Source organism: Phoca vitulina, unplaced genomic scaffold, assembly GCF_004348235.1.
Source record: "Phoca vitulina isolate PV1807 unplaced genomic scaffold, GSC_HSeal_1.0 scaffold79, whole genome shotgun sequence".
In the NCBI taxonomy this organism is placed as follows: Eukaryota; Metazoa; Chordata; class Mammalia; order Carnivora; family Phocidae; genus Phoca; species Phoca vitulina.
In genome coordinates this window covers 371061-504662 of record NW_022589782.1, presented here as the reverse complement: position 1 = coordinate 504662, position 133602 = coordinate 371061, and the positions used below count along the sequence as shown (strand labels likewise).

The following is a 133602-nucleotide window of genomic DNA, read 5'->3' as shown; positions in this document are numbered from 1 at the left end:
GGGGGGGCGGGGGTCCGGGGCTCCTGGGTGTGGGTGAGTAGAGAAGGCGGGGAGCCCAGGTGTTGGGGGGCGGGGGTCCGGGGCTCCCGGGTGTGGGTGAGTGGGGAAGGCAGGGGCTCCCGGGGGTTGGGGGGGGCGGGGGTCCGGGGCTCCCGCGTGTGGGTGAGTGGGGAAGGCGGGGGCGCCCGCGTGTGGGTGAGTGGGGAAGGCGGGGGCGCCCAGGTGTTGGGAGTGGCGGGGATCCGGGGCTCCCGGGTGTGGGTGAGTGGGGAAGGCGGGGGCTCCCGGGGGCTGGGGGGGCGGGGGTCCGGGGCTCCTGGGTGTGGGTGAGTAGAGAAGGCGGGGAGCCCAGGTGTTGGGGGGCGGGGGTCCGGGGCTCCCGGGTGTGGGTGAGTGGGGAAGGCAGGGGCTCCCGGGGGTTGGGGGGGCGGGGGTCCGGGGCTCCCGCGTGTGGGTGAGTGGGGAAGGCGGGGGCTCCCAGAGGTTGGGGGCGGGGGCACCCAGGTGCTGGGTGAGTGGGGGAGGCGGGGGCTCCTGGGTGTGGGTGAGCTGGGGAGGCGGGGAGCCCGGGTGTAGGGGATCCGGGGCGCTGGGGTCGGGGGCGCCCGGGTGGGGGCGGGCAGCGACGACAGAGGTCCCCGGGTGCGCACGCGTCCCCACAGTCCCGCCGGCACCCCGGCACGCCGCTGACGTCGGGCGGAGGGGACGCCCCGAGACAGACCTGCTGCAGACTCGGGCCAGGTGCGGGGACGCGCAGGGCCGAGGAGGGGGCGGCGGCCGTTGGCGGCCCAGGCGGGGCCCGCGGCTCGGCCCGTACCCTCCGCCCCCGGCCCGCAGCTACCGCCCGCCGTGCGGGACGCCCTAGCCGCAGTCCTGTCTCCCCAGCCGACCTCGCTCCGGGCCCCCCCACCCCCGCCCAGGAGCTCACCTGCCTCGCGCCACAGCCACCACAGACGGCGCCGCCGCTGCCGTCCCAGGCCTGGTCCGCGCCACCCAGACCGGATCCGGAGAGGAGCTCTTGCGGACGCCAGCCAATCAGGGGCCGCGCCTGGGGGCGGGGCGGGAGCAACGCGGACTTCCACCAATCTGGAGCGCGCCACCTGAAGCCCCCCCCCCTCGGCCAAGGAGAAGGCGGCCTGTCTAGGAGCCCGGCCAATCGCGAGCTGAGGCCGAGTCCCGAGGCGGAGAAGTGGGCGGGGCTGCGAGGCGACGCGCCGGGCCGTACGGCGAGGGGGACGTACGCTGCGGGGGCCGTACGGCGGAGGCGGGAGAGCGGCCGCGGGGGGAGGGGCCGCGGGGGGGGTGGCTTCAGGCCACCGTCCCCGTACCGCTGCCCCCGCCCCGCGGGTCCCGCGCCCCAGGCCCTGCAGGGCCGCTGGGGGCGGTGGTCGCTGTAGGGCGGGGCGGGAGCCACTGCCGCCCCCCTTTACAGGAGGGGAGACTGAGGCTCCGGCGGGCGGGAGGGCCCCAGCGAGTCCTCGCCTCTCCGCTCGCAAGCGCACGCAACGGCCGCGTCTCTCGGGCAGCGGTGGCGCGTTCGGCGGGAGCGAGTTGTGGGGGTGGGGGGCTGCTGGGCCGAGGGAGCGGGGAAGGAGCCGGGAGAAGTGCGCTGTCCTGTAGGGGGACGCGCGCGCGTGCGGTAGCGGCCGGCCCAGGTGGCCGCACAGGTAAATGTTTGGTCCCGGGGGGGCAAAACTATTCCTGGCAAAAACAACAAAAACAGGGAGGGACTTATTTAGGATTTAACAAGCAAGACGGGATGCTCAGAGGAGTGAGAAGCAGTTGAGAGCAGGGATAAAGCTGCCCCCGTGCGCGCACACAGTGCCGGGAGGAAACCCGCAGTCCTCTGCGTCTTGTCTCTGCCCCCCGGGGAAAGAGGCCGAAACCAGGGACGGGCCCAGCGGCGCTAACTCCAGTGAGCACCTGAGCGAGGGACGGGTTCCCCACCTGGAGTCCGTCCTGGGACCCACACCCACCCTTACTGGCTGCACCTAGTTTGTGCTCGCTTCATCTGGACTCACTGGCTGGAACTCGTCTGTCCCAGTGAATTGGTTTGCGTGAGTCCCTCTGCTACCATCGCGGTGCGAGCCCCTTCAGCACATTAGCAAGTACTCTGAGAGCACCGAGTCCACCCCGCAGGAGGAGACTTCTCAGTGGGCTCCGTTAGCGGACGACCGGGGCCCTGCTTGCCCATCTCCCCCACTTTGCCCCCCCCCCGGCTGTGGGTCAGCTACTCCACAGGGCGCCCGTCCGTGACCCCTTCGTTTCAAACCCAGCGCGCTCCTGGACAGCTCCCTGGGTGCATTACCCTCCTTACTGGGGTTGCACGGATGGAACAGTCACGTTCTCTGTCCCCACACTCCCGGGCAGGGCTATGCAGTAACAGCACCTGCGCGAGCCTCTCAGAGTGGTCTGGGAATGCGGTCAGCAGCTTGGAGGAAGACGCGCAGAGGCAGGGCTAGGGTGTGGGAGGCCTGCAGATGTAAATGTGGCAGGCAGGGAAGGCTGCTGCGGTGGTGAGAGGAGACCCGGAGCGAGCGAACCAGCAACGTCCTGGGCAGAGAGCACAGCACATGCCAGCGCCCTGAGGTGGGAGTTAGAGACTTTGAGGCCTTCATTCACTGTTCAAGGAAGCAGAGTATGTGTGGGCACTGGCTTCTAGATGGAAAGAAAAGGAAAAGATTCTTCAAGTGACAGTCAGTGTGAAGTCACAAGGGAACGTGACGTCGTAGACTTAAATTATGGAAGAGACACGTCCAAGAACAAAGCTAGTTCTGGAAAAGGAAACGGGCGCCTGGGTGGCTCAGTTGGTTTGGACGTAGACTCTTGGTTTCAGCTCAGGTCGTGATCTCAGGGTCATGGGATCCACTCACTGGGGAGTCTGCTTGTCTCTCTCCCTCCCCCTCTGCTCCTCCCCAGCCCTGCTCTGCTTCTCTCAAATAAATAAACAAAAATCTTAAAAAAAAAAAAAAAAGGGAAAGAAACAGCACCTTACAGTGTCACATAAATGTAGAGGCTGGAACATGAAATGCACTCAGGAAATGACAAGTCTTTAACTGAAAACCGTATATGCTGTGGGATTCCGTGTGTTCACACACAGCACAGAAAAATGATGCCAGTGATTCTATCCAAGTAGGGGCATCGTAGATTGCTCTTCTTGTCCTATTTGATGTTACTGTATTTTGCACAATGAACTCAAAGTTTTAGAAATTTTAAAAGTTTCTAAATGTTAAACTACAAAAAAGTACTGCAACATGCATCTTGATTCCACTATCCCGAATTAACTATTAATATTTTGTCATATTCTCTTTTTGAAGTTTCATTTTTAAAGAAATAAAACTGACTGCTAGATGACTGGAAAGCTAAGTGAAAAGGAACTCTACAGTGTCTAAAGGAGATGATAAGGAGAGCTTGTTTCCCAGCAGCACAGAAGGATTTCTTAAACAAAACCTCAGAAGTACATGGATGGACCTGATTATGTCAAAATGAAAGGTGTCTGGGGCGCCTGGGTGGTGCAATCAGTTAAGCATCCAACTCTTGGTTTCAGCTCAGGTCATGATCTCAGGGTCATGAGATTGAGCCTTACATTGGGCTCCACACTCAGTGTGGGGTCTGCTTGAGATTCTCTCCCTCATGTTGTCTCTCTCTCTCTCTAAAATAAATAAATATAATCTTTAAAAAAAAAAGAAAAATGTTCCATAAAAGACACCATGACAAGCCAGCAGCCACTGACTGGTCAGAAGACATCTGCCATGTTTAAAACAGACAAGGAGCTACTGCTTAGAGGGTACGAGGAGCTCCTGGAGATCATCGAGAGGAAGACAGGAACACAGTAGAGAAGTGGGCAAAGGGCGTGAACAGGCAATCCACTGGTAAGAACCCTACATGCACGACAAGAATAGAAGAGATGCTTGATGGGGTGCCAAGTGGTGCACGAGTGTGCAACTCTTCATGTCGGGGTTGTGAGTCTGAGCCCCACGCTGGGCGTAGAGATGACTTAAAAATTTTAAAAATCTTAAAATTCTTTAAAAGTTAAAAAGAGATGCTTGAGCTCATTTGTGATCAGAGAACTCCTTACCACTGCACCTCTGTCTAGTCAGCAGCAGAGAGTGGATAACGCCAAGTGCTGGTGAGCAGGTGGAGGGCACCGGGATGCTCGTGCCCAAGACCCCGACAACCCGCCCCCAGGCCCACGGGAAGGGAACTTGAGCAGGGCCTTCCTTCCGAGGTGCCCATCCCCACACTCTGCGGTGGGCAAACAGGGACACTCCACTGGTCCTGCAAACCTGGACACCCTGGCAGGCGGGGTCCCAGGCAACAAGCTGGATTGTCCCAGGCCAACTGGGCAGATGGCATGCTGGTTACTTGTATGCGTCAACTGGCAGAGAGAATCCCTTTCTCCTCCACCATGTGTTCTCTCCAGGCCCACAGTGAATTGGGCGAGCCCCACCCACACCGGGGAGTGCCATCTGCCTGACTCCAGCTACTGAATCAAATGTTTATCTCACCCGGAAACACCCTCACAGACACAACCAGAATAATCTTTGAACCTATATCTGGGCTCCCCGTGGCCAGTCCAGGTCTTCTCCTGCCTTTGGACTCAGACTCAGACTGGAGCTTACACCATCGGCCCTCCTGGGTCTCCACTGCAGGATGTTTCAGCCTCCATAATCCTGTGAGCCAATTTCATATATATATATATATCTCTTCCATGTGTATGCACCTCCCCTGCATACGTTCTTCCACTGGTTCTGTTTCTCTGGAGAACACAGACTTACACAGCATAACACCATTTAGGTGAGTGAAAACACACCCAAAGAGGGCTGGTGTGTAATAAGGACACTTACAGCAAGAAAGAGAGACGCCAACCATAAAATGGGTGCCTGTGGGGAAGGGGACGGCAGTGGAGTAGGGAATGATACGGAGAATAAATGGGGAAAATGAGGGATCAACAATGACAGTGAGCCACAGAGGAGGGCTGAATTACCTCCCCCTTCCACCCTGGACAGGAGAGGGGGGAGCATTACACAGATAGATGGTAGTTAAATAGGTAAAAAGAAGGATAGATGATTGATAGATGATACATAAACCTAAAGCTCCCTGGTCCCCTTCTCAGCCCTCAACGTCTTCCCTCAACAGGGAGGCTCCTGGACAGATTCGCAGTAGCTCCACCTCCCGCACACAAGCAGGTTCCCACAAGGATGCACGCCCCGCCACTGGATGTCAGGTGCGCGCGGACCACCGGTGCACGGCCGCTCTGCTCAGCGTGGCCCCGCTCCCCACATTAGGCTTTGAGATAGAGCCCCTTGGTACCAAGGGCTCTAGTTCATTCCTTATGCTGGATGTATCATACTCCACAATGAGAACAGAGCAAATCTGACCCAACCATTCTTGTACTGATGGGTGTTCAAGCCCTTCCTGGGTCTCACTATTGTGAACACCACCTGTGGGCGTGTCTTCTACCCAGAAATAGGGCCTCTCAGTGCAGAGACAACATGTCACCAGTTATAGATAGACCAAAATTATCTTTATAATAAATGTTCTATAAAGAATTATTATTTTATAATATACGTAAAGCATTTATTAAAATGTTACTAAATACACAGGCACCTGGCTGGCTCAGTCAGTGAAGCATCTGCCTTCGGCTCAGGTCATGATCCCAGAGTCCTGGGATCGAGCCCCACGTCGGGCTCCCTGCTCAGCGGGGAGCTGGCTTCTCCCTCTGCCTCTGCCACTCCCCCTGCTTGTGCTCTCTCACTTGCTCTCTGTCAAATAAATCTTTTTAAAAAGTTAGTAAATATAGGTTATGATTACAAACAGTACATTTATATATCATGTAGATATCTGTATGTATCATAGAGATAAATAAGGTGGGTTCAATATGTTTGTATATATATGAATAAATACAACTATAATTTATTTATTTACAACTACATAAATTCCAAAGAGTTAATGAAGAAAAACACCAGATATCAGTCAAGGCAGAGAAGCAACATAAGCAAACGTTCTCTGCTACTTTCCCATGTTTTGGAACTAAAAATAATTTTTCTTTTTTTTTTTTTTAAGATTTTATTTATTTATTTGACAGAGAGACACAGTGAGAGAGGGAACACAAGCAGGGGGAGTGGGAGAGAGAGAAGCACGCTTCCCGCCGAGCAGGGAGCCCGATGCGGGGCTCGATCCCAGGACCCTGAGATCACGACCTGAGCCGAAGGCAGACGCTTAACAACTGAGCCGCCCAGGCGCCCCTAAAAATAATTTTTCAACATAACTTCACGTCACTTAAATAAACAGCAAAGAGATTCCACTTTGCAATGTCTTAACCCATGGATGTGGAATAAAATAATGACAGGTATTAAGGATGGCAGATTGTAAGTGGTTTTTTTTCCCCGAGGGGTAGGTGGGAGGAGTGTGGGTTGGGGGGCCAGCAGCTCTGGCCTCACACCCAGCCTCAGTCAGCCAACTGGAGCTGTGTGGCACAGACCCATCCTCGGCCTCCACTATAGACAGGATTGATATGTCTGCCTGCAGGGCCTCTGGGAGCATGGAGGCAATGTGTTTGCAGCGCCTGGCCCTCTGGAAGCGATCAGTAAGTGACGTCCATCACACAGGGATGCTGGTGGGAAATGCTGCCCTACCGCTATGCCCCAGAACAGAGACAGTCTGAGGCCAAAGCCCACTGGCGTCTGGGACAGGCAGGGGGCCCAGGACCGCCATCGTGGGCTTGCAGGCAGGTGGGTCACACACCTCCGAAACTGCAGTGCTCTGTGGGCCCAAGGCACCACCTTGCACTCCTGCAGACCAGGCCAAGGGACACTCACGACTGTCACGTGTCACATGCGTGAGGACAAGGGCTTTCAGGGGCTTGGCTCATGTGGGGGCCAACGTCCCTGTGCTCTGCACCCAGAGCCCACTGCCTGGGTTTCTCACTTGAGATGGTGGACATCCCGGTACCAGGACCTTGCCCCTGGGAGTGCTGGTCCTCTCATGCTGGAGGCATGGCCTGTAAGGCCTCCATCCAAGGAGGAACAGGAGGAGCACGTGAGGGAGGGACAAGGACAGGCGGGCAGGAGAGCGCAGCTGGGGTCTGCTTCTCTGCCTGGGCAGCAAACAGCCTGTCCCTGAGATCTCCTATCTTCCCACTGCTGCTGGTCAGTATGGTTTCACAGCCAGGGAAACTGAGGCAGAAGCTGCACCAGCAGCCTGGCTAGAGTGGAAAGAGGAGGCAGGTGGTCTGCTCGTGGTCTTGAGAGCAGGGAAGCAGATGAGGGCAGCAAACACCTGTTTTGCTATGTTGCCAGAGGGAAGAGTCCTTTCTTCTCCGTGAACTCGTACCTTCAGCTGTAAACAGAACCTGACTCCTGGGAGAGGAGTAAGTAAGACGGGGTCAGAAACCCAAGCCCAAGCTTTGTGCATCTAGATGATGGGGCCAACGTGAGATCAGAAGGCAGGGCTGGCGGAGAAGCCGGGGAAGGAAAATTACCAGGAGCAGGGCCTCGGGGGACACAGTTTCACTTCTCCTGGTGCTCGTTCCATGCTGCCTACCTCTGGCTCCTTCTGGGGCTGGGGGCTGGGGGGTGGCATCCAAGAAGGGAATGCTGGTCTCTGCCACCTGTGCTTGCGCCCTGCGGCTGGCATCAGCGGCTCCCCGGCCCGGGTGTGGTTTCGCACGCACGACAGACGCAGGGATTCCTAGAAGGAACCAGACAGACGGCGGTGGCCGTCCCTGCTCTGGCCCGCTGTCCCAAATTCTGGAATTCAAAGATCCCTATCGGGACGCGCTCACTCTCAACACGGGCTTCTATCTGCTTTATTCACCCTGCACCTCTGGCTCACAGAAGCCAGTGGTTGGTGGCAGCCTCATCTGGATCATGCTCCTCCTCAACACCCTTCCCCTGGCTCTCTGGCTCCGCCTCAGCTTCTTCTCAGGTCCTCCCTCATCCCTCTGACCCCTGGATGCTGAGGAGTTTGGGGCTCATCCTTGGATGTCCTATTTCTATCCAACGCGCATTCCTTTCAACATGTCATAAGCTGATGATGCCAAGATTCATGCCTCTAGATGGGAACCTCTGAATTCTGGATGCCGATGTTCTGTTACCTTTACTCCACCTCTCCTCAGTTCCTCTCTACCTTTCAAACAGACGCCCCTGACCGTGGCCACACCCCTGACATGAGCCACCACCAGCCTTTGCTCAGATGACCACAGGGGCCCCCCAGCTGGTCTCCCTGCACCCATTCTTAGCTGTCAACCCTTCTCCATCCTGTGACCTCTCCATTCACAGTCGCCGTGGCTCTCAGGTCACTCAGGGGAAAAGCCCAAGTCCGTATCCTGGTCTTGAGCAACACCCCCCCCCCCCCAACGTTCACAGCAGCCAAGAGGAGGAAGCAGCCCACGTGTCTACTGCAGATGATGGATAAACACGAGGTGGCCCATCCACATGGTGGGATGTCCCACAGCCTTACAAAAGTAAGGAGACTCTGACGCCCACTGCCACAGGGATGAGTCTGGAGGACACCGTGCTCCGTGAGATAAGCCAGACACAAGACAACAAACGGTGTGTTTGGTCCACTTCCGTAAGGGCCCGGAGTTGTCAGACTCACCGACAGTAGGCCGTGGGACCGGGGCTGGCCAAGAGGGGCTGGCTGAGCGGGAGCTTAATGGGGACAGTTTGTCTTGCGAGAATGCAAGAGCTCCGGACACGGCTGGCGGTGGGGGCCGAGCAACAGTGTGAATGTGCTCCACCCACCAACTACCCACTTAAACATGGTTGAGACGGTAAGTTGTGTACGATGTGTGTTTTAGCACAATTCTGTGGGCCGTCTGGAAAGCAGCCTTCCCCGGGTTCTTCCTGTGGATGCAATTCTCCCGCTGATTGTGAAACCACCTGCCTGGGGACTCCAGCCCCTTCGGAGGAGAAAGGGCAGCCCGAACACCATGACCTGGGAGCCAGACAGGAGAGAGGGAGGCTGCCCTCTGACCGGGGCGGAGGCCACCCCTGCGAGGAGTCCTCTCTCAGTTTTTATTATTCTTCCACTTCACAGGCAAGCTGTGTTGTAGGAAAAAAATGAAAAAAACAAAACAAAACAAAACACCCCAGTATGGGGGCACCTAATACCACTTTAAAACATCACTGCAGCAAGCCATAAAAAAGAACCACTTTTCATGCTTTAGAGCATCATCTGACATACATCTCTCTTTTCTTAAACAAAACTGGAATTGTACTGTACATCTTCTTTCGTGAGCACCCCTATCGCTGCCTGGATGAATTCTCCTCATTGCATTTCCTTATGGCTGGAGATGTCCCACCGTGAATGAACGCCACCTGAACACCCACCTTTGCTCTCTGGCCCAACTATTTCCTTCAATAAATTACTGGAAGTGAGGTCCCTGGGTCAAAGGCAAGAGATATTTTGATGGCTTCTGTTCCCTAGAAGGGTCGTGAGCAGAGAAAATGACCTCCTCCTGCAGAGCACTGAGCCAGGCAGAGTCGCTCAGGCCGAGGGGCCTCCCCATGCTCTAGGCTCTCTGAGGGGAGGGATGTTTGCTACCAAGCAATTAGCAAAGTATTTTTTTTTACTAAACTTTAAAATTCCAATTCCAATTAGTACACATACAGTGTAATATTAGTCTCAGGTGTTCAATAGAGTGAGTCATCACTTCCATACAACACCCCGGGTTCATCACAATAAGTGCACTCCTAGTCCCCACCCCGTTTCCCCCCTCCCCCACCCCTCCCCTCTGCTGACCGTCAGTGTGTTTGTTCTCTATGGCTGAGAGTCTGGTTCTCCGGGAGCCTGGGTGGCTCAGTCGGTTAAGCGTCTGCCTTTGACAGGTCATGATTCTGGGGTCCTGGGATAGAGCTCCAAGTGGGGCTCCCGCTGAGTGGGGAGTCTGCCTCACCCTCTCCCTCTGCCCCCTGTGCTCTCTCTCTCAAATAAATAAATAGTCTGTTTCTTGGTCTGTCTCTTTTTTTGTTTTGTTTTGTTTCTTAAATTCCACATAGGAGTGAAATCATATGGTATTTATCTTTCTCTGACTGACTTATTTCGATTAGCATTATACCCTCTAGCTCCATCCATGTCATTGAAAATGGCAAGATCTCATTCTTTTTGATGGTTGAGTGATATTCCATTGTGTGTGTGTATACACACACACACCCCCCGCATCTTCTTTATCCATTCATCAATCAATGGACACTTGGGCTGCTTCCATAACTTGGCTATTATAGATAATGCTGCTATTAACATGGCATGCCTATATCCCTTTGAATTAGTGTTTTTGTGTATATACATATATTTTTTTTTCTTGTAAATATCCAGTAGTGCAATTACTGGAGTATAAGGTAGCTCTACTTTTAACTTTCTGAGGAACCTCCATACTGTTTCCAGAGTGGCTGCACCAGTTTGCATTCCCAGCAACAGTGCATGGGGGTTCCTTTTTCTCTGCATCCTCGCTGATACCCACTGTTGCTTGTGTTGTTGATTTAGCCATTCTGACAGGTGTGAGGTGGTACCTCATCGTGGTTTTGATTTGTGTTTCCCTGATGATGAGTGATGTTGAGCATCTTTTCACGTGTCTATTGGCCATCTGGTTGTCTTCTTTGGAGAAATGTCCGCTTATCTCTTCTGTCCATTTTTTTTATTGGATTGTTTTTCGGGTGTTGAGTTGTATCAGTTCTTTATATATTTTGGATACTAACCCTTTATCAGATGTCGTTTGCAAATATCTTCTCTCATTCTGTAGGTTGCCTTTTAGATTTGTTGATTGTTTTCTTGGCTGTGCAGAAGCTTTCTATTTTGATGTAGTCCCAGTAGTTTATTTTTGCTTTTGTTTCCCTTGCCTCAGGAGACAGATCTAGAAACATGTTGCTGCAGCCATTATCAGAGAGTTTACTGCCTATGTTCTCCTCTAGGATTTTTATGGTTTCAGGTCTCACATTTAGGTCTTTCATCCATGTTGAGTGTATTTTTGTGTATGGTGTAATAAACTGGTCCAGTTTCATTCTTCTTAATGTTGCTGTCCAGTTTTCCCAACACCATTTGTTGAAGAGATTGTCCTTTTCCCATTGGCTATTCTTCCCTGTTTTGTCGAAGATGAATTGACCATAGAGTTGTGGGTTCATTTCTGGCTTTTCTGTTGATCTATGTATTTTTGTGCCAGTACTATAGAGTTTTTGATGACTACAGCTTTGTAATATAACTCAAACTCTAGAATTGAGATGCTTCCAGCTTTGCTTTTCTTTTTCAAAGTTGCTTTGGCTATTCGGGGTCTTTTGTGGTTCCATACACAGTTTAGGATTGTTTATTCTACCTCTGTGAAAAACGCTCTTGGTATTTTGATAGGGATTGCATTAAATGTGTATTTTACTTTGGGTAGTATAGACGTTTTAACAATATTCGTTCTTCCAATCCACGAGCATGGAATATCTTTCCATTTCTTTGTCTTCTTCAATTTCTTTCATCTGTGTTTTCTAGTTTTCAGAGTGTGGGTCTTTCACGTCTTTGGTTAGGTTTATTCCTAGGTATTTTATTATTTTGGGTGCGATTGTAAATGGGATTGCTTTCTTCATTTCTCTTTCTGCTGTTTCATTATCAGTGGACAGAAATGCAACAGGTTTCTGTACCTCGATTTTGTATTCTGTGAGTTTACTGAACTGGTGTATCAGTTGTAGTTTTCTGGGGGGAGTCTTTTGGGTTTTCTACATAGAGTATCATGTCATCTGGGAATCGTGAAAGTTTCACTTCTTCCTTACAATTTGGATGCCTTTCATTTCTGAGGCTAGGACTTCTGGTACTATGTTGAAGAACAGGGGGGAGAGTGGACATCCTTGTCTTGTTCCTGACCTTAGAGGAAAAGCTCTCCGTTTTTGCCCATTGAGTATGATGTTAGCTGTGGTTTTTCATGTATGGCCTTTATTATGTTGCGGTATGTTACCTCTAACCCTACTTTGTTGAGGGTTTTAACCATGAGTGGATGTTGTACTTTGTCAGATGCTTTTTCTGCGTCTATTGAGAGGATCATATGGTTCTTGTCCTTTCACTTGTTGATGTGATGTACCATGTTGATTGATTTGCAAATACTGAACCACCCCTGCAGCCCAGGAATAAATCCCGCTTGAAGGTGGTGAATGATTCTTTTAATGTATTGTTGGATTTGGTTTGCTAGTATTTTGTTGAGGATTTTTGCATCCATGTTCATCAGGGATATTGGCCCTTTTTAGTGGTGTCTTTTTCTGGTTTTGGTATCACAGTAATGCTGGCCTCATAGAATGAATTTGGCAGTTTTCTTTCCATTTCTTTTCTTTTTTTTTTGGAATGGTTTGAGAAGAATAGGTATTAACTCTTCTATAAATGTCTGGTAGAATACTCCTGGGAAGGTGTCTGGCCCTGGGCTTTTTGTTTGTTGGGAGATTTTTGATTACTGATTCAATTTCTTTGCTGGTTATCAGTCTGTTCAAATTCTCTATTTCTTCCTATTCCAGTTTTGGTAGTTTGTATGTTTTTAGGAATTTATTCATTTCTTTCAGGTTGTCCAGTTTGTTGGCATATAATTTTTCATAATATTCTTTTATGATTGTTTGTATTTCTGTGGTGGTGTTATTTCTCCTCTTACATTTGTGGTATTGCTTGAATCCTCTCTCTTTTTTATGAGTCTGGCTAGAGGTTTATCAATTTTGTTATTCTTTTCAAAGAACCACCTTCTGGTTTCATTGATCTGTTCTTTTGCTTTTTTTCGTTTCTCTATCATTTATTTCTGCTCTATTCTTTATTATGCTCTTCCTTCTGCTGGTCTTGGGTCTTGTTTTTCTTTTTCTAGCTTCCTTAGGGAAATGTTAGTTTGTTTATTTTGAGATTTTTAGAACAGTTTTATATTTAACTTCAAGGAGCTTCTTTTTTTTTTTTTTTTTTTTTAAAGATTTTATTTATTTATTTGAGAGAGAGAGAATGAGAGAGAGAGCATGAGAGGGGGGAGGGTCAGAGGGAGAAGCAGACTCCCTGCCGAGCAGGGATAACTTCAAGGAGCTTCTTGAAGGGTATGGAGGGCACCCGGTGAGTGGCTCCTGTGCGAGCAGGTGTGGTGTTTCAGGAAGTACGCAATGGCGTGAGAGGGCCTTCGGGTAATTGCGGTGAGCCGAAGATGACAGAAGAGAAAGCAATGAGAGTGATCCATCTGCACCCTAATGGACCCATAACCACTGCACTGGGGCCACTCAGGGATTCAAGCAGCGGAGGAGTGGGGAGAGCCAGACCGCTCCAACCTCACTCAGGGTGCGACACGGGGATGGGCTCAGCCACGGCAGTACTGCCCACTGGGGCCCAGTAAGGGCACCATTTCTGGTAAGATTTAGTTTGTAGACACGGCTGGATTCACAGCAGCGTAAGTGCCAAGAACACAGGACTTTATATTTAGTTTTACATTTGTACGTATTTAAGAAAGTTTACATGGGGCGCCGGGGGGGCTCAGTCGTTGGGCGTCTGCCTTCGGCTCAGGTCATGGTCCCAGGGTCCTGGGATCGAGCCCCACATCAGGCTCCCTGCTCAGTGGGAAGCCTGCTTCTCCCTCTCCCACTCCCCCTGCTTGTGTTCCCTCTCTCGCTGTGTCTCTCTCTGTCAAATAAATAAAATATTTAAAAAAAAAAGAAAGTTTACAATTAAAATAGTTTAAACACCCTGGGATGGAGGTGGGGGTCTGTGAAGATGATTTTCCATTTGAGAGGGGCCATAGATCACTTTAATTTGAGGATGATGGGTCTGGGGACTTTTGTGGGTCTTGGTGGAAGACGTCCTCAGGAAACCCCAGGGGCCTGTTTTCCTGGACTGTGTCTTCAAGTGGGTTGCTTCCAGTCCTGCAGCCCCTGCCCCCTGAGCCTGGCCCAGAAGTTCAGTGAAGTGCCTGCCAGATGAGCACCTTTCCTGTCTCCCGAATTATCTCCCCAGCGGTGACGGCCACTTCAGCTTCGACAGAAGTGTAGTGCGTCCCCTTCCTGCAGAGACAACCCCCAAGCCCTCCCCGCCAGTGCCCTCTGGGCTGTAGCCGCAGGGGCACCCAGGCACCTGGGACGAGCTTAAGGGACGGAGGTTTTAGAATGCCAACCCGGGACAAAGACATTCCAGACCTCACCCCAAAACACAGCACTATCATAGAAAAGAATTACCCACGTGTGCTATCTCTGCACATAAAAAATGAAAATAGGTGTTTCTTTGAAACCATGCATTATTTTGTATTACTTACTTTCCTGTTACATTTAAACAAAACAGGACTAGTTAACCACAGGACTAGTTAACAGTGCAATTAGTAGTAATGAATAGAAGAAATCATGAAAAAATTGTATAATGTTTCTTTCTGTCTTCCACTACAACACATTATTTTACACTTAAAAAATCTTTTATTGGATATTTAAATTTTGGAGACTATGCTATTATGTGTTCTGAAGACACATACATGTACAGTTTTCTGTTTAACTGAAATTTTTGAGGTAATTGTAGACTCACATGCAGTTGTAAGAAATAATACACCATTTCCACCCCAATGGTAACATTTTGCAAAACTACAGTATACTGTCACAGCCAGGAGACTGACGTGGATGTAATCCACCCATACATTCAGATCTCCCCAATTTCACTTCCACTCCTGGGTGTGTGTGTGATGTGTGGTTCTGCAGATTTTTGTACCTGTGAGGTTCTTTGGGCAGTTTCAGCCCCACAGGGGTCTCCCCTGTAAACTTCTATAACCACCTTCACCCCCTGCAGCCCCTGGTCCCATTTCCCCCCTGTCCTTAACCTCTGGAAACCACAAATCTGCCCTGCTTTTCTACAATTTTGTCATTTCAAAAATGTTGTATAAATTGGGGCACCTGCCTGGCTCAATGGGTGGAGCATTCTGACTCTTGATCTCGAGGTCATGAGCTGTTCAAGCCCCACCTTGGGCGTAGGTTACTTAAAAGAAATGTTACATAAATGGAATCACACAGGACGTAAGCTTTTGAGGTTGGCTTTTTAAACTCATCATAGTTCCCTGGAGATTCATCCAAGCTGTTGTGTCTATCCATACTCTGATCCTTTATAACGCAAGACTCTTTAAAAGGAGAACAAAAATACGGTAAGACCAATTAAGGGGGTCATGACCCGCTTCCTTCTGTCCCATGACGCTCTGGGCAGTCTCACTCTTCCTGTTTCCTTTATCAACACTGCGTCTCTGAACTTAGAACATCCCTCTCTTCTTTTAGGCAGTGGGAAACTCAGGATGTGGTCAAGCGTTCAGCTCATGCTGACTTACAGCACTGTTCCTATCAAGCCACTGAAACTCGGATTCCTGGTGTCAGTCCGATGTGATGACACCTCATGAGCACTTGTGGGAATTTGTTTTCGGTGCTCAAAGAACATCCACCCGCCTGTACGCACAGGCTCACTCTGGTAGACCAGCCACTTATTAATCAGGCTCTTTGCATATGTAAATTTATCATTTTGGTTCCCCACGTCTAAAATGTCCATTTTATTTTTTTTAAACATTTTATTTATTTGAGAAAGTGAGCGAGAGAGAGAGAGCACGAGTGTGGGGGGAGGAGGAGCAGAGGGAGAGGGAGAAGCAGACTCCCCTGCTGAGCAGGGAGTCCAATGTGGCGCTTGAACCCACGACCCTGGGATCAAGACCTGAGTGGAAGGCAGATGCTTAACTGACTGAGCCACCCAGGCGCCCCAGTAAATAAAATCTTAAAAACAAACAAACTCCAAAGCATACTGGAAGTCACCAGAAGTTAAACTCTCTTTCTCAGGCAAATGGTCTTAAAGCACAGAGGTCATCAAAACTTGAAATCAAAGTTGGATTTCAAATAAGTTATAGTTTTACTGAAGGAATGAGAAAGTCCTGTCAAATTTAGTTACCTTTTTCTAGTGACATGTTTGAGTTCTGAAGCAGTCCTGCTGTCGTGAAGTGAGTTTGTTCTTTGCCCGCGTGAGCTCTCATCCACAGTCTACACAGGGAATCAGACACTCCGGTGGCAGTTCTGGAAAAAGAGCATATGAATTTCCATTTTCCTGTAACCCCTTTCTTTGTTCTCATCCTTATGTACTTCCAAATTAGAGAACGACATTCCTCGTGTCTCACACTTTGAAGAATAAGATTAGATTTTATGGCAGGCAAACATTTTAACATCTTTCCTACGGCAACAATGACGGACACCTTGTAGGAAGGCTTTCTCCTTCCATTTCTATAAAGTCAAAAATCATGTTTCTGCATATTTGAGGAAACTAAAAGGTAACCAAAACTTTCCTTTTGGAAACCCCAATATAACAGGTCAGCAGACCTCACCTCAACAGCAGCGTTGTATACGAGGTGTGGAGAACACTGAGCAGGTAAGAGCTTTTCATTTTCTTTGGTAGTAAGATGATCAGCTAAATGGAGTTTGCCGGAATTTACACTTGCCCTGTCACCAAATACACAGATGGATGAGCAGAGTCTAGCTTGTATTTGGATGAGGTATCAACAATCTTTTGATTCATGTATTCTGCAATTTCATCAAAATCTTCATTGAAATCAAGGAGACAATTTGTAACTCTGTTTCAAATCAAAGTAACGAGGAGCTGGGAAAACACCATTTCGCTGCCGGGACTCGGTGCATCACTTAACAGACTGTCAACAATATCATGGTTCATAGGATGTGACAGGATCCGTTCTGCATTGTTGGGTAGATAACACAGCTCATCAAAATTTCTCCCATTTATACACATCCCTTCTCAAAATTTTAATTCCAATCTATGAGTGAGGAAGGGTCGCTTCGCTTAGCTGCACAGAGCAGTGAGTGGACAATGTGAGTTCAGTAGGGGGGTGGGTGTGCCCGAGCTCATTCCGTGGCCAGTGCTGGGGACTGAATATTGGTGGCTTTGGGGGAGACAAAGAAGTTGTGACTGGCTTAGAAGAACTTCCTGTCATGTCCGGGCCTTGAGTTCAGTCTCTGTGCCTTCATCCGCTCCTCCATCATCCCCATCCCGTCTTTTCTGCATATTGCATAGGACTCTGTTTTGGTTTTTAGCTCCCTAGTCCAGTTGTACGTGTGCTTCACCCGCCATCAAAGTCACACTTGTGAGCCTCCTTTGTCAGCGACGTCTGGGTCACACCAGCATTCACATTGTCCTTGTTCTCATTTTCACGATCTGAACCCTTAGACAACATGGCCACAGCATCTGCCATGTGAAAACTTACAGCAGCACTATCTCAACACAAAGCACAACAGTGAATCCCCAGCCAATGTTAAAGGCAGGCGCTCACACTGCATTAGCAATTCGGATCTCTTGGAGCGATGCAAGGCGGATGGTCGTTATGTAAACTACAAATCGTGGCTGCCACCATCAACAGTTGGGGAAAAGCAGGGGCAGTAACCGCGGAGGGCATTTATGCCGCTTCCAATGGACACGGAATACTTGTGCTCTAGCTCCTATTCGGGGGCTGCCACAAGAGTTTTCTACTTTCCCCCAGCCTTCCACACCCTTTCAGGAAAAACAGCACTTTATGCATCCCCCGGAGTCTTTCCTGGGATGCAGGCCTTTCAGAGCCAGAACCCGGGTGGTTCTGTGTAAACCAGGATGGTTGAAAATCCTACTGGTCGTCAGAGAGACATGCTATGTGTGTAAACACATCAGATTTGGAAGACTCAGTATGAAGAAAAGAATGTAAAATATCTCATCCTGTTTGATGTTGATTAGTGAAATTTTTTTTAATATACTGTGTCTGGGTGCAATAAAATATATTCCAAATCCAATCGAATTTCACCCACATCTTTTTTTTTTTTTCTATTGCAGCTATTAGAAAAATTTAGATGCCATCCATCTTGCATTATACTTCTGCTGGACACGGCGTAGCAGACTCTGGGTTCTGGGAGGCAGGGGCGGTCCTGTGCCACCATCCCCAGCTCCCCTGTGCCTGGCACAGGGCCTCACCCATATCAGGTGGATGGATTCTGCACAACAAATGGACTCTTGATCTATTAGATTCACGGACACCCGCCCCTTTGAAAAAATAGGCCAGAAAATATTTTTTTAAAAACCTGAGAAAACGTTTGAGGTCAGCTTTGCCCCAATAAGCACCAGGCTTGTCTCAGTCCAGTCCTGATGGTGCTGAGGGGCTCCCAGCACAGCTGCTCTCTCCTTGCAGAGAAGCCTGCCAAGAATTATTTCAGACAGTTTTTGTCAGCATTCAGTAGCTCATCGGCCTTTCATGGCACACACAAACAACGTGACATATAGAGAAAACCTGCATTTCACCCAAGTCTGCGGGACTTTGGCTCGGCAGGACAGGCTGCTGAGAGTCAGGCGTGGCCTCCGGTGGTTAACACGACTGTCATGTTCTTACTCATGAACGTCAAGTCCCTTGGTGGTTATATGAGCTGCCTTAGGGAAGGTGGCTGAGTATCCCGGCACGGAGAGTTGATGATCATTCCGGAATGGCCCCAATAAACAGCTGGTCCAGGTAGCCAAGCAATGTCACAAACGTCCAATGCCAACTCTACCCAAACCCAAATTATCTTTAGCAGATATTCCCCAGAATCCAAGTGATGCCTATGATTAACTGCCTTTTTTGAAACAGATTTGTTTAGAAAGAGAGGGTACGGGCACGTGAGGGGTGGGAAGGGGCAGAGTGAGAGGGAGAGAGAAAATCCCAAGCAGACTCCCTGCTGGGTGGGGAGCTTGAAGTGGGGCTCAATCCCGTACCCCTGAGATCATGACCTGAGCTGAAGCCGAGAGTTGGGACACTCAACTGACTGCACTGCCCAGATGCCCCTACAATCAACTGCTTTACCCCCAGAAGCCAGTTGGTTCAGGTATCTGGCTGCTAGCCCCTGTGCAGTTAATTCACACTGGAAAGTGCCCAGGAAAGCTCTCAGCTCGGAGCTGGACGATGTAAATTGTTTACTGTTTGTTTTTTATCTTAAAACTAATATTAGTATGATAATGGCCAACACCGATCAAATCTACCCATTGTAGGCCCGGCAGCACAGCCTCACCGAATATTCGGAACAGCTCCATGGCAAATCAGGGCACTGAGTCTGAGAGCTTGCGGCTAGTAAGGGGCAGATCTAACACTTGAAAATCCAGATCCAAGTGACCCCACAGCCTGGGGCTTCAGCCACCATGCAACCTCTGTCCATATAACCGAAGTTTTCAGAAAGCATGTGACAGTTTAAAAGTTAAAAAGATGTATAGACTACTTTAATCCCACCACCCAGAGGTAACTTTTGCAAACATCTTAAGGCCTATTCTGTCCCTTTTCTCTGTACATAATTCATATTTTTATAAAAGTGAATGCTATATATGCTGTTTCATAATCGGCCTTCACTACCGAGCCATGCGCGTCGATGTCCTGCCAGGCCGCAGAAATCCAGACCTCAGTGCAAGATGAAGATGGAGCACAGGCAGTTCCCTCCCTCTCACCTGCAGCCTCATTGAGATGACTGGCAGAGACTAGCGGAGTTGGAGGCCACAGGCAGCAGGAGAGGAGGGACGACATTTTCGGGGCAGGGGAAGAGCAGGCAGAGATATGGGTGGAGGAACTGCATCTCAGCGTAGGTACTGGGGACTGCGTCTGGGCAGAGGTGGGCTTGTCTCCTGTGGTCTCAGGGGCTCAGACCAGGTCTGGGGGTGGGGCTGGCATCACAGAGATTAACTGAAGCTCTGGGCTGCTTCCGCACGCCTGCCACACAGCAACCGCTCAGAAAGCCACGTATCTCTTCTCCCAAAGTGCTTGGGAGCTTTTTTGAGCAGCTCTCGTCTTCCCAAGTAATTCCTTCCTCAGTTCCTCCGTCTGGCATCTGGTAAGGTGTCCAATGGCTCCTTCCTTTCTGTACCTCACAAAAAGAGCCCAATGCCTGGTGAACCCTTGGACATGAAGCTCCTGTCAACTCTCTTACTGAGGAGGGAAGCCTATCAAGGACACAGAGTTACCTGGAATAACGGAGAACGTTCTGACCACACCAAGTGATGGTAAAGGTTCAGAGCAAATGGAACACCTATGTTTCTCGTGGGAATGTCAGATGATACAACTCCTTTGGAAAACACATCAACCATTTAGTATGTAGTTAAATATATACTTACCACGCAGTCTAGCTGGGCCACTCCTAGGTATTTGCCCAAGCAAAATGAAAACATGTCCACACAAAGACTTGTGCACTTATGTTTACAGAAGCATCATTCAAGTGAACTGGCAAAGCACAAACATCAGTCAACTGATAAACAGTTTAATTACTGTGTTATATGCATACAGTGGAATGCTACTCAGCAATAAAAATGCAACGAAGTGCTGTTAGATGCAAGAACGTGGATCTCAAAAACACTGTGCCAACCATGAAGGTCTAGACAACACAACTCCAATCTGCAAATCAGATCAGTGGTTGCCCAAAGCCTGGGTATGGGTTGGGGTGTGATTGGGAAGGGGACCAAGACAACTGTATTTTGATTGCGGTGATAACTACAAAACTGCACAAAAACTCATCAAAATATACATTTAAAATGGGACCATTTCATTGTATGTAAATCAAATATCAATAAAATTCACTTAAAGAAAAAGAAACTTTTTCTTTTAAAGATTTTATCTATTTGAGAGAGAACAGAAGTAGGCAGAGGGGCAGAAGAGGGAGAAGCAGGCTCCCCGCTGAGCAGGGAGCCCCATGCTGGGCTCGATCCCAGGACCCTGAGATCATTACCTGAGCTGAAGGCAGACGCTTAACCCATTGAGCCACCCAGGTACCCCAAAAAAGAGACTTCTAAAAATAAGTGGTAGAAATAAAAAGGTCAATGGAAAGGTTAGAAAATAAAGCCAAGTATCTATTCAGAACATAGAAAAAAATGACCCAAAAAGGAGGACTAGGTGAGAAATGATGGGGGGGGGGAATCAGTTCAACATCACGCACACAGACGTTCTAGAACCAGAGAATGGAGGAACCTAAGAGAAAGGGCCCCTCTTGCAAAGTGAACAAAGATCCTATTTAGATGTGTTCTTGTGAAATTTCAGAATATTAGGAAAAAGAAAGATCTTAAAAGCATCCAGAAATAAAACTCATATGACTCCTACAAAAGAAGGATCACCCAACTGTCAATAGCAAGACACTAACGGAGCCGTGCGGTCACAATTCTGGGGGCAAACTTGGGATCTAGAAGTCTATGATTGGCTACGAGGGCAAATTAAAGGCCTTTTTGGTATGCAGACATCCCTTTCTGAGGACATGCTTGTAATGTACTTCAGAGAACAAAGGACACCAAGAACAGGGAAAGCGTGGGGCCAGTGCAGCAGTGGTCTGGAGGCCTGTGGGGCGATGTCCACAGCGATGGCTGGGCAGCAGGCCTGAACGGCAGAGGCTGGAGGGCTCTCAGACATGCAACTCCAGGGGAAAAGGTGGGCATTTGGGGCAAGATTTAGCACAAGAGGCTGGGTCAATGTGAGGGATATGGTGAAAGCACACTTTTTGTCAATGAGAAAAAAAATAACGGCAGTTAGAAACTCAATAAATAAAATGAAAAGCTGTAAACATAAATTGTGGTCCAAATACGAAGCAAACTAAACCGTGGCATTATCTTGGGCAACTCATGGAATAGAATCATTTTAAGGCCATTGAGCATAGAGAGGAAAATGCAGCCATAAACAGAAAAACCACCGATGGATTTCTAGCCTTGGGAATCAATCTATGAACAAAGCATGAAAAAATTAAGTATTTTCAATCTGTTCTAATGATAGGCAGCAACCTTGACTTTTGTATAAGCAAAAGTCTAGATGTTGTGAGTTGGGAGGTGGGTGGAAGCAAAGGAGGCAGAGTTAAGGATGGGATCCCTATCTTTTGTGGTAGGAAAGGACAGATACTATCCCATGCTGCTGGACAAGATACAGAGATTTAAGTGCTAAATGTTACATAATGTTACACAGGTAACTGAGAAAAACCCAACAGGATAAAACTGTACTAAATGGAGATGGAAGATATGAAGGGGTAGGTGAGAATACCTTCTCTAACCCCACCTGATGGGGCCCAACCATCTGATGCTTGCTGTCTGTCCAAGATCGCCTCCTGCCATCTTCCTCCCGCTCATCTGGCCTCCTTGCTGCTCTCCAATTTGCCAAGCTTGCTCCTGCTCAGGACATTTGTACCTGAGAAGCTAGGAGAGGCAGGGTGGGCAGCGGGGAGTTCATGAAAGGGCACCTGCCTGAGCTTCTCATCAGCTTGCCCCTTTCTGGGACACAAGGGCAACCCTGATGTTGAATATCCCTTGCTCACCTGGTCCAGGAGAGGGATGAATTCACCATAGCCCACCTGTATTTCACAAAAACAAAACAAAACAAAAAAGAAGCACAGAGAGTTCCCAAATGCTCTTTGCCCAGTTTCTCCTAAGGTTAACATCTTACATTATATATTGTACAAATATCAAAGCCAGGTAATTAATTCTGGTGCAATACTGTCTTTAGTCTGTTCGGGCCGCTATAACAAATTAACAGAGGCTGGGTGCTTAAAAAACAATTTATTTCTCACAGTTCCGGAGGCTGGAAGTCCAAAACCGAGTTATAAGCAGGTTTGATGCCTGGTCAAAGTCCACATCTTGGTTCATAGACAGCTGTCTTCTCTCAGCTCCTTTTCAAGGGTACTGAACCCATTCACGAGGGCTCCCTTCTCATGATCTAAGCACTTCCCAGAGGTCTCACCTCGAAATACCATCACACTGGGGATTAGGTTTCAATATATGAAGTTTTGGGAAAACACAAATATTCAGTCTATAGCAAATATTGTCAACTAAACTGCAGACTTTATTCAGATTTCATGTTTTTCCACAGTAGTACTTTACCTAGTCCAAGCCACTCGGGAACTCCATGTTGCATTTAGTTGTCATTCTCCTTAGGCATAGCCAACCTGGGGCAGTTCCTCAGAATTTCCTTATCTTTCAGGAGCTTGGCCCTTTTGAAGAGTACTGTTATGTGGTACCATGTCCTTGCTTGGATTTCTCTGAAGCTTTCCCATGATTTGATGGAGGGTATGCATTTTTGGCAAGAAAACCACAGGAGCGCTTTTGTGTCTTTCTCCTTGCATTATTACATCAGGGGTCAATGCTGTTGTTATATCTTATACCTTGATTACCTGCTTGAGGTGTGTTGGTCAAGTTTTTCCACTCTGAAGTTACTATTTGTCCCTGTTAACAAATATCTTGGGGGAAAGATTTGAAGCAATATCTGTCTCAAAACTTTTGCCCACTAATCTTAGCATCCATTAGATACGGCTCCCAACAATTACTACGCTGTCATTTGCCTAAAGTTGTTTTTCCAGTTCCCTATTCCTACATCTATAAATTGTGGTATTTCCGTAGGAAAGAGCTGTTCTTTCTCTCTCACTTGTTTACTTTTTATCTCTACGGACTCCTGGGTATTTATGTTACCCTGTAAGTTATGATTCAATAGGATTGTTTACTTTGCTGCTCACATTGTCCCAGCTTTCGCCATTCAGCTTGGCTCCTGAGTCCTCCTACACCCCAACCTCATTTTGTGAGCACCCTCTTACTTTCTAGTGATACAGGATGCGCCAGGCTCATCTTGTATTTTCCCTGTCCCGGCCCTGGAACTGGTCACTTGTTTAAGAGGCCGTTTATAAGTGCTGGTTGATTTGGAGTAGCAGGAGGGTGTGGTGAAAAAGGAAGGAAGGGCACTCCCAGCCTCCTCGTCCCACCCCGGCCCCAGGGAAGTGCACGTCCCACCAGGAAGGATGCGGCTACAGCAGGTGGGTGGCTCTTTGTGGACCACACCCCCCAACCCTGCGGGGCCCTGGGTGCTCCCCAGGGGGTGGTGTCGCGGCGCGGGGCTGCACTGGGAGGAGCAGGGCGGGGACTCGGGGCATCCCGGCGGGAGCGCGGGCTTACCGCCCACCGCAGGGGCTGCACTGGGAGGAGCAGGGCGGGGACTCGGAGCATCCCGGCGGGAGCGCGGGCTTACCGCCCACCGCAGGGGCTGCACTGGGAGGAGCAGGGCGGGGACTCGGGGCATCCCGGCGGGAGCGCGGGCTCACTGTTCCCGTCGCCTGAGCGCCCCTCCCGGCCCCGGGGCCCCCCCCGACTAGGAGGGCGGGGTGAGTGAGGACGGCGAGGATGCCTCGAACCCTAGTGACCCCAGTACTTGCTTTCAGTCAGACCGACGCTCCGGAGACGGACCCTCTGACCTCGCCCAGGTCATGCGGACCGCGGTCCGCGTCTGACTCTCAGTTGTGACCCTTCACCCGCGAGAGAGGAGCGCTGGGCTGGAACCCGCGCCAACGGCGTAGGCTGCGAACACCTGGGAAACTCCGCCTGCATTCCTCGGGGGGGAGGGACGCGGCGAGGGGGCGGGCACGTGACCCGGACGCAGCCAATCGGCGGCGCCGGCGCGGCCTCGGGCCGAGCACGCGCAGAAGCGCCAGCGCCATTGCTTTCCGGCGGCGGCAGCGTCCGCGATTGGCCGTGTTCGGGTCACGTGTCCGCGCCCTCGCCGCGGGGGTGGCTGGGAAGTGGCTGGCGCGGACCTCCGCCTCCGTGGGGCACCGCCCGGCGCGAGTGCGCAGTTGAGGTCCGGCTTAGCTGCGGGGCGCGGGAGCGGGAACTGTGCGGCGGCGACAGGTGCAGGCGGGGGCTAGCCAGGGCAGCCGGCTTGTGGTCACATGTTTCCCGCTACAGCAGGGGCACCTGTCGGGCTACTAGGAGGCAGCCGGGCGCTGGGGGCGTGGGCAGGCAGCGGGGGTGCTGAGGGTGTGGGCACTTGGGCTGCTGGGGGTGCGGGGGGCGCTGGGGGGCCTGGGGACGCTGGGGGGGCCTGGGGGTGCGGGCGCAGGTGCTGCGGCCGCTGGGGGGCCCGGGGGTGCTCGTGCTGGCGGTGCGAGCGCTGGGGGCGCGGTCGCTGGGGGTGCTGGGGGGACCTGGGGGTGCGAGCGCTGGGGGCGCGGATGGGCCTGCCAGGGACTGCGTGCGCAGGGAGCCTGGGGTGCCCCGAGCTGCACACAGCCCGGCGTGCTTGCGTGTGGACTGGCTGCTGGTTGATGGCCGGGGGTGCCGTGCACCTGTGCCACGCGGGGCTCTAGGGCTCCGGCCTGAGGCATCCCACGCTGCCCGGTTGTAGGAAGATACGGTTTTATCCTAGAGGAGTCACACACTGCCAAGTCAGCAGTGCCTAATCGTGGTTTTGGCACTATCTGTCGTCAAGGGCTTCAAGTTGTACGTGAAATATTCACAGTAGTTTCTGAAACATCAATTTTACTTCGTGAATAAGGGGAAGAAGTACAGGCTCAAGCACTTTGATGAGAGGGGTTAGTTGTTAAAGCTGTCGTCCCACCGTGAAGACCAAGGCCCCTTCTCAGGGATGAACGGGCTCCCCGGGAGGGTAATTTCCAGCAGGTTGTTTACCTGTACCAGCAAGATTGATGTGTGTACTTACATTAAAACCAGAGTACCTCTTGCAGGGACAGAGAGCCCCAGTTGATCACGAGGACTAAAATCGTAATCGAAATGCCTGTCGTTCAGAGACTCTGAAAAAGAGCCAGTGTCCCCCACACCAAACCCCATTAGTTCACCTTCGTTAATTTAAAAGGCCATTGTTGGTCCCCTGCTTCACATGTGCCAACGCCACCACGTCTCATTGCTCTCAGTCTTAGCCAAAACTGTAAACTCACATTCTGAAGAACAGAAATATAAAGAAACTAACAGTCCTGGAGGAAGACAACACCTAGACGTCTACAGGATCCTTCTGTCTACGGTTACACTTGTTCCGCAACAACAGGCACCCTCATGTCTCTTCAGGTTACACTTTCCGAGACCAGAAAACCCTGCCCAGATGCCTAAGAACAAATCAGCGAGTGCCCTTGTCCTTGGCACAGGGTCCAGGCCTCCGTGTCCAAGCCAGCTCCTGAAACCATCCTTTGCTTATAGAAGAGTCACAGGACAGGCTCAGGACCCTGGGGACAAGGCCAAGGACAAGCCTAGGTCAAAGGCACGGCTGAGTGGAGGCTGGTGCTGGGCAGGCTGGGGACTCGGCGGCCTCCCTCTGAGATCCCAGTTGTCATCCACAACAGCACTGCCCATGGCCTCTGAAAATGATTCTAAAATTCTAAATGACTCAAAGCCAGGAAAACAAGCTATCCATAGCCCACCACCCCAAGTAACCTTCAGTAATTGTTTCTCTTATGTCCTCTATCACACAGGCAATGACTGGACGTCTAGATGACACTGGGTATTTGGAGAGTCCTGGAAAATGGGGAAAAGTCGGGAAGAAAGATTTATCTTTAGAGAAAACTTAATTTTCCGAGCTGGTTGTAAGACAACTGGCAGTGGACAGGCGGGTCTGTGTAAGGGGACACCCTGCCTCCTGCTCTGGCTTGGAGGAGAGGCAGCCCCCGAGAGCACTTAGTCTTAGCTTCTGCCTTCCAGGCTCATCCTGAGATTGTTCTAAAGTTTCAACACTTTCAATTATGAAACAGCACACAAAATTCAGACATACACAAGTAGAGGAGAGAGTGGAACAGCCCTTGTGGATCTGCTTTGCCTGTTCTAGAACCCTGCACTCCCACTGAAACCCTGGCCTCCTTAACGCAGCGGATGGCCGGGAGAGCCACGCCCTCAGTGCGCGTCAGGGTCTGCTCTCGTTGGGGTGCGCTGTTCTGTCGAGTGGACAGCTTGCTTATCCATTCCTAACTGTTGATGGACGTTTGGGGCTGGAACGCAGCTGCTGCGAACACTTGCACATTTTCATTTCTCAACAAAACAGCTTCTTGATAAACATCCTGAATATCCTTGCCTGGAACAGGGCCCTGTTCTCCACAGAGGAAACAGGTGTGCTGACCTAGGAGCTAAAAACACCACCAGTGTGCGTGGGGCTCAGCGGAGTTGTGTTTTTGAATAGGAAATACATGCACAAGAAAGTAAATTCAAAGGTACCAAAAGGCGTAGACTGAAGTCCCACTCCAGTCCCTGTCATGCAGGTCCCCTCCCCAGAGGCCACCACCGTAGTTTCTTCTGTACCCTTCCAGAAATAGTGTATCCGCGTGAGAGCAAATCAGCGGCTGCTACCTCTTTCCTCCTTTTACGTCTGGTTCATCCTTCCTATACAGCGTTGTGGTTTGTTTTTTTTTTTTAAATATTTTATTTACTTATTTGACAGAGAGACACAGCGAGAGAGGGAACACAAGCAGGGGGAGTATGAGAGGGAGAAGCAGGCTTCCCGCTGAGCAGGGAGCCCGATGCGGGGCTCGATCCCAGGACCTGGAATCATGACCTGAGCCGAAGGCAGACGCTTAACGACTGAGCCACCCAGGCGCCCCTAGCGTTGTGTTGTTTATGATTATTAATGTATTTTAAAGATCATCCCATACTGGCACGTAGGGGGCTGTCTCTGGTTATTAAAAGGTAGGGGTTTTATTTTCAACGAACTCACCCCAGAGGGATCTCATATTTTCATTTAGATCACAGAAGGGAGATTTTCAAAGGAAGTAAACCTCGCCTTTGAACTATGGTGTAGGTACAGCAAATAGAGGAATCATCTTTATGAAAATAACTTTTTCAGCTTAAAATTTAGGAAGTGAAACTTCGGTTTAAAGCGAATATTTCTTAGATATAATACCAAAAGCATAATAAAAGAAGACACTGATAAGTTCCTTCTAAACTAAAAACTTTTGTTCTTCAAGAAACCTTGTTAAAGAGTGAAAACAGGAGTACCTGTTTTCAGTTGGCTCAGCTGGTGGAGGGTGCAACCCTTGATCTCCGGGTTGTGATCTTGAGCCCCATGCTGGGCGTAGAGATTACTTAAAAATGAAATCTTAAAAAAAAGTGAAAAACAAGCTCCATGATGAGAGACGATATTTGCATATCATAGATGATAAAGCACTCGTATCTAGAATATGGGAACAACTCATATTCAATAGAAAACCTGATTTTAAAAAAAATGGACAAGGGTGGGGCACGTGGGTGGCTTGGGTGAGCGACTGACTATTGGTTTTGACTCAGGTCACGATCTCAGGGTCGTGAGATCCAGCCCCACGTCTGTCTCTGCACTCAACAAGGAGTCTGCTCGGGATTCTCTCTCCCCTCTGCCTCTTCCCTTCCCCCTGCTTGCGAGTGCGCATGAGCTCTGTCTCTCAAAATAAATATTTTTTTTTTCCTAAAGATTTTATTTATTTATTTGACAGAGACACAGCGAGAGAGAGAACACAAGCAGGGGGAGTGGGGGAGGGAGAAGCAGGCTTCCCGTGGAGCAGGGAGCCCGATGCGGGGCTCGATCCCAGGACCCCGGGATCATGACCTGAGCTGAAGGCAGACGCTTAAGACTGAGCCACCCAGGCGCCCCTCAAAATAAATAAATCTTTAAAAAATGGGCAAGAGATTTTAAGATATTTCACCAGTGAAGAGCTACAGATGGCCAGTAAGCACATGAAAAAATACTCAACATCATTAGACATAAAGGAAATGCAAACTAAAACCATATTTAAATACCACGACATGCCTATTACAATGGCTAAAACTAAAAAGGGCAATGTGTCAAATGTTGGCAAAAATGAGAGGAACCAGGACTGTCATATGGTGCTGGTGGGTATATAAAATGGTACCTCACTCTAGAAAATAGTTTGACAGTTTCTTAAAAACTTAAATAGAATCTAGTGTGATTGCCATTCCCCTCCTTGATGTTCCCCTGGGAGAAATGAAAGTCTATGTCCATAAAGACACCTGTACTCCCGTGTTGTGAGAAGCTTCTCTGTGGTAGCCGGGAGCTAGGAGCCAACACGCATCAGGGTTGCGGTGTGGCCACCCAGTGGAATGCCGCTCAGCAACAGAAAGGAATGCGCCACCACCCATGGGTGCTACAATGTGGATACGTCTCAAAATAATTGTGCTGCATGAAAGAAGACCAAAAAGCCAAGCCGAAAACACGTGCTGTGAAAGTCCAAAATGTGCAGGGCATACTCTGTGGTGACCAAACCAGACCAGGGCTGCCTGGAGGGGGCGGGGTGGGGCTGCGGGAGAGGGCAGGAAGAACCTTTGGGGTGAAGAGGTTCGTGGGTGCACACGTGTCAGAACTCGTCAAACTGCGCGCCTTAAATGGGTGCAGTGAACTGTAGGGCAAGCATCCTTCAATAAAGCAGTTAAAAACAGCAATCCATCCATCAGGGGCTACAAACATGTACCAAATATGCCCTAGCAGTTCTGCTCTGAGGAACCCACCTAAGACAACGGAAACGTGCCCACACATGTCACAAAGCCCAGAGCAGTTTTATTCACAATGGCCTCAACCTAAATGCCCATCAACGGGTGAACGGAAAACAGAGTTGAGACCTCAAAGCCTAAAATGTTTATTATCTGGCCCTTGACAGAAAGGGATTGCTGACCCCTGAACTCGTCATGAATAAATAAATCACCTCAAAAACTTTGTGCTACGAGAAAAAAGCCAGACACCGAAGACCACAGACATGATTCCAGGTACATGAAGCATCTAGAACAGACATCAGGTTAGAGACAGAAGCGGCTCAGTGGTTGCTCGGCTGGGAACGCGGGCAGGGATCAGCTGCACCTGGCCCTGGGTCGCTCTCTGGTGGACACAAGTGTTCTAAAACAGCTCTGAAAATTTGCTAAAACTCACCCAACTGTACACTTAGCAGGCTGACTGTCACAGTATGTAAGTACATCTCAGTAATACCGTAAACTCTCGGGCTACATTTTACACGTCCCTGTTCTCCGCCACCTCTACAGGAAAGTTAGGGCTCCACAAATAGTTGCTGATTTAATTGAGGAGTGTGGACAAGAATTTCAAAAAAAATTTTTTTAAGATTTTATTTTTATTTATTTGAGAGAGAGGGAGAGAGAGCATGAGTGGGGGGAGGGGTAGAGGGAGAAGCAGACTCCCCGCTGAGCAGGGAGCCCGATGCGGGGTTCGATCCCAGGACCCTGGGATCATGACCTGAGCCGAAGGCAGATGCCCAACCAACTGAGCCACCGAGGCATCCCAAGAATTAAAAAAAAAAATTAAGAGGGACGCATTGGTTCTCAGGTGTTTAGATGACTACCCTTTGTCTTTCTCTGAACACACCTACCTGTTGACACCATGCCAGGCGGCACTGATGGACTGTGATGCTCTGAATACGTCCCCTCAGAGCCGTCCAGAGACTGGAATGCCATGCTCGTCTTTCTTTGGCAGCCGATGCCAGCGTCCAACCACGCCTGCCTTGTGTGTGTGACCTCAGCCGAGTTGTCTGCCACCTCTGTTTGGTTCCCGTGACCCTTCGTGGCTGATCAAAGATGGAAGCTGGAGCTCTTGCTGGACATGAAAATGCATGGTGCTCAGGGCAGGGTCCTCACAATTTAGGGGATCAGTCCCCTGGAGGTCTGGCCACTGGGTCCACTGCAGATCTGGGCTGAGGCCCCATAATTTGCATTCCTCACAGGTTTCCAGGTGATGCTGAGGAAGGAAACAGCAGAGGGTATAAGGGGCAATCGGAGAACTGGTGGGTGACGTCCCTGAGGGCATCCTAAGCCCCCTGCAGCTGCGGTTGATCACAGAACGGGCTGACACCCCGTCACAGCTTGGGAGGCTTTCTGGGGTGGGAAAGCGGATGGGGCCTGGGAGGCAGTAACCTAAGTCTGTGGTGCAGATTCGGATCCCACCTCTTAGTGCAGGCCTGCTGTCCCCAACCAAAAAGCCAGGCTCTCCCGCGGACGCCCTCCTGATGGGGTTTGGAGCGCCTGCCACCTGGCGTCCAGAAAGGGCACTACACTGAGCAGTTGGGGAGCCTCCGGGATCACTGTGAGATTAAATCTAAGGGAAAAATTAGCAAATCTAAAAATGTCAATTAACTACCAAACACATTAAGACAGGCGTACAAGATATTATAATAAATATTTTTAATTACATTTTCAAACACTTAAGCATAAATGTTAATATCTGGTTGTTAGAAAATACAATATTCCCCGCCCCCTGTGTTAACATAAATATTTGGCTTATGGAAATAATACCCATTTAAAATGAAGTTTTTTAGGCACTTGGGTGTAGAAAGTGCTAGAGAATAAAATCCAATTTTACTTTACTCCTACTTATAAGAGAGCAACCAAAATTATATCTGATTATTCTATTTTCAACATTGTTCGCATTACTGAGATAAGAAAAAAACATTGTAACCGAATGTATCCATATAATATTTTGAGTTCCAGGATATTTTAAACAGCAAAAATTTAACTGATAAAAATTTCAAGTTCCTTTTATTCTGTTCACTGTGATACTAAGTTTCAGTAGACACAACCCAAGGAAAGAATGAACTTCTTTTTAACAGCTTTTGCGTAACAAAATAATCTTGGTGGGGTGGGCATTTGCACAAACATAAATCCTAACTCAAGGGCGCAGCAGGTGCATGTAGCTTTGAAACAAACAAACAGGCTGATTTGGCTGCCGGTGGCACAGACCCCATTTAGTTTTAATGTCAATTACCTACAGATGTTTGGGAGATCTGTCATGGTATAAATAAAAGCTAAAGGTAGAGAAGCCACACAGTGAACATTATTTCAGAAACTCCTGGGCTCGAGATCCGTCTGAGAATCCCGGGCACATTCCTTAGGGAATACATTCTTGCTATCAAAGTCTTGCTCGTGAAGGTCTCAGGCTGTTGACTAAAAGGTGCCGTGCTGTGAGGTCTGAAGGCCACACACTCCAGCCCGGGGAAGCACGGGAGCTGGGTCTCGCTCCGGGCTCCGCCGTCCGCGCTCACTGGGCTGGCGGCTGGCCTGCAGGTGCCGCAGAAGCTGTTGGCAGTGGGCAGGAGAGCGGTGTTTGTGGACGACTGCCTCGGTCTCTCTCACCAGGAGCTCAGGGAACAGAACGCTGCCTGCTTTGAGGACCTCTGTAAAACAGCAACACACCCTTCAAACACCAGGAATCAATAGTAACCAACTGCTGCTTATGGGAGTAAGCTGCACATGCCAGTTAAAACAGCTAGGAACAGAGCAGACTGCAAAGTGAGGCAAGTTATCCAGGACTCAGAGGCTGCGTGTGACCCAATGAGGAAGAGTCCGTCCTCGGAGAAGACATATGGATCCTTAATACGCACGTGCCTAATAACAGGACCAAACTACACGAGGCCAAACGGACAGGACTGCAGGAGAAGCAGATGAATCCACACTGTAGCTGAGACTTCCACACCCGCTATCAGAGTGGACAGACCTGCAGGCGGAAGGTCAGCGAGGATGTGGCCGACCTCCACAGCACCATCCGTCAGGGGCTACGACAGAGATCTGCAGACGCCTCCGTCCAATAGCAACCGAATACACACTCTTCTCAAGCTCCCCTGGCACACTCACCAGATGGGCCACGTTCTGGCCCATGAAAAACACCATAACAAATTTAAAAAACAAAAGTCCTACAATGTCTGCTCTCAGACCGTAATGGAGTGAAACCAGAAATCAATACGTGATCAACTGGAAAATCCCCAAATATCTGGAGATTAAACAACACATTTCTAAATAATGCAATGGTCAAAGAAGAAATCTGAAAAGAAACTAAAGATCATTTTGAACTGAATGAAAAGGAAAACACAACCAAAATTTGTGGGATGCAGTGAAAACAGTGCTTGGAGGGGAATTTACAGCATTGAATGCATATGTGAGAAAAGAGCTAAAAATCGATACCTTAAGTTTCTACCTTAGGAAACTAGAAAAAGAAAGACAAATCCAAGGTGAACAGAAGAAAAGAATAAGAATTAGAGTGGAGGGGTGCCTGGGTGGCTCAGTCATTAAGCGTCTGCCTTCAGCTCAGGTCATGATCCCAGGGTCCTGGGATTGAGCCCCGCATCGGGCTCCCTGCTCAGCCAGGAGCCTGCTTCTCCCTCTCCCACTCCCCCGGCTTTTGTTCCCTCTCTCGCTGTCTCTCTCTCTCTCTCTCTCTCTCTGTCAAATAAATAAATAAATAAGAATTAAAAAAAAAAAAAAAGAAGAATTAGAGTGGAAATCAGTGAAATTGAAGCAGGAAATCAATAGAGAAAATCAACAAAACCAAAAGCTGGTCCTCTGAACAAGTCGTGGCCCACAGATGTGAGGACCCCGATGAGGTGGGCTGATCCCTGGAAAGACACACAAGAAGAGATGACCTATATCTATCAAAGAAATGGAATCAATAATTAATAACCTCACGAAACAGAAAGCACCAGCCCCAGATGGGTCCACTGGTAAATTCTACCAAACTTTCAGGAAGAAATTATACCAATTCTCCACACTCTATTCCAGAAGATGGAAGCTTCCTAACTCACTCTACGAGGCCAGCATGACCCTAGTACAAAACCAGACAATGACATTACAAGATAACTATAGACCATTATCTCTCATGAACATAGATACAAAAATCCTCAACAAAACAGTAGCAAATAGGATCCAACAATGTATAAAAAGAATTATGCATGAACACCAAGTGGGGTTTATCCCAGGTGCACAAGGCTAGTCCAATATTTAAAAATCAATTAATATAATCCATCACATCAATAGGCTGAAAAAGAAAATCACATGATCGGGGCACCTGGGTGGCTCAGTCGGTTAAGTGTCTGCCTTCAGCTCAGGTCATGATCTCAGAGTCCTGGGATCGAGTCCCGCATCGGGCTCCCTGCTCAGCAGGGAGTTTGCTTCTCCCTCTCCCTCTTCCTGCTGCTCCCCCTGCGCTTGCTCTCTCTCTCTCAAACGAATAAATAAAACCTTAAAAAAAAGGAAAAGGTAATGTGCAAATAAAACAAAGGTAATATATAAATAAAAGAAAATAAAACATAATAAATGGAGAGAGCCCATGTTCATGGATAGGAAGTCAATACTGTCACGATGCCAGTTCTCCCCAACTTGATCTGTAGATTTAAGGCAATCACAATCAAAATCCCAGATTGATACTGACCAACTCAATCTAAAGTCTGTATCTAGAGGCCAAAGTCCCAGAATAGCCAGTGCAGCCCTGAAGGAGAAAAGCTGGAGGCCCGACACAATCTGACTTAAGACTTTCCATAAAGCCAGAGTAATGGACAGTATGGTCTTGTTCAAAGAACAAACAGATTGATAGACCAGAACAGAGAGCCTAGATGCAGACGCACGGTCAACGCAGACGCATGGATGATGCAGATGCACGGACGACGCAGACGCATGGACGATGCAGACCCACGGTGGACGCAGATGAACGGTCCTCTGATCTTTGGTAACAGCAGTGGTGACACAGGGGAGCAGGCAGCCTTTTCAGTAAATGATCTGGAACAAGTGGATGCCCGCATGAAGGGAGAGAGAGAGAGAGGGAGAGAGAGGGAGAGAGAGGGAGGGAGAGGGAGGGAGAGGGAGGGAGGGAAGGAAGGATCTAGACACAGACTTTCCATCCTTCCCCAAAATTAACTCCTGACATATGAAACTGCAAGAACGACAGGATCCCGGAAGAGAACTCGGGAGAGAACCAGTGACGCTGGGTGTGGCGATGACATTTACTTAGGTCACTTGACTGCCATGTGTCCCCGGTAAGTAAACGACCGTTTACGCCATTAGCGGAAGGGTTGTTCATCTGACCCAATAATCCACTTCTCTCTAAATCCGCCAGGTGTGGTCTCCGTGGGTCCCCTGGGACCCAGGTCAGCGGGACACACACAGCATGACTTGTGCATCCTTAATTATTTCTTCAGAGGAGATGGCACCTTTTCTTGCCTTTTCTATTGTGCGTTTTTCTTGGTAAACACTGTAGCCAGTATTTGTTCTGCTTCCTTTAGCTGTTTTTGTAGTTGCTGAATATCACTGTCTCTCTTCTCCACTTCCTTTTCTAAAACTTGCATCCCTGATTAAGTGCCAATTTCATCAGTTCTTGAAATTCCCCATCTCTGAATTAACAACTCCAGGACCTGCTTTTCCTTATCACGCAACAACTTTTGATTTCTTGAAATTGCCAGCATTTCTCTTAAGTTCTCTCGACAAGCTCTCATGGGCTATTACCGCCGGCAGCCCCTTCTCCTTCTCTCCGCTCGGAGACCCTGCCATGCTCCCCACTGGCCTGCAGCCGGAGACTCTGGTGATGACTTTAGACACAACACCAAAGGTACGATCCACAAAAGAAATAACCGATAAGCTGGATGTCATTAAAATTAAAAATTTCTACTCTGCAAAAAGCTGTATCAAGAGACTGAGAAGACAAGCCACACACTGGGAGAAAATATTAACAAGACACATCTGATAAAGGACTGTTATCCAAAATATACAAAAAGCTCCAAAAGCTAAACAATATGAAAACAATGCAAGTAAGAAACGTGCCAAAAACCTTAACGGCACCTCACCAAGGAAGAGATACAGAGGGCAAACACATCTGAGAAGACGCTCCACCTCGAGTGTCCTCAGGGAAGTGTAGATCAAAACGACAAGGAGACACAGCCACACACCTGTTAGAACGGCCAAATCCACAACACCGTCTCCAGCAGATGCTGGAGAGGACGCGGAGCAGCGGGCTGCTGGTGGCAGTGCAAGATGGGGCGGCCACTCCGGAAGACGGTTCGGCAGCTTCTTACAAAACTAAATACAGTCTCACCACATGATTTAGCAACCGTGCTACTTGGTATTTACCCAAAGGAGCTGAAAACTTAGGTCCACACAAAAACTTGCATCCATATACATATAGCAGCTTTTTCCATAGTTGCCAACGTTTCATGTCCTTTAACAGTGGATGGATGATCTGTGGTCCATCTAGTCAATGGATTACTAACCAGTGCTAAGAAGAAATGAGCTAGCAAGCTGTGAAAAGACATGTAAGCACCTTTAATGTGTATTAGTAAGTGAAAAAAAACCCCAATCTGAAAAGGCTTCATGCTGCAGGATTTGAACTCTATGACATTCTGGAAAAGGCCCAACTGTGGTGACGGTGAAAGACCAGAGGCTGTCGGGGTGGGGTGGGGTTCGAGACTATCAGGCTGAGCACACAGGGCAGTGAGACCACTCTGTGCGACTCTGTCACGGAGGATCCATGTCATTCCTTCGTGCACACACACAGGCACACCACCCACAGTGGCCCTCCTGTGAACCATGGACTCTGGGTGGTGCTGACGTGTCCGTGGGTCGTCAGTGCTGACAAACGCACCACGTGTGGGGAGGGTGCTGCATGTGTGGGGGGAGCGTGTATGTGGGAAACTTCTGTACCTTCCCTTCAGTTTAGCTGTGGCACGAAAACCACCCTAAAAGTTATTACAGCATTTTAAATTCATCTGATGCAGTACACAATAGTACACAATAGTCACAGTGTGGACAAAAAGAACTTAAAAAAAGAATGTTCTTGGAGTTGTTAGTGGATCATGAAAATCTTTCAAAATCCCGGAGGGTGATGACCGTGTGGCATTTTGGCTTTAGAAACAGTTTTTGTGTTAGCAGGTAAACTGGCTTAGAAAGACGATCAATTTTCTTATCACATTTACTGATGCTGATTCAGTCAACAAACACCCATTGCAAGCCTACTACGTGCCAGGCAAAAAAATCCATCCTGTGGATCCTTTCACATTTTAGTCTGGGGGCAGCAGAGAAGAATCAGAATGAAGAAGGAAACCACAGTGTTGTTACTGGTGATCACTGCGGTAACTGGGCTGGCGGCGGCTGAACTCTGGGTGGGAAAGGAGCTGGCGGGCACCGTGGGCCAAGGACTGGTGTCATCCACGCCATCTTGCAGGGCGACTCTGGCAGACGCAGGCAAGCAGACTCAGGAGGTTCCTGCCCTCAGACACAAGGAGGACGGCATGGCCGTTGGTAGCCACTGAGACAGAGCAGGGGGAACAGGGGGAGCAGGGTCGGCGAATGGGGGCGCCATCCCGGCTTGGTCTGCATGCTACGGCCTCCATGCCCGGTGGACTCTTGTGCCCTCTGAGGTCTGGGCACGTGTGTGTCTAGAGTTTGGGGGCAGACATCTGCCCTGGACTTCAGTCTGGGAGTCGCCAGCACGTGGGTGGCATCTGAAGTCAGAGAGGAGAAGAGGTCACCAAGACAGCGAGTGCAGAGAGAAGCAGCAGCCAGATGGACGGGAGGAAACCAGGAGCCAGGGCGTCCTGGAGGCCACAGGACGGAGGCGGTGACCAGCGGTCCCGTGGAGTGCACGCAGGTGCGGGAGAGACTCGAGCAGCAGGCTGCCTTTGGCAGCAAGGCTCACGGGCACCATGACGGGCGTGGCTTTGGGGGGTGAGAGGGCACGCAGGAGCTTCACCTTGTCAGTGGGACAGAGCAAGGTCATCAGGCAGGAGGCCCAGGAGGCGTGAGGGGTTGAGGGGAGCACAGAAGAGGAGAGCCAGTCATCTGGGAGACACCCCCCTGGTCCGCTGGTGAGGAGAGACTGGGGCATTTGGGGCGTGTCCATGCAGGACTCTAAACACGGCTGGCTGGCTACTGAGACGGGACAGCAAGGGGGCAGGATGTGCGCGAGGCTGGAGTTGCCGTGAGCACCCGAAGGGCAGCAGTGCAGGGGCAGAGGCTGCAAGAGAGGAGCAGTGCGGTCGGCCTGCCGCCACGACCGCGTCACCTGAGTCCTAGCGCGTCTGGAAGGCGGAGGATGGGCGGTGCACACACTGCCCCCTGGTGGGAACCACGCCGCAGGCTACGGAGATTCGGAGATGGACAAACTCATCACTTCTCCGGCTGGAGAGGAAGGAGAGGAGAGCAAGGTGTGGGGTCTGTGAGAACTTGGCCGAGTAGGCCAGACCCCACACATGCACTGGGGACGGCTGCGGAGCCGAGCCAGGACACCCGTGTGTCCTCCAGCTGCTGGTGCCCGGAGAAGAATGCCCAGCTGTCCGAACGGGCCGCACGGTCACCCACTCCCGCCTGCGACGGCCCAAGGTGGCGGCTCTGCGTGCGCGAGGGTCCCTGGGGGGTCCTGCGGGCCCTCGGGTTTGGGAGTCAAAACTGTGTCCACGACACCACCAGGCACGGCATCTGCTCCCGGCGCTGCACGAAGCGAGGGCGGGGCGGCCGTGGGGTCTGCGAGCCTCCCGCCGCCCCTCCAGTTCCCTCGAGAACGTCCTCAACAAAGCAGCAAAAATTCCCTTTATTAGGTCAGTCCTCCGGCACCCAACTTCTAATTTAATTCATTAATTTAGAGTTAAGTTGTGATTTTTTTATTGACTTGACAACGCCGGCCTTTTAACTGGAACGTTCGGCTTGTTAACATTCCACGAGACTGCAGCTGGGGCTGGGTTTGGTCAGTGTGTTTCCTGTTGGTCCCTGTTTCTGTGTCCTTCCTGTCCTCGTTCCTTGACTTCTTTTGGGTTATATGTGTATTTTTTACACTTGCACTCTAAGATCTGTTGATTGGCGTTTTACTTCTATGTCTTCGCATTACGCTTTCCGTGGCTGCTGCAGGGATGACACTGAAGCCGCGCTCCCCGGGGCAGCTGGGCCCGCCTTCCGAGCGTCCTGGGCGGTGACGGGGTCATGGCAGGGGTGTGCCTCGGTCCCCAGGACGACACTTTTCCCGCAAAGAACGACCAACTGACAAAGAACGGGACAAACAGCACAGGCACACTCGGGCACCCAGCAGAACCTCTGCTCAGAAATCAGTCCAGTGACAGCGTTTGTGACTTTCCGGCAGGAACTGCAAGTATAGGAACTTGCTTCTGCCACCGTGAGCTAGACAGCTTCCTGAAGCTTTTCTTCCCAAGACTGTTCTGAGCTCCACGCTGACCAGCGTGACTTCTGGACCCGGCCGACATGCAGGACAGACCATCGGGCGTGAACATCGCCGGGGTCCGCCCTCCAGGTAGCTTCCGGGGGACGACCGCCTGTCCAGTGTGGGGCAGTAGCAAGCATGCCCACAACTACCCGAAACGGCGCCTCTCTCTTCCAGCTGCGTACCTGCTTGAGGCCAGATTTCCTTCACGTACTTCACCCAACGACACACGCCACGGCCTCCAGAACACAGAAGCTGTGCACACCTAGCTGTCTTTCAATGAGATTCGCAAAGAAGTAAAACAACGCCATTCTTCTTGCTCGTTATTTTGTTTTGGAAAATATATCTTTCAAAACCACATGTCATTTATGTTAATATACAATGGGTACTCTAAACAAATTAATACATGTCTAAGATTTTTCTCAACTTTAATTATATTTTTAAAGATTTTATTTATTTGTTTCAGAAAGAGAGTGCGTGAGCGAGTGAGAGCACTGAGTGGGGTGAGGGGCAGAGGGAGAAGCAGGCTCCCCGCTGAGCAGGGAGCCCGATGTGGGACTCGATCCCGGGACCCTGAGACATGACCTGAGTTGAGGCAGACGCTTAAGCGACTGAGCCACCAGGCGCCCTCCACTTTACCTTCTATCACGGCAAATATCACAGGCTGTACCCCACAAGCACACTCGGGCACCCAGCCCTTGGGGCGGCCCTGATGGTCCAAAGGGATCCCAAGGCCGCGGACCTGCTGCCCCGTGCTCGAAGAGGCGAGTTCCACGCACTCGAGACAGGTCTCAGAGCCAAGCGCACGTCACGCCATACCTACCTAACACCGCGTCCTGGACCGCGCCCTCCGGGTCATCGAGGTACACGAGGAGCGCTCTGTACAGGAACTGAACGTTGCTTTGGTAGTAGGACTTCCCGTCGTCGTTCTGGATACACGCCAGCCACGCGACCAAGGCAGAGCTGGCTGCGAGCCTCACTTCGTGGGAAACGTCATCCAGACGCTTCAGGAGCTCTGGAGACAGGGCCGGACAGGACAGTGAGACAGAGACCGGAGCAGGGACCTGACCCCACAGCGGTGGATACTCACCCTTGGGCCCCGGGAAACCCACCTCCTGTGCGGAGACTGGTGCTCACATGCAAGGGGCTGGGGGCAGCTCCCGGGGTCCTGGGACCCCTCGACTGCACGGCCAGAGGGTGGACACTGGCCAGGGTGGGCAGCAGAGTGCCTGGCCCTGTGCCTGCCGTGCGTGTAGGCAGGCCCAAGCTGCTCTGTACCTGTCTCCTCACCTGCGAGGCAGCCCCGGGCCCTCTGTAGCTCCGAGATGCTCAGAGTCTGTCACCACGGGCATCGCGGACACCTGGCTGCCCCGGCCCCTTGACGTGCAGAGGGCCCTCCCCCCAACACTGCGGGCTCTAGGGACGGAGTTCAGGGCCTGGCGAGGTGACAGCCAGCACCTGCATCGGTTTTGTTTCTGCTGAGCTCTGGGGCCAGACCACCTGGCTGCTGAAAACAATAATCATCTCTCCTCTGGGTAGAAACTCTCACTGTTAACGGGTGAGGTTTTTATCAAACGTACATTTTTCTCACCCAAACTACAAGAAACCTCTGGCCCTGTGGCTGGGTGTCTCTGGAGACTCAGTGAGCGCGGCAGGAGGTAGACATCGGTGGGGAGCAGGGCAGCGGCCCCACCTGGCGGGAGGCCTGTCCCCTGGACGCAGGCACACAGGGCCTCGGGCTTGCGCTGTTCTGCTCTCAGCACGTGGCCCTTGGCTTCCTGATGGGCATTAACTCACGGGAGGTGCTCTTTCCTAAGGGTTCTGGGCCTCATGGAAGCAAACCTTGTAGAAACCGAGGGGGCGCGGCCAGCACCACCTCACGCAGTCCTGGGACGGCCAGCGAGCACACCATCACCTGCGTCTCTGGCAGGGACCCCTCCCTTGTCCTCACTCCTGCCGGCACGGGCCAATGTTGGGGTGGTGCGTCTTCCTGTGATGCTGACTCCTAACCCTCTTGTTTTAAGTAGAAGAGACGGCCTGGAAGTTCACTTCTGGGATCGTTGGGGGTCAGCCGTCAAGGGCAACGGCTGGCTCGGGAAGACAGGTGGCTCACGTGGGGCCTGTGCTGGGTGCATGCATCCAAGTCGTGGGAGGTCTTAGGGTACATCTGCCCTCCTCGGCCACGCGGCCATACTTCTGCAAACACACCGCTTCCAAGAGCATGAGCTGGGTGCCGCAAAATAACGGAGCCCCCGAGGAAATCCTTCTGGACTTAACCCCAAATGCCCCAAAATGAGTCATCTTTCCACTGGCTTTTGTTTTAAAAAGTGAGCAAAATCCCAAGTCCAGACAGTCCACAAACCAAACGCCGGTTGGATTTGCTCATAGACAGGAGTACAGAGGTCATCAGTTGTCGCGACAGAAATAAACACAAAAGCAAAACCTAACTTGTAAGAATGCGTGGGAAAGGGGACTTTGACTCCGGGTTTCATCAAGATGCATGGTCTGCAATTCCGGAACATTCCGGGCCACCACCTCTTCTGATGTTGGCTGTCCGTCCATCAGTCCCTTGTTCCGGAGCTCTGTGTGCACAGCCCAAGCCTCTCCCCACAGATGCGCATCTTCCTCTCACGGAGTCTGCCCTCTCCCATGTTTGGTCTCGTGCACCCAGTGGGCCCGCTTTGAATCTCATTTTCAGGAATTCTTATGACCGCCTTTTAGAATCACTACCTGCTCCGGCCCGGGGAAGGGACAGGTGCCGAGGCTCAGCTGCGTGGCCGTGGTCGGGCGTAGGAATCGAGAGCCACGGGTGTGTCCAGACACTGCAGCCCCAGCCAGCGCCAACCCCACTCCTGCGTCTCCACAGGGCCCCTCCCTGGAGTCTCTGCGCGGCATTCGAGAAGGTCTCCTGGGCTCTTTCTCGGTCGCATCTTGGTTCCCGTTTGCATTTCTGTTTGAACTTGGAGGTGGGTTCTAGAATTCGTATCTCCCCTCTGGCGATGGGGGTACCTGCCATCCCTCTTCCTGCTGGGTTTTCCTGGGGTTTTAGGGACTCTGCATCTGCTACTCTGCTCCTGCATCTGACATCTGACACTCGCCTGGTGCTTGGGCTCCAGAAGGGTGGAGACGCGGGATTTCAGGCACGGCTGGGTGCCCGCCCTCGCACCACGGGACCCCTGCCATGCGGCGGGGCTGCACCCCCAATTCCCGGGCCCAGGCCGCCCCGTTTCCTGTGCTATGCTATCTACCTACAGACGGTTCATCCGTCACGGCCGCGCTGGGACTCAGCACCAACCTGACCAGGAGTCAAAGGAGCAGTTTCTAGTTTCCCTATAAAAGAAACAAAGAAAAACGTCCTACCAGGGTAAATCTTGATGAACTTATCTGGATCAGCCACACCACTGGAGGTTTTTAGAAATCTGTTAATGATCTGGCACGAAATTAATCGAGTCATCTGAGAGTCTTCCTCCAGGGTGGTGAGAATGTCCGGCATCAGCGTCTCCTGCACTTCCCGGATCTGCAACGAGAGGACACGAGGGATTGGTGACGGGCCCAGGCCCGGTGAGGACACTGCTAGGGATGCGCCGTGTGCACCCTGCCCGTCACGGAAGGAGCCCGGCTCTCATACAAACAGAAAGGAGTCTGGAATACCATCCTGAAATTTTTACGTAAGAAAACCTGAACCTTGATTTTAAAATCTAGAGGACTTGAACAATTTTGCTTAACTTGGTGAGTTGATAAGTCCATTGTTCACACAGTCTTAGAGAAACACAGATCCTACATAGTCTGCTCCTTACTAGCACGGTGTCTACTGTGTCCAACGAGATTTGGGGGATGCTGTAACTTGGATCGGGGTGGTTCAGCGTAGCAGGAAGTGGAGCCAGGCAAGCCCCTGGCCAGGGTGTGCAGACGTGGGGCTGAGCACAGTGACTGCAAGGCCTTCAAACCGCTGTCCCGCTTCCCTGACAGCAGCACAGAAACCCCGAGATCTGCCCAACTCAGGGAGGGTCCTGTGGTTACACTCTGTGCTCTGCAAAAGCAACACTCAGCATGTAAGCCCAGGAAAGCCCCCGATGATCGAACACAAACTGCTGCCTGTGGGGCACACTGGCCCGTGGCCCCCAGGCTCCCGCCCCTCCGTGGGCTGCGGAACGCGGGGTCTGGCAGCTGCGTGCGTGTGCACCCCTCCTGCGGCAGTTGCCCCTGGGAGCCCCACCTGCTTCTCCGACAGGACGTCGCTGCTGAGGAGCGCCCAGAGGCAGGACACAGCTGCCGTGCGGACGGCTGCAGCGGTCTTCCCCGCGTGCCACTGCAGGTTGGGGACCAAGATGTCTTTCGCCACAGTGTTGAGATAGTGGTGAAACTGCCTGGGGCGGAAACACAGAGCACAGGTGAAAAGGAGCGAGCCAGAACCAGCGGGCCTCGGCTTCCCTGGCGCCGGCGCCCTGTGGGGCAGGGAGAGCCCTGCGGGGGAGCGGACAGCCTTCTAGGGCTCCTCCTGGCCTCTGCTGGGCCCAGCGCAGGTTCTGAGCCTCCAGGGTGCCCCCACCCCTCTGCTGCAGGGGCTTCGCCTGTCCCTCCTCCTGCCTCTGAAAGCAGAGGTGTGAGGTGACCAGGCCAGCAAAGTCACTTGCATGTGTGTCCATCCTACACACACCACCCCCAACCGTCCCCCGTGGGCACACGCCCCTCCACCCAAGGGGAGGGCACCGCAGGTCTGCACCGGGGCTTGAAAGCCAGCAGTCAGGGCACGTCGTCTCAATGGTAAACTCCCACGTCCCAGTCGGCCTGGCCGGCATGGGGCCGCACACTGAACACCCCATTAAAAGCTGCACAGAGGAACACTGGAGCGTCCTCACAAATCCCACTGCGCCCCCACCCTTACATCGAAACACGTTTGGGTCAACAAAGAATCCACCAACTTATTTCTGAACATTATTCCAAAGCATATTTCAAAGATGGCTCCCATCCCAAATACCAGCTGGTCTTGGATACTGAAAAGGTAAAGCCTCCAGGGCGAGGCCCGAGCTGCGCAGCACCCTGGCTGCTCCCTGCGTCCTGCGGCCGTCCCTCTGGTCTGTCCCGGGCCTCGTCCCCCGCTGACCCTCCCTTCTGCGGGAGGCTCCTCCTGCTGGCTTCCAGCAGGGGGCATCCCAGAACCAGCGACGCAGGTGAGTGAGGGACTGTGGTCTGAACCATTTACACATGTGCGCACACACACCCACACGCACACCCACACACACACGGATTAGGTTTTCCATGAGCTTTAACTTTTATGCAAAGAGCTGCTGTTTCTTGCAAAGTGATTCACAAGAGGTCTCTTTAGAAAGACCTAACCCCCAGTGCCGACCTCCGAGGCGTCCAGGTCAAGTGGCTGGAAAAGTGCAGCGTTGAGTGCTGGCCCGACTGCCACTCGGCCATGGGGCACCAGGCAGGCCCCACGTGCGGCCCGGGTCGGTCAGAACCCGCGCTGGAAGCAGCGACACATCGCGGAGGAAGACCCAGCACCTGACTTTTTGGAATGGTGCCTCCCGTGCATGGGAAGTTGCACAAGGGTTTGCAGGTGGGCCCCTGTTGGAATGAGGACACCGCCCAAGGAGCCCACGGGTGTGTACTCCTCAGCCCCGGCCACCTTCGCGGGCAGCCCTGCAGACAGACCTCCTACCACCCCTTCCCCAGTCCTCAGTCAACCTCGAGGAGCAGACGGGGCTGAGGTGGTGGCCAAGAAGGCCTGTTGCATGTCCACAGACGCCCTGGAGAGCAGAGGCCGTGTGCCTGGGGATGGCGCCCAGGGCCCATGCTTGGGGGCGCTCTGTGGGAGGAGCAGCCCCATCCATGGAGGGGGCCCCCAAAACAGCACCTCCTCACACCGAGAAGCCCCGTCTCGTCACTGTCAGATATTCGTGAGACCGAGGGCCCAGGGCAGCCCTCTCAGCACCTGCCCTCTGCCGCCTCTGAGCGGGACCTGCAGGCAGCCGGTGGACACGCTCCGGTAGTAGAGGGTCAGCGAGGAACCCCCAGGGCTCCCCCTGCCTGGGGGTTGCTCAGGCCCCTCGAGAGGACACAGGGGAGCACAGGCTCCGGGGCGCCAGCCGACCCGTGCCCTCACACCCTTGTGGCTCATCCACACGGAGCTCTGCCCAGGGCGGCACTTTGTTTTTATGGCCCCTGCAGGCTCGGAGTTCGTGCCGACGAGCAGGACACGGAATTCCCTGCAATTCGATGGGCTGGAAGAGCTCACGGCATGCGTCCCAGCACGCTAGTGACACGGCAGGATGCCGCTCCTGACAGACATGCTCCTTCTGAGGGGACAGGGACCCACACGCCTCCCCACCCTGCCCTCCCCTGGCACCCAGCTCTGCTCTGGACGGGCCTCGGCCCTGCTGCGGATTCAGGTCGCCCCCTTCCCTCCCGCCAGCATCCCTGTCTCCTCTCCCTCACTGCAGAGCCGTCACGTTGGAGGCCCTTCACGTGTTTGCGTGGACAGAAGGTTCTTCTAACGCTTTATCCACCAATGGTGAGTCAATCCATTCTTTGTTAGGTTTGAAAGGCTTTTAAAACTGAGAACACCTAATGTATAAACCATTAATAGTTAATGTTCCCTAAAACCTCTTCCTTTGATGGAATTTTAATGGCCACATGAAAATGACTTTGACTTCGTGTCTGTCCGGGTGGGCGCTCATTGCCAGAGCCGTCGGTCTACCCAGGGAGGGTGGCCGGCGCCAGAGCCCAGGGGTGACCCAGCTCCGGCCTGAGAGCACCCCGCAGAGGCCGGAGGCCGGGCAGACCTACCCCTGGGAGTCGACGGTCTGCTTTGCGCTCAGCAGTACCCGCGACAGGGAGGAGAAGAGCCTTAGGCGCATCTGTGGGTCTCTGGCCGGCTGGAGGCAGCTCCTGAGGATGGGCACGAGGTGGGGCAGCACTTCTCCCAGCGCCGGGCCTGGAGAACACACACGCGTTACCCACGGTTCCTGCTCGCAGTCAGCGGGCCCCACCACAGCACGCGGGCTCGGGGGAGGGGCCGTCAGCACAGGCGGGGCCATGGCCTGTCCCACCACCTTCCCCTCCTTGTGGATGTCGTTGTAAAAGAAAACATTTAACTCCCAAAATCATGCTACTCATTCCATATGGAAACTTCCTATTTCCTTATATTTTTTCCAGATTCTTAAAAAAAAAATTCAAGTCAAGCAATATTTTAAACATCAACCCAAATAAATTATTCAGAACACGTAAGGTGTTTAATATTTGCCCCTACACTTGGCAACCGTCGCTCTTCTCAAGCTTGCTGCTGGGTGGCACTGCTGCAGGTCTCCCCAGGCTAGCGGGGGCCGCAGACGTGCGGAAGGACCCTCAGTATCTGGAATCACAGAGTCGTGATTGGAATAAACAGTCCCCGGGGTGTAGACACGCACTCTGATTGCATGGACACGGGTCATGGAGCGCCGCCCCCCAGGCAGGCCCCCCCCGGCATTCCACAACCAACAGGGCCACTCCAGGCCACCCTGCTCATTCTGCAACGAGCCTGAGAACAAGCAAAGCAACTGGGGTCTTCTCAGATGCTCCGACTCAAACCTGGCATCAAAGCTGCAAGATGGAAAAGCAAGGGGCGCCTGGGTGGCTCCGTCAGTGAAGCGTCTGCCTCCAGGTCAGGTCATGATCCCAGGGTCCTGGGACCGAGTCCTGAAGCGGGCTCCCTGCTCAGTGAGGAGTCTGCTTTTCCCTCTCCCTCTGCCTCTCCCCCTGCTTGTGCTCGTGCTCTCTCTCTGGGTCAAATAAAAAAAATCTTAAAAAAAAAAAAGATGGAAAAGCAAGGCCTTTTGTTAACCTGAGGCCAGGTGTGGGTTTCGGGGAAGAAAGAGAAACAAAACCCGACAGGACGTTGTGGCCTAGGCGCAGGACGCCTCCAGCACAGGCGAGCGCCGAGTGCTCACGGTCCCTGTGGTGTATTTTCCTTCAGTATCGCACAGAAGGCCAAGGTCCGTATGATTCTCACTGGAGGAGGAGGGTGGGGTCATTCAGGAGTAGTTACCAATCTCCTGCTTTTTCACAAAACACAGAGAAAATGCACCAGCAAAAGGACAGAGGAGTTTCTGTGAACATCTTCCTGCCCCTCCTGTAAACACACTTCGAGCTCACGCACGGTCTCCTCTTTACCAGCTGGGCACCAAAAACGCATCATTTTTAGCAGGTCAAGTCTTTTAAACGCTCTCTGTAAAAATAAGGAGGAAAAAAACCCATCCAAACTGCAGGGCGTTTGTCCACACTAACGGTATAAAAAGATGGGTAAATCTGAGCTCCCGCAGAAAGTCCTCAAGGACTGCATCGACCTGGAGAGCTGAAGAGCAACACCCACAACCGGCGTGTGCGGGCATGCCCACACCTCCAGGGTCGCGGGGCACCTGGAAATGAACCCCTCCAGAACACACAGGATGCTTTCAAACAAAGGGAGCAAATACATTATATTTATACTCTGAGAAAACACGTGGTTCATTGAAGGTAAAGTGCAGAGTGGCCGCCCCCCCGCCCCCCCCCCGCCATCTGCTCCCCCTGCTGTGACCGATGGCCCAGCTTTTCCTGATCAGCCCCAACGGCACGTGGGTTTGCAGCCTCTGGCTGCTTTCTAAATTGGGGAGGGAAGCTGCTGATCAGGGTCTGAGAGTAAGTTTTGTTGTTTTTTTTCAAGAATCATCTTTTAAAATGAAGTATGTCCAGTGAAACCTTCTCCACGACTGGTCCGAGAGAGGAATTTCTACAAGGCAGGGAGCAGGCATGAGTGTGAGCATGAGCTTTGCCCAAGGAAATGTTCTTCCATCGTCCCCGCGGCCTGGCAGGGACGGGCCTGGAGGCCCACACAGAATCCCCGTTTGCTGCGCTACATTCAACAACGCTGAGGCGTACCTCAAGAACACGGGCTACACGGGAGGAGGACTTGAGAAATCACACCTTCGAGGCTTAACATCAAAACCATATGCCTGGCAGACTTTGAAGAGCCCCGTTACATACAGTCTTCAAAAATAACATTCTTGGCGTTTTTAAAATTAAGGTTTCGGTTCTCAAAAGGCTGGTTCCCATGGGCGGGAGAGACTGAGTCACCCTCGGTTCAGCTGGCTTGTGGTCTCCTGGTTCAGCTGGGAGCCTCCTGGCGTGGCCTGAACCAGTCTGGGCATGGCGGGAACTCACCTGCATGGGTGACCACGACATTGAACTGCAGGAGCTCCACAGAGTGGACGGTCCAGTCGTGGTGCGAAGCCGCCACCCACTCCATGAGGGGGCCCACGTGCTCTCGGTAGAGATCCTGGCTGCCGTCCACATCCTGCACCGCGGCCAGTGCGTCCATGGTCTCCTGAACCTGCAAGTGCGAGCCACAGGCTGGGAAACCCTGCTCTTAAGGCTCAAAAGCCCCAGTGGAGACCCATCCTCATCATCAGAGAGTGAGAGCAGCTCAGGCCAACTGCGAACACTCCACCGGTGAGGAAGCGTGACATGAGCAGCCCCTGGAGGGCCTGCTGCGGTGAGGACGGCAGGCGCCCGACTGACAGCCACTGTGCACTGTGGCGTCAATGCCATCTGGACAACAAACAACAAAACAGACAGACGTGCGTTTACGAGAGATTCAGCCACCGTGCCTCCATTCTGCACAATGCCAGGGGCGCCTGGGGACAGGAGGCTCACGGGAGACCACCCTCTTCTGGGGTCTGCATTCCCCTCTGCAGCAGGAGAGCTGGGCACCAGCTGGCAGCAGGGCACTGGACTGAGCAGACATACACAATGCTGGCCTGAGATCACCCTACGACCGGGCCTTCCAGTGGAGACAACTGCCCTCTGGGGGAACAGAGGGCAAGGGGACAGGATACAGGCCGGCAGCCACCTCCCAGCCTGCAGCCTGACGGCTGGCGGGTTTCCTTCGCTCGGGTCCCAGGTGCGCAGCTCTGTCTGTGGCTCTGTACTGACAAGTTGCCTGCTAAGATATGTGCCCTTTGGAAAGTTTTTTTTTTTTTTTAAATTAGGTGGGGGTGTACCATTCCTGGAAGTACTGCAATACCAGGTCGATGCGTGGAGTGGAAGCAGCAAGCTCCTATTCCATCTCCCTGCTCCAAGAATCCATTCAATATATATTGTCCTCGGATAAAGAGCCTATCAGATATCAGAACAGATACTACACTTGATCTTAGCCAAAAGGCCGAGAAGCGATGGAAAGGTTGTTTTTAGAGAGAGAAAACAAAGTTTGGAGGCCCAAGAAAGGAGAGGGAGGGCAGAGGGCCTCCTGGTTACGGGGTCCCGTGACGCGCCCGGGCGCCTCTCCATCATGCGGGTCAGCCCCCAGATCTGCCCGCGGCTGGCGAGAGAGAGCCAGAGGGAAAATCACACTCTCCTGGAAAGGTGGCAAGACACTGGCCTCCCGATGGTCCCAGAGCCCGAGGGAACCTGGACATCAGTTTTTAAAGCTCAGACCAAGAGGGGAAAAAACACAAGTAATTCTGCAAAGTTGGCCTGTGATTAGAGAGGAAATCACGACGTTATCTTCCCTCTGGGCTGTCGGTCACATATGTGTTTAACCACAGGCCGGAGGTGAGGACGGGCTCTGTCCTGTCCACCTGTTGGCAGCTGTCGTGACCTCTGCGACACAACGATAAGCAGGCAGCTGGGGCTTTTCCAGAATCCTGGGCACGCCTACAGCCACCTCATGAGCACTCATCCCAGATGTCCCACACACTCCTCCGCCTTGCTAGTCAGTGGAGTCTGGTGAGCCCGAGGCTTCGGACTCCAGAGCACGAGGATTTCTAGACGGTGGTTCCATCTGCTCAGAGATGAGCACCTTCCTGAGCATGAGCTCCATCACCCACACAGCAAAGCGGGGGGTTCCCCGCAGCCTCACCTTGTCGCTGAGGCCCGTGGCACCCGAGAGGGCCATGACGGTCACCAGGACCTCCATGAGCTGTAAGCTGCACCCTCTGCAGTCTTCCCGGCACACAGAAACCAACGTCTGCACGCAGAGCAGTAGGTGCTCCCCGTAAAGGCGCTGTGAAGAGAGCAGGGAGCTCCGTGAGCCAGCTCTGGCCCCACCCACATGCCCCCTGCCAACACCCCCTTGCCACCCCAGGGCCCCCCGACATCCCCCCTGACCCTCTGCCCCCCTCTGCTCAGGTCCTGCCTCCCTCCACCCCAAGGCTGCCCTGCTCCCTTCCCCTACCCTGCCCCCCCAACCCCCCAGGTCCAGCTTCCCCACCCCCACCCCAGGGCCCCCCTGCTCCCTTCCCCCTTGCTCCCCCCATCCTGCCCCCCTGCCCCAGGGCCCCCCTGTGCCGCACCCCAGTTCCCAGCTCCCTCCCCCTGCCCCAGGGCCCACACCCACAGGACACAGCACACTAGGGCCACAGATGGAAACACATGGACCACAGGAGCACCTTCTTTCATGGAAAACTTTCATGGTGTTCTTTTCCAGGGGAAACTGAACACGGCCCGAGAAAGAAATGCTTAGCAGCCTCTCAGTTACATTTAAAGAAGTTCTTACGCATTAGCCACACATCCCGTAAAATTCACAAGGGAAATGACAGGGCATGTTGGAGTCACCTGCAAACACTCAGCCCTCCCAGCCTGCCCCCAAGGTAACAGAAAAGGTGGAGGAAGTGGACAGAACAGGAGCCCCAGAGCCCATGGCCACTGAGGCCGGGTGGGGGCATGCGGGGCTTCATCTGCTATTCTCTCTACTGCTGTGTGTTTCTGAGTTTTTCTGTAATAGTAAGTTTAAAAAATAAATAAATACAGTTCTGTGGTTCAGGACATGCTTCCTGATGGACGGCGACAACAGGGGGCACCTCGGCCAGGTCCATCCAGCGAGCCGCTCACCTCCTGGACTTCAGCCTCATCGACTGTGGGGCAGAACTCCTTACTGCCCAGGTCCATGTTTGCTCCTCAGATATGTCCCTCCACAAGTGTGCCTCACGCAGGTTTCACAAAGGACAGAAAGGCTGGGGCGGCGGTCACGCAGCAGTGGGCTGACACTGAAGTCGTACACGCACGCAGTCTCACTAACAAGGGCCCGTGCACAGGCGGTTCTGGACTTCTGTGGCTCATGCACAAGTGACATGAATCGCGGGACTTCAAACAAAGAATTCACGCTGGATCACAGAGGAGTGTGGCCCACACACGCCTGACCGCTCACACGCAGCCTGGGAGGCGGCCTTGAGCGATGGCATCCAGCTCTCCCGGGGAAGCCAGGCCAGTGTTTAATTCACATTCTCACGTGTCCCATGGCCCGATTTCTTTTAGACCCGGACGGGCAGCCACCCAGTTTCTGAGGACGTGATTTCAGCTCATCTCTAGAATGGTCTATACTAAACGCTCATGGAGGGATCACTTCCAGTTAGGAAGGGGTTCGGCTCCTGAGACGTGAGCCACCATTAGCGTGGGCCGGCTGTCTGGGCTGGCGGTCGTGGGGTGCGCCGGACCCGGAGCCAGGGAGGAGCCTCATGCGGGGAGTGCGGCACCGTCTCTGGGAAACCGGGCCTCAGCGTTCATGGAGTTCTTCCCACTTAAGCAGAGAATGTTCCCTTCACCTGCACCCCAGAGGGACACAGAGGCAGGGGGGAGGCGACAGGTTCCAAAGTGATGTCTTGGTTTCTGCTCCTAAAACTCAGTGTCATCTGAGGTTGTCAAACTTTACGGGAGAAAGTGCTAGAGGCTGACGTTTCTACAGCGACCGTGCCCCTGCACTCCTGGTTTCTGCTCGTTCAGCAGAATAAATGAGCTATTCGTACGGTATCAAACTATTCCCTCAGCTCAGTTACCTGTCACAAAACAGACATTTCAAAGGAAAGGATCCGATTCCCTCAGCTCAGTCCCAGGTGCAGCACTGGCCAGACACACCTGGGGAGGCACCTGCCTCGACCCCGCCCTGCAGCACAGGAGGCCCCGCAGAGCGGCCTGGCAGTGCCCTCGGGGCTCCTCTGTCTGGCTGACGGGGAGTTTCTACGCCTCAGTGTGTTCTTGAAAGACGTCCGCAGCCGGTCCTCCCAGCTCCTGGGGAAGGACTGCAGAAAGCTCGCGCTGCTTCCCGTCACACGGCTGCACCAGACTCTCCTGCCCCGGGGAGAACAGGGCTGCGTCTGGCGCCTTTGCCTAAACATGAGTGTTCGTCCCCTTTGCTAAACGTCTGAGTCTGTGAGGAAAGGGGCAGAATGCGCATCTCAGGTTTTCACTGCGGCTGGTTCCTCAGCCCGAGCCTGGAACACATCGGGGGAGACACTAGGTGTGATCACGCTCTGTTTAAAACATCACTACAGGGGCACCTGGGTGGCTCAGTCGGTTGAGTGACCAACTCTTGATCTCAGCTCACTCAGGTCGTGACCTCAGGGTCATGAGATCAAGCCCTGCGTTGGGCTCTGTGCTAGGCGCGGAGCCTACTTAAAAAAAACAAAATAAAACAAAACAAAACAAATCATTATAGAAATTCCTCCTCAAAAAAACTGGAAGATGAGGAGCCAAAGGCATAATCTGAACTTTGTGGATTAAGGGATTAAATTTTTCTATAAATATGCTAAGACATGAAAATTATATTTTCTTGCCTATAAAACTTGTAAGATCTGTATTTAAGCATGTTTGCAAAATTTCAAATTTAGCCTTTTAGGAAAAAGAAAGCTTCTGGCTCACAAATCTATGTAGAGGGATCAGAATCATTTCCAGGCCACCCTGAGTAAAAATGCAGAATTCACATGGGTTTGATGATGACATTAAAAACAGGTTTGGGAAAAGGTGAAATCTGTTAAAAGCACCAAGAGCAGGCAGACGGTTCATCGACACTCCCTCTCTGATACCTCAGCCCCCTTCCCACCCACCGTGCTCTGAGCGGCCTTGACGGTGGGTTTGCAACCGTAACGGGACCACCTCGCCACCCGAAGCCAGAGAAGGACCAGGTGAGTCCTTCACCTGGCCGTGCCCGAAGACGTAGCTGGTCTGCCAGCCCCGGGTCAGTCATGGCCCAGCAGCGGCTGCGGGGCCTTGAGCCTGCACCACGGGGGACAGACAAGGAGCTGGCGCAGAACCCCGTTCCCTACAGAGGAGCAGGAGGGCCACACCCAGTGCTAAGGTTACAGGGTTTAAGCCTGTCACAGCCAAACAAAAACAAAGTCCTTATTTTTTTTCTCAATAACAAACAATTATAAATTATTCCAAATGACGAAGCCTGGCTACCCAGACTGTTTCGATGTAGAATAAAGCGAATACCTAGTAGCCACGTGTGGATTCCTATACCCATTTCCCAGCCGAGCTCAGCAAGCTCAGCTTGCTTGTTCTGAGCACATTACGACAATGCCGAGGGACACGAGCAAAGAACCAGCTTGTGGTGGTGACGAGCTGAGGACCGACGGTGGGGGCAGGAAGGGTGCTGACCGTGTGAGCCCCAGCGCTGTGGCCCCACAGCCCGTCCCCGGCATGAACCTGCTCTATCCCATACTGTCCCGCACGGTGGCCACTGGGCATGTGGTGGGCGGCCAGCGTGAGGCAGGACCTGCCCTTTCCATGTGTTTAGTTTCAACGTGAATGCCCACCAACTGGACAGAGCAGGAGGCACACAGGTCTCCAGACAAGACGGTGTGGAAATCTCCGATGGTGGGGATCTACTAATACTGATCAACAGGTATGTGTAGAAAGCCGGGGGCAGGGGGTGCCGCCCACCTCCCCTGCACGAAGGGTTAACCTTATCATGTGCTCCGCCTTCCTCCCTTCCCACAGCTTACGTTTTCAGACCCTTGACAGATGTGGGGCCGGGCCAGCTCTGCGGCGATGACCTTCAGGTGCGGCTGGAGGGCCTCCCTAGGGCAGCCTCGGATGACAGAAGCGAGGACCAGGAGGCCGGAGGGGGAGGGCGACTTCTTCAGCGTGGACAAGATCAGCTTCAGAAACACTTCTGGGCTGACAAACACCCCAACCAGCTCTGCAGATCTGGTGCACTGCGAGAGAAGGCAGGAGGCTGACGGGTTGCCCCAGCCCTGGGGGGCCCACCACGCGGCCCTCGGCACTCCTGCATCTGCCTGCCGCACTCGCAGCCCAGCGCACCGCCCTGAGTGAAGGTCTGCCCAGCGTGTGGGCAACAGGAAGTCCCCACGGCCCTCAGAGCTTCCTCAGGGGGCTGGTTCGCAGGAGGGCCACGTCCTAACAGGGCCTCACGCCCCTCATCTGCTGCCAGTGACCTAAGCTTGTCATAAGCAAACGGCCACACGCTGGCGTCTCCACGCCGTGGGCACCACTCGGCAGTCAGAACAGTGGGCCTCGGGCATTAGCCAATCTCTAAAGGGCACTCACTGCATGATTCCAGTTATACAACGTCCCCAAATAACATAACATGGGGACGTTCCCCAGTGTGCCAGGCCACCGTCACGGGCCCCACGACGCATCCTCCGGGCAGGTGTGAGCATGCCCATGCGCATCCAAAGTGAGGTCCACGTGGCCCGTTGCTCAGCAAAGGCGTCCAGCGGCCAAGCTCCTGGGGCAGACAGGACAGGGGAAGCAAACCTAGCTGAGGCTCACCTGCTTCTGTCCACGCAGGTGGTGGCACTAACCGCTGGCCAGCTGGTGGGCGGCAGCGAGAACCGGCAAGGAGACACCGGCTGTCACACGGGGGCCGGGAGCCCCTGCCTGGCTCTCCCCGCAGAGCCTGTGGGCACGCGAGTGCCGTCAGGGCCAGGGAGGCGCCCCGCCTGCCCCAGCGGGGCCCTGCCCCAACCCGCCTGCTCGAGCGGAGAGAGAAGGCGTGAGGAGCGGGGGGCTCGATCCCCTGAAGAGTGACCTTTACGTGCCGCCCTCCGCGGGTACAGGACACAGATCTGGGGGGCGGGGGCTGCGAGGGGGGCAGAGGACGCCAAGACCCAAGGGGCTCTCAGAGCGACGTGAACATCACCTCAGCTGTGGCGGCAGTTCCACGGCTGCGCACACTTACGCGAACCCGCAGACCCACGCGCGGACACGAGTGAACTCTACGACCCGTGAGCCACAGCGCAACCAACGTGACCAGGGAGGGGCAACTCACGCTGCGGACCACGGCCGGGTCGTCGTCAGCGCAGGCGCGGGCCAGCACCCGGAGGATGGCGTCCAGGTGCTGCGTGCTGTGGTCCTCCGCGTGCAAGAGCAACACCGCCAGCAGCTGCGCGGCCTTCACCCTGGTCCCCGCCACCCAGTCGGTGATGTCGTGACAGACGGCGGGAAGGATCTTGGAGAGGTTTCTGAAGACGAGCTCCCGGCAGCCCAACACGGGGCGAGTCTCTGGAGGAGGAGGGAAGAAGCCGGAAATTCACAAATAGAACCTCCACGAATCCTGGGGAAGCGGATTCATCACATGTCCCTCATTTAAGGGACACTCTGAGGCCAGAAATGAAGCCACAGTGACCTCATTTAGCTTAAAATTTGTGTCAGAGACTGATGTGTAAGTGACGCACAATAAAATACATCAACTGCCTAATTGGTAAGTTTTGACACACGGACACACCTCAAGTCAACACTGTAATCAGGACGCAGATGCACCCGTCACCCCAAAGCTTCCCGAGCCCCTGCAGCACCCCCAGGACTCCCTGCCCGCCCAGACAACCATGCTCCGCTTCCCCTCACTACGGACAGACCGTCTCTGGACAGAACCGAGAGGTTCACGCTCGAGTCTGCCCGGCTCCCTTCCCCGCACAGTGATCCCAGGGCCATCTGTGTGGAGGTGTGCCTTCATCTCTCTGCCTGTCTGTCACCTGCTGATGGACCTCAGGCTGCTTCCCAGGCTGGGCTGTTCCCAAAAATCTGCGACGAGCACCGCACGCAAGCCTGTGTGGATGTGGCGGCCACTCCTGAGGGTGAGTGCCCGAGGCTGCGTCCACTAGGTTCTACAGGAGGCAGCGTGTGATTGAAGAAACTGCCAAGCGGTTTTCCAAAGTGGCTGCCCTGTTTCCTATCTTCACCACCTGGGCCGGGGCTCAGCTCCTCCATGTCCTCAACCGTGCCTGCGTGGCCCATCCTCAGTGAAAGCCACTGAGAAGCTGTGTGGCGCTTATCTGGCTTCCACTCACTCCCTGATGTCCTCATTTGTATCTCTGTTGGTGAGGTGCCCTAAAAAACCTTTCTGCCCACTAAGAAATTGGATTGTTTTTGAAATTTATTTATCTATTTTTAGTGATCAGTGTCGAAAGACCATCCTTTCTCCACTGAACTGTCATGGAGCCTGTCCAAGACCAGCTGTCCACGGACGTGGGCATCTGCTTCTGAATGCTCGACCTCCCTCCCACTGCCTTCTGTGCGCCAGCCCCACATGGACTGGGGTCCGGTGCTCTCGCTCCGCAGGTTACTCTGAAAAAGGAAGTGTTAGCCTTTCAACTTTGCTCTTCATTGTCAAAGTTCTGGCGGCCCTAGGTCCTCTGTGTTTCCAGGTGATTTCAGAATGTTTGTCAATTTCTACAAAAAAAGGTTTGATCTTCAACAATCAAAACTCAGTTCTCAAACTCTTCCAAAAATAGAAACGGAAGGAAAACTTTCATGAGGCGAGCATTACCCTGATCCCCAAACCAGAGAAAGACTCCACGAAAGAAAAAAGAGAACTACAGGCCAGTATGCCTGATGAAACTGGATGCAAAATCTTCAAGAAATACTAGCAAACCGAATCCAACAATATATTAAAAACACTCATGGGGGTGCCTCAGTGGCTCAGTCGGTTGATGGGACGACTCCTGATTTTGACTCAAGTCATGATCTCAGGGTCGTGAGATTGAGCCCCGCATTGGCCTCTGCCCTAGACATGGAGCCTGCTGAAGATTCTCTCCTTCTCCCTCTGCCCCTCCCGTTACCACCCCCCATCCTCCTATTCTAAAAAACAAAACAAAACAAACACAAACAAAAAACAACAACAAAAACAAAAAAGAACAACAAAATCACAAAACCTTATTGACCATGGTCAAGTGGGATTTACTCCTGGGCTGCAGGGGTGGTTCAATATTTGCAAATCAATCAACATGATACATCACATCAACAAGTGAAAAGACAAGAACCATATGATCCTCTCAATAGAAGCATAAAAAGCATCTGACAAAGTACAGCATCCACTCATGGTTAAAACCCTCAACAAAGTAGGGTTAGAGGCAACATACCACAACATAATAAAGGCCATACATGAAAAACCACAGCTAACATCATACTCAATGGGCAAAAACGGAGAGCTTTTCCTCTAAGGTCAGGAACAAGACAAGGATGTCCACTCTCCCCACTGTTCTTCAACATAGTACCAGAAGTCCTAGCCTCAGAAATGAAAGGCATCCAAATTGTAAGGAAGAAGTGAAACTTTCACGATTCCCAGATGACATGATACTCTATGTAGAAAACCCAAAAGACTCCCCCCAGAAAACTACAACTGATACACCAGTTCAGTAAACTCACAGAATACAAAATCGAGGTACAGAAACCTGTTGCATTTCTGTCCACTGATAATGAAACAGCAGAAAGAGAAATGAAGAAAGCAATCCCATTTACAATCGCACCCAAAATAATAAAATACCTAGGAATAAACCTAACCAAAGACGTGAAAGACCCACACTCTGAAAACTAGAAAACACAGATGAAAGAAATTGAAGAAGACAAAGAAATGGAAAGATATTCCATGCTCGTGGATTGGAAGAACGAATATTGTTAAAACGTCTATACTACCCAAAGTAAAATACACATTTAATGCAATCCCTATCAAAATACCAAGAGCGTTTTTCACAGAGGTAGAATAAACAATCCTAAACTGTGTATGGAACCACAAAAGACCCCGAATAGCCAAAGCAACTTTGAAAAAGAAAAGCAAAGCTGGAAGCATCTCAATTCTAGAGTTTGAGTTATATTACAAAGCTGTAGTCATCAAAAACTCTACAGTACTGGCACAGGGCGCCTGGGTGGCTCAGTTGGTTAAGCGACTGCCTTCGGCTCAGGTCATGATCCTGGAGTCCCTGGATCGAGTCCCACATCGGGCTCCCTGCTCGGCAGGGAGTCTGCTTCTCCCTCTGACCCTCCCCCCTCTCATGTGCTGTCTCTCTCATTCTCTCTCTCTCAAATAAATAAAATCTTTAAAAAAAAAAAAAAAAAAAAAAACTCTACAGTACTGGCACAAAAATACATAGATCAACAGAAAAGCCAGAAATGAGCCCACAACTCTATGGTCAATTCATCTTCGACAAAACAGGAAAGAATAGCCAATGGGAAAAGGACAGTCTCTTCAACAAATGGTGTTGGGAAAACTGGACAGCAACATTAAGAAGAATGAAACTGGACCAGTTTATTACACCATACACAAAAATACACTCAACATGGATGAAAGACCTAAATGTGAGACCTGAAACCATAAAAATCCTAGAGGAGAACATAGGCAGTAAACTCTCTGATAATGGCTGCAGCAACATGTTTCTAGATCTGTCTCCTGAGGCAAGGGAAACAAAAGCAAAAATAAACTACTGGGACTACATCAAAATAGAAAGCTGCTGCTGCTGCTTCTTTTTTTTTAAAGATTTTATTTATTTGGGGGCGCCTGGGTGGCTCAGTTGGTTAAGCCACTGCCTTTGGCTCAGGTCATGATCCTGGAGTCCCGGGATTGAGTCCCGCATCGGGCTCCCTGCTCGGCGGGGAGTCTGCTTCTCCCTCTGACCCTCCCCCCTCTCGTGCTCTCTGTCTCTCATTCTCTCTCTCAAATAAATAAAATCTTTAAAAAAAAAAGAAGATTTTATTTATTTGACAGAGAGAGAGAGAGAGCACAAGCAGGGGCAGCAGCAGGAAGAGGGAGAGGGAGAAACAGGCTCCCTGCCAAGCAGGGAGCCCAATGTCGGGCTTGATCCCAGGACCCTGGGGTCATGACCTGAGCCGAAGGCAGATGCTTAACCAACTGAGCCACCCAGGCGCCCCAAAATAGAAAGCTTCTGCAAGGCCAAGAAATCAATCAACAAAACTAAAAGGCAACCTACTGAATGGGAGAAGATATTTTCAAATCACATCTCTGATAAAGGGTTAGTATCTAAAATACATAAAGAACTGATACAACTGAACACCCAAAAAGTAAATAATCCAATAAGAAAATGGACAGAAGAGATAAACAGACATTTCTCCAAAGAAGACAATCAGATGGCCAATAGACACATGAAAAGATGCTCAACATCACTCATCATCAGGGAAACGCAAATCAAAACCATGATGAGGTACCACCTCACACCTGTCAGAATGGCTAAATCAACAACACAAGCAACAGTGGGTATCAGCGAGGATGCAGAGAAAAAGGAACCCCCATGCACTGTTGCTGGGAATGCAAACTGGAAACAGTATGGAGGTTCCTCAAAAATTAAAAATAGAAATACCCTACGACCCAGCAATTGCACTACTAGGTATTTACCAAGAAACCCCACAAAAATACTAATTCAAAGGGAGACATGCACCCCATGTTTATAGCAGCATTATCTACAATAGCCAAACTATGGAAGCAGCCCAAGTGTCCACTGATCGATGAATGGATAAAGAAGATGCAATGTATACACACACACTTGCACACACACACACTAGAATATTATTCAGCCATAAAAAAAGAATGAAATCTTTCCATTTGCAACGACAGGAATGGAACTAGAGTGTATTATGTGAAGCGAATAAGTCAGTCAGAGAAAGACAAATACCATATAATTTCACTCATGTATGGAATTTAAGAAACAAAACAAATGAGCAAAGGGGAAAAAAAGAGAGACAAACCAAGAAACAGACTCTTAACTCTAGAGAACAAAGTGATGGTGACCAGAAGGGAGGTGGGAGGGGGGACGGGTGCCTGCATCCGATGGGGATTAAGGAGTGCGTTTGATGATGAGCACTGGGTGACGTAGGCAAGTGTGGAGTCGCTCTATTATACACTGAATCTAAAAGAACACTGTACATTAACTCACCAGAATTAAAATAAAAACTTAACAGGAAATTCTTAATTAAAAAACTCTAAATATAGAAATGAAATCATGACAGGCCAGAGTTTAGAGGGTGTTTTAGTAAAAGCACCAGTTTTACCATGAGACCCCATTTTCATTTTTTTCCCTGTTACTTTTCTATTTTTATGCTATGTTAGAGAATTAGTTCCAATGATTCCATGTTGGCTGTTTACATGCGCTTGTTAACAAACAAGCAAACAATACTATGCTCCTGACGGTGTATCCACCGTGGCAAGTCTGTTGGACGAGGGGACATGAAACAGGGCGGCTGGTGGCACAAGCCTGGGGACACGAGGGCCTACGCGGTAACTGCAAAGAAACACGGGGCCTCACTACGTGTGTGTTCTAAAGCCCACTGTTCCGTGCTACGTAATGGAGCGGAAATGACAATACTGTTAGACCTGGGGTCGGCAAGCGGTGGCCCGGAAGCCACATCTGGCTTGCCGCCTGTTTCTGGGAATCAAGTGGCCGTGGGATGCAGCCACACCTGCTCAGGACCTGGGACGCCACCCCAGCAGGTGGAACAGCTGTGACACACGTGGCCTTCTACACGGGACACCCCGGCCGTACGGTCCTTTACAGGAAGAGTTGCCCCCCCGTTCTAGACGCCAGAGGTGCACTTCCCAGCACGGCAGCTGCTAGCCACACAGGGCTGAGGCTCATCAAGCTTAAATACACCACAATGCAGTCTCCCGGTCCCACGAAGTGCTCCGCAGAACTGTCCCGACGGCAGAGGACGTTGTCACCGCTCTCGTTCAGCACTGCACCAAAAGAATACTCGAGAATCCAGGGTATGATTTTAAGGAGCTAACAGAACAGAGCTTTATAATCTGTGGACTCTCAGTATTATAATTAACACTATGACGAACATCTTCATACCTACGTCTGTTTGCATATTTCTGGTAACTTGGACAAATCCTACAAACGGTCAGAGGCCACGCTCAGTGTTCCGACATGCAGGAGGCCTGCCCCATCTACCTACGTCTACCTGCATCCCTCTACCTCCACGTCTTTATTTGCCCACAAGCAGGGTATGAACTCAGCACTACTTAAGAAAAAGATTTTTTTGCTTTTCTTTCCAAAAAAGTAATCCAAAACCAAAGTTAAAAAACAACCAACCAACCAACCAAATAGTTCCAAAGAGAATAAAGAGCTAAGCTGCCCGGGGATCCCACCCTGCCCATACTTCCGTGACTGCGCCCCCCAGGGCGCTGGGCAGACGGCCCTGGGGTGTAGATGGATACACCACTCCTACGGCTGCTGCATACAGAAACAAGGGCACACGCCTCTGGGCCTGGCTGTTCCCATCACTCTCCCCGCAGCGCACGTGGCTCAGCTCTGGTGACGGCAGGTCTTCGTGGTACACGGGGTGTTCACCAGGCCCAGGGACACAGGCAGCTTCTGCATTGTCAACAGCTATGACCTTTGCACACATGAGTCACGGCAGCAATTCCCAATCCCGGGAGAGCTTCTGGGAAGCAGGGGGACAGCCGGTGTTTCCTTTGTTTACGTTTAGGTCAAGGCCGTGCTCAGACACAGACAGGGATCGTGAATGCCAGGCTGATTCAACAGCTCGGTTCCTCAGGCAAATTCAAACTGGCACCTAGAAGTTTCCAAAGCAGTAATTTCCAAAATCATCAGTTTGACAGAAGTAAGCCTCGCTCCCTCTGAGGGCATATGTATCCCAACACAGCTTCCCCGTGAATAGGTAAACAAAGTAAACAGAATGTGAGGTACAAACGGATAAGGATCTTATTGGTATCGAGAACCATTCAGAATCAAATTACAATGACACAGAGTGCATCAGGTGGACAAGCACAGAGACTTGTACCCCGAGACAGACCTCGGGCGAGCCATGGCCTGTGGCCAGGGTGGCCCCAGACCCAGCCCTATCCTCAGCAGCTCCTACATTCAAGATGCTCAACCCAGACGTGACCCAAAACCACCACCCCTCCGGCAGCCCGCTGTCACAGTGCCCGTGTTCCCGGACAGTGGGACTCACCGGCACCTGCACCCTCGGGGTGCAGCAGCTCCAAGACCCATCACTTGAGGGCTATCCCCGGAGACTGAGTCCCAGGCAGGGGAAGGGGCCATCGAATCGCCGTCTTCTGTACTGTGGGTGGGGAGCCTCCAGGAAACGCTCACCGAACACCAACAGACCGCCAACACGGACACAGCCTCTGCGAGTTTCTTAGAAACAGCTTTACTGAGGTGTGATCTATGTGTCGTCGAAGCCACTTTCAACCCCGTGAGCTGAGTCGATGCACACGCAGTCTCAGAGCACTCCCAGCTCGACCAGGGCACCGCGCTGCTCGTGGTCAACCACTCACCTGCCGCAAGGAGCCACGCGTCTGCCTTCCCTGCCTACAGTTCCATCTTTCCTAGAGATCTCATATGAATGAGCTTTTTCACTAAATATGATGTTTCTGAGCTTCATTCATGTGGCAGCATGCATCCGAATTTCATTCCTGTTCACGGCTGAGCCCTGCGGCACGGCACGGACAGACGCAACTTGTTGATCCAGGCTCCAGCTGCTGGACCTTGGGTTGTTCCCGCTCTGGGGCTCTATGAATGATGCTGCTGTGAACATGCATGCACACGCCTTGGGGGGGCAGTTTTCATCTCTGTTGAATGTTTACCTGGGGTGGGACAGCTGGGTCACGGGATCACACAGAGAGTGCATGTTTAACACTTCAAGAAGCTCCCAAACTCTTTTCTAAAGAGGCTGCATCGTTTTGTCTTTCCACCAGCAACGTGTGAGGGTTCTCTTTCCACACGTGATTACTGTTGATTTTTGGAAACAACGCAAGGTCAGTGTTTCTGTTTGTCCTGGAATCCAAGGAAGCGCCGGAGGCCTGAGCGATGATTAACTTCTTGTGTCCAGAGTCCAGACTACAACTCAGCCACTATCTACTAATCTTCTCTTTGAAAACATAATTGCAGTACTTCCGCAAGCAGCAAGCATGCAAAGACAGCTCAAGTGGACAAGCCAGCAGAGGGGCGGGCAGAGGGCTTGGTGTGCTGGCTCAGCCCCACAGAACCAGCTGTGGTTACAAGGCTTGCTCAACCTTACAACAAGCAGACCAGACGCAAATACTCATAAAGCCAATTTGTTTTCATAATTGAAACAAAATTAAATACGATGGCAACAAAAAATTGCTTAACTTTGGTAGAAACCAACGGTGAAGGTCAGGAGCAACACGACAATCCTGTGTCACCTAAGGAGGGGATGCCGTTCGTAAAGGTGGGTTGGGAAGGAAAGTCAAAGCCAGCTGGGTGTCAAAACTCAAGTCTGTATACACAGGAGGCAGAGAGGCTCTGGGAACTGACCTCTCAGGTCTGAGGGTCAGAGTTCAAACCCTCACTCAAAGCCCAGGTGAGCTCTGTCTTCCCCTTCAGGTGCCCCTGATTCCTCCCAAGGTCATTTTTCCCGATCAGCTCAGCTGGGGCTTTATCACTGATCTGGGCGGGTGCCCACGAGGCAGGCCTGAAGCCCCTGAAAGAGCTCTGCACAGCCCCTGCCATCATGAGGAGCGTGAGCCCCGCCTGGGGGTTGCCGGGTCTGGGGGTGACATCCCGGGTGCAGACAGCAGCAGCCTGACATGAGTCCTGATTCCAGGGGAGGGATGTGGTCTGCAAATGGGCAGAGCGCCCCCCACCGTACTGGAGTTTTAACTCAAGGAGAGGTCAACACCAAACCCTGACTAAGCTGGGCCAGAAGCATATGGAACATTAAATCGGCTTGGTTTTTGAACAGTTAGACAAAGTGTAATTTAATTGCAACCAGAAAAACAGATCATCAGTTTTGTTTTTACCAAGTTTATCTAACTCAGATGGCAGGCCTACCCTGTACTGTGTATTTATAAACCACCACAAATAGGCAGGATGACACTGGGTGTTCTGCACAGGGCCCCAGCTGTTTGCAAAGCAGAGGCATCTCAGAAACGACCAGAGACTGACCTCCCTGAAGAAATGGAGACCCCTCCGTGCAGGGGGCAGGGGACATCGGGAAGGGTGTAAGGGAGGGTCACCAAGGAGAACCTGAAGCTGCGTGAACCTGTGTGAACCTGAACCTGGCTCAGTTGGCTGCGGGTCCTGACAAGCCGCTGCCCCCTTTGGGCCTGGGCGCCTCACCGCTTGATAAGGAGAAAACCAGACTTGCCTGCAGCCTCTGAGCATTGGGACCCCACCCTTCTCCTACAGCACCAAACGGGGAGCTACCCTGCTCCCTAGTACCCGAGGCTAGCTCAAGTGGGTAATATTCCATGCCACAAACCCTCACTTGATTCCCCCCAGAGCAAACCCGCCCCCCCATCTCTCCTCTGCACAATGTACCTTTTCTGACAACTTCCACCTCTCCAAATACTTGGATGAAACAGACAAGCAGAGCAGGTCTGAGCTCTCAAGAGAACATGAAAACCCTGAAGGGCATAAGAAAGCGATCTACGTTACAATGGTAGTTATTCAAACGGAACTCCACTGATTCCTAAAATGGGGGGAAAAAAAACCAACTCTATTCTGTTGCATCAGATCTGGCAAGCCATTCACCATTATGAAGAGGTGCTTCCCTGTTCACTCAAGCATCACCAAGGAAAACAGTTTTAAACAGGAGGCTAATTTCCAGCAGAAAGGACTCCGGAACCCGCTGTCACCACCTGATCCTGCTGCTGGCAGTTCGGGCAGCAACGGATGCGCAGATCCTCTCCAAGCATGAACTTGCCCTTCTACCCGAGAAGGGCACTTTGTTCGGGAGTGACTGACTCGGGGACAGTAAATGACGCCCTTCCGATCTTCCCAACACATAGCTGGGTTTTAAAAGTGGAGCTTCATTTCCATTTTGGAACAGGAAACTTGTGTTTGTCAAATGGCAAACAGCGTGGTGACAGATGATGGTCTATGCTACGTGCACCTTGTTTTCTCAGCAAAGCGGACACGGGGCTCTGTAAGACTCCTGGCCCAGTGTTCGGACCGAGCCCAGACTGGACAGGACACGGGCCCCGCAGCAATGAGCTGTGCACCTCATTAAGTCTGTCCGTCCACACTCAGAGAAGTATGCTATCAGGACAGGGAGCGAGGCACGTGAAACAGGAGGAGAGTCATCGGCCACGTCAGTCACAGGGAGCGGGGGTGGGGGGAAGGTCCCGCCAGGGCCACCGGCTGCCGGTAAGCTGGGGACATCAGAAGGAACCCAGCCAAAGAGAAGGGTCACAGAACACAGATCCGACAGAGGGTCGTACCCAGAACGTATGAAGAATTCTCAAAACTCCATCATAAGATAACAGCCCAATTTAACATGGACAAAAGTCTGAATAGATGCTTGACGGAGGAGGGGATGTGGACAAGCGCATGACGTGAGCACATGACATACACACCAGGCCCAGCGCCACCCTGTGTGCGGACGGGGACCGACGGGAACCCCGCCCCCTGCAGGTGGGACACAAACGTGCAGCCGGCCACAGAGCGGGAGAAAGGCAGCTCCCGGTTCACAGCAGTCCCACTCCCCGGGGCTTAACCCAAAGAGTGAACTGAGTTCACACAAAGACCGTACACAAGTGCTTAGATCACCCTTGTTCGAAATCACCAAAACCCGGAAATGCCCCAAACGTCCGAGGTAAGCCACGTGCATCCATGGAAGGGAATGCTCCCCACAGCAGGAAGGCAGGCCCCTGGACGAGCCTCAGGGGCTGAATGCTGGAAGTCAGACAGGCTGCGGGCGGCCTGCACCGTGTGGGTGACGACGTCCTGGGAGAGACAACCACACGGAGGGAAGGGAGTGCCGGCGGCAGGGGCCGGGCACGGTCGGGGGCTGACAGAATGCCCTGGATCCTACCGAGCGGTGGTCAGGCAGCGATGCGCTTGTCAGACTCTGCCTTCGAAGGGTGAGGGTACTGACAGGATTATCTCACGGGGCTGTGGCGTGGCCGAGGCATGGGGGACAGCGCAGGACCCGAGGGGGGCCGGCGGCCGAGCTGGGGGGTGGCAGGGGGCCTTGTGTGTGGGCAGAAGCAGGCAGCCAGGGGCAAGGTTCTGAGGAAGTGGCTGATGAAATGTGACGTGTGAAATGGTGTAAAAAGAATCTGAAAACTTAGATTTTAAAATTCAAATTTTAAAGAAGTAATTTTAAGAGAAAACTGTCAACAATCTAATGAAATCTAGTGCTTATCCTAACTTTTTTAAAAAGGTTTTATTTATTTTAGAGAAAGAGAGCATGAGCGGGGGGGAGGGGTAGGAGAGGGACAAGAAGACTCCCCACTGAGCAGAGAGCCCAACATGGGTCTTGACCCCGTGACCGAGATCACGACCTGAGCCAAAACCAAGAGAGGGATGCCCAACCGACTGAACCGCCCAGGCGCCCCAATCCTGCCAACCTGATTGTAATTCATTCTAAATTCATTCTGCTTGGACTGAAACAAGCCTTCAGAGCCTGCTCATCCCTCGCTGCCAGCCTGCCCCCCACTCTGCAGGGTGACCTGAGAGCAGACCCAAGGCCACACCGGCACCAGTACAAACGTCTCTGCAGCAGGAGGACAGCCCTGTGTATGCAGACCACGTGTGGGCAAAGAGCCACGGTGACTCGTGGAGTGCTATCAGCAGAGAGCCTCAGGTTTTGTCCAGGACCAGGGAGGGAGCCGTCCCGGACCTCACATCCGAGGACGGTCACCGTATCCCAGCCTTGGTGAGCCTGCCCATAAGTAAGCAGAGTGCACAGGCTGCCGCCAGGGCCGACCAGCGAGACGCTGCCCCTGGGCAGAGGGCACACACGGGCGGGGCAGGAACCCCCCTCAGAATTGCGCTTCCCTCACAGGTGATGAGGGCATGTTTAAAAATAAAACCACATTAGGGCGCCTGGGTGGCTCAGTTGGTTAAGCGACTGCCTTCGGCTCAGGTCATGATCCTGGAGTCCCAGGATCCAGTCCCACGTCGGGCTCCCTGCTCCACGGGGAGTCTGCTTCTCCCTCTGACCCTCTTCCCTCTCGTGCTCTCTGTCTCTCATTCTCTCTCTCACAAATAAATAAAATCTTTAAAAAAAATAAAAATAAAAATAAAACCACAGCAACCTTTATGTCTAAGGTCTACGTTTCTTTTTTTTTTTTATTAAAGATTTTATTTATTCATTTGACAGAGAGAGACACAGCGAGAGAGGGAACACAAGCAGGGGGAGTGGGAGAGGGAGAAGCAGGCTTCCCGCTGAGCAGGGAGCCCGATGCGGGACTCCATCCCAGGACCCTGGGATCATGACCTGAGCCGAAGGCAGACGCTTAACGACTGAGCCACCCAGGCACCCCTAAGGTCTACGTTTCTAAAAAGACGTTATGCTGTCAGACTTTACTAAATGAGAACTATCCCTGCTAGCACCTAATTTTTGTCCCTTTACTACAGTATGTGTGATCTCCCCTCAGACCAACTGTGCAGCGCGGGAGGCGAGGCCTCCTGCGAAGACACGCTGAGCAGGAAGAATCACAGTCACTGCACTCGCGGGCTTAGCAGGGAGGCGGGGCTCCTCTGCTGGCCTCAAAGTCAGCATCACACCACACACAACCTACAAGTGCTCGTCTCCACGCTGGCCTTGCGGTGTGCGGCGCCCCCCCCAGGGCACCGGGGCCGCGGGCTCTCACACAGCCGCGGTCTGACGGGGTGCGTCTTTGCCGCTCTGGGCCCGCCTGCGTGTACCTCATCAGCGTTTTATTCTACGAAGACACTCGGCAGATAGATGGCAACTGGGAGATGCCTCGTCTCCACAAGAAAGCGTTTTCCAGAACAGAAGAAACAAAGGTGTGCGGGTCCGCAGGGCAGGGAGGAGGGGCAGGGTCCCGCGGGCTCCTCGCCAACACCGCTCACATGGGACTCAGGTGCTCAGGAGACACACGCACACGCCACACGCGTGTGCTCGAGGCACGGCGGGAACCACCACGAGGGAAGGATGGAAGGTTATGAGGGGGAGCCTCTGTTCGCAGTGCGCACCTCGCCCCAAACTGTAGGGGCTGCACCTTACGGCGGCGGCAGCCGCCCATGCTACACAGCCCAGTGCGTCCGCGGCGGCCCACACGCTCCCTTGAATAAAGCTGGCCTGGAGGACGGGGCACCACGGAGGCGTCCTCATGGCCTTGAATGACCCTGAGGCCGGGGACACGCATCCCGCCCGCAGCGCCTCTCTGCTGGCGTCCCGCCTGGGCCCGGTCTCCACGCGGCTCCGCGCTGCGGCTCGGGACCGCCTTCCTCCTCGGGCAGAGCGCCTCCCGTCGCAGACCTGGGGAAGGCTGCACTCACCTGGTGAGGGGTGATGGGCTGGAGGGGGAGTGGAGAAGTCGAGCTTGTCCTTGAGGTCGTCCTCGTTCTCCCTCTGCCACTGCAGGCCGGCCTTCTCCCAGAGGCCGGCGGCCGTGAGCCTGCGGCACAACACACGCGTCAGGGCAGGCGGGGCCTGCGCACGTGGCGCCGGGTCTCTCCCCGGGGGGCCGGGAATTCCGTCGGGCTTCTGAGCCCTTTGCTGACGGCACGAGACCATGACCGATTTCTACATGTGTGCCCCGAGCACTACAAACACAAGGCTATTTAAAAACCAAGGGAGCCTTCTTTGTGAACAAGGGGACAAGGTGGGCTTCTGGGAGAGACCCTGCGGGAGCAGAGCAACCACCACGGCTCTCAGCGACACACAATCCAGAAACAAAGGGACCCACATCTGTGACAGCTAAGGCTTCTGAGCCCCATAAAACCGAAGGCCCGACAGTCCCCCCAGCACCGCCGCCACCAGCGTGATTTCGGCACTTACGCAATTTCAGGTATGTCGTCCTCGAGGCTGCTCAGCAACAGTGGGATGAGCTTGTGAAAGAAGGAGTAGCGGTCCCGCAGGGCCAGCAGCCAGCCCCCCACCACGCAAGCCACCGCCTGCCGCACCTACACGCAAAGGCAAGGGGAGGCTTCAGCCGGGCACCGAGAACGCAGAGGCGAACCGCGGGGTGGCGCTGGGCCTGCCGTGCACACCCGTGGGGGCCAGATGCCGGCCTGAGGTCCCAGAGCAGATCCGCTGTCCACACTCGGGCTTGGAGAAAACGTCAGGGCCACCTCGTCTTGCTGGAGCGAGCTCACATCCCTGGGCTGCGGCCTGACCCTCTGCTGGCTAGCGCAGGACCTCACTGCTGCCCTAGGCAACGTGGGGCGCCTGTGAAGTCTTCTGTGTGGGACCCTCCCGGCCAGGCTGGGCGCTCTCGCCGTGGGTGTTTAAACGGCTGACGGCAAGCCACCAGGAAAAGTGAGCCTGCAGAGGCCACACCGCCAAGGCCTCCGGTCCTGGAGCTCCAGGGCCTCCCCGCGAAGCCAGCAGGGCACCCTCAGCTCTGCTGCTGGTGACCTGAGAAAGTGACGTGCATGCCTCTGCCCACTTTGTCCACCACAGGGAAGAAACGAGCTTAGAAACACACGAGGTGCTCAAGGTCTAGCTCCCTGAGAGCAGAGCCTGAGGTGGGAATCCAGACACCCTAAATCATCATGGGAGGGAAGCAGGATGGGGCAGAGGCCAAGCAGAGATGTGGCTCGGCTGAATCCTGGGGGGCTCGGGAACACAATGGCACCACACCGAGGTTGTCCCACTGGGGGCAAGGGGGCCGACCGCTGGTGGTGTGTGTCTGTTGTTGGCTGGGGCTGCCAATGGGAGAGAAAGCACTCGCAGGGACTTCAGGTGAAGTGTGCCCCAGGCGGCACCCAGGTCAGGGTGCATGTTTAGGCACTTGGACTTGGGGTGGGCTGCTCAGCCCTGGCTCCAGCAAGGCAGCTAGATAAGCAGAGTGCACCCTGGCCCTGCTGCCTTCTCCAAAGCTTATTCTCCCTCCTGGAAAGAGAGAATAACAGGACACGTGCCACGGGCTTCTGGCGAGCAGGGAAAGCACCTGGCACAGTGCTTGCACGCAGGAGGCCCCAGGCACCTGGCTCACTCACCTGCCCGCCAGTGTAAACAACACAGACCGTGGGAGGCAAACAAGCCTGGGAGCAGGGCCCTCGGGCTCCTGCTACTGTTGCAACTTCTTGTATTAAACTATTTTAAAATAAAAAGTTACAATATGAAATAAAAGGGTGGTTATTATTAATGACATAAGCACGTCATTAACAACCAAAACCACAACTAAAGATCCCAGAGAATCTCAGCTATTCTTTCAACAAAAACATGCACGGTTAGAGAGGTCCAAGTACCTAGAAGCAACCGGACACCTGCAACAGCGAGGACTGACTTAGCACAGAATCATCTTTCCATGTTGTCCTCGTGCATGATCCTAGGGACCTTGAGGAGTTGCTGAGGAATCAAGGTGCCTCAAAGCTAATGTCGTGAGAGGCCCAAGGGTCATTATTTTTTTTTTAAGGATTTTATTTATTTATTTGACAGAGAGAGACACAGCGAGAGAGAGAAAACACAACAGGGGAGTGGGAGAGGGAGAAGCAGGCTTCCCGCGGAGCAGGGAGCCCGATGCGGGGCTCGATCCCACGACCCTGGGACCATGACCTGAGCCGAAGGCAGACGCTTAACGACTGAGCCACCCAGGCGCCCCCCGAGGGTCATTCTTACTGAAAAAGTAGCTGTACTAAGCAGCACCACACTTGAAGCTCAGCCAACACCACATGCTGGTGGCACTCGGGAGCCCGATGGACACAATCCAACTGCAACCCAGCCTGCCACCAGGCACTCAGGAGGACTCCTAACGAAGGTGATCCCAGCAGCTGGGGGGTCAGGGACCTGTGGGGACCCACAGGAACCCGTCCGACTACGCTCACCCGACACCCTACCCACGTGTCGGGGCAACAGGAGGGCCCCACACCAGGACAGTCACTCTGACATCCCCCAAGATCCAGGCTCTTTTGCAGATTGGAGACTTCTTGCGTCTCCCCTTCTGAGCTGGGAGAGCCTGAGGGCTGGCCTCCAAGCGGCTCCTGAGCGACACAGACGGGCCTCCACCAGCCTCAAGAAACCTGCCGATCCCCATTATCACGAGACAAACTACCCTTTTCTCTCAGCTCAGGAAAACAGCACTGAACAGAGTTGCCAAGTAACAGTTTGACAAAGCAGGAAATCCATCAATTAAGGAAAAAAAAAAAAAGCGAAATGCACTCTTACTTTCTTGAGTCAGGTTTACTGATCCGGGGGTGTTGGGCTGGAGAACCCGTACACATACGATCTGTTAGATCAGCACACAAAGCCAGGGGGAAACACACGAACACGAAAGATAATTTTCCATTCTCCTTTAACTTGGAACGTCTCACCTCAGTTTGTTCAGTCAAGGATGAAAGAAATGTCCAGTTCTCATCAGGAGGCCATCTATTTCGGCACCCTGCCCTCAGCAGATGCTAATGATGCACCCCTCAGCCGACTCTTCATTCCATCCACCAAGACTCGACAGCAGCTCTGGGCACAGCCCGATGGAAGAAATCACCTTTTTGAAATTCACTCCCTTGAGCTTGAGCATTTCAGACTTTAGCGTTTGAGGGCTGGGGGAGGCAGGGGGAACTTTCTGCCCAGCACCTGAGTGTAAATAACTGTCTCATGCGAAGTTGCTCTGCAGACACCACTCTTGTCCCATGCTGACCAGAGGCCTTGGATTTTAAGCATCTTCCATCATTTTAAGTAAGCCCCATTTTTAAAATAAAAAAAGTTTTAATAGTATCAACACAATATTTTATTAACAAGCCAATTTTTTTCAAATATATAGTATTCAAATTCTGTTAAAAAATTAGCAAAAGGGGCTTCAACTGAATCTGTAACATTTTTATTTTTCAAACTGAAAAGATTCACCATAATATTTACTAAGTGTGCAGCGGATGGGAAAGCCGCTGTATTTTTGTTGCTACTTTTTTCCTTCAGTCTGACATCAGGGGGCTAAAGGTGGGAAGTGGGAAGGGGGAGGGAGGAGGGTCACCACAACCAGCAAAGTGCACCCCGCACCTCATTTCCCCTGCACCCACATACGGATTGTTTTTTACCGATGTGGTAGAAATCTCATACCTGCTCTAACAAAAATAGCCACAGAGTGTAGCCCTTCTCTGATAGAGCAACAGGCTTCCATTTTTAAGATGTTCTGACTAGACCCAAGGATTCTGATACCTGCTCAAGTTCACTCAGGCAGGACTCCACCCCGCAGGGTCTGGAGTTTATAACATCCAATCCCACAGACTCTAAAAAGTCACTAGAACTGATGAGGGCACACTCTCCTCCTGGCATGCACCCCTCTGTCCCTACACCCATCATTCCTCAGCACCAGTGAAGTCCTTGGAGCTCATGAGGCTCAGTCCCCTGTGAGGGCTAGGGCAGGACCTGCTCATTTTTATGCATCACTAGGATGCTGGCAGAGGGCAGGTGCTCAGAAATGCCTGAGACCTGGCCTGGACACCCGCTGGGCCACCAGCAGCAGGGCAGGTGGGGCCGGCCGAGCTCCAGCTTGCTGAGCCTGGCTTTCCCAGGCAGGCTCCCACGCAGACACCCAGGCAGGTCACACATCCTAGGTGCTTTAGCAATAGGCCAAAGTGTTTTATCCAAACTACAAAGAGCACACACAATTCCAGCTTCTAACTGAAACATTATCACCTGCAATAATGCAGAGGGGTTCCTGAAGGTAAGGGTGACCCTGGGGCAACCGAGGGCTGTCATGGACACATATGACAATGGATCATGACATAACCCTAGCTGGTACTCTTCCACTCCAATGGTGCACACAGGAGGATGGGGTGGGCCTTTCTGGGGAAGCTACCTTAGCCCGCCACACTGGGACACCCCCTTTCCATGTCCTCAGACATGTCCTGGAGACCCGAGGTGACAGAGCTCCAGAGGGAGAATTCCAGGAGCTACACCACCCATGTTCTGCGCCCCCATGTCCCCTAGGTGAGCTCTGTGTCTCTCCTGCCCTGCTTCCCCATCTGTGAGATGGAGGTCATCACAGTCTCCTCTGCATGGAAGGACCACACAGACCAAATGGGTCAATTCAGGCAAAGCACTTAGAGGAAGTTACTTCCAGGTGGCCACTCACCATGTAGCTCAGGGACCTGGCACTGAGTAGGCACAGGAGTTGCTGGATGTTTCTACAAGTTGCAAAGCAGTGAGGACCTCACCTTCTGCACAGAGCGTGGTGGGATCCTGACACAGCCCTGGGCTGCAAGTGGCCCAGCCCCTGAAGTCCCAGCAAACATCCACAGAGCCCAGGACCACGAGGGCCCGAGAGCTGATGCAGACGCAGGAAGGTGGCGCATGACTTCCCTGCCCGCTTACGGTAAGGAACTTTGTGGTCACCCAGCATCAGCGTGAAAGGTGGTAGGTGGCAGCCAGACTGGATTTGAAACCCTACCTCAATCAGCCCTGGAAATTGTACAGGGCAAACCAAGTACCACTGGGAAGAAATGGAAACAAAAATAGTTTTAACAATGGAGTGCACTTGTTTTGGAAAATCAAGTAACAAGAAATAGTTGCAGCCCCAAATTTTGGGAAAGCCTGTCACCAAAGAAACATACTGTTGTCTTTGGTGGCACCAAAGAGAAAGCAATCAGCTGAAGACTTCCTCCGTCTTCTGTGGAAATGCAAACTCTTACCACCTAGGGTCAGGGCACCAAACACTCATGTTTTAAGCTCAACAGATATAAGCTATTGCGCAGTTAGTTATATAGAGAGAGCTATCAATACAGTTACACTGTTTACAGGGACCCATCGATTCACAGTTACACTGTTTACAGGGACTCGTCAATACACAGTTACACTGTTTATAGAGAGCTATCGATACAAAGTTATACTGTTTATAGGAAGCTATCGATACACATTTATACTATTTACAGGGACTCAGTGATACACAATTATGCTTTTAAAGGGAGCTATCGATACGGAGTTATACTATTTATAGGGACCTATCAATACTTACACTATTTACAGGGACCCATCGATACACAGTTACGCTGTCTACAGGGAGCTATTGATACAAAGTTGTACTATTTACAGGGACCTATGGATACACAGTTACACTATTTACAGGGACCCATCAATACACAGTTATGCTATTTACAGGGAGCTATCGATACACAGTTATGCTGTTTACAGGGACCCATCAATACACAGTTATGCTATTTACGGGGACCTATCGATACACAGTTATGCTATTTACGGGGAGCTATCGATACTTACACTATTTACAGAGACCCATCGATACACAGTTATGCTGTTTACAGGGAGCTACTGATACAAATTTATACTATTTACAAGTGCCTATCAATACTTAGACTATTTACAGGGATCTATGGATACACAACTATACTATTTACAGGGACCCATCGATACAGTTATGCTGTTTACGGGGACCCATCGATACATAGTCATGCCGTCTACAGGGAGCTTTGACATAACTAAGCTATTTACAGGGAGCTCCTGACTGATACACAGTAATGCTGTTTATAGAAAGCTATCAGTACGTAGTTACTACACTACTTTGAGGAAAACCATTTCATCTGCAATACAAGGAAGCCCCTGTCTTCGCTGCCCCTGCTCTACCTCAAGCAAGCTGAGACACTGTCCCAGTGAGGGCAGTGCTGTTGTTTTTCACTGGAATCCATTCTGGGCCTCACTTCCTGCAGCCAGGTCTCTTGTGAGTGCTGACCTACCACTCTGCCTTCTCCTCCCTTGGCAGAGCCCAGTTCTGCTCTGGGTCCCCACCTCCCATGCTGCGACGTGCTGACCCACCCAGCTGGCCCTGCCATGAACAGACAGACTGGTTCTTGGGTGGAGGAGGGTCCCTTTGTCTCTGCCTGTACCCTTGTTACAACTCAGGGAGACATGCTGAGGATGAACCCTGGCAAGCAAGGCGAAGCAGACATCCTAGGACGTCACCTGGACGCCACACCTGGACCCTGGTGCAAGACATCACAGATACGCACCTGAGTGGGGCCTTCTGTCCCGGCCCCTAAAGCCCCGAGGCGTACCAGCATCTTGCTGAGAGGCACGCCCAGTCCTGAAGAGGAGCCAAGACCACTCCCTCTAACCCCTCTGCCTCTTCAGGACTCCCAGAGCAGGTGCTAAGCGGCTCTAAACCTTCTGTGGATGAACAGGTATCGCAACCCTTCCAGTCCATATGTGCACACATGCCAGCAGGCAAAACTGCATCGTGAGCCCCACAAGTTGAATCTTATGGCATGTAAGTAGACAATCTGGCAATAAGCACATGAAAATATGCTCAACATCACTAATCATGAGAGAAATAGAAGTCAAAACCACAATGAGACACCATTTCACACCCATTAGAATGGCTATAAATTAACAAAAATCAGAAAATAAGTGTTAGGAGAATCTAGAGGAATTGAAGTCCTTATGCATTGTTGCTGGGCATTTAAGATGGTCCAGTCACTGTGGAGAATGGTTTGGTGGCTCTTCAATAAGCTAACGGCAGAGCTGCTATGGGCCCAGCAATCCTATTCCTTGGTCTACACCCCACACCCCAAAGAAGGGACGCTGGCCTCAGAGATTTGCACCTTCATGTTTGAATAGCACTATTCACAGCAGCCGAGAGGTGGCAACAACGCAGGTGTCCATTCATGGATGAAGGGGTGCACCAAATACGGCCCACCCACACCATGCGTGCCACTCTGCCTTAGAAAGGAAGGGAGCCCTGCTGCGTGCTCCAGCACGGGTGAGCCTCAAGCACATTGCACTCAGGGGAGGAGGTCTGTCACAATGGTCACTTATGGATTCTGCTTCTGTGAAGCAGCCTCAGCAGACACAGTCACGCAGAAAGAGGCTATCGGAAGTGGGGGGCAGGGAGGAATGGGGAGTCACTGCTCAATTCTGCTTCGGATGCTAAGAAAGTTTTGGTTGGTGGCAATGGTCTCATTACATTGTGAATGTACTTAATGCACTGAACTCTATCTCAAAAATGGTTGAAATGGCAAATTTTACGTTATGTACCTTTTACCAAATACTTTGAAAATAATGTAATGTTGGGGCGCCTGGGTGGCTCAGTCGTTAAGCGTCTGCCTTCGGCTCAGCTCATGATCTCAGGGTCCTCGGATCGAGCCCCGCATCGGGCTCCCTGCTCCGCAGGAAGCCTGCTTCTCCCTCTCCCACTCCTCCTGCTTGTGTTCCCTCTCTCGCTGTGTCTCTCTCTGTCAAATAAATAAAATCTCTAAAAAAAAATAATGTAATGTATCAAAAACATTGAACACTTAAATGAGTGAATTACACAGTATGTGAGTTGTGGCTCAATAAAGCTATTTAAAAGAATAAAACAAGGGGCGCCTGGTGGCACGGTCAGTTGTGTCCAACTCTTGGTTTCGGCTCAGAGTGTCAGGCTCTGTGCTCAGCGCAGAGTCTGCTTAGAGCACAGAGCCTGCTTAAGATTCTCTCCCCCACTCCACCCCTCCCACTCATGCTCTCTAAAATAAATAAATAAATCTTTAAAAAACAAACAAACAAACGAAAAACCCAGAGCGCCTGGGTGGCTCAGATGGTTAAGCGTCTGCCTTCGGCTCAGGTCATGATCCCAGGGTCCTGGGATCAAGTCCCGCATCGGGCTCCCTGCTAGGCGGGGAGCCTGCTTCTCCCTCTGCCTCTGCCTCTCTCTCTCTCTTTGACTCTCATGAATAAATTAAAAAAAAAATAAAATAAAAAAACCAAAGTACCTTGGAAGAAAACTCAAGTGTGCCTGTGGTTGGGAGGCCAGATAGTGCCAGACAACAGTCTCTGGTGTCACCGGACCTGGGCCCAGAGGCTAGCTCCAGCTGGGCAACCTTGAGCAGGTAACATAACCTCCCAACTGCAGGGGACGTGCAAGCTGCTGATGTGAAGGATGAAATGAGATGGTGTGTGGACAGCAGGACGGGCAGGCACACACGTGCTTCATGCACACAGCCAACACTTCTACCATCAAGACAGCAGAGGCCACGCCACCACACCACCAACTTTTCAGTCCTTGGCCACCTCAGGACACTTCATGTCCCGCCGGCCATGTCCCACGCAGGGGCACTTTATAAGCACTCCAGAGGACTTCTGCCGACTACCACTGCTCCTCCCACCCCATGTCGCCAGAAGCACACGCTCCCGCTTCACTTGGCTCCTCCCCGGGGAGGGGGCCTGCCCACTGGGGCCTTCGCTCTGCTCCTCGTTGTCGGGGTTTGTGAAGTTCTATGAGTACATGTGGCCTCAGATCCATGACACAGCCTCTAAGCTGACTTCTGCCAACACAAAAGCCAGTATTCTGATCTCTGTCTGTCTCTCTGTGGGTCCCAAGGCCCCACAGAGTGATTACCCTGATCCATCCTTGCCCCCCAGGTTGGGTACCCCAACCACTGTGGCTTGTCAGGCAAATCTGCCTTGATGGATCGGCATATTAAAGACGCCTCTGAAACTGTGCTGTATACATGGTTAGACTGTTGTCCGAAGAGGAAATAGTCCTCTTCCATATTCCTCACAATTAAGAATAATGAAAATATTAAAACAATTCAACTCTCTCCAGTTTCTCAGAGACATGAACTAAGAACACCTTATGACTAAAATAAAGATAAACGACAAAAGACATTTGGTGTAACAGGCTAATAGTTTTAAAAAAGAAAAAGGAGTGAGTTACAAATAGCATGCTTTTGGTGAAGAGGAGGGACCACCCAGAGGAGAAACTCCTGTTACCTGGGGGACATCATCGAAGAGCCTCTGAGCAAAGTGAGGAAGCACATCGTCTACCGACTTGCCGCTGCCGAACTGGATCACGGTGCCCGTGGCCTCAATGACAGCCACCCGCACCTTCCAGTGCTGGTGGGAGATGCTCTGCATCAGGGGGCCGATCAAGGACTCCGACTGCATGTGGAAGTGGTCTGTGAGACAGAGGAGGGCACCAGTTACCAGGCCTGCTCCCCGAGGGCCTTGGCCCGGCCCAGCACCGTGGACTCCCAAGAGGACAGGCCACTTGTGCCTTGGAACTTCCTCTCCGCACCCAGGTCCCTGCTGCAGGCACGGCACTCGGCTCAGGCCTGCCTAGCACAGGTTTGTACCCCTGGCTCTGGGAGAGGCACAGGACAGGCAGGGGACCCAAACAGCACCAAAGGGAAAAGGCTGGGGGCTTGACCCCATCTCAGCTGGAGGCAGAAGCTGTGAGGGAGAGTCTGAAGCTGATGACAGTGGCACTGGGTGCCTGAGAGGGATGCTGACCAAAGCAGAGAAATCAAGTCTAGAGGACACTGTGAAAGTCCCCACATCGGGTGTGCCTGAAGCCAGACACCTGGCGCTACCATAGACAGCAGGGCCAACATTGCTTTGGGCAAAGCCATTCCACTTCCTATTTGTAAGGGCCTCCCAGAAAGTCGGAACCAGAATGTCTCTGATAGTCCTGGTCTTGGAGTTCTAACTTCAGTTCTGCCGCTGCTTGAGACCCATCCAAAAGATGGCTATTTCAGAGATGCTTTGGTTGACTTCTTTAACCCTGAGGTCCTCAGATCAAGGCAGGATATTAATCTACCTCTTCCCAGTGTGATGGGGATCCAAGAGAGGCCCCTCACCAAGAGAGGGCAGAGCAGGGAGATGATTTTGAGAAGGGAGATACTTCAAGCAGAGGCAACAGTCCTTCACTCAACAATCGGCGGGCACGTGGGCTGTGGGCAGGTACCTTGCTATGTGCAAGGCACACTGTCCTACACTTCCCAAACTTATAATCTAGTGAGGGAACATGCAAAGGCTGGAAGGCATGAGAAGCAGTCAATCTGGCTGATGCACAGGCCAGGAGTGAAGTGGCTGGGGGGAGGGTCAATGAGAAATGTGTTAAAAGCTTGTAATTCCCAATGGCTGTGTCCAGCCCAAGCCTCACCCCCAGTTCTACTAGAATTCTACAGTATTTGAACCCAAACTTATGACTCACAATGGAAATCTCGACAGTCCCTAATGGGAAGGGCTAAAAGGAAGCCCCGTTCCTTTGTCTCCTGTCCACCAACACCTCCTTCTCCCTCATCCCTCACCCAATTCAACAGGAAATCCTGCCAGCTCCATGTTCAACATGAATCCATTTTTCTCCATCTCTATTAGCAGACTGTTCACCCCTACTCAAGTCCAAGCTAACCACCATCTAAATATGGATTAATTATGACCCCAACTGACCTCATTTCTTCTTGCCATCTTGGTAATCAATTCTCCATGAGCACCAGAGTGATCTTTTAAAAATCTGAATCTACGCCTCTTGAGCCCCTTCTCCACACCCTCCACTGGCTCTCCCCTGGATTTAATAATTTCAAACCCCCAGCAGCTCCCCACTGCCCGCCCTCCTTCCCTCCAGCCACCTTGACCTCCTTTTTGCTCCTCAGATCTGCCAAGCTTATTTCTCAAAAGTAGTTTCCTCCTGACAACCGATCACTGATCTTCAACTTAAATGTTCTGTCCTACAGGAAGCCTTCCCAACGGGACTAAGGATAGGACTCCTACCATTGCAAATCCCAGACTGAGGCAGCAAGGAGAGGTAAGCGCGGCAAGATCCTGCAGAAATGGCTACTTAGAAAAAGGGACTGTCCTGATCAGATTAGAGTTTTTTAAATAATGGAAATGGATTAAAGGAAAACAGGAGAGAAGCGGCCTCTCTCCATTTAAGACAGCCGTCCAACCCAAAGAGGGAAGACAGGTAGACTCTGTCGAGAAAGGGGGATGAGAAGTTAAATACTGCAGCGGTGTTTCTGAAAGCCTGCAACCACAACCGCCTGGATTAGTCACCCCGGCGAGGGGCAGTTATCGAAACGCACCGCATCCCAGACCCTTTTAGCAATTTCAGCGGTGGTTTCCACGAATCTGCATTTTGAGAACCACCGGATCTCAGAGAGCGGCGGCTGCTTCCGGGGTCCAGGAGGGGCCCACCGCTGGCGGCCGCGCCTCTACCTCCCCGCGCCCCCGTTCCCGACCCCGGCGAGAGGCGAGCACCTGGCGTAGCGCGCGCCAGGCCCGCGGCGCACTCGCAGCTCTCGCGGCGCACGGCGGCGAAGGGGTCGAGCAGTGTGCAGCGCAGCACGCGCACCGCGTCGTCCAGGTGGGGCGCGAGCGCGGGGCCGCCCAGGCGCACGGCCAGGCTGAGCAGCTGCACGAGCGCCAGGCGCAGCTCCTCGCAGGCCTCCGGCGGCCGGCCGCGCGCGGACTCGGGGCCCGCCAGGCGCGCGGCGAGCGCGGGCAGCAGGCGCGGCAGGGCGTCGCGGGGCCGCGCGGCGCGCCGCAGGCCCAGGTCCAGCAGGTGTGCGGCCAGCGCGCGGCAGCCTTCAGCCGGGTCAGCCAGGCAGCGCAGTAGGCGCGGCAGCAGCAGGCGCGCCCACGGGCCCTGGAAGGCGGCGGCCGCGGCGGCGGGGTCGGCGTCGGGCGCCTCGGGCCACGCTGTCTCGAGCGCGCGCTGCAGCGCCTCGAGCGCGCGCCGCCGGCCCACCTTGCTGTCGGCCTCCAGCCCGGGCAGCAGGCGGCTCAGGGCGCGGCTCAGCTCCGCTGCCTCGGCCGTCTCAGACGTCTCGGCCGCCTCGGTCGGGCCCCGGGGCGCCGCTGCCTCCGCCGCCACCAGCGCCGCCATCTTCCGCGCGTTGCCCGTCGCCCGGGGAGACCGGCGCTTTCACGACGGCCGCGGTGCGGATTGCGGCTCGTCTTCCGGTTGGCTCCGAACACAACTTTATTGGCAGCTCCGGGCGCGGACAGGACACTTCCGGGGCGGGTTGGGGGCGGGGAGCCGGAACCGCCGGGGTCCGTACGGGCGGAGGGCTCAGTCTAGCGACGGGAGGTACAACTCTGAAGTGCACGGTCCTTAGGGCGTGAATGGCGGAGGAATTTGGTGTAGACAGGTAAGGCTTGCCCGTGAAATGCCAACACAGGCGACTGAGAGGGTTGGTGACAGTTGACTCCGCGAAGGCGGTGCGGGGAGAGGTGTAGGGGGATGGCTGCGGGGGCGAAGGCCCTGGGGTGGGGGAGCGGCATTGAATTGTGTCCCCCAAAGTTCCTATATCGGAATCCCAATCCCCAGGGCTTCAGAATGTGACCTTATTTGGAGATAGGGCCCTTACAGGGCTCATCGAGTTAGAAATAGGTCATTGGGGGGCCCTAGTCCACTGTGACGGTGCCCTTCTAAAGGGGGGGCTTTGGAGGGGCGCGCAGTACACAGGGAGACGCCGTGAACGCGGATGTCGGCCTGCAGGCCGGGAGAGCGGCCGGGAGCAGACTGCCCCTTGCAGCCCCCGGAGGCACCAGCCCCGCGACACCTTGATCTCGGACTTCCGGCCTCCAGACTGAGGAAATCAGCACCCGGTCTGCCCCGGGAACTGATGCCGGGAGCATCCTGATGCTGTTCCAGGAGGCGAAGAGAAGCTCCTCGTGGCGGGAGCAGGGATGGGAGCGGGGAGGCGGGCGGGTCAGGCCACCGGGGCCTTTTTGTTAACAGGGACTGGAGGAAGGTTTCTGGGGTGGGAAAGTGGGCCCCATCAGGTTTGCGTGTTTACCAGACTACTTTGGCTGCTATGGAAGAGGAGATGGGAAGAAGGACTCAAGGCTCTTTGAAGGCTGAGGTTCTGCTCAAGGTGGGGAACAGCAAACACGCGACATGGGGAGGCTTCCTGCCCCAGGAAGAGAGGGTGCAGACTCACTGCTCCTTGCCCCTTCCTCCAGGTACCACTGAGTACCTTGCCAATAATTCAGCCGTGGATGGGCAAGGGGCTCTGATTGCTGCAGGGAGACTGGCTGGCTGAGGTCCTCGGGGCTGGGTGGTGGCAGCACAGTGGGTTCCCTGGGTTTTCCTGTTCTCTTACAGCTTCCCAGAACAGGTGCCGGAGAGGTCTGCAACCCAAGCCGGAACTGCCTGCAGGCCCCTGGGAGTGTCATTAGAGTAGTCCGTGATGTTGCTGCCTCGCCGACCTGGAGCGTAGCCACTAGGCCTGCAGGGCTTTGGACCAACACCAGTCCCTGCCGTGAGCACATGCCCTAGGTAAAGCGTGCAGTCACAGTAAGTGCAGTTCCTGATGTGACTCTCCTGTAGCCCTTGTGGTGAGCACGTCCCCCTGCTGCCCAGGGCCCACCCCTGGGCGCCTCTTACATGAAGCCCCTGCAAAGTTTACCAAAGCCCCACTCTTTTTGGTTTGAATTGACCGATCCAGCCTTAGCCCAGAAACCCCAAAGCAGTCCATGCACAGACCCTCTCTCTGCCTACACCCTGCCTTGATCTCCCCACGTGCTGTGCCGTGTACCTTCAGGACCTGTGAGTCATAAGCTTCTCTGTTCCGCTTTCCCACACAGTCTTTGTGGACACCCCAGCCTCCATCTAACAAATGTTAATTTAACTAAGTCACAGCACAGGCAAGAAAACTGCAAGAAAAGCCACCTGGCCACAGGACTTGGGGAAGGGGAGACCCAGCAGAGACCTAGCCACACCTCCACCCCACAGTATGCACCAGCATCGAAGCCCCTGCAGGTCCACCGACTCTTGTAGTGCTGACGGGCAGTTTCCTATGCAGGGGCAGAGTCCATGCAGCCCAGTGTCTTCCAGCTTTCCACCTGCTGGCACGGGGAGACCCAGGACCAGCAGGTGCTGCCCCGCTCCCCCCACAGCCAGAAGAAGAAAGCAGACCAAGAGGGCGTTGCCAGGGCTGTGAAATGAAACTCACTGGTACCATGAGCCACAAAAGTAGGCCAGAATCTACATGCTAGACGTAAATAGGGCAATTTTCTGTTAAAATAGTAGATTTCAGTAATGCCGGAAGTCTTCTGACATGATACGCAAAATGTTCAGGATACGCTCAAAAATGACTCAGGAGCCAAGAAAACCACTATTTGGCTGAAATGACAATTAACTGACATAAATCCCAGATAGATCAGATGTTAGAATTATCTGACAAGGATTATAAAGCAGTCATGAAAACGCTTTTAAAAATCATTTATTAAGTCTTGGGGTGCCTGGGTGTCTCAGTCGGTTGAGCATTGACTCTTGCTTTGGCTCAGGTCATGATCTCACGGGTTGTGGGACTGAACCCCGTGTCGGGCTCTGGGCTCAGCCAGGAGTCTGCTTGAGGATTATCTCCCTCTGCCCTTCCCCTCCTCTCTCTCGTGCACGTGCACTCTTTCTCTCTCTCTCTCTTTCTAAAATAAATAAATATTAAAAAGATGTATTTATGAGGTCTGTTGAAACAAATGAAAAAAAAAGTCTCAGCAAAGAAGTAAAAACTATGAAAAGAAGCTGGATGGAAATCATAGAACTTAAAATTATAACAGCCAAACTAGTATTGTATCATCAGTGGACACAGTGATCACCGTACCTTTGGATGGACACAACAGCAGAGGGGAGACAAGGGGATAGAATCAGGGAACTTGAAGGTAAAACAATAGTGTTTACTCCATCTAAGTGACAGATCAAATGGACCAGATAGAAGGAAAAGCTGAGAGACCTGCAGGGCAGTGATTTGTGTCACCAGGGTTCTAGAACAAGAGGAGGAAGAATGTGGGCTGAAGAGATATTTAAAGAAATAATGGCTAAAAACTCCCCAAATTTGGCAAATGACATAAACCCGCAGATTAAAGAAGCTGAGCAAGCCCTAAATAAGATAAGACCTCTAAAAACCCAGACGCATCATAGTTAAACTTCTGGCAACTAAAGACAGAAGAAAAAATGCTAAACATAGCTAGAGAGAAACAATGTATCACCTGTGGAGGGACACCAACGTGGCTGACAGCAGGTGTCTCATCCTAAGTCGCAGAGGCCGGAAGGAAGTGGCACATTGTTCAAGTGTTGAAAGAGAAGTGAATCCCACCAATGGAATCATCCTCAAGAATGAGGGAGGAATAATGAAATTTTCAGACAGAGGCCGACAAATAGAATGTGTTGCTAGGAGGCTTGCCCTTGGTGAATGATTAAAGGAAGCTCTCCAAAAGGGAAGAAAGTTGTAACAGGAAAGCAGGGACCCTCAGCAAATGAAGAACAGTAGAATGGGTAAACATGGCAGTAAACATGACTGACCACCTTTCACTTCATAAGTTTCTTTAATCGTAGCTGATGGTTGAAGCAAAAGTAACGACACTGATGTGCTCAGTGTATGTGGAGGAAATATTTCTTTTTTTTTTTTTTTTAAAGATTTTATTTATTTATTCGTGAGAGACAGAGAGAGAGAAACAGAGGGAGAAGCAGGCTCCCCGCTGAGCAGGGAGCCCGATGCGGGACTCGATTCCAGGACTCTGGGATCATGATCTGAGCCGAAGGCAGACGCTTAACCATCTGAGCCACCCAGGCGCCTGAGGAAATATTTCTGATAATTATATTTGAGAAGCGGGAATGTGAAGGGATGCAGGTGGCAGTAAGGTTTCTATACTGCACTCGATGTAGCACAACTTCCATAGCAGGGGACCCCCAGGTGCCACATGTATGTGGTGGTGTCTAGAGAAGCCACTAGGAAACTAAACACAGCAGTACAAGCAAAAACATTAAGTGGAATTCCAGAGGCCTGTTGGAAGATCTCATGGGGCACAAGAGAGGGAACAAACACAAATAATGAAATAGTAGATGGAAGCCCTAATCTGTCAATCACTTTATTTTTTATTTATTTACTTTTATTATTTTTTAACAGACACACAGAGAGGGGGAACACAAGCGGGGGAGTGGGAGAGGGAGAAGCAGGCTTCCCGCCGAGCAGGGAGCCTGACGCAGGGCTCGATCCCAGGACCCCAGGATCATGACCTGAGCCGAAGGCACATGCTTAATGACTGAGCCACCCAGGCGCCCCTATCGATCACTTTAAATGTAAGTAGTGTAAACACACCAGTTAGAAGACCGAGATTGGCAGAGTGAAGAAAAACTATGACCTGACACTACGTTGTCTAATATATACTAAAACTCACTTTGGCCACAATGACATGGGTGGATTGAAAGTAAAAGGATGGGAGAGGATATATCATATAAACATTAATTTTTAAAAAGCAGATTATAGTAATATCAGCCAAAGTAGACCTCAGAGCAAAGAAAATTTCTTGGAAAAAAGAGGGACATTACCTAATGATGAAGTGATCAATCACCCAGGAAGATCTAGCCATCCCAAGGATACATGCACCAAACGACAGACGTTCAAAGTATACAGAAGACTTCATATGAGGACTTCCCTACCCATTCTCAGCAATTGCTAGAATTACTAGACAGACACTCAGCAAGGATATAGAAGAACAGCACCATCAACTGACAGGATTAATGGACATTTGTGGAACACTCCACCCAACAATAGCAGAATACATTGTTTTCCAGTGCCCATGGAACATATTCCAGGATAGACCATATCCTGGGCCATAAAACAGCCTTAGTCAATGTAAAGGGTTGAAATCATACAGAGTATGTTCTCTGACAAATGGAATCAAACTGAAAGTCAGCAGAGAACAAGGAATGCTTCAGACGTGGAAATTCAACAACACGGTTCTACTCAGAAATACAAAGGAATGAACTGCTGATATACACAACAGCCTGGCGACTCTAGGGAATTATGCTAAGTCAGACAATCGTTGAAGGGTGACTAGCATGATTCCACTTACATGGCGTTCATGAGCTACAGCTCCGTGTTCTCTGGGGTTAGGTGCAACCATGAAGGTGCCTACAGGGCAGCTACGTGTGGTGACAGTACTTAAGCATCTTGGTGATGGGGGCTACATGGATATTTAGGTGGTTTTTAAGATTGATTTATTTATTAGAGCGTGAGTGGGGGGAAGGGGCAAAGGGAGAGAGAGTGTGTGCGAGCGGAGGGAGGGGCAGAGGGAGAGAGAATCCTCAAGCAGACTCCATGCTGAGTGTGGAGCCCAACTCGGGGCTTGATCTCATGACCCTGAGATCGTGACCTGAGCTGAAACGAAGAGTCAGACACTTCACTGACTGAGCCACCCAGGCGCCCCCAAGTGTTGATTTTTTAACCCAATAGCAAAATATACAGACAAATCTGAACCCAGTAACAGAAAGAGAATAGTGGAGGTTAGAACAGGATCGAGGGAAATAGAAAAACAAACATACAATAGAGCATATCAATAAAACCAAGAGTTTGTTCTTTCAAAAGGCCAATAGTTAAATCTGTCAAGACTGGCAAGGGAAGAAAATGAGAAAGCACAGAATAACATATGGAGTGTAAAGGGGTTATCCCTACAGGTTGTGAGCATTAAAACACACCAAAAGGATCATATAAGCCACTTTATCCCTCCCAAAGTATATGAAATGGAGGATTCCTAGGAAAATGTGATTAACGAAAACTACATAAGAAGAAATAGGAAGGCAGGAGAGTCTAGTACCTAGTAAAGAAACTGACTTTGTGATTGAAAAGCTTCCCACAATAATGGCTGTAAGCACATGTGCTTTAGTAACTGTAAAACATTTAACTAGGAAATAACTCTCATCCTAGACACTTCTCCGCAACAGAAAGAGGAACCATCTCCCAACCCGTTTTGTGAGGCCAGCATCACAGTGACAGAGACATTACACAAAAGGAATATTATGGATTGACCTCTTTCATTGAACACAGATGCAAAAATCCTAAACAAAATATTAACCAACTCAATCTGGAAATAAGGAATTTAAAAAGAATACATTGAGTTTATTCCATGAATACAAGGTTAATTTAATGTAAGAAATTAATGTAATTTACTGCATTAAGAAAAACTGAAGGAGAAAAATCACGGGATCATCTCAATAGGTGCAGAAAGAGCATTTGCTGCAACGTGACACCTATTCAGGATAACAGCTTAGCGAATGAGGAATAGAAGGCACAACCACAACTATCCCGTAGCTAATGTCCTATGAGATGCAGTGGACAGGTTCCAAAGATGGCCACTGACATTTCTCCCATGCCGCACATGTCCAATGTGAGCTGGCCTGCAGACCCACCTTGGCCCCTGGAACGTGGCAGAAGGGACGAGAGTTGTTTCTCTGCCCAGCACTGGAGAGAGCCGGCAGCACCTCACACCCGTGGGAAGGGCTATCACTAAAAACACAAAAGACAGCAAAACAAAAAAAACCACCAGAAAGTGACAAGTATTGGCCAAGACAGGAGTAATTGGAAACTTGCTCACCGCTGGTGGGAAGATAAAACCGTGCAGCTGCTGTGGAAAACAGCCTGGCAGTTCGTCAAAAAATTAAGCCTAGGACTCCCGTATGATCCAGCAGTTCCGTGTCCTGCTACGTAGCCAGAAGGTGTCATGCAGATACCTGTGCGCCCATGCTCACAGCACCGAGAGTCCATCGTGGGTGATGGCGCAACACATCGTGGGTGATGGTCACACGATGGGCTGTAATTTAGCCTTAGGAAGGAAGGAGTGCTGACGCGGGCCACAATGGGGACGGACCTCAAAAGCACAGTGCTCAGTGTGAGAAGCCAGACACACAAGACCCCGTATTGTAGATTCTACTTCTGTGAAGTCCCTGATGGTGACACAGTGGCCGGGTGGTGACTGTCTTCTGGGAATTCTAGAGGCCAGAGGGAGAGGGCCGAGCCCCCTCAGTGAGTTCAGGGAGGAGCTAGCAGACCCCTCTCCTTCCCCACCTGCTCGAAGCCGCAGAGATGCCTCGCTGGAGGAGGCCATGTTCCAACTCTCTAAACTGAGTTTGGAGTTTCCATTACTTCCTAGTCCTGGACACTTAGAAAGACTGAGTTGACACTGGGTTTGTATCTTAACATAACCCTAGAACTTTGAAATTCTCTCTGTTTGAGCCAAAATGTGATGGAGCTGTCCAAATGTGTATCTAGAGCAGGAACAGAACTTCCTCCACTGAATAAATACTAAAGAGCCAGGAAGAGGTAAGGAAAAAGTGATTTCCAGGTCTGTTCCGGAGTCTTGCTTGTTCACTGTTCTGGTGACATATATTTTAAAGTGTGTCATTTAAGTCAGTATAATAAACTGATTTTAGCAGACAGCATGTAGTTGGTTCATTCATTATCTCATCCAACAAATATTTATGGGGTGTTCGACATTTCTGGGTGTCCTGTGAGGCACAGGGATACAGCGGTGAGTCAAAGCAGATGCATTTGTTTCTCATGGAGCTGATGGCCGGGAGGGAGGTCATTGATCAAATGTGACAGACGGTGCCCTCGAGCAGTGGGACGCGGAGCGGGGGTGCAGGCGCCTCCAGGAGAGACTCTGGAAGTGGGGTCCGAGGCGCTGGAGCTCAGCAGGCACGGAGGAAGGGAATGCTGGCCTGGGGACGGAGGAGAGGGCGGGGAGTGTGGGACCTCGGGTGGCCTGAAGATGTCACTGGCTTTGCCTCTGGACAGGTCTGAGGGGGCGAGTCAGGAGGCAGCGGGAGAGACAGGAGGTGGTGGGGCCTGTGGGCAGGGCCAGAGTTACTTTGCAGAACCTGCAAGATTCGGGGCTGAGGGGGAGGGCGATGTCCGGGGCACTCCGAGTTTCTGGCTTGGGTAACTGCACAGACGGCCCTTCCTTTCCCAGACGCACAAACACGGGGTGGCGGCCAGCCTCGCAGGGCGGGAGCGTCTGCTTTGCAGCTCGCGGAACTGGAGGCAGGCTCCGGTTTTCTAACGCAGTGTCGCCCCCGAGTCCGCAGCCTCCGCCTGTCGCCGAGTAATCTGGGGACGGTGGTTTCAGCTCTGTGATGGGTGGGCCTGGTCGAAGGCTGGGGCCTCGCTGGGAGGCGGCGACGCGGGCTTCCTCGTGGCTTGATGGGTGGGCTCCAAAGGCACCCACTGTTGCCTTTTAAATCTGGCCTCAGGCTGCGCCGTCACCGGCTCTGTGAGCCGCACAGGCCCACCAGGGAAGCTGAGGAGGGGTCGGAAGCTGGGAGCACTTGGGAAGGCCACTGCCCGTAGGTCTTACCAGCTGGGCCTCACGCGTCATGAACCGCGAGCCTCCAAGACTCTCCCAGCGCCCCGGGGCCCCTGGCGCTCTGGTAAAGGGCCGTGGTCAGCACCTGGTGCACACGCATTGCAGCATCTGCCTGGTTTTGGTGTGCCACCCCCCCCCATCTGGAGACCGTCTTAGTCCCAGTGGGGCATGAGGCCAACTCTTCCCCCACCACTGGCTGGCTCTCACTTCCTTGGTAGCTGGTGAAACCATTCCTGAGGTTTTGGGGGATTCTGTGGTGTGAACTGGGCTCTTGATGTTCACGGTTCACCATTCAGCGTTCTTGGTTCCAGTCAGTCAATGACGACTCTCCTGTCCTCCTTCAGGCTCCCAGAATTTTGTTAAGGTCTTCTCTGGGTCCTTCCAGTCCTTGAGGGCTTGTGCCTTTAAAAACAAAATCCCTTTGGGGCGCCTGGGTGGTTCCGGCTCAGGTCATGATCTTCGGCTCCTGGGATCGAGTCCCACATCGGGCTCCTTGCTCAGCGGGGAGCCTGCTTCTCCCTCTGCCTCTGTCTCCACTCGTGCTCTCTCTCTATCAAATAAATAAAATCTTTTAAAAAATCCCTTTATTGTGATTTTATTGTGGTTTGTGGAGTGAAAATAATGGGTGTTTTGAATTCCCCGTCTTTTCCAGGAAGATTTAAAAATTTTAATAGACAGAAAGTTACTTTTGAATAGGTAATACATGCATTTGGTGTACAATAGGAACGGCACTCGAGGACATGGTCACTTTAGGACTTCTGCCCTCCCTGCCCCTCAGGCCACCTCTGTCCTTCAGGTCTGGCTAGAGGTATCCTGTGCCCAAATCTACATGAATCCACGTGTGTGGATTGTAAAGTCCCTTTTTTTTTTTTTTTTTAAGGTTTTTAAATTTATTTTAGAGAGAGAACGCGTGAGCGGTGGGGATGAGCAGAGGGAGAGGGACACGCAGACTGCACTGAGTGCAGAGCTGGACACGGGGCTTGACCTCACGACCCTGAGATCATGACCCGAGCTGAAACCAAGAGTCGGACACTCAACCGACGGTGCCCCCCAGGCGCCCTGTAAAGTCTGGTAGCATGCACGCCAAGTTTCATAGCATGGTTTTTGTTTTTTGTTTCACTTAGGAACATACGGTGGAGCTAGGTTAGTGTTGGCTCAGAGCTGCCGTGTCCTTTTGAACAGTTGGGTGACACTCCACTGTCTGAATGCGCCGCTGGGTGTCTCATCAGGCCCTTGTTGATGGATACTTAGTTTTTCCTCCCACTTTTGTTATTTCATGTGTTTCTGTGCACCCGGGCAGGCAGATACATTTACCCGCGACCAGAAAAATGCGTGAGGAAGGATAGTCACCGCAATATTGATTTTTTATCACATTATCGATAAACCCAGCGACGTGGAGTTGCTGGGATGTGTGTGTTTGAATCTGGGCTCTAGGTCCTCCGCATGGGAGTCCGAAGAAGCTCTGCTGGAGCCGTGTTTGCGAGGCCCGTTTCCCGCACTCTACCCGCACAGACTTGGGCCGGCCTCCCAGAGGCACAGGGCACCTCCGCGGACTTTGAATTTGCACTGTTCTTAGTTTGAGTGTAGCTGGGTGTCGTCTTCCTCTAAGGAAACCAGCCCTTTGTGATAGGTATGGCAAATACACTTCTTGTTTTGTTTTGTTTTGAATGTGTGAGGGTTTTTATGCACAAAGTTTTCATTTTTATAGAGTATTTGGTTTTTACATTCACGGCCCCTCGATGTCGTGGTAGGACAAGGAAGGCCTCGGGTGTCCCGAGATCGTAAGACATTTCCCAACGCTTCTTCCATTGCTTTTATATTTAAGTCCAGAGGCACAGGTGACTTTATTCTCCCCAAACTAATTATTGAATTATTGTTATCCCCGCAGATATGCAGTGCCGCCTTTATCACATACAGAATCCCTGTAAATACTGGTTTGGGTTTATTTCTGGGCTCTTTGTTCTGATCCCTTAATGTTTGTTTGTTCCTGTGCCAGATTCATAGTATTTTAATTCCTTTATCCCTATAATGTATTTTCATATATGGCTTTTCTGAGTATTCACGCCTCCTCCTGTCTGAGTCTGTCCAGGTTGCCGTGACAGGGACACCACACGCTGGGTGGCTTATGAACAACAGACATTTCTTTCTCCCCACTCTGGAGGCTGTGTCCGAGACGAAGGGCCTCTTGTGATGTCCACACGCCGCAGCAGAGGCGAGGGCGCGCTCTGGGGTCTCAGTCATGAGGGCACTGATCCCATCTGGAGGGCCCCGCCCATGACTGACTCACCCCAAAGCCCCCTCCTAGCACCCCAACGGGGTTAGGGTTTAAGCAGGAGTTTTGGGGTGACACAAGCATTCAGCCTATAGCATTCCTGCAGTGGTTTCCTCCTCGTCCAGCACCAACCCAGACACAGGGCTGGGCTCTTTCCCGGATTCCCCCCGTGACAGGCTGCGTGCCGGTCACCACGAACTTAGGGGCTTAAAACAATACACACTGATGATCTCGAATGTCTGCAGATCGGAAGTCTGGGTCCTCTGGTGGCTACACTCGAGGCAGCACCGGGTTCTCCCCTGAGGCTCCACGGGGTGTCTGCTTCCGTGCATGCTATCGGGACGCTGCTGCCGGGGGCCACACCCCAAGGCCACACCAGGGAGCGTGCATGATCAGAGTTCGCTGACATGCGGTGGCAATACTGGTGTGAGATTTTACGTCTCAGACCTACCTGGTGAGCAATGTGAAAGCTGAAAATTAGCACTGTTCTTATAACGTCTCCTGCTGCCTCCTCCCCGGGGAATTTCTCGCCGATGGCAGTTTCTTCGGAGGCGTGGAGCTTGAGGGGTGGTTTCCGCCTCTCCCTCGCCTTCTCTTCCTCTGTAGCTCACCTCTCTCTTCCCCCGTGGCCCCGTCTTCTGCATCCCTTCAGGGCCCTGCCCGTGTGTACTGGGGATGGGACTTAGATCTCCCCCTGAGGAACGGCTGTGGTCCTGAGAATAATGACCACTGGTGTTCACGGTCACTGGACCCCTGCTGCGTGCTCCTTCCTGTACCCCCTGCCTCAGGTAAAAGCTGCACGTGAGTAGCATCTGCCTGTTTGAGATGGGAGGGTCTCTTCCAGGAAGGTTCTGGCTCCCAGGTGTCATCCCAGAGCGAGCCCTTGGTAAGCAGCAGTCAGCCGCCTCCTCCACCCTCTGCCCCCTCAGGGCTTCTGCGCGCTGCCCAAGGCACTGTGCGCACGGAGCGGTCCCCTACCAGGCCCATCTCAGACCACGATACTCTGCCACCTCTCCAGAGACCCGGGTTGGACGAGTAGTCTTCCTTTCTGCATCGCAGAGAATGTTTGTGTTTGTCTCCGTGCCATGCAGACTGAATAAAGAATACAACGAGCAGCGCCCATGCCCATGTGCTGCTCTCGGTATCAAGCCAACAGACTCACATAGTTCTTGTGTGGCACTTGCCACGAGAGCTACAAAGTCCAGGGAGCCCCACCCTGTCTGGAGGTGCGGTGCCCCAGGGAAGTCTTCCTGCGAAGGAACACTCAAGTTGAATCTTGGTGGGTAAACTGGAGCGGGCAGAGGCAGGAGTCTGGGGGTGGGTAGTGGTTAGGAAAGAATGTGGCTTTGAAATTGGGTCTTTGCAAGGCTTGGTTGCCCAGGTTCTAGGGGTGAAATAAAGCCCCCCGGAGCTGGGGAATGTGCATAGGTGGTCCTTCCCTGCGGGCGGAGGGGACATTCTCAGACAAGCACAATTTATTGGGTAACCTGATACCAGTGGTATGTTTTCGGTGGAAGGATGTGGCTGCTCAGACACCCTACGAAAGCCAGGGTTTGTCACTATCCAGTGGGGAGGCGACCTGTGAATGCCAGCATGGTGGTGCCCGTGGTTTTACAACCAGCTCTGTGAGGGACATTCCTACCACCCTCACGTAAGGGCACTGGCTACTGCTGCCAGCCTCCCCCCACACTGAGGGCAGGGGCTGGGAGGCAGAAAGGAGTTCCCAGCTTGTCTACCTGCGTGTGACCTGTCCCTTTCCCTTCACACAGGCAGGAGGAAGTTGGGCAGCGCCAGCTGTGCTGCAGGGGCATGCCTGCAGAGGCCGGCCACGCTGTGGTCAGCCCGCTTCTGTGGACAGGTGAGTGTGGGAGAGGTGAGCAGATGCCTTCCGCTTCAAGGCCTGAGCTCCCTGTCCCCTCTCCTGGTGCTTAGACCACTCTGTGGGAAGGGCGGGGACTCCCAACTGACTGAGATGAAGTTTCTGCCACCACCTGCTGGAACGGGGGCAAAGATGACGTTGGGCAACAGGGACAGGAGACAGTCCTCCTTTCTGCAGGTCTGGGCTTACAGATTAGGAAGTCACCCCAGGGACTCCGCAGGCCTCAGGGACCTCATGGACCCTGGAGGATGGAGGGGAGAATTCAGCATGACCCACTGATTTCCCACTGGGGCATTGGGGTGAAGCTGGTGCCCTTAACTAAGAAAAGGAAATCAGCTCACCTCTCCCTGGGGTGGCCTGGGGCCCTCTGGCCACCTCTTCTGGCCCTGAGCTGGAGAGTGGGGGCCTGCAGACATGTAGATGAACCTGCCTGGGGTGAGCAGTGGGGGGTCCTGGACATCACCCTGAGATGCGCCATCACATGGTCTTCAGTGGCGGGGGTGGGGGGGTGGGGGGGGGTTGAGGTGTGAGGAGTGGGTGGTGGAGGGCAATGGTGGTGGTCCTGGCTGCCTGTGCATGAAAATCTGTGGCTTCCTTCAGGTGCTTGGGGTCGTTGGGGTGGGGGTAAGGGAGGAGGAGGGGGCACAGGGGTAAGCTAGAGGTGCAGTGGGGAGAGGTCTGTCGGTGGGCAGATGGAGGGATGCTGAGGGGCAGGAAGCACAGCAGAGTGGGGGGTGGGGAGGCCCGATGCGGGGGCAGGGAGGGGGAGGGCGGGAGGGGAGGGGGACAGGCCGGGTGCAGGGGTGGGGAGTGGGGGGTGGGGGTGGGTCGGCGCGGCGCGGGGGCGGGCGGAGGGCGGCGCCGCTGCAGTGCGGGACCCACTCGCCGGCCGTCCCCGCGTCCCCGCCGCGTCCCCGCGCAGCCGCTTCGGGCTTCGGGCGTGGCGCATCCAGGTACGCCGGGCTGGGATGGGGTCTGCGTCGGGATCCCTGGCCTGCGCGGGTGAGGGGCTGAGCTCGGCCGGCCCGGAGGCCCCGGGAAATGTGGGCCTTTGGGGAGCCCCCGCCCCCTTGGCCGAACCTGGGCCCGCGGCGCAGTCGTGGAGAGGCGTGGAGGCCGGGGGCTCAGGGTCCGGAGGCGCCGGGGCCTGGGGAAGGGATGCAGGGGCCAAGGACGTGGGGCCTGGGGAAGGGACGCGGGGGCTGGGGGCACGGGGCCGGAAGAGGGGGCTGGGGACGCAGAGGCCGGGGGCAGGGGACGCAAGGACTAGGGGCGCGGGCCCTGGGGAGGGGGCGCAGGGACCGCGGGCACGGGGCCTGGGGAGGGGGCGCGGCCTTGGGGCCTTCCTGGCGGCCGAGAACCCGGGTCTGGGTCCCAGCGGTGGGGCGGCTGCGTGGCTCCCAGTTCCTGAGCCCTCATTGTGACTTAGCCCGGGGCGCTGAGCTGAGAATGCCGGGCTGAGAATGTGCGGCCCTGCCATTGTTCTCCATGTTACATCCTTCCAGAAGGCCCCTCAGCTGGGATTCAACTGTTTGCCTTGTTTTCTTTCTGTTCCTGCCAAGCAGGCTACCCCAACCCTGTAACAGCACTCTCCATATACCTGGTTCACACAATTGTCCCTAAAAAGGGAGGAGGGATGGTGGCAAGTGAGACCACATAAGTGCTGGGCTGGCCACTCAGGCCCCGGGGGCCCCCACTCTCCACCTTCAGATTTCTCAGAGAGGAGGGTTTGCTCAGCCATGTACAAGTCTGTTTGATCCTCCTTCATGCCCGCAAAGATCTGTAAGGTAAGGCTTTGCGGCTGTCATGTTAACGGCTCATCCAGCCCCTCAGAAGGAAAGGCCTGTGACCATGGACCCTGAGACCGTGTCCCATCACTCACAGGATGGGACTACAATGACACATTTTGGGGGCCTGTGGGGTGCTGCCCCAGGCTTCCTTCCCCAGCAACCCATGATGTGCATTTCCCCCACCAGGCAGCCAGAAGCGGGGTCACCATGGCGTCCCCGTCGTCCTACCAGGCGGAGGAGGACGAGAGTCTGAAGGGGTGTGAGCTCTACGTTCAGAAGCATGGCGTTCAGCAGGTCCTCAAGGACTGCATTGTGCACCTGTGCATCTCCAAGCCCGACAGGCCCATGAAGTTCCTGCGGGAGCACTTCGAGAAGCTGGAGAAGGTCAGTGACGACCACCCCTGCTTTCCCCTGGGGCACACCTGTTCCCCGGGTCGTGCTGGCTCTTGCAGGGAGTGTGGGGAGAGCAGTCCTCCGCCGGGCCTGACCTTGCCTCACCCGTTCCAGGGCTCCTGGTCCCGGCCACAGACCCCCACTGGTGCGGGCTCTACCACTTGCAGAGCTTGGGGAAGAGCTGACTGTGAAGTTAGCTTCTGGGGCCTGCTGACAGTTTTCAACTCAGGGGACAGAGATGGGGACCGGGTGTAGTTACAGGTGCCACTGGCGTTTGGGATGGAAGGACATAGCTGTGATAGGCATGTGATGTAGGGCATTTGAGACCAGATTCCATGGTGGTAATCTGTGCCTCTGGGAGGAGGTGGGCATAGGCAGAGGAGAACGCCCCTCAGACTTGTGCAGTGTGGGGAAGCACACGTCCATCCACGCTTCTCTTCTGAGGGGACCCCCCCCAACTCATTCCTCTGTGAATGATGCCCCTCACCCCTTCCTGGTTCATCGGTGGGAGGACAGGCTTAGAGCAGGAGGGGTCCCTGAGCCCCTTGGCAACCTGTCCCTCCATGGTGGGCTCCTTCCTTCCTCCCTCTGGCTCCTGACCCTGAACACTCTCTGGGCGGCACCTAAGGCTCCTCTTCTGGGCCCGTTGCTCACAACTTCACTGTTCCTGTCCTGGTCTCAGGGGTGAATGGAACCCCAGGTCAGGCTCAGATCTGAGTCCCTCTGAGTCCCCGCCCATCAGTGTTTCACTTTCAGTGGGGGCCTCCTGTGGACACAGAGCTCCAACCCAAAGGGGTGAATTTCTTTCCTTTAAAACAATCTATTAAAAAAACATTTTCAAGTATGAGTGCATGGCTTTTAAAGAAAGTTTGGAAAGTTCAGAGATAGAAGGGGTCACAGTCATATGTGGTCTCCTCCGTGTATTTTTCATTTGCTCCGCATTCTTCACAGACCTCACTCAGGTGGGTGCGCGGTGCTGGGTTGAGTAGACATGCTGATATTTTCTCAACGTTTCCCTTGCGATTGGATAGTTGAGTTGTTTCCAGCTTTGTTTAATGTTAAAAATAATGCCACGCTAACACATTCACGTGTAGACTTTTTTCCTGTGTGTGGCATTGTCTTCAGACACGGGATTACTGAAACTCCCAATGGCAATACCGGGTGGAAGTGATCTCGTTTGCGTCCTTGTACACTCCCACCGCGGGGTTTGGTTGTTGGTTTGCCCACACTAGCCAGCTTTGGCTGTTTTAATTTGGAAAGCTGTTTTTTTTCAGAGGATGGATGAAGATGGTCATGTAGCCTTCATCTGTTTTCCTTTGGTTACGTTTGAGGCCACGGTTGAGGAGAGGCGTTCTGCAGGGGGCTTGTGGGATGGGCTGTTTCCTGCGTGTTGGGAGAATCAGGCAGGGGACAGTCCATCCTCCCCCGTCTCAAACCCTCACTCTGTCCGGGCCCCAGTTACTTCCCGTGGTTTGCTCACAAGTGATGCCCTCCAGGTGACGTGTCTCGGGGGTGGTCCTGATGGGGGTGGCTGGAGTCGGGGAACCCACTCGACGGCTGAGGCAGCAGAGTGAGACCCAAGTAGAGGTGCTCACCAGGGACATTGTGCCCCCAGGGGACCCGTGGCAATGGCTGCAGCAGTGAGTCGGGCATCTAGGGTTAGTGGAGCGGGAGCAACATGGCCAGCTCGGACCATTCATTTTGGCGGGGTGTTCAGGGCTTGCTGGTGGAGTGAGGAGAGAGGCAGCAAGCGTAACTCCTGGGGCTTGGTCTGGACCCCTGAGTGAATGGGGACAGTAGGAGCAGATGGGCGGGGAGGGGGCCCTGCAGGCTGCGAGTCCACACTCAAGCGTCTGGTGGTTTGCCGTCAGCCTTTGGTGTTCCCTGGCTCGTAGGACCTTGGTCCTGACCTCTGCCTTCATCCTCATGTGGCCTCCTTCCTTAACAGGAGGCTGCGTCACATTGCGTTAGTGCCCACCCCAATGACCTCATTATAACTTGATTACGTTGGCAAAGACTGTCACCAATAAGCTCAAAGTCTGAGGTCCTGAGGTTGGGAACCCAACACGTGAACTTTCAGGGGACACAACTCAACTGCAAACAGCCACTTTCTCAGGGGCGGGTAGGGCGGCTTTAGGTAGGCCTACCCACGACGGCAATCCAGTGGTGAGTAGGAAAGCGGGTTACAAGACTTGGCTGTGGGGGCGCCTGGGTGGCTCAGTCGTTAAGCGTCTGCCTTCGGCTCAGGTCATGATCCCAGGGTCCTGGAATCGAGTCCCACGTCGGGCTCCCTGCTCCGCGGGAAGTCTGCTTCTCCCTCTGCCTGCTGCTCCCCACTCGTGCTCTCTCCTCTCTCTCTCTCTCAAATAAATACATAAAATCTTAAAAAAAAAAAAAAAGCCTTGGCCGTAGGGTATAGTTCCATTCTTGTGAGAGGCCTCGCCAGCCGCAGAGTATCTGTCCGCGCAGGAGTGCTCTGAAGTGGATGGCGGGCACTGAGAGAAGCATGCGCCCAGTGGCAAGACTACGGATTATCCCTGTAACAGACAGATCTGAGCCCCCCAGAATATAAAGTCCCTGACAGCCACGGGCGTCCCCTCTGCCGCCACGCTGGCTTGCCCCGCGAGCTGCCGTGGAGTGTTTGTAATAGGGGAGCAGGAGGGCTCTTTGGCTCGGGGTGTGGCGGAGCCCCGGGTCTTGGGCCCCAGGAGCCTGTGGTCCAGGGGAGGGCAGAGTCCCAGGCAGCACCCCTGCCCCCCCCATGAGGCCAGCCTGAGTGGACAGGAAGCCTGGGGAGGGAGACTTCTCATCATGTGTGACAAGCAGGAAGCATGTGTGTGGGGCCCCCAATAAAGCCCCGGGAGGGTGTTGCTGGGCCGGCACAGACCAGCGGGGATGGCCCAGCTCTCGGGGTGCTGTCCGGGCAGGCCAAGCCCAGCCACCAGCCCTCAGGCCTCGGTGAGTGCAGTTTAAGAAGGTCGTTGTTCTCAGGTCCAGTCGTGAGGGGGTAGAATAGTCCTTATCCACTGGCCAAGCACAGCCCGAAGCTTCTCCATGGTGGGATCTTGCAGAAGCTCGTGGAACGGTAGAATCGTTGGTCCTTGTAGGGATGCTTTAGAGGCTGTAAGGAAAGCGCCGGCCTCCTCCATCCGCGTACCCACCTGCGTTTCTCTGGGACCCTCTTCAGCACGCACACGCGTGTGGATGTGGGTGGGGGTGGCACATGTGCACTTTTAGTTTGACTTTTCTTCCTAGTATCTTTTGTGTAAAATCTATACAGCATAAAATTTACCATTTTGGCCATTTTAAAGTGTCTGTTTTGGTGGCATCCAGCGCACCCTATTCTGTGTTCTCCTCAGTAGCATTTTTATGGTGTCTGTGGCCATAAAACCATGTGATGTGGCAGTTTTTACTTTATTTGTATTGTTTTGTATTTGACGGCTTTCAGTTTTTTTGTTTTCTTCAGAAAAGACCTTTATGCCCAGGAAATAATTGAAGAAGACAGAGCGTGCACGCAGTCAGGGTGCGCGCGCTGGGGTCAGAGTGTGGCTTGTTTTCATAGCTCTAGAACCACTTTACTCCCAAGGATGGAATGAGTTTACGGTTCCCCTGACACGCGTGAACAGTGCTGTTTTCCCAACTCCGCGTCAACATCAGCTTCTCTACAGTTGTTCTTGTGCTAATTGGCGGATATGGACACCTCCCTGCCGAGCTGGGTGCTCCTTCCCTCCTGGTGGCCTGGCGCCTTCCCTGGACACTGGCTCTGTGGGGTCACACGAGGGTCTGGGCTAAGGCTTTGGTCTTTAGTAAAGATGGAAGTTACATTGTGTGTCAATTTTGGAATGAGCAGACACATCTGGGAAGAGAGAACCGGGACCACTCCCCTCTCCCGTTAAAGTTCTTCTTTGAATTTCAATACCCTGAACGTGTGCTCTGTGGTGTGCAACTGCGTGGGTTCTGACGGAGGTGTCCAGTTGTCTACCTGCCACCGTCCCCGAGACCCAGATCTGTTGAGGTGCCATCCCCTCCCTCCTGCCCTTGCTGGCCAGACCGTCCCGCCCCCCTATCCCCTGGCAGCCGCTGAAGTGTCTGCAGCTCAGCATCTTCCAGAATGTGCCACCAGTGGAGGCCTACAGCAGGTAGCCTTTGAGTCCGGCTTCTGTCACTTCCGAGGGCACCCGAGATTCGTGCTGGTTTTGTGCGTGTCACGAGCGTTGTTTTGCTGAGTCCATGGATCACAGTCTGCTCATCCTTTGGCCAGTTGAGGGACATCTGGATCACTTCCAGTTTTTGGCAATGACAAGGCCGCTGTAGGCATGTATTTGTCTTACAGATTTCTGTGTGAATGTAGATTTTTATTTAACTTGAGAAAGTATCTGGGTCGTATGGTAAGCACATGTTTGACTTGGTAACAAAGTGCCCAGCTACACCGTCTTGCATTCCAACCAGCTGTGGTTCTTGGCCCTAAGATTGCCAGCACTCGATACTGTTAGCTTTCGAAAATTTGAGCCATTCTGATGGGTACTTGCTGGCCCTTCCGCTGGGTTTCTTCCTCATTTCCTTATGACTGATGACACGGAGCATCTTTTCATGCACTTACTTGCCATCGGCACGTCTCCTTGATGAGGTGCCTGCTGAGGTCTTCGGTCCGTGTTTCTTACTAGGCTCTTCTTCACCGTTGGGCTCGGAAGTGCTTTATGTATTCAACTCTACCCTCACGTACGCAGACGTGCATCCTGGGTAGTCCCTGCTTTTCAAACACCTTCTTCCAGTCCATCCAGGGTCTTCTGCTCATTTGCTCACTAGTGTCTTTCACAGAGCAAAAGTTTCCCCTTTTGAAGGTGGGTTTATCAATGCATATATTTATTAATGAATTGTGTTTTGTATGGAAGTTTGTATGGAGGGGTTCTGCACTGACTTTGGGTGCTCCTCTGTCATTCATCAGCTGGCTGTATGTACCTGGGGGCACCTCACGGTCTGGCTCACTCTGTTTTCATGCGTTGTTCTTCTTCAAAATTGTTTCCTCTACTCTGGTTCCTTTGCCTTTCTGGGTATATTTTAGTGATCTCGGTGACATGGACCAAAAAATCCTCTTGGAATGTTGAGTGGGCTTACACTGAACACATAAATCAGTTTGAGGAGAATGGAGAACAATCTTGAATCTTCCAGTTCGTGAACACAGAGTAGCTCTTCATTTACCTAGGTCTGTGGTTTCTCCTGTCTATGAGAGAAAGACTTTTATTTTCAGGGGCACCTGGGTGGCTCAGTCCGTTCAGCATCTGCCTTCAGCTCAGGTTGTGGTCTCAAGGGTCTCAGGATCATGGGATCGAGCCCCGTGTTGAGCCCCACGTTGAGCCGTGCATGGCGCTCCACACTCAACAGGGAGTCTGCTTCTCCTTTTCCCTCTGCATCCCCACCCCCACTCATGCATGCCCTCTCTCTCTTTATCTCTCTCAAATAAATAAATAAAATTTTTAAGAAAAACAGAAAAACTTTTGTTTTCAATATACAGATCCTTTATATGTTTTGGTCGATTTGCTCCTATTTATTTTTATTGTATTTTCAGCAGTACTCCTTTGTAATTGATAGGCTTTACTTTTGTTTTTTGAAGATTTATGTATTTATTTGAGAGAGAATGCACGTGTGGCAGTGGGGGAGGGGCAGAGGGAGAGGAAGAATCTCAGGCAGATTCCTCACTGAGCACGGGGCTCGATGAGGGGCTTGATCCTGAGACCCTGAGATCATGCCTGAGCCAAAACCAAGAGTCCGTCTCTTAACCAGTCGACTCTGCCACCCTGGCGCCCCGATAGGGTTTGCTTTTTTAGAACAGTTTTAGGTTCACAGAAAAATTGAGCACAAAGTACAGAGTTCCCACGTCCCCCTCCCCAGCCTGAGCCCCTCCCTGTGCACACGGCTCCCCTGTTTAGTAACGCTGCACCTGCTGAGTGCTTGTCACTCCTGGTGAGAGACGCCATCGTCAGCTGAGGCCCAGAGTTTACATCAGGGTCACTCCTTGGGCCCACAGTTCTGCCTTCTCCAGAATCCCACAGTACGGAGGCTTTGCAGACTGGCTTCTGTCACTTAGGAACTGCGCCCAGGGACACTCCGGGCAGGGCCTGCTTCCCTTCGGACATCTCCCTCCTCTTCAGGCAGAGAGGATCAGAAACTTCCAAAATGGGGATTTCTTATTTTTCTTACATTTGTTTTTATTTCCAGAATGATTTTATAACTAACATCAGTAATAGAAAATAACCTTTACGGAGAAACTCCTTGCCGATAGAACTCTAAACTGCTTTCCCCCTTTTTCATGCGTGTTTGTGTGCATCACACTTTATGTGCACTTGTGAGTTAGGTGTGAACTCAGTTTTGTGCCCTCGCCCTCCCTGCCCACCAAGCAGCACAGGTGTGGTCACGTGGAATATGCTTCTGCAGACCGGTAACAGAAGGCCTGCCATTGGCACCGTGTCCGGGCGCTCTCAGGGACACAGCCATGTGGACCCGTGCAGACCCAGGATCTGTGAGAAGAACCGCAAGCCCGAAGCCGAAGGAAGGGCTGCCGCTTCTCCGTCCGGTGGAACGTCCCACGGTGCCGCTGGGTCAAGTGAATGTCAAATGGTTAAAGCAGTTTTCAAAAGAAGGTTTACAGCTTTCAGAAATTGCCGAACAATAAAAAGAAAGGTTGATTCCACGAAACCTGGGGAAATTAAGGAAGTACAGAAAAGGATAAGGAAACAAAGATGCCTTGTTGTCACATCTCTTGAGGGAGACTTTCGGCGTCTGATGTGTTTCCTTGGAGGTGTGTTTTTCCCTGCTGCTGATCCTCCCACACACGTCGTAAAGTTTGTAACCTACTGTATGTAATTACCAAGGATAGACGACCCTTCCAGAGCAGTTCAGGTCCACAGAGGAATCGAGCAGAACGTGCAGGGCTGTCCTTGCCCCTCATGCCCCGCCTGCCCCTGTGATTACCTTCCTGCACCTTCGTGCCTCCTGCAGCTGATGAGCATCGCCGCGTGCTCGCTGTCACTAACTGAAGTCCACGGCCTGCCTCAGGCACGGTCTCTGGGTTTGCACGGTTGTGTAACAACATGTATCCAATTACGATATTACACAAATCCACCACGCTCCACCCTGTCTCCCCTCCCCAGCCCCCGGCACCCGCCCACCGTTTACCATCCCCACAGTCCTGCCTTTTCGGGAACGCCCCACGGCTGGAATCCCAGTCTGGAGCCGGCTCAGGATCACGCGTGTCGGGTTCCTCCACGGCTTCAGAGCTCACTCCTTTGTAGCACTCGAGTCACAGTCCACCGTCTGCACGGCCCACGGCGTGTGCGTCCATGCCCGACTCCAGGGCACCCTGGTCGCTTCCCAGTTTGGGCAGCTGTGGGTAAAGCTGCCATAAACATCCGTGCGCAGGTGTCACGGGGACCTACGTTCTCATGTCCTGGGGGCAAATGCCGAGGAGCACGTCCGCTGGACTGCACGGCAAGAGCGTGGCTGGTTTTGTAAGAAACCACAGCGCCTCCTGACGTGGCCGCCCCGTTCCCCGCTGCTCCGCGTCCCGCCAGCATCTGGTGCTGACCGTGTTCTGGCCCGCGGCTGTTCTGACGGGGGGGGTGGGCAGTGGCGTCTCCTCGCTGTTCTCCTCTGCGTGTCCCCAAGGACGCATGATGTGGAGCATCTTCCCGAGTGGGTGTTCGCTGTGGGCGGATGCTCCGTGTTGGGTGTCTGTTTTCCTGTTGTTGAGTTTGAGAGGCTTTTTTTGTATATTTTGGACTGGAGTCCTTTAATTGGATTTGTGTTTTGTGGGTATTTTCTCCTAGTCTGTGGCCTGAGTTTTCATTCTCTATATATGATTTGATTTCTGCTTTTGGTTTTTTATTTTATTTTTTATTTATTTTTAAAGATTTTATTTATTTATTTGACAGAGAGAGAGACAGCGAGAGAGGGAACACAAGCAGGGGGAGTGGCAGAGGGAGAAGCAGGCTTCCCGCAGAGCAGGGAGCCCGATGCGGGGCTCGATCCCAGGACCCCAGGATCATGACCTGAGCCGAAGGCAGACGCTTAACGACTGAGCCACCCAGGCGCCCTGGATTAAAAATTTTTAAACGTTGCAGAGAACATTCTAGTACCGATATCTCTTTGACACCTGTCATTGCTTTGCTAGGATGTATTTTAAGAAAGAGAGTTATGGGGCTCGGATGGACACATCGATTTGTGAAGCTGGCTGTGCTACAGAAAGGGTTTATTCATTCACCTGTTTATTCCACAGATACCTATTGAACCCCTGCCGCAGGCCTGGGGCATTCCGGGTGCTGGGTCGTGATACTGAGCACAGGAGTTTCCGGCTGTGCCCCCCTGGGCATGTGCCCAGCTGCACGAGACAGTAGGCCCTAGTCTGCTCTGGTCACTACTGAGTTCTGCTCTTTCTGGGTCCCGTCCGTGTGTGATCAGGCAACATACGAGATCCAGGAAAGGTGTGTGTAAGTCAGGGTTTTACAATCACGTACATAGTGGGACATGTTATTAAAAGGATCCCCAGATGAGTTTAAATCGTTTTCTCACTCAAAAACTATATTCTTTGATTATAATCTAATAGAGTTACTTTATTATCACTAATTCAGAAGTAACCAGAAAAAAGGAGGCAGCCAGCCTCCCCATACACTTGGAAACCAATAACGAACTTTTGCATAATTTATTGAAGAAGACTGTCATAGTAAAAATCTATGTAAAAAGTGAAAAATCATGAAATACCTAAACTGAGTGACAAAGCTTCCCGTAGTTGCAGCAGAATCGGTCCTTGGGGGCGCCTGGGTGGCTCAGTTGGTTAAGCGACTGCCTTCGGCTCAGGTCATGATCCTGGAGTCCCGGGATCGAGTCCCGCATCGGGCTCCCTGCTCAGCGGGGGGTCTGCTTCTCCCTCTGACCCTCCCCCTTCTCATGCTCTCTCTCTCTCTCATTCTCTCTCTCAAATAAATAAAATCTTAAAAAAAAAAAAAAGAATCGGTCCTTGGAGGGAAAATTACCGCTTCGCCAGAAAGTAAGATCAGGAATTCCTGAGCAGAGCACATCACTGCGGATTGGGCGGCTGCAGGCAGCAAGAACTGATTGCCCCACAGCTCGGAGCCCAGAGCCCGAGGCCAAGACTTCAGTGGGGCACTTCCTCCTGTGTCCTAGCCTGTCGCCTCCAGTCCTTCACTTGCAGACACATCACCCAGCCTTTGCCTCTGTCTTCACGGTGAGGTCTGCCCTGCGGGCCGTGTGTCCAGAACTCATTTTTACCTGACAGCGTCTGCAAAGGTCCCATTTCCAAATAGAGCCACCCTCGGGAGGGGTCCTATTGAACCCGCTGTGTGTGTGGCCTGGGAAGTCGGAAATTGAGTGACAGAGCCAGACTAAGCAAACGCATGCAGAGAATAATGAAGATCTGGCAGAAGGTAATGAAACAGAGATCAGAGATGGTAGCAGATGATAAACGCAGAGGTGACTCTGACGATGAATAAAATAGGCATCTGGGAAGGCGGCCTTGCAAAGAGATGGTGCAAGCTGGTGCACAGGTTGGGGAGAGGGCGCTTTCTGAACAGGGTGCCTGGGGAGGTGCGGAGGCTGAGCTCACAGGGGCCCGCAGGTGTCCCTGGTTCCACTCGGCTCATCTGGGCAGGCTCAGAAGGCCTCTCCTCCAGGAAGCCCTCCCTGACTCTTCCCCCTGCCCTGCCCAGCCCTATACCTAGTCCTCTGTGGCTCATGCTGTTATATTGCCCTGACTTTTCACCTGTCTTTCCTGTTAGATGGAAATCTTCATGACAGAACTATGCCTTTTTCTCTGTAGCAGTCTCTGGGTGAGGTGCTCAACAAGTGATTGAAACTGCACGTTTCTCTCCTCACCCTGCCACTGAAGGTCGAGTGCCCCTGGACGTGGCCCTCATCCTCTCCTGGCCTCATAGACGGGGATGACGGCCCTGGGCCTGCCTTCTGCTCTGAGAGGCTGCAGCCCTGAGAGAGAGGCTTGTGGTCGGCCTGGGGCCGGCACCATCGACCCCTGCCCTGGACACCACAGATCTCCAATACCATGGCGCCCACTCGGTGGGACGGGACGGGTTGAGGGACTGTCTCCCTGGGGGGAGCCCTAGAAATGCTGACCGTGGGCAGCCACTGGGAGTCTGGCCACCGCCCGGGACAGCCTCCCCTCCTCTGGGGTATTCAGGGCCTGTGCGCAGGGTCAGGCTGACTTGGCTAACCGCCCCAGCTGTGTCCTCAGCCAGCACGCCTGGGGGTGGGGCGTGGAGGGAGGGATTCTGCCGGTCCCGGGTCCCAGGCATGTGGGCTTCTCTCAGGAGCAGAAACTGAGGTCCAGAGAATCTCCCGTCATCCCACCCCTCCCTGGCCTAGAATTTTCTCTTCTCAGGCCGCAAGTCTGCCTTTCACCCCTCGTGCTGGAAAAACATGGTCAGAAGTAGATCGTGACCGTCATTCACGATCCAGGGAGCACTTGGCCCTGGGGGCAGAACAGGGACAGTCCCTGGAGCTGCGTTAGGCGTTTCTGGTGCAGATTTTGGCTGCAGAGCTTTCTGGAAATGCTGTTCCCACACTGTTGTTGTGAAGACTCCTCTGACCCCGTGCCCTTGACCATCCTGCAGCCCAGACAGCTCATCAGCGTGAGAACAGGAGACAGGAAGGGGGCTCCGGAAAATTAGAGGTTTTCCTGGAATCCTGAGGGGGAGGGGAGGGGATGCCATCCCGTTTCCGCCCGACGCCTCCCCAAGTGGCCTCAGATCTCCTGGATCCTGCCCAGTTAGGCCCTTTGCTGGCAAGCATGGAAAATGGCCCGGGCAGGACAGCGATGCCCACGGTCCCAAGAAAGCGAGGTGCCCAGCGCTCTTCCCTTCCCTCTGTGTGTAACACAGCCACTGTGCGGGTCTGCAGCTGGGCACCTTTCCCAGCGGCCCCGGTGCTGGCCCGGACATGACGGGGCTTCCTTGCGGGTCTCAGTTCCTCTGCTCTGACCCCCTCGGGTGGGCGTCCCGTAACCCTGCCCTTCCCGCTGGAAACCCTCTTGCTGCACCCAAGCCTCCCAAGGGGGCTGCTGAGACGGCACCCCCAAGCCTGGGCTCTGGAGGGCGTGTCGCGGGCCAGGGCCCAACATCAGCCCCCAGCCTCTGAGCGCTGTGGTCACGACAGCCTATGTAACTCAAGGACATGGGGCTCAAACCCCCTCCTGACTCCGTTCATTCACCCTTCCTTTCCAGCCAGTGCCTGAGGTGCCACGTCTTGTGAGTGGGGAGGGTCATGGCTGAGCGTGTAGTGGGTTCTGGCGGCCCATCGTGTTGAAGCAGCGTGGGGAGAACTCCGGGACTTAGAGATGAATGGTGGATGGAAGGCTTCTTGCTGGAGGTGGCATCGACGTGTTCACCAGGGACACCGCTTGGGGGTGGGCAGTAAGGTGGAGGAAGCCCTGTGTCCCTCCTTCTGCTCTCCCTTGGCCAGTAGCTCTGGCTCCAGGTTGGGTACTTGCCTCTGGGGGTCGTCTGTGTGGGACCCCTGGAGCTGAGCATCTGTGTGTCCGCCCTGGGCCTGAGACCCCAGTGCTGTGCCGGCCATTCCCCAGTCCGGGTCTCATTGTTTTCTCAAAGTCAGTGTGTCCAAACCCAGCACACATCAACCACATGAAAAACGCCCAAACCTGGGAAAACGGCAAGGATGTGGGGCACATTCGGGCGCAGCTGCTGTGGGAAAGGGCTTGGCAGGCAGCTCAGCAAACCGTGCGGTTCTGGGCGAGCAAGGACGGGAGCTGAGGAGGGGCGAGGGAGGGAGCCCCGAGGGGAGGGGGCTCTGCACTCACTGTGGTATTTGGGGGGTGGGGGCGAGTCCTGAGACGTGGGAAGCGCGTTCTGGGCTGGGAGGAGCCCGTGCCGGCTGGGGGACACGTGCAGGCAGGCTGTGGCCATGGCGCCCTCGAGGGGACGCGTCATGCCCGAGACTGGAGGCCATGAGGGCCTTCGAATGTGTCTGATGTTTTCCGGGGCCGACACCATGCCTGTGCTCGCGGTGAGGGCAGGCAGAAACCCTCCGAGCAGGTGCTCTGCGGGGCTGGGTGGGTGGGAAGACATGGACTTGGAGGTGCCCTTGAAGCTGGGGGTGTGCCGGGCACGGAGGGAGGAGGGTTGGGCAGGGCCCCTCGGCTGCACCCGCAGGTGGACAGACCACGCCAGCCGCTGTTCTCAGACCTCCCTCTGTCTTCTCCCACAGGAAGAAAACAGACAGATTCTGACACAGCAGAAGTCAGACTCACATGATGAGGAGGTCTCCCCGACCCCACCGAACCCCGTGGTGAAAGCCCGCCGCCGCCGAGGGGGCGTGAGTGCCGAGGTGTACACGGAGGAGGATGCCGTGTCCTACGTGAGGAAGGTGGGCCCCCCGGCCCTCACTCCTGGGGTCCCTGCTCCCGGCCGCTCTCCCTTCTGCTCCGAGAGGGGCCGCAGTGGTGGGAACGTCATCGTTACAGTCACTGCCCGCGGGCTCGCAGGGTGTGGAGAGGAGATCCTGTGGCCCCCGTCCTCCTGGAGACGGGAGTCTGGCCTCAGAGCTGCCCAGTGGGAATACCCCCCTCCACGTTGCTGTTCCTCGGCGTCCTGCCCTCGGCTTCGGCGCCCAGCCTGCCACTGTGTCGTGATGCGCTCTGGAGCGCGAGCGCACACGCGGTGTCCCCACGCGCATCGGTGTGCGGCCCGGCCTCCTGCCTGCCCTTGGATGCAGGCCTGTCATTTCCATCTTGTGTGTTTATATTCTTATACCCTTGCTTTTACTTTTTTTCTTGGTATTTTTAGTTTTTGATCTCTTAACAAAGTTAATTAGGCGCGCAATGCATAGCCTACGGTTTCCTGTGTGTGTGAGCCCGGGTGGCTGGGATGCTCATTCTCTCGCGGTCTGGAGGCCGGGCGTCCGAGAGCAGGTGCCGGTGGGCTGGTTCCTGGTGGGAGTCCCACCGCCCCCGTGTCCTCAGGTGTCGAGGAGAGTGGGAGAGCGGGCTCTCGGGGGTCTGCTCCTCTGGGGCGCTGATCCCGCCAGGGCCCGCCTGCAGACGCCACACGCTGGGGGGTAGGGTTTTGGGGACAGTCTGTCCGTGCACCACTTTGTGTTGCTGTGCAGGGTTCAGGGACGTCGAGCACACTTGTGCTGCCGAGCCGTTGTCTCCTATCTGTCTGCAGGACCCTCGAGGACGCTCGCAAGTCTGACTTTGACTGACTTCCCCTGCAGGTCATCCCGAAGGACTATAAGACCATGACGGCTTTGGCCAAAGCCATCTCCAAAAATGTGCTGTTTGCCCACCTGGACGACAACGAGAGAAGGTAGGAACCTGGGAGGGGATGGGGCCGGGATCGACACCCCTCCCCGGCCTTGCTGGCCGCCGGTCGCAGGGGACGCGTGTGTGCCCAGGTCAGGATCTGAGGCTTCCATGTGCCCTTGTCATCCGCAGACACCCATAAGCCTTGATGCCAAGTCACGCGGCCCCAGCGGGCACCAGGAATGACTGCAGGGTGGGGTCTTTCCAGGGGGGCACCCAACATCGGTGAGGGCCTCGGGGGCCATGTGTTCGGAATGGAGATCCTACGAATAATTGGGAAAATCGGACTCCTGGAGAAAATCCCTGGGACTGTTCTGGGGCGGTGCTTGTGGATTTATGCGTGTATGCTAATTCCGTGTCACAGCGTGGGATCACATCCTCCACGGCTTGTCCCACTCACGAGGTTGTGAACGTCCATCTGTCAGGAAGGGTTTGTAGTGGTTTGTAGTATCTGTTTCTGTAGAGTTGCTTTAAAACCCTTACTTCCCTCCCAGGGCTGCTTGCGTTTTCTCAACGACCATGGCTGTCCTGTGCGCTCACCTTTGGTACTTGTTTGTTTCTTCCTTCAAGTTAAATTCCTTGATGTGGATGAAGGGGTGTATAGGGTTTTAGTTTTTCTCTTTTTTCTCACTTTTGGCGAGTTATGTTTCCTGGCTAGATAACTGAGCACGTTTTGATGACTGTGCTCTGCAGAACCCAAACGACACACAAATCCATGGAACAAGAAGAGAAAGTCCCCCCTGCAGCCTCGTTCTGTGACACCGGCGGGCCCTTTCACCTGAGCGTCCCAGGATGGTGCGCGTGTGCAGAGCTCTGCCCCGTGCGGTGGCTCCGGGTCTGTCCGCCGCCTGCTTTGCCAGCGTTGCCAGGAGGCTTATGGTTTCTGGACCGTGCAGTGTCTACGCAGGATGGGCCCCACTGCAGAGTAGCTGCACCAGAGAGACGCGGCGGGAGGTCTCGACAGGTGTGATGCACCTCTGAGGGCCACTGGCGACATCGCACATGTGGGTCCCCTGGGAAGGCTGCAGGCGCGTCCAGAGGCCTGGCGCTCTGGGGCCTCACCCACGGCTGGGGCGCTTCTGGAGTCTCCGTGGCGGAGTGTGGCTGGAGCCGCGTTCCAGGAGGTGCCCACCCCATGGAAGCACACGGGGGCACGACAGGCAGGGAGGGGAGGCCAGTTCTCTGTGTGGGCCCCCCTGCAGCGCCCGCACCCCAGGAGGGTCTTGCCATGCAGAGACGCTCAGGATTCACCCTTAGGAGGCCCTAAATGCAGTGTCGGGTCCTTGCAGGAGGGGGGCACAGGGAGGTTGCTCAGAAGAGGAGAAGCCCTGTGACCACAGAGGCAGAGACAGAGCAAGGTGACCTCAGGCCAGAGGCCACCAGCCACCCCTAGAGGCGAGAGTGGCTGGAGGGGTCCTTCCCTGGAGCCTCTGAGGGCATGGGGCCCTCTTGCACCTCGATTTCCACCTGCTGGTGCTGATTCTGGACTTCTGGGCTCCAGAACTGGGAGACCACACGCTTCCACTGTTCTCAGCCCTCCTAATGGAGGTGTCCACCTGGCAGTTAGGGTCTCTGTCACCAGGTGGGCCCAGATGATTCAAGAGTTGTATCTTTATTAACTTGAATGTAAACATCAAAAACTCAGTCCAAATTTAGACCTGGTTTTTGACTAGGTGGTGCATTCACATGGATCGAAAGTCAAAAGGTGCCAGGGGTCCAGAGTGAAAGGTGAGCTGTATGGAGGTGGCCCCAGGACCCTGGCTTGTCCCTGGGTCCCTCTGCAGTTCCCTTTCTGTGGACAGACTCCCCACTCTCAGGCAGGAGGTCAGATACTCCCCGCAGCGGCCACACAGACCTCTCTCCGTTCTTCACCGGGTTTTGGTCATCAGGGAATGGATGGCTGTGGACGGTGCCTGGGTCCATTGGGTCCTGCTAACTCGCACTTTGGTGCCTGCTTGGGGGAGGAGGTGCTCCTCTAGTAGACAAGAGCACACGGCCGCCCGGGCGGCGCAGGGGGGACTTTGATCTCGGAGCCAGCCTGGAATATGTACCTGTACGCGGCAGATCCTGGGTTTGTTCCTGCTGGCCGGCAGGTGGGTTGCTCACCTGGGTCAGGCCCAACCTTGAGTGCAGGGAGGGAGTTCTGGGGCACAGTGATTTGGGCCTCAGTCTCCCAAAAGCTGGCTACTCACTTGGAAGGCGAGTTTTGTTCTCCGGGCCTCCGTCGCCTGGTCTGGTCTGCATGAAGCTCTTCCAGGGACGGCCATGGGAGCAGAACTCGGCGTGAGCATGTAGGCTCATTATTCTTATTTATGGTGATGGTCCCCGTGAACTTCTTCTTGCTCACGTACTCCCAGATGCAAGCGCAGCACCAGCCTGCTCCAGACACCGTGCCTTGCTGGTGTTCCGGGGCACAGAATCTCAGGACGCTCCCGGGACTCATATCCCCAAGGCTTCCCTTGCTGTTGCTGGAGCCACAGGGCAGGCTAACCAAGCATCGTAACCGCGGCATCATCAGGCTCAGCAGCCGTGCCCTTCTTCAGAGCCTGAGTTCTGATGGACGCGGCCCAGGTCAGCCGAGCAAGTGAGAGGCTCCTCGGGCCGTGGTCTGGAGCCATCCTGTGTCGCCGCTGCCTCAGATGTGTGCGGGCCAGAACCGCGGGCCTGGCCCGGCCACAGGGAGACTGGGAACGGGCTCCCGCGAGGTTGAGGTTCTGCCTCGTCAGCAGCACCCACCTGTCCTCCCGTGTGCGGCTTACGGCCCTGCGTGCGGCGCCCTCAGGGTGCCCCCGCGTTGTGACAGGCCGCCTTCCTGTTTGAGGGTGGGGGGTCTCCCATTGTGGGGGTGCGCCACCACGCGTTTGTCCACTTAGTGGTCAAGGGACACTTGGGCTGCTCCCGCCTTTTGGTGGTTGTGCCAAACATTCCCGTGAACATGGGTGTTGGAGCCTTTGGGGTGCACACCTGGGAGTGGCCTTCGCAGCACTCATCCCTCCGCGTGTGACTTTCTGAGGAGCCACCAGACTCTGCTTCCCCTCCAGCCCCACTGAGCTTCGAGCCTCCCCTTCTGTGGGGCCCACGTGCCCCCTCCATGGCAGCCATGTTTGAGCCACGTCCTTCACATCCTTTCCTGGCCCCTCCCGGCTCCCAGCACCGGCTGGTGTAAGGCCGGTGTGGCCTGAGGGCCAGTTGATCTGAGCACTATCTCTGGCCGTCCCAGCTGCGTGTGTCCAGGAAGTGTTTGTGCTGGGGTCCTGGGCTCTTGGCCCCAAGTTTCCAGAATCACATGGTTCCCACCTCCTCGGACTTTTCTGGATCCAGGAGCCAGGTGGACGAGAAGTGCAGGAAGCAGATGGTCGGATTGAAAATTCCTCTTGGTGAGGCTGGCTTGGGAAGAGGGCTTTCATGTGGGGGGTTTGCTGCAGGAAAACTCACTTTCCATATTGAAACCCTGAGGGGATCCTTTTTCTGGCTACGGCCTCTAAAGAAACAGGCGGATGGTTCAGGAAGTGGGCTCCGGAGCGGGCCTGAGACAATGTCTCTTGACCTTTCACTTGATGTCCCCTGCACGGCATCCAAATTCTTTGCTTTTTCCAATCTACTCGAAGCTGGGCCCAGCAGCCCGAGCTGTGGTTTGGGGCACATCCTTTCCAGGTTCGCAGAGCGCCTGGCACGCCCCACCTCAGAGCTGCCTCCCGCGTGGGTGGAGGAAACAACGCTCCTCTGCAAGCAAATCCACTTGTGGGGTGAGTGCCTTTGTGCTCAAAGCCCCTCCTGTTAAACTCAGATGTGAGACAGGTGACCCCGTGGTCACAGGCGGGGTGGTCCTGCCCTTGTCAGATTATGACGGCACCTCTCCTTCAGTTTGTGTGGTGCTGCTTCAGTGAGTCAAGAGATGAGGGCTTTGTTTAAGCTCCTTTGTTCAGAAGAAGGTAGTGCAACGTAGCTGTGGGGGAGGGCCACTCACCGGCCACACTGCAGCGTTCTCTCTCCTGGGACGGCAGCACTCCCAGCTGGTGGTTCCTGGAGGCTCTTCTGGCCTCTGTTTCCTCCTCTGTATGTAACAAGGTCTGTCTTCTGCCGGAGGTCATACCCCATGTCATAGCAGAGACAGGGTTCCAACAGGAGTCCCTGGGGCTCCAAAGCCTGTGCTCGGCCTCCCCCACTCCTGTAACAACAGGTCACATGCACCTACAGGAGGAGGGAACACGGGAGAGCGGGTGATCCAGACTGGGTCGTCGGGGGGGCCCCAGGTGTCCTGGGATGAACTGGGACTGCAGGGAGTGGGCTCTGGCTTGCCGGGTCTGGGGAGCAACAGGGAGGACCAGGAGACCCCTGAACACTTTGTGTCAGGCCAGAGATGCATTAAACATAGAAACACATACATATCCGAACTGACACAGACACACAAGCATATGTGTACACATCCACGTATACACACACGTACACTCATACATATACACAGTGTATATACGTGCACACATTCACACGCATACTTGCCTGTCCACACAAATGCACACTCACACACACGCATGCTACAGAATTGAATGTGTGTTAAAATGTTTTTTGGAAGGAGACTGTTGAATCATGTCATTAAGTTGCATAATGACATTCTTTGGGACTCAGTTTCCTCAAGTGTCAAATGAGAGTAATAAAACCTACTTTGAGGGTCACAGGGAAGGTGAAATGTAGTAATGTTTATGGGTGTATCATTATCCAAATCCCTACCGTCCCCATCCCCATCATCATCACCATCATCACCACCATCACCATCATCCCCATCATCCCCATCCTCATCAAAACCATCAACATCCCCATCATCATCACCACCACCACAATCCCCATCCTCATCCCCATCCTCATCAACACCATCATCATCCCCATCATCACCACCATCATTATGAACATCATCATCCCCATCATCACCACCATCACCATCCCCATCCTTATCCCCATCCTCATCAAAACCATCATCATCCCCATCATCACCACCATCATTATGAACATCATCATCACCATCATCATTCTCATCCCCATCCTCATCAAAACCATCATCATCCACATCATCACCACCATCACCACCATCACCATCCCCATCCTCATCCTCATCCCCATCCTCATCAAAACCATCATCCCCATCATCACTGTCCTCATCAACACCATCATCACCACCATCATTATGAACATCATCATCCCCATCATCACCACCATCACCACCATCACCATCCCCATCCTCATCCCTATCCTCATCAAAACCATCATCATCCCCATCATCACTGTCCTCATCAACACCATCATCACCACCATCATCATGAACATCATCATCACCATCACCACCATCACCATCATCACCTTCATTATCACCATCACCATCATCACCACCACCATCCTCCTTCCCCTCCTCACCATCATAGTCATCATCATCATCCTCTTTCTGATAGCCCTTTTGTGGTGTGGAGGGCAGGCTGAGTCAGTGGGCTTCTCCCTGGACACTGCTTTGCCCCTCTGATGCTGGCCCAGACATCCACATGAGCCCCACAGCCAGGCCTCACTCCTTCTCAGTGTTTAGTCTGAGGCCACTCCACAAGGTCATTCTCTGCTCCATCCTGAGCCTGAGGAAGGTAAGCTGGCTGCTCTGGGCCTCAGGACACAGCAGGAAGGAATGTAGGAGGCCAGCTCATGCCCCAACATCAGTGTACAGAGGAGGGTTTCAAGGCCCAGTGAGGGGAAGTCCCTTCCCCACTGTCCCTTGCTCCAGGTCACAGTAGGAGTCCTAGCTGGGGCTAGAGCTCCTCATGCCCTGGGCTGGCCCCTTGCCACTTGCTCTGGGCCATGCAGCAGGTGTCCTAGCTGGGGCTGGAGCAGGTGTCTTCATACCCCTCCATAGCCCCTCTGCTGTGTTGAGTTACTCCAGGTGAGGGTCCAAGTGGCGGGTGCAGACTCCTTGCTTGGTGTCAGCTACTGTGAGCAAATGCAGATCTTCTGTCCTTCCTGGGGATGGTGGGAGCAGTTACTCTCTGCTCAGGGACACAAAGAGCCTCAGAAGGCAGCCCGCAGGGTGCTCCAGAGCCCTGGGCTGTGCCGAGAATCCTGGCCTTGCCCCAAGGGTGCATCCCAGACTGAAGGAGGGAGGGGGGAGCCCCTGGGTTCAGTCAGGTCCCTTCTTGGCTTGCTCCGATTAGGGTGCCCGGGGACGAGCATCGCCATGCCCCTGGGAGTCCAGAAGCGCGGTAATGAGGAGGCACCGTGTGCATGTGGTACGGGCAGTCCAGGCAGCTCTGTGCTTTGGGCCCTCGGCTGGGGCCTCGTTATTGGAGCCGCCAGACGGGTGGGCAAGAACATCTCACTCTGGGGCGGTCTTCCTGGCAGCGGCCCCGCTCTCTGCAGCTCTAATTAAAATGGGCCTCTGGCTGGAGGGCCGCAGTGCCGGCCCAAGCAGCTGTCTCCTGTTATCTGCCACTGTCTCTGCCTCCCGCCCGCGCATCCCCAGCAGCCTGTTTTCCCACAGATTGGCTGGGGTCCCCAGGTGATGGGAAAAACACACCGTCTGCTGGATTCACAGGCAGCTTTTGCTTCTCCAGCGGCCTCGGCCCCGTCCCTCCCACCTGGCTCTGACTTCAGGGTTGCTGCTTCTCTTTCAGGCAACACGAAGACACAAAATTAGCATCTTGGAGAATGCAGGGCCTCATCTTAGTAGGAGCTTAATGGCTCACACAGGCAACGAATTTAGTCTTCATCTTGCATAGAGCCACCTGCTCTGGGCAGAGACCTTGAGGATAACAACTTCCGAGCCACGGGAACCGTATTCCGTGGGAAGCTGGAATCTGGAGCTTGCATCACATGACATGTTCTGAGGTGGTCCCTGGACCTCAGGCCTCATGGGCACCGTCTTGTTAGAACAAGGCTGACTGGCTTTGTTGCTGATGACACTGGGCTGATATGAGGCATGGAAGCGCAGAGAGGGTAAGCAGGCTGCTTAAAGCCCCCCAGCGAGGACTGGGAGAAGCGAAGACAGGGCTGCACCGGGCTGACCTTCCTCCCGCATGATGGCGCCACCCAGCTCCGTAACCTCCCAGGGAAGGGGACAATCTTTTAAAGAGTACCCAGACTCAGTCCAGCTGACGGAAAGTTGCGTGGTCCTGGAGGTCGAATAAGGCACTGTTTCGGTTCTCTGTGGAGACTTAGCTAGGAAGGGCGGCCAGGGCTTGTGTTACTGGGGGCCCGGGTCGCAGAGCTCGGCCCATCTGATTATGGGATCGGGAGGAGAACCTCGGGGCTCTGTTGTCCGGTGTGAACCTCTAGCAGCTTGCTGTGGATTTTGCCTGTCTGTGGTCTTGGTGGTTTGGTGCCATAATGCTTTAAAACTTCTAGAATTTGGAGGTGTGCCATCTCCAGGATGCCGCAGACCCAACCATTCCCCATTTTCCTATACACCTAATGCCCTCACCTGTTGATGCCACCCCACAGGCTCTGTAGACAGTTGATTTGGGCTGCCCAAAGTCCTCCTGCTTCCAGTGCCCATTATATGGGCAGGGGCACGAGGCCCAGGGAGGGGGTGGGACGGCCCGGCTGCCCTGTTGCTCAGGGGCAGGGAGTGAGGGCATTCATTCAGAACCGAGTCCTGGGAGGATGCGCTGAAAGATGCCCCCTGGTGGTGAGCTGGCCCACTGCACCTCTACCCGCAACACGGCCCCAGTGGCTTTCAGATCTGGTGGGTGCCTCGGGTCCTGGCTCTGCCCCATTCTTGAGCCATGGTCACTAAAGTTAGGTGACTTTCCTGCCAGCTGGCTGGGGTCAGGGGGTTGTAGGAAGAGGCCAGGGTGAAGAGCAGGTGGCCTGGGAGGAGGATTGTGATTACCCACACTTGTCCCCATCTCCATGGGGACTCCAGGGGTCCTGGCCAGCATCCCTGCTCCCATTTGTCAGGCAGGAAAATTGGCCCAAGGTCACATGGGTTCCTTGGGGCACACCAGTTTTCCTGAGGTAGAGCCCTGCACGTGCCCCAGGTTCCCGAAAAGTGAGAAAACCAAGGGCATCTGCAGCGTAATTGTAGGTAATGCTGTGCTCTGCATCAGAACCCAGCACCCGGCTGGCAGCTCTGGGTCCCTCCCGACCCGCACAGCCACGCTGTGGGAGTAAGTGATGAGGCGGGGGCCAAGTTGCTTGCCCAGGGTCCCACAGCTTGTGACCAAACCAAAACCTGGTAAGCGCTGGTGAGGCTCTGTGTGGTGCGTGTCCGTGCGAGTGTCAGGACCCCGAGACACAGCTGTGTCCTTCTCCCGTCGAGAGCTCCTCCCAGTGGGGACGGATACTTGAAGAGTGAACAGTCCTTCTCTGGGATGTGGCTGTCCCATGGCCATCTGTTCAACACATGGGGTCACAGAGGAGGAACGGACCCCGTCCTCCCCGTTCTTTCGAGGTGCTCGTTTACCACAACCAGCGACCTCTGAGCCAGGTCTTCAAGGGCGGGCAGAAGAGAGTTGGGAGGGCATTGGAGTGGTGGGAACAGTGTGGGTGAAGGAAGGACGTGCCATGGCAGATGCTGAATTTGGGCTGTCCATGGGCTCAGTGGGAAGCCGTTGTTTTCTTAAGTGCCGAGAGGGACAGACGAGCACCCAGGCGGGCCCGTGAGGTCGTCCCCCTGTGTACGCTTCCAGGGGTGTTCTTCCCGCAGTGGTGTCATGTTGGCTCCCACAGCCCTGCCTTATTCCTTTCAGGCGTCAGTGCCCTGGGGTTAAAGGGTCCCACCTGCGCATTTTGGAAGGTGCGTTGGGAGAGGCGGTCCCACCTTCCACTGGCCCCGAGCTGGGTGCAGTGCCTGCCCTTCCCGCTCACCCAGGCTGTCTGCTGGGAAATGGCAGCTCAGGGTCAGGGCCGTTGCCAGGCCTGGACCCGGGCTGGGGAGGCCCCTGCTTGCCCTTCCACGCTCTGCCGTCCTGAAATCGAGAGTCTTTGTACCAGGGGCCCCATGTGGCCCCTGAGCAGGGCATCCTTCAGGGTGAAGGATTTGCGCTTCTGTCCACCGGTTACTTGGTTTCTGTGTTGAGTTCTCTGCAAATCACCCGATTTATCCTGTTCTCGTTGTTTTCTCGATTGGCTTGCCTGAGTTATTGGTAAACTGACAAAATCAGGCCTTTGATGATTGGATGTATAGTGCGTATGTTTCCTAATTTGTGATTGGATTTTTCTGTTTGTCTATGAAATTTTTTTGTCACGTGGAAGTTTTAAAATTTTTTGTTTTTTGTTTTCCATAATTCTTTTATTGTGGTAAAACAGGTACAACACAGAAATTTACCACTTTAACCATTTCTAAGTGTCCAGTTGAGGGGCACCGAGCACATCCATGCTGCTGTGCAACCGTCCCCCCGTCCGGCTCCGGAATGTTCCATCCTGCACATGGAGACCCTGTCCCCGTGACACACGGACCCCCCCCCTGCTCCCCCAGCCCCAGCCCTGCCGTCTACCCTCTGTGTCCGTGAGTCTGACGATTCTGGGACCTCGTGTGAGTGGGGTCCCTGTGCGCGTCCTTCCGTGTCTGGCTCGTGTCCTTGGGGCTCGTCCCCGTGGGGCAGGGGTCCGGTTCCCTCTGTCTTTAAGGCTGAAGTGTTGATATTCCACTGTCGTGTCACCCGTCCTCTGGCGTTCTTCAGAACGCCTTCCAGACGTCAGGACCGTAAACAAACATGCTGTGATCTTTTCTAGAACCTTCTGAATTTGTTGGTTGCTTGTTTTTCTTTCAGTGATTGAAGGCTTGACTCACCAGGGATTTTGTTTTGGTTTAAGGGCATAAACGCAGCTGAGTCTTCCCAGACAGCGATGCGTGTGGACACTGCTCACCGCACGGAGCCGGCCCTCTGTCTGCTCATCCGAACCGCCGCACATGTGGGGGCCTGTGTCAGGACGGTGTCCGCTCTCTGAACAGCCGGGGCCGTGTTTTCTGAAGGCCTCTCTGAGGGCCTGGAGACCCCAGGGGGCGGCGGCCTCTCTCTGGGGGGAGCCGCTGCTGGCCTGGCGTCCAGGTGGGGGTGCCGGGAGCTTCCGAGGGGGTCAGCCCAGGACTCAGCAGCCGCTGGGGGGCTGTGGGGTGCCCTAGGACACAGCAGCATCCGGGAAGGAGCTCCCAGGTGTCTGTTGTGGGAGCCCACTGGAGGTGGGGGGAACGCAAGCGTGGGGGTTCAGGTTGGCCCTGCTGAGGTGGGGCGCACACGGATGACCCAGAGGAGCATGGTGCGTGCGCGTGTGTGTGGTGTGTGTTTGTTCATGTGCTGTGTCCGTGGTGTGCGTTCGAATGTGTGCTGTGTGTGTTTGTGTGTGTGATGTGTGTGTGGGCGTGTGAGGTGTGTGTGTCCTTTACTACCAGAGAACTTCTTACTCTGCTGGTGTCATGCAAGCCGTTTTGGTGACTCTTTGTTAGTAGAAATGACTGCAAGGTACTATTTTTAAAAGTTCTTTTATGGTGGGGACTCGCAGGCGTGTGCAGTGGGGGAGGGAACAGTGTGATGAAGCTCGCGGCCTCCGCGTTCCCAGCTCCCGCTCGGCGCAGCTCCGTGCTCCCTCCCACTCTCCGACCCTGGATCCCTGAAGCGGGCCTCAGCCGTCAGACGGCCTGGCCGTAAATATGTCAGTGTGAGATGCTAAGGTTTCACCCGCGCCTGTCCTCGTGATCGCTCCACATTTGGTACGCGCGTCCGGGGTGGCGTGGTTCTGCTTGCGGGTCATGCCCGGAGCTGCTGCGTGCGCCTTGCGTTTCTGGAATGGGGTACACTCCTTCCCGCGTTGGATCCAGCCTCACGGGCGGTCCCCCTGTGGGGCCAGTGCTGTCCAGGGCGCCTGGGGATGGCGCCCTGAGTGTGTGAGCCCGCCAGAAGGGAAAGGGAACCGGGACCCCCCGGGACCCAGACGGCGGGGTTCTGCTTGCTGTCCACGTCACTTCTGAAGGTCCGGCCTCCCCAGGCTGTGTCCTGTGGTGAGACAGCTGGCCCGCTTCGTCCTTCGGGAAGAGCAGCCGTTGCTGGGAGTCGGCAAACAAAGATGTGCTTTGACTCCAGGAGCAGCTGTGGGGACGACTCACCACGTACCTTCCCATCAGCTGCTAAACCCCGTTTCCAGACCCGCCCACAGCGTGGCCTTTAACCCTTCAGCGCCTCTGCCTGCGCCCCTACTGTGTTCCGGGGCCAGAGGAGGCCTCTGGCCTCCAGACGGCCGGCACAAAGCCCTCTCGTGGTGGAGGCTAGACCCCGGCCATTGAGGGAGGGGAGGCCAGGATGAGCTGTTGCTCCTTCAGTCGTTCCTCAATCACTTATTCCTCAATCACTCATTCCTCCCTCATTTATTCTCATTCAGTCATTCCTCATTCTCCCATTCCTCCTTCATTCATTCCTTATCCATCCAGGTTCCCCTGGTTTTCCCTGACCTTTCCTGACCTTTTTTTTTTTTAAATTTTATTTATTTATTTGAAAGAGAGAGCGTGCGCACACACGAGGGGAGTGGAGTGGCAGAGGGAGAGGGAGAAGCAGGCTCCCCGCGGAGCAGGGAGCCCGACGCGGAACTCGATCCCAGGTCCCTGGGATCATGACCTGAGCTGAAGGCAGACGCCCAACGACTGAGCCACCCAGGCGCCCCTCCCCAACCTTTTAAAATAGGCAGTTTTCTAAAGACTAGTTCTCGGGCTTGGGAAGGTATCACCGTTTCAGGTGTTGATTTTGCCCAGTCGCTCCCATTAGCCAGTGTTGACCAGGGCTTCAACCACGTTGTATACCTGATGAGCACTTGACATGCGTGATTTCATGAATCTCTCACCGTGACCCTAGATGGTGCATCCGTAGTCTTTGTCTGATTGATGGGTGAGGAAATGGAGTTCACAGGTGAGGTGGTTTGTATGGTGTCCCAGAGAGGCCAGGCCAGCATCCAGCCTGGCCCAGGTGGCTCTTCTCTACTTTGGGAGTAGACTTCAGGACTGCCAGCCTTGCTAAGCTTGGCTGTGTGCTCTGTCCTGGGCGGGGTGCTGTGGGGGGTCAGGAGCAGGGCAGTGGAGCTTTGGCTCCTGCCCTTGAGAAGGCCCCAAATTCCAGGCCTGGGAGAGTTTTAGCACCAAAAGGGGACGAGCCCAGGGAAGCTTCCAGAAGGTGGAGGGCTTGAATACCCTTTGAGAGGTGGCAGTGCTAGAGACTGTGTTGCTAGTAAGAGGGGGCTGGGTCAGGCAGGGGAGCCAGAGGTGTCCAGGGAGAGCCTCTCGGGATGACCTTGGGTTTGGGCTGGCCTTGCTGTTTGCTGGCTGTGTGACCTTGGCAAATGACATAGCCTCTGTGAGCTTCAGGAATGCTCCCTAAAGCAGGAGCTTGCTCCCCACACACTTGCTCCTCAGCACGTAATTCTGCGTTGCTCTAGGGTAGGGGGAGGCTTTGTGGGAAATGCACCAGGAGCGGGCAGGTGAGAGTCTCTGCTGGACACAGCAGCTAGGGAGGGCCTCTTGGGGGCCCAGGGAATGTTTCAACCCAAGACCTGCAAAGTGTGAGGATCAGGAGGCTTGTTTCTGGTCTGAGGGACAGCCTGGGTGGTCGGAGGTGACCAGGTGTGAGGGAGGAGAGGGTGGCCCAGATCCTGCCTTTCTGTGGGCTGTGGTCTTCCGGCAGGACATGCAGACCCCGGTGTGCAGGCCCTCCAGGGGCCACTCACACAGGGTCAGAGTCCTTGGTTTCAGCTTCCAGATTCACATTTGGGACAGAGTGGCCCGAGACGTGTTTGCAGTTGCAGTCACCTTTCCCTGACCTTTCCGAGCCTTTACTCTTAAAATTGACCTCCTGTGTGAGAGGGGTCTTACCTGGGTGGGTTGCCCCAATGCAGAAGTCTTAGGCCACCAAACATTGGGACAATGAGACTCTGTTTTCAAATAAAGCACTATAAATCAGCATAAGTACAGAAATTCTAAGTGAGGGGTGGGTGGTTCAGTCGGTTAAGCATCTGACTCTTGATTTTGGCTCAGGTTATGATCTCAGGGTCGTGAGATAGCGCCCTGCATCATCAGGCTCTGTGTTCAGTGGGGAGTCTGCTCCTCTCTCTCTCCCCCTCTCCCTCTGCCCCTCCCCCTGCTCGTGCACCTGCTCTCTCTGAAATAAAGAAATAAATCTTTTTTAAAAAAACCTCTAAATGGCGTATTTCCAAAACAATCATAATCTTTCAATTTAATAGTTTATAAAAAATGTTAATGTATTTATGTTTAGTCAGCCAATATTAAAAAAAACACTCTACGCTCAGTAATGTCTTGTTTTCAGTAGCTGGTGAGTAGCCGGCCATGCTGGTATATTGGTTCTCCAGAGAGACGGGGCCAGTGGGATGCGGATATACACGTGGCGTCTATTACAGGAGTCAGTTCATGTGGTTGAGGAGGCTGAGACCCAGCAGGGCCGGCCGTGTGGTCCAGCGGAGTGCGAGGGCCTGAGACCCGGGGGCCCGGCTGTCCGGGGCCAGGGGGAGGCGACATCCCAGCTCACGCAGAGAGCCAACTCCCCTGCTCCCCCCTTTCGTCCCCTCTAGGCCCTCAGTGGATGGGACGGTTCCCACCTGCCTCGGGGAGGGCCATCTCCACTCAGCCCTCTGGTTCAGGTGCTCATCTCCTCCAGAAACACCCCCACAGACACAACCAGAAAGAACGTTTCGCCAGCCATCTGGGCAACATCTGGGCATGCCGTGTCCCGGTTGGTGGACACATATCCATCGCACTATGGGTTTATACTCACTGGCTGTATTTAAAGAGGGACAGGGCAGGTGATGTCTGCAGCGGGCCAGATTTAACTCAGTGTGCAACTTTGTGAACATACAATGAAACATTTTAGATGTTAACTTAGAAACGTCTGAAGGGTATGTGGTTTAAGGACACTCCTTTAAGTGGCCTGTGCTGGCACGAGAGGACCCCAGTTGTAGGTCACAGGTCTGAAGTGAGGGACTGGGGATCTAGTGTGTGTGCAGTAGGGCCGGGGGCCTCAGATGCAGAGAGGCCAGGCTGCAGGGGGACAGGGAACAGACTAGGTGACCGTGAGCTTTAGCTAATGGACCTTCTGGATTTGAACCCCCTTCCTCTTACAATCGGGCCGGTGGCCAATTTAAGCGTTTAAGTCTTGGTTTTAATTCAGTTTGTTTAACATGGCTTGTCCTTAATTACCTGGGCTGTGACAGCCCGTAGTTCAAAGCTAAGCATCTCATGGAGCAATTAACTCGTAATCAATTTTATGTGGCTCGTTGTGAGTTCAGGGGTCCAGGCCAAGAACAGGGCCATTTCTAAGTGATGCTTTCGTGGAGAACAAGGTTTAATTGTGTGGAAATAATGATGATTCTGCAAGCAGCTCTATTCGGGGACTGTTTTGCTGTTCTTTTCAGTAATTTTATAGCTGGTGTTAGTTAGAGTCTAGGAAGGAAGCAACGATGTTCTCGTGTCTGGAAAAGTTCACGAATATCAGACTTCCCCAGTTTGGGAATTTGTGCACCACCCATCCAGAAACACTGAAACTCTTCTCTTAGAAAGGTAGCATGAGGTTGAGAATTTGGGGGGTGTTGCAGCTCCTGAGAGCCAGGGGCGCGGGCCTTGCTGGGTCCGGTGTGAACTTGGCCATGGCTGCCCTGCGTCTGGACTTGCCCAGATGCGTGTCTGTGGGCAATTGACATACCAGACCCACGTCCCCGTCTGCCTTCTGGGGGCCGTGTGGCAACATCACGGGGCCTGCCGTGGGGTATGAAGGAGACGGTGTACGTAAATGCACATGGCACCCTGATGTTCATCCACATGTCCGTGTGACGTGTGAGTGGTGCCCTCCATGTGCAGAAGCCGTGACTGCATTTTCCAGCCTTCGGGTCGTTATGGGGCGTTCCATTGTGTTGCCATCAGGCACCCCTGAGTTCACTACTGTGTTCAGTTACAACGAGCCAGACTCGAAATGGAAGGCGCAGCGCTGCCCTGGTTCCTTTGGCCCAAAGGAGGCCTGATTGGAAGTAACAGCGTTGCATTTCCTGGGATGAGCCGGGGAACTCCGATATTGCGGGAGATTCAATTGAGGTTTCTTTCAAGAGTTCTGCGCAGGTGGGATCCTAAAGACACATGTGGACTTCAGTCTGGCTGAGAATCAGCACCCAATTTTCACCTGTGCTCCCTTCCTCCAGGTGATCTCTGCAGAGGGGAGGGGCATGGGCCTGGGGACACTGAGTGACCTTGGGGCTGAGCAACCTTGGGGCTGAGCAACCTTGGGCAGGCGCCGCCCTTCTCTGCCCTCCAAGACCAGTAGGGACGATGTGGGCATGGAGGGGCTCCTGAGAGACGTCTCCCTCTTTCTCGTCTGTGTCTCTAAATTCAGGACCTCTGGTGAGTCATGGGTGACAGGATCTTGTTTGTGGAGGCCGAGGGGCAGGTTCAGTGTGTGGAAGAGGCCTGTCCTCACTCGCCCTCACGGGGTCACAGCTCTGACTTGTCGAGAGAGGACTGCCTGGACGTCCAGGCGGCCCTCCACGTGGGGACCCTCTGGCCCCAGCAAGGCTGGTCTGTGCACACGAGGAGTGAATCCCGTTTCCGGGATCCCTGTGGTGCCGGGTGCCCAGAAGTGGGGGATTGGAACAGAGTTTGTTGACCTTTCGGGATGCTTGGACAAGAGCTGTTCTGTTAGCTCACTCTCAGTGAGGTTAAGTGTCTGCACGGCAGCCCGCTTTACTGCAGACGAGGGGAGGCACGGCTGCCTCCCCGCTCATCCCCGTGGTGCACACCAAGGCTTAGACCGTGTGCCATTTGGCAGCCCCTCCAGACTTCGTGCCATCAGCAACAGCCACTTGTCATGCTCACGGGCTTGCAGGCGGGGAGCTCAGACAGGGCCCGGTGGGGGTGGGGACCTCAGCTGGGAGAACACGGCGATGAGGGGGTAACGAGTGGGAGTGGCTGGGTTGGCATCATGCGCAGGGGTCTGCACCCCGTGCCTGGCGCCGGGCTCGTTGGACTTGAGGTCCAAGCCCCGTCTGTGTCCCGCTGGCACCTTGGGCTCTGGGAGCATGCTGGCCTCTGGCATGCCCCCGGTGCCTCTAACATAAAGCATGGCAGCGAAGGAGGGAGGAGGCTCTGACTCCACCAGGGCCTGCCTTTTAAGAGTGTTTTCACTCTGGTTCAGAGTAAGTTAAGAGTAATAATAGCAAAATCAAATGGTTCTGAGTGGGCCACGTTTCCTTCCTGTACCAGACCCATGGGACCCCAGTGGCATCAGTAGAGACCACCCACGAGGGGTCCATGGGCCTCAGGTGCATGCTGCCAGGACCCCTTGGGCAGGTTGTTGGAGCACTCCCACAGCCCGGGGCACTTTGTTTCTTGATTGAGCAGCCCCAGCTTTTCCCACGAGGACCCCCTGCCTGGGACCCCCCGCAGAACGCCGGCGCTTCCCAGTGGAGCCACTGGGAGCCTGGACCACCCTCCCCTGATGGGCCCTGCTCATGCCTTGCCCCCCCACCCCCAGCCTCTGATGTGACCTAGGCTCAGGTGGGTGCGTCTGCGCCGGGCCCTTGGAAATAGCCCTTGGGCAGCTGATTGGTTTAGCAGCCGTGGAAAGAAAACACACATGTCCCCAGCCCACAGCGCCCTGGATGGGGGTGTGTTTCCAGTGATCCTGCAGACATGCCGCTGCATTCTCCCCTCCCACATGCTTGGAGCGGGTTCTGCGGTGACAATAGCACTGGCCGCCTGGATCTGTGATGATTCTGTGGGCCTGATAATCATAACAAATAATCAAGATGCCTGTAACCCTGAAGAACATCCCCATCCTGAGAAGCAATGAGGAGGGAGGTGGGTGGCAGGGGCTCCTGTTTCTCACTCCTGGCCTTGGACGTGGCCTGCAGAGGGGCAGCTGGGAAGGGGGCTCCCCTGCGCTGTGGGGATAGCATGGGGCAGCGTGGGCCTTCTAAGACCTGTGTCCCTCCAGGATTAGCCCTGGCCGTGGGCTGCAGGACAGTGAATCTTAACCCCTGTTCCTAAGGGGCTCAAACCAACTGCTCTCCAAACGAGCATGGGAACCAAGGAGCCCTGACGGGTGTGAAGGGGGAGGAGTCCCAGGGGATTTCTTGGATGAGGTGAAGACAGGGTTGTTGGGGTGGGAGACAGATGAGGCCATGGAGCTCTGTAAGCCTCAGGTGTTACACCTGAGGAGTCAGGGCCAGAGGGTGGATGTGCCTGCCCACTGTCTCCGGCTGGCCTGCTGGGAGGCCACGCCGACCCTGGCTGAACCTCTGATGGATTGCTGCTGGCCAGCTTTCTCAGCGCCCCGGCCATCGCCCCCCGGCCATAGCCCCACTGCCCCAGCTCGCCCCCCAGCCTGACGCGGAGCCGGATGCCCGGCCCTGGCTGCCAGCATGAAATCCTTGAAGAAAGATCCAGAATCTGAGTCTCAGGAGACAGGCCCTTGGAGGTGACTCCCTTTCCCCTTGGCTCCTACGCACTGTTTCAGAGCCTGTTGTGCAGAAGTGGTGATGAGGTTTCCAGCCCCAAGCTTGGTTACAGCGTGGGATGGGGGCCTGACCCAGAGCCTTTGGTGCCCATCCTGTCTCTAGCTGATCTGCTATAAAAACCATTAGCTGCTTCTGGGGCGTCCTGACTGCTGGGCCCCCTGGTGGAGGAGGAGGCCCTGGGACTGCCAACGGCTGTCTGCCCAGGGGCATTGATGCCTCTCATAGAGTCTTTGCCAGGTGGCAAGGAGGGGGTTGTCTTTCTCACCTGTGCTCTCACCATGGGCTGAGGCAGGAAGGGGGCTGACCCGGCACTGGTCCTCTGTATGTTTGTTGAATGAATGAATGACAGCTAGAAGGTCCCATCTGTTTAGTGTCTGCCCCTGTTTTGCTGGTACCTCTCGAGGCAGGGACTACACATACCTTGCTCTCCATGGTCTCCCAGTGGCTGAGTCAGAGTTGAGTGTGGCCCCAACTGATGGTTGGTGCTTGACCCCGCTGTGGCTGCTCATTCTCACCCAGTGATGCCCAGTGGGTGGGTGGGAGCCAGGGATGATGGAGCTCTCAGTACAGTGGCCCCTGGAGCCTCCACTATACCCTGGGGGGTGCTGGTGCCCTCCTAAGAGGGGCAACTAGAAGCATCCTCTGTGGTGGAGCCAGGCTTCCATCTGGGGGGCTGTTGGTGTTGTATCTGCAAAGTCGTTGTCAAACCCAGGGTCCCCCAGTTGTCCTCTGTGTTATCTTCTAGAGGTGTCGTTATTGAGTTTTATGACTAGATCTATGTTCCATTTTGAGTTAACTCTTGTGAAGGAAGTAAAATCTGTGTCTAGATTCAGTTTTTGCATGTGGATGTCCAGTTGGTCAGCACCAGTGTTGGGGGGACTGTCTTCGCTCGGTCATGTTGCCTTTGCCCCTTTGTCGAAGGTCAGTTGACTGTATTCATGGGGGTTTGTTTCGGGCTCTCTGTTCTGTTCCGTGGATCTGTTTGCCTGCTTGGTGGCCAGTACCACACTGTCTGGATGACTGCAGCTTGTAGTCAGTCCTCAGACTTCAATACTGTGTTGGCTCTTCCGGGTCTTTTGTTTCTCCACATAAACCATAGGGTCAGTTTGCTGATATCCACAAAATGACTTGTTGGAATTTTGGTTGAATTGAATCTGTAGATCAAGTTGGGATCAATTTGACAAAATCGAGTCTTCCTATCCATGAACATGGAATGTCTCTGCATTTATTTGTATTTTTTTTTTGTAAGTGTTCATCAGAGTTTTGTAGTTTTCCTCAGATAGATCTTGTGCATGTTTTGTTAGGTTTATACCTAAGTATTTCATTTTTGGGGGTGCTACTGTAAGTGGTATTGTGCTTTTAATTTCACATTCCCCTTTTTCATTGCTGGTATGTAGGAAAGTGACTGGCTTTTGTACATTAAGCTTATATCCTGCAACCTTGCTATAATCACTTACACGTTCCGGTAGGTTTTGTTATTGTTGTTGATATTTTGGCATTTTCTACATAGACAGTCAGTGTCATCTGCAAACAAAACCAGTTTTATTTCTTCCTTTCCATTCCCTTTTTCCTTTCCTTATCTTATTGCATTAGGTAGGGCTTCCAGTATAATGTTGAAAAAGAGTGGTGGTAAAGGAATGTAATTGGTTTGGTCTCAGTCTCATGGGGAAGCATTTAGCTTCTCGTCCTTAGGTACGATGTTAACTGCAGGTGTTTTGGACATGTTCTTTATCAAGTTGAGAAAATTCTCCTATATTATTTTTCTGAGAGTTTTTATCGTGTATGAGTGTTGAGTTTTGTCAAATGCCTTATCTGCATCTATTGTTATGGTCATGTGATTTTCCTTCTTTAGTCTTTTGATGCGATGGATTAGATTGATTTTTGAATGTTGAATCAACCTTCATCTGGAATGAACCCCACTTGGTTGTGGTGTATAATTATTTTAATACATTGTTGGAGTCGATGTGCTAATATTTTGTTGAGGATTTTTACATTTATGTTCATGAGATATTGGTCTGTAATTTTCCTTTCTTGTAATGCTTTTGTCTGGTTTTGATATTAGAGTAATATTATCCTTGTAGAGAAAGTGTCTCCTCTGCTTCCGTTTTCTGGGACAGGTTGTTGAGGATTGGTATAATTTCTTCTTTAAATATTTGACGGAATTTACCAGTGAACCTATCTGGGCCTGCTGCGTTCTGTTTTGCAAAGTTAATAATTATTAGATCAATTTCTTCAATAGATTATATTATCTCTTTCTTCTTGTGTGTGTTTTGGTAGATAATGTCTTTCAAAAACTTGGTCCCTTTCATCTAGGTTTTCAAATTTGTGGACATAGAGTTGTTGATAATATTCCTTTATCGACCTTTTAATGTCCATGGGCTCTGCAGTGATACTGTCTTCTCTTCTCTCACTCTGACACCTGATTTTTGTGTGTTCCTCTCTCTCTCTCAGTTAGCCTCCTTGGAGGATTATAGGTTTTTATAGATCTTTTCAAAGAACCACCTTTGGTTTTGTTGATTTTCTCCATTCATTTCCTATTTTAAATTCCACTGATTTCTGCTCTAGTTTTTATTATTTTCTTTGGCTTGCTTTGGGTTTATTGTTCTTTTCTAGTTTCCTAAGGTAGAAGCTTAGATTACTGATTTTAGATATTTTCCCTTTTAAAATATGTGCATTCAGTGCTATAATTTCCCTCTAAGCACTGCTTTTGCTGCATCCCATCAATTTTAATAAGCTGCATTTTATCTTTGTTTAGTTAAAAATGTTTTCAGTTTCTCTTGAGCCTTCTTCTTTGACCCATGTTTTGTTATTCAGAGTCTGTTGCTTAACCTCCAAATGTTACGACTTTCAAGCTATCTTTTTGTTACTGATTTCTAGTTTAACCCCTTGTGGTCTGAGAGCAGACACTATGTGACTCATATTCTTTTAAATTTGTTCAGGTGTATTTTATGGTCCGGGATGTGGTCTGTCTTGGTAAACGTTTTGTGCAGACTTGAGAAGAATGTGTGTTCTGCTGTTGTTTGATGGAGTATCCTAGAAATATCAACTACATCTAATTAAGTGATGGTGCTCTTCCTTACTCATTTTCTGCCTGTGCATCTGCCAATAACTCATAGACGGGTGTTGAAATCCTCAACTATAATTTGGATTTGTCTGTTTCTCCTTGCAAATCTATCAGACTTTGTTTTGCAATCCATTTTTTATTTAGTAGACCTGTAGTGAACATCATTATTCTCCATGGATGCCTCTGCAGTGTCATCTTGTATTCCGTTGTGTGATTTAATTAACCAGTCCCCAGCCGTTAGGTGTTACAAATTTCCATGACTACAGATAGCACTGTCCCAGGCAGCCCGGTAGCCTCATCTTATGTGTGTAAACATGTCTCTACAGTGAACACGGGAGGGGAATGGAACCCTAAGCAGCCTTACTGGTTCAAAGGGCACATTCTTTTTTTTTTTTTTTTAAGATTTTATTTATTTATTTGACAGAGAGAGACACAGCGAGAGAGGGAACACAAGCAGGAGGAGTGGGAGTGGGAGAAGCAGGCTTCCCGCTGAGCAGGGAGCCTGATGCGGGGCTCGATCCCAGGACCCTGGGATCATGACCTGAGCCGAAGGCAGAGGCTAAATGACTGAGCCACCAAGGCTCCCCTCAAAGGGCACATTCTTAAGAGAAAAGCTCACCCTCCCCAGCCTATACCTGCGAGTGCTGGTCTCCATCCACGGTGCCTTCTTACTTGGCAGCTCGGGTTGTCCTGGGCATCTGGGGACACGGTGAACATCAGGGCCAGAGGTGTGTGCTGGTGATTCCGGGTTGGAGATCCTGGCCCTCCATCATCCCCTCCCCTAGAGGCACAGGGTAGAGTGGACACGCTTCCCACCGGAGTCCTCGGCTGGGCACACGTGGTTGAGAAACCACTGCGGATGAGGTAGCACCAGGGTCCCCTGAGGCCAAGGCTCCTGGGGTTTACAAACATCATGTTCCTGGTGCTCCAGCAGGAGCAGGAAGGACCTCGCGTCTCACCACAGTACGCAGCGATGCCTGAGTTAGCACTGTTCAGAGAGAATTATTTGGAAACTTGCAGTCCATAGAGAAACACAGTGAGCTTTCACCCAAACAGTGGAGAAGCCTAAACACAACCTGGGGCCGCTGTGTCTGGAGTGCTCAGCTCTGTCACTCGCACAGCGACCCGCAGCATCCAACAGGGTGTTGCCATGGTGCTCAGCGCCCCAGAGCTTTGCCTGCAGGTCCGGGGCGCTTCCTTCCCTCAGGAGACATTGACCCGCGAGCCCAACAGCCAGAGAGAGAAATTCTCCCAAGGCCGCGGCAGCAGGTTTGGGTCTTTCAGAACCACTTCTAAAGAAGGACGGACTGGACGTCAGTGGCACTTCTCCCATCTATGGCGTCATTTTGGAGTCAGGAAAACACGCGAGTGTGCACTCGGACATGTTTTCTGCCGTCTGGGTGGTCTTTGTTTCAGCGTGCTGTTCTCGTTGCTCACGATCCCCTTCCGTTCCTTGTCAAGACACACGTGCGTTTTTGTGCAGACCTGCGGTTGGCACCTATGTGCTGTGTCGCTTTCTGCTCGTCTGATGTCACCAGTGGGGGGTGGGACATGCATCCTGCTCTGACACCCGTGTCCCCCATGCTTCCGAAAGTTAGATATCTTCCAAAATAAAACGTTTCAAGAAAAGAAGATACAGAAATGTGGAAAGGACTGACGCCGTTTGCTCTGTGTGTTGCTGGAGGTGATCGGTGGTGAGTGTCATGGTGTGGGACCCTGTCACTTCTACCCCGCTGTAACCCAGGCCTGTCCCACTCAGGGTGGCCCCACTCTGAGAACCGGCCCAGCCTGTTTGCTTCTGCAGGCTGCTTTGCAGGGTTGAGGGCAGGCCACCTCCGGCTGCAGCTCCAAGTATATCAGAAATGTAAGCCATTAAGAAGGGGTACAGAAGCCATACTGGATCATGAGACAGGCCAAGACCTCTGGCTTCATTCCCAAGGGATCCTGAGATGTGTGTGAGCATCTTAGCAGGGCTGGGAGAAAGGGCTGCCGTGTGCATGGGATTTGGAACCGGCAGAAACACTTACAGAAGCTCCTGACTATGAGAGCTCATTGTGCGACGTGCTTCACAAACATCAGTATTTGGGTTAGGCTCCCAGAGCTCTAGGAGGGCGGGCAGGCTACCATGCCCATTCTACAGACAGATGGGTGAAGTCCTTGGAGATTCAGACCCTTGGGTCTCTCCAGGCAAGTTTAGGAGTGGCAGCCATCAGGACAGCCCCCCCTCCCTTGTGATGAGGTCCCACGTGTGCACCTGCCACACCCAGAGAGTGAGCCGCATGGGCAGGCTGGCATGTACATGCGGCCGAGGGTCAGGAATCTGTGCCCTTCTGTGGATTGTAGCAGACTTGAGAGCATGTGCTCTGACCAGGATGCGACTGGGCTGAGGTCTTGCTTTGTGAGAACGCAGGCCCCGTGTTGCTAGAGCTTCCTTTTATTTTTCAAAGAAAAGCCAAAAATTTGGATTTTTCTAACTGCCAATTTTTAAATGTTGGGAGCTAACTTTGAAAATGGTGCCAACGTTGGCACATGAAGAAACAGAAAATGTGGAGCGATCAATAACCCTAAGAAAGTTAAACGGTAGCCAAAGGCCTTCCCTTGGGAGGCCAGGTACCCATGGCTTTGCAGGCTAGTCCTGTCAAATGTCAGCAGACCGTGCGTTCTCCTGTCACGAGTGGCTCCAGAAAACGGAACCCAGGGAAGGCTGCCCAGCTCCTAACCCGTGATCTGGACAACTCAAGAGAACAAACGACAGCCGTGTAAGAGCTATAAGGCGTAGTATGTAGTCTGTGAATGTGGATGCAAAAATCCTCAATAGCCAAACAGATCCAGCTTGCCTTTTGAAAACCACCCATCGAGACCAAGTAGGGTTTCAAGGATGGTTCGAGTTCAGAACACTCTCCACATTAATGGACCACAGGAAAAAACATCTGTGCGGTATCTCATGTAGATGCTGAAAAAGAATTTGATAAAGCTTAGCAATATAAAAACTCTTAGCAAACTAAGCCTAGAAGGGAAGTGTTTTAATTTAGTAAAGTTCACACGAACCCATCGCCGAGCACACATCCTGCTATTAGGGAACTTGGCTTACATGCCGGATCACCTAGTTTGGAGTCTTGCATTCGCACCTCCTGGCTGTGTGACCCTGAGTGAGTTCCTTACCCTCTCTGGGCCTCAGACCTCCTCTCGCCTGGAAATGAGGACAATGGGAATGATGGTGACAAATGCCACGAGGTCGTACTGAGATTTCACCCCGGGAGTGGGCTCTTCTGACCTTGAGACAACAACGTGCTCTCTCCCTTCTGGGAGGGACCGAGGGCATTCAGAGATGTCCTGTTGACACCCCCGAGGGCTCAGGGGCCCAGGGTCTGGCTTCTGCCGGGACAGAGAAGGAGATGGGGGCTGGCCCAAGGCGACAGAAGGGTCTGGTGGAGCTTGCCTGGTGCTGGCGTCCCAGGGAGTGGGAGCTGCACGGGAAGGTGGAGGGAGGCCCTCCCCAGACCCCCCGACCATGCCTTCCCTTCTTGCCCTAGACTTTGTTTTCCAGCTTGGAGGCAGTTTAACCTGTGCTTACCTCCTGAATGGTCAAGTGAAGTGTCCAGTGGGCTTCGGCCAGCTGGCTTGGTATTAACTTGTAAAGTCTTATTTTTAAGGTCAAGATGAGTAACTTACCAGTAGGTCATGTTCTAAACATTTACTTGCATTTGGACTGTCTGTGGGGTTTAGATTGAAAACGAACAAAACCCCAAACTTTTCTTTGTGGTGGGGATTCAAACTGCCTTTATTTAGTGGAGATGAGCTCCCCAAGACCGAAGAGAACACTTGCATGGTTTCTCCTGGAAATATAGAAAGCTGGGATTCATTGGTGCTGTTCTGACCTCCAGGGTGAGACCTCATTTTGGATGTGTCATTGAAAACATGACTCTCAAGTGAAGAGTTGGGAGGCCTCCCCACTAGGGAGTCAGGCATGAAGGGGAAGGGTCTAGGCTTTGAAGGTGATGCCCTCATTGCTGGAACCAGGGAGAGTGCAGCTCTCAGGATGAGACCCCCAGCCGGCAGGATACGGCTTTCTCTGGGAAGACCACCAGATCACATCAGGTTTTCCCACCTGGTCACAGAGGACCAAGGGGACCAGTCAGCCAGCGGGGCTCTGGTGGCAGCCAGGTGAGCCCGGAAGTGGAGGTGTGACCAGGGGCCAGGGGAGGGACACTCTGCCGTTGATGCAAAGTCGTCTGGCAAGTGTAGGCGGCATCCAGCCTTCCCACCCTGAGAGCATCTCCAGGAGTCTGGTCCTGCTAGCAAGAGCCAGGGGCTGCCTCCTTTGCAGAGGCCAGACCTCAGTGTAGACCCACCCCATGAGTTGGGTCCTGGACGCATGGCCAGGGAGAACAGAGACCCCCCCCCACCCTGGTGTGTTCAGTTGTGCACCTTCTGTGGCATGAATGAATGGCACCCTGAGGGGGTGGTCAGCCTTACTGCACCCTAAACCAGCTGTGTGACCATGGGCAAGTCACTTAACCTTTCTGAACCTTGATATTCCTGCGCATACATGGGGACAATGATGGGGGTCAAAGTCTTTCTATGGTTTTGAGGTTTAAATGAAAGAATGTTAATGAGGCTTCTTCTTGGGTGGAGAGTACTGGGTTCAGCCTGAGGATTCAAGATCAACTGCCACCGTTTTCATAGTGAATAGCTGCAGGAAGCAGCTGTCAGAAGACCCATACCTTGTTCTAGCTGATCTACTCTCATGGAGCTACCTTAACAGAGAGCTCATCCTTCCATCCACCCCCCACCCATATACCCACCCACCACCCCTCTACCCACAACCAACCCATCTACCCACCCATCCACCCTTCCTTCCATCCACCCACCCATCTATTTATCCATCCGCCCCCCCATTCACCATCCACCCACCCTTCCTTCCATCCACCCTCCACCCACCTATCCACCATCCATCCACCCATCTATCCACCCCCCCATTCACCGTCCATCCACCCTCCACCCACCCATCTATCCATCCATCTACC

At 53.1% G+C, this 133602-nt stretch overlaps 3 protein-coding genes and 1 non-coding gene across 15 annotated transcripts in view; 1 reads left to right on the top strand and 3 right to left on the bottom strand.

Moving 5' to 3' along the window:
• The window catches only part of SUN1 (Sad1 and UNC84 domain containing 1), a 52798-nt gene extending 51773 nt beyond the window's left edge, over positions 1-1025 (bottom strand). For 9 of the 10 annotated variants that reach the window (XM_032394070.1, XM_032394073.1, XM_032394078.1 and 6 more), the window contains exon 1: positions 929-1025. The gene's annotated coding sequence lies outside the window, so the exon portion shown is untranslated. The remainder of the gene's footprint in view (positions 1-928) is intronic. The other variant, XM_032394074.1, reaches the window with a different exon arrangement.
• Positions 1026-30879: 29854 nt separating this feature from the next.
• On the bottom strand, positions 30880-80178 carry DNAAF5 (dynein axonemal assembly factor 5). The gene is made up of 13 exons (XM_032394176.1): positions 79487-80178; positions 77222-77406; positions 68366-68490; positions 67864-67982; positions 54669-54901; positions 53380-53592; positions 49521-49664; positions 47825-47993; positions 45437-45584; positions 42861-43011; positions 42005-42161; positions 39468-39659; positions 30880-31853 (listed from the first exon to the last, which is right to left on the bottom strand). The coding sequence occupies exons 1-13, from the start codon at positions 80112-80114 to the stop codon at positions 31624-31626; spliced, it is 2694 nt and encodes an 897-aa protein (XP_032250067.1). The 5' UTR covers positions 80115-80178; the 3' UTR covers positions 30880-31623.
• On the bottom strand, positions 48653-48836 carry LOC116625591. Its single transcript, XR_004298111.1, has one exon. It is a non-coding gene; the product is annotated as a U2 spliceosomal RNA (small nuclear RNA).
• Positions 80179-93062: 12884 nt separating the features above from the next.
• Positions 93063-133602, top strand: part of PRKAR1B (protein kinase cAMP-dependent type I regulatory subunit beta) — a 76862-nt gene continuing 36322 nt past the window's right edge. Inside the window, exons 1-4 of one of the 3 annotated variants that reach the window (XM_032394106.1) lie at positions 93063-93123; positions 94500-94697; positions 106953-107111; positions 107961-108052. In XM_032394106.1, the coding sequence (XP_032249997.1) occupies positions 93100-93123; positions 94500-94697; positions 106953-107111; positions 107961-108052 (473 nt within the window). In that variant the 5' untranslated portion in view covers positions 93063-93099. The other 2 variants (XM_032394107.1, XM_032394108.1) reach the window with 2 other exon arrangements.

Excerpts from the sequence above, each read along its gene's own strand:
- DNAAF5 (XM_032394176.1), bottom strand. The coding sequence starts at position 80,114 with ATGGCGGCGCTGGTGGCGGCGGAGGCAGCGGCGCCCCGGGGCCCGACC. Across the intron at positions 67,983-68,365 it reads GACGACATACCTGAAATTGC|GCTCACGGCCGCCGGCCTCT; the intron begins GTAAGTGCCGAA and ends GTTGTGCCGCAG. Across the intron at positions 31,854-39,467 it reads GGTCCAGGACGCGGTGTTAG|AGGTCCTCAAAGCAGGCAGC; the intron begins GTAGGTATGGCG and ends GCTGTTTTACAG.